Source organism: Heterocephalus glaber, unplaced genomic scaffold, assembly GCF_053883595.1.
Source record: "Heterocephalus glaber isolate CG9 unplaced genomic scaffold, H.glaber_assembly_v1.0 deba00001806, whole genome shotgun sequence".
Lineage (NCBI taxonomy): Eukaryota > Metazoa > Chordata > Mammalia > Rodentia > Bathyergidae > Heterocephalus > Heterocephalus glaber.
In genome coordinates, this window is record NW_028258481.1 from 470339 (window position 1) to 591488 (window position 121150).

At 44.9% G+C, this 121150-nt stretch overlaps 3 protein-coding genes and 1 long non-coding RNA gene across 6 annotated transcripts; 3 read left to right on the forward strand and 1 right to left on the reverse strand.

Annotated features, from left to right (window-relative positions):
* Nucleotides 1–34612: 34612 nt before the first annotated feature.
* Nucleotides 34613–39079, reverse strand: LOC110347410 (uncharacterized). Its single transcript, XR_002392035.2, has 3 exons — nucleotides 38617–39079; nucleotides 38287–38427; nucleotides 34613–38060 (listed from the first exon to the last, which is right to left on the reverse strand). It is a non-coding gene; the product is annotated as an uncharacterized LOC110347410 (long non-coding RNA).
* Nucleotides 39080–42624: 3545 nt separating this feature from the next.
* Nucleotides 42625–53237, forward strand: Ms4a1 (membrane spanning 4-domains A1). The gene is made up of 7 exons (XM_004874259.4): nucleotides 42625–42818; nucleotides 47689–47868; nucleotides 48326–48445; nucleotides 49204–49260; nucleotides 50744–50980; nucleotides 51813–51914; nucleotides 52767–53237. Exons 2-7 carry the CDS (start codon nucleotides 47710–47712, stop codon nucleotides 52977–52979), a joined length of 888 nt encoding a protein of 295 aa, XP_004874316.1. The 5' UTR covers nucleotides 42625–42818; nucleotides 47689–47709; the 3' UTR covers nucleotides 52980–53237.
* An 18657-nt stretch (nucleotides 53238–71894) lies between these two features.
* Nucleotides 71895–87007, forward strand: LOC101707741 (membrane-spanning 4-domains subfamily A member 12). The gene is made up of 7 exons (XM_013069073.3): nucleotides 71895–71967; nucleotides 77669–77926; nucleotides 81947–82084; nucleotides 82727–82783; nucleotides 84511–84627; nucleotides 86344–86454; nucleotides 86631–87007. Exons 2-7 carry the CDS (start codon nucleotides 77678–77680, stop codon nucleotides 86736–86738), a joined length of 780 nt encoding a protein of 259 aa, XP_012924527.2. The 5' UTR covers nucleotides 71895–71967; nucleotides 77669–77677; the 3' UTR covers nucleotides 86739–87007.
* Nucleotides 87008–96811: 9804 nt separating this feature from the next.
* Nucleotides 96812–119725, forward strand: Ms4a13 (membrane spanning 4-domains A13). 3 transcript variants are annotated; one of them, XM_087203696.1, is made up of 8 exons: nucleotides 96821–96976; nucleotides 98293–98456; nucleotides 98542–98657; nucleotides 101201–101341; nucleotides 102272–102328; nucleotides 103527–103646; nucleotides 107004–107099; nucleotides 119450–119725. In XM_087203696.1, exons 3-8 carry the CDS (start codon nucleotides 98607–98609, stop codon nucleotides 119534–119536), a joined length of 552 nt encoding a protein of 183 aa, XP_087059822.1. In that variant the 5' UTR covers nucleotides 96821–96976; nucleotides 98293–98456; nucleotides 98542–98606; the 3' UTR covers nucleotides 119537–119725. The 3 variants fall into 3 exon arrangements, with proteins under 3 accessions (XP_087059821.1, XP_087059823.1, XP_087059822.1); XM_087203695.1 differs by lacking the exon at nucleotides 98293–98456 and having other exon boundaries at nucleotides 96812–96976; nucleotides 119450–119721; XM_087203697.1 differs by lacking the exons at nucleotides 98293–98456; nucleotides 119450–119725 and adding an exon at nucleotides 110821–111395 and having other exon boundaries at nucleotides 96812–96976.
* Nucleotides 119726–121150: the final 1425 nt, after the last annotated feature.

Sequence of the window (121150 nt, forward strand, 5' to 3'; positions counted from 1 at the left end):
CTCTGCCTGGACCATTCTCCGGGGTGACCGTGAACGTTTTCTGTCATCAACATTGCAAAGAACACTCAGTCAACACTTCAGGCTGAGCACCAGGAATCACCTTCATACCAAGGGACTTTCCTCTGCTTATCCCGCACCAGGCCCTGGTTCCTGTGGGGACTGTCCCTGTACAGAGGAAGGTACTGGGGACATGCCTGTGCACACATCTGCTAGGCCATGCACAGATTTGTCAGCAGTCCCAGAACATCTGAAAAGTTGTGTAGGGTTTTCCACTGAACAGCTAGAGGCTGAAGCTGGCTGTGTGGTGAAACCACTTCCAGGGTTCACACGTCTGCTCTGGACCTGCGGGCCTTTTGAATTTCTTGCTTAAAGCCATTGTGAGGGATAATCTTAATTGTCAAATTAATTGGCTTCAGAGCTGCCTAGAGGATTGGCAAAGCACACCTCTTGGGGTGTCTGTGGTGTGTCTGTGGGGTCATGGAGGTGTAACCTTTGAGACTATATGTAGACCCTGGCCCTTCCTATCTGGAGCTGCCCCCCAGCTTCATTTCCTGGCTGCCATGAATTAAGCATCTTTGCTCCACTTGCCCTCCCACCATGGTGCTTCTACCTTAGAATAGCCAGCCATGGACTGAATGCCCTGAAACTGTGAGCCCAATTAAACTTCGCCTGTAAGCTGTGCAAGTTGGGAATTGTGTCCTAGCAGTGGAAAAATTGGCTAATGCAATCAGCAGAGGAAGTTCACAACAGAAGTTGGGTGTCAGAATGTGCCATTAGTTTGAGAACCAGAAATAATCAAATCATATTTGGATTTGCTCATATGAAACCATTTGATCTGTGGTCATTCAAATTGTTGGATTCTGACTACAGAAAAGTCTGACGAGTATCCCATAACTGGAACAAGTTAGACATGTTTTTTCCAAGTACAAGACTTTTCAGAGGGCGGTAATGGGAATGTACCTGTGGATACATCTTCTAGGCTGCCCACAGATTTGTCAGCTGTCTTCAAATGTCTGAACAGAGGAAGCAGCAGGTCCACGTAGTCCCCAAGGTCACCCCCATGACCCCACAGATGCCCCACAATGGTGCTTTACTAAGACCCTAGGGAACTCCTAAGCCACTTAATTTGACAATTAGAATTGAATTTAGAGGTCAAAGTCATTATATCTAACAGCTTTGTAAGATTTCTTATTCATAATTGGTATCATGTTCTTGTGCATTTATTTATGTATTTCAATAATAATTGAAAATTTTTATATACAGTACTTCATATAATTGATAGACTCCACTGTAATGACTGCATATTCCTCATTTACAATGTACTGATCATTATAGATTATATAACATAACACCACTGAGTACAGATATACAATCAATGTTCTTCACTTTATATCCAATCCTTCCAGTGGTTGTGCTATTTCCAGTGCTATCTTCTGTAAACACCTCTGCATTTTGTACATATAAAAATCCAATTACTTAAATTAATATCTGTTTTGCTTCTTTCACAATTGGCTGCCTATATTATTTTGTGTGTGTGTCCAGATGTGGGGCAGGAAACCCAAAATCACACGTAGTTAGAGTAGGTAAAGAATGCTTTTATTTATCCACACTTGGGGTGGAACTACCAGGAGGTTCACACTACATCTCCAGTCCTTCTCTTTTGCCTGTCTAGATGTGGTTTTGCCAAGCTGGCAAGTTACCCAGGGTAGGTGGGACAACAGATCCTACTGGTCCGGTCTTCCACATAGCTGGGATTAAAAGTGTGGACCCAGCTGGGAAAGCATTTAATGCTTTAACAGCAACTATGCCATTGCCTCTGGACTTGACATACCCTGTGTCACGGCTGTCGGAACATTCCATTTATTCTTATCTTTAAGATAACTGTCATGCATGCCTGTGCTGATATTAACAAGGTATTTAATATAATCCTTTTCTCTTGTAAGTAGTATTTAACAATATCCTCCTGTTTAGTGATATGTGACTGTTTTGAATGAGTCCATCTGGGTTTTGATGTATGTCAACCTTTTTTATACATCCTCCTTTCTATGTTATATTTTTAGACTGCTTTTATGCACACTCACAAACAAGAGTGGAATTAAATTGGAATTTTCATCCTACCAACAATCATTTTCTGGGGCATTTGTCATAAATCCCCCAGTGTGACAGAAGCAGTGCGATTTCATTTGAGTTCTGTGCTTCCTGGCCCCAGCCTGGGCTCTGGGCAAACACCAAGGTGTGCAGGGACTGCATCCTTCTGGAGCTGCTGGGAAGGATCCTCTCGGGTCCTCTCGGGCTTCCTTGTGCATGGCCCACTGCAGGTGAAGGGAGAGCACATCCAACTTGCGTTCCTCCTCTCTGGCCTTCTTCCTCAGATTCCCCATCGCCAGAGGCTGAGACAAGGCCAGAATGCTTTCTTTTTTTCTTTCTTCCTTGTGCGAAAGATGCCCTGTGACAGTAGCAAAAGTCAAGGGGCCCAATTCAAGCAACAACTTGTTTCCAGTTTTCTAAACTTGGGGACTTCCAAACGGCGGGATGTGTTCTGGGGGATCCGAATGGTGGAGAATCAAACCTAATCCGAGTCAGTAAGAGGAAGCGCTCCTCACACTGTCTTACCAGGATTTCGGGGCCCTGGGACAGGCAGACAGGCTTTGTCCCCAGCTTAGGTGCACAGGGTGGGGAGGGCAGCAGTGACAACGGGTTCACTGAGGAAATGCTGACTCTCCATCTATCCGACCGCCCCCCAGCACAGACGCGCTCGGGACTCCAAGGAGGGCTGGGGTCACCACGGTGCGTGAACGCCCACCTGTGAGGCCAGCAGAACCGCTGGCTCCTGCTGCCGGCGGCAGGAGAGAGGGAGCCCGCGTGGGAGCTTCCTCAGTGCTGCCACCGCCACGCTGTCCACAGCCTGATGCCTGGCAGGGCGGCTCCCGGCCCGCCTAACACTGCTTTCCTCAGGAGTCCCCGCCTGAGCAGGTTTCCAGGCACAGACAGAGCGCGCTGCAGGGTCTGGGACAGCTCCTGCGTTTCCATCCGCTCTACTCCGTCACAGCAGGGGGTTCACATACTAACCGCATTTTCTTCTTTTTCTCTGCCCAGTTTACTCCAGGAGGGGAAGAGAGGAGGCGCAGGGCAGAGAGAGAGGGAGGAGAGCAACCCCGCGGCGATGCCCACAGCTCTTGCCTTGTTGACGGCCCGGCGACCTTGCACCCGAATAGAGAGAGACAGAGCGATGCAGGCTTCCAGCTCCAGGAGGCGCACGGGGCCAACATAAAGCCCCTGTGGCAAACACCGTGAAATGCAGAATGCTGTGAAGCAGGAGGAGGCGCTCACGGCCCATGGAGGACACGGGTGGGTGGTGGAGGGGAAGCTGGGGAAGGGGAGGTGGGAATGTGCGCACAGCAGGGGTCACCCGCACTGCGACTCCAGTGCTGTCCTCCGCACGGAGGGAGATCCGGGAGCTCCCGGACATGGACATCACTAACCCGCTCCGACAGGTAACAGCACTGCGCTTATCTCTCGCAGCTCTCGGCCAGGACAGCAGCGGCCCGTGGAGCAGGGGAGGGGCCCTGCAGACTTCCCGGCCCCACGGCGTCGCGTCCTGCGGGTCTCCCTGTCTCGGCACAGCCCACTCGCCTCCGGGGGACGCTCCCTCTCCAGCCAGCCCTGCCTGCTCAGGGTCCCTGCTCCACGGCGCTCCTGAGCTGCCAGCTTCCTGATCCCCTCAGCGAGACGTGAACACCACGTAGTAAGTGCTGCTGGGAGAACTTTCGTTCCTGCAGAAGTTTCTACTAAATAGTCTCACACCAGGGCCCTCACAGTGGAAGAGGTTTTGAACACTTAACAGAACCCTGATCCTGTAGGTTTTGGAGATGGTTCAGCATCCATGGTCCAGTGGCTCCTAATCAAGTTCATGGTGGGAATTCACAACGACCATCGCAGATGATAAACCCATTTGCAAGCTGCTATCATTGGAAGGAGAAATACTTACTTACTGCAGCATGGAGAGTAGGGTTTGCTACATGGCAAACTGACACGTGAAGCCACTCTGCAATGTCCAGAACTCGTGCACCAACTCCAAAGCCTGCTGCAGTAGAACTGAAGGAATTCATTCCCAGGCTTCCTGGGTCTGAAAAGCAGGAGAGAGAAAGGCCATCAAAAGCCCATAATCTCACGCTCTTCCTGTGTTCAGTGGTCTGGAAATGACTCTAGCTCGGGGGAGCTGAACCCAAAATCACCTTGGGGAACTTTCCCTGCTCTGGAGATGAGGGGATGCAGGAGCTGCTGCAGGACCAGGTTTGCCCCCCGGCCTGGTGCAGGAGCCTCTTCCACACGGAGTATCGCAGAGCACACGACTGCAACAGGCACTCTTTCCCAAGTGTCAGAGCATCTCTGCAATCTTTCCCTGAGTAGCCGGCGAGGGTCTGTGTCCCGGAGGCAAGCGACGGGACAGCCTCTGTCACTACCGTCCTCGGCATCTCCACAGTGGGACACTTACCAGGCCCTTGGTGGTTTTCTTTCCAGCAGCAATGGACAGCACCCAGAGATAAAGAGCTGATCAAAAAGAGTCCACTCCGAGCTGGCCTATACCTCCCTCTGGTCCTTACACAATTCCCAAGGGCCCCGCACTGTCCGGTCAGTGCCACCCACCCCAGTAGTCGGTCCCCACTCGGCACCTGGAGAGGGCCACACGGGTTTCCCAGGGAGGAGGTGCGAGTATCTGCAGTCTCCTGAGGTTGGAGGAGAGGGACCATTCCTGATGCCCACAGGTGGCAGCGCATTCCAGTCACAAGTGGAAACCGCACTTCACATGGAATAAAAGGGGCCACTGTAACCCCAGGGCACAGTGTTGCCAATCCAGTGAGCATCGGGGCCCCCTGGAGGGTAAGGAACTTCCTCTGAGGAGACGCAGCTTCTTGGAGGAAAGGAATTTCCCAGGGTCACAACCCCTTTATTTTACCACACCTTCAAAGCTCCAAGTGGGGAAGGCTCCAAGGATGGGTCTACACATCAAGATTTTCCCTGATTCAAATTCTTCTTCACTAAAGCACAACACTGCCGTTAGTTCTCATAGGTATATGTTTATGTATGTGCTATGTAGATAAAGACGATGAGGTTTCTTCCAGTGATGTTTAGCTCCATTCCACTGCTCCATTTCCTGAGGTTCTAAGTTCTATTCAGGACACTGTGGAACAAATTAGTAATCTAGAGACCCCGCTTTTCTGGTCAGCCCAGTCCTGTCCCCCAGGCTTGTGTTGTGATCTTAGGCCCACTCACCCCAAGGGCCCAGGGCTCCCCCTTCAGGAAGGGCAGCAGAATCTTCTGCAGCTCACCTAGGTGCGGGACGTTCTCACTCCCTGGTAAGCTCACGGTCAGTCCCTCGGCTGTGTCCGCCCCTAGTGTCCAGCCGTTGCTGTAGAGAACAGGAAAGAAAGCTTTGCTCAGTACAGGTCAATTTCCAAATGTCTTCCATGTTCAGGGTCATCACCTAGCCAAGGGGAGAGGTAAGCTCTGAGATTTGGATCCTGCTTAACTTTTCCTTGATTTGACTATGGCAGGCTGGGATTTTCCTTTATCCTCATTTCCAGGCCTTTAACATAGTCCAGGCAGGTATATCTTGAACGGTTTCACCTCCTCCCATCAATGTGCACACAGCGTTACTGATCCTGAAGCCAGCAGTCTCCTCCTCTCAGGAATGGGAGCTTTCGCCTTAGATTCCGGAAGAAAAGGGTGTTGCTCAGCTGCAGCAAGCTTTCAGGCAAGGAATTGTGTTTCCCCATTTCCCCACTTCTGTTTCCCCGGCTCATTTTACCCGGCCCTCCCTATAGACCAGCCCCCCAGCTGGTCCTCGGCGTGAAGACAAAGCGAGGCCTCTCCCCACCTGGGCACCACCCCAGACAGCACACGCGGGAGTCACCGTCCTCCTTGCCCCGTGGGCTGTGTGACACCAGCCCTGCCGGAGCCCAGTGCCAGCCTGTCTCCTGTGACTCATCTCGTTCAGCTGCCAGGCGAGCATCAGTGAGGCTTAAGCTTTGGGCTGAGTCTCTGAGCTGCTCAGCTCTCTCCCCTTCTCGCAAGTGTGGACGTGGATCCAGCCTGGTGTTCACGCACAGATGATCGGATGGTGTATGTAGTTATTTAGCCATAAATAGGAGAAATAGTTCACTGAACAGCAGTTCTTTGGTAAGGACTTTGGGCTTTTTGGTGACAAAGGACTTGGAAGGGCCCACAAATGCGAAGGGGATGTGCTGGGCTGTGACAGTCAACACCGTGACCGTGTGATGGGCAGAGATAAAGCTTTATCTCCACCAGCGTCAGGTCCAGAATTTCCCATCACAGTCCCCGTCTCCAAGAAGCCCAGGGTGGGGCAGCGCCATGCACAGTGAGGCAGCATTCTCTCCCTGTGGAGCAGGGCGCTCTGTCATGCCGAGTGAAACCTGCAGGCCCGGAGCATGCAGCTCCCAGTCGGGGCAGCTGGCAGAGAAGCAGAGCCGAGCTGTGCTGGAGAACTGCTTGGGGAAGGTTCTGGAAGGCACTGCAGAGCCAGGACCACCCCGGAAGGAGCGCATCAGCGGGGAACCCTGAGGCGGGTTTTGGAACAGAGCTATGTATCTCTGCTGGTCTCTCTTACGTCCATGGATTTTCCTTGCACTCCAAGAGGCTGTGTCCACACCATGCCAAAACCTGGGGCTCATCCAGTTTCCTCTGCAGTTGTCCCAAGAGAAGAAACTGTATGAAGAGAGTGATCAGCAAGAGCTCAGTACGGCCCTGATTGTTTGAGGTCATTGTTGCACATGGCATTATTTTCCTTACAAGTTTAAGTGGCCTTGTAGTTATGGGCTCAGTTACAAACTCTTGGGTGATACAAAACTTACAAATTGTACTTGGAATTGACTTCATGTATGGCAGCACTGGTACAAGAGGGTAAAAATTGTCTAAAAACCATATTCTATTCCTAATGCACAAAAAGAAAGACTTTTGAATGGGGGGTCCCAAGGGCAAGAAGCCCAATTCCCTTGGTGTCGCCACACCCAAATGTATTGAGATGCATTTAGGGTATATGTTTCATTCAATATAAGTTCTTTGTTCCAAAGGAAAGGGTGACTTTGATCTGACCTTTCCCCTATATTTTTACTGTTCTTGTTTGGGGAAAAATCTAGCATTGAGAAGACTCTCAGGCCAGAGAGAGTGCTTGTGAGTCAGACACGAATAGGGGAACATTGTAAATGTAGACACTTACTGTCACGAAGAATAAGTGACAGCTCATCCAGAAAGACATGTTACTTATGCGCTGGATGTGAATTAATGATGAGAATCTAGACAGCAAAAGATTGTAAAACAGAGTATATGCCATGTGCAGCTATGGAGTGTGCTGGTTGTTCAGAGCTACTGAAAGGAAGCAAACTCTGAGTAAGAACATTTCTCTCAAGCTAATGAAGCTCTGGATGACAACGATGACATTTCATAGCTCAGGATGGACATTCTTTAGGGAAGGAAAACATGAGGCTTGGGGATGGGAAGACACTGATCTTGTTTTAATAGATTTTCAGAATGAATTTGTGTCTTCATGCACACACCTGGAAATTGCTATCATGGACTATAGGAATGAAATGGGGTTGCAGTACCAGGGCAGCTTCAAGCTTCCCTAACTTCACCTCCAAGCTGTGGAATCCGTCTTGATCATGATGAGGATAGAAAGGCTGGTGTTAACCTGTGCTTGGGCCCAAGATGGGCTTTTTCTGCAAATAATTATACAAGATCTGTTCCTCAAGCACAGGGCAAACTTCCCCTCTATATGTGTGTGTCGTGTGCTTTTTCTGTTATTAGATTGAGGCTGTTGTTAGATTGAGCAGGGTTGGCTGCGTGGTGGTGGAGCTGGATGGGGCCACAGTCCTGCCAGGCCTGGGACCGATGCCAGTAGCCGTGCAGAGCATAAGGGCTGCTGAGTTGGAGCTACCAAGAGAAACTGCACTCTGATGTGAGACCCCACAAGCTGCTATGGGCTTCTGAGGACACGGTGGTCATTCCTTACCCTTCCTGAGAAGCACGAGTCCATGCAAAACAACCCCACTGCCACCACCACCAAGATAACCCTGCCAGACACTACTCAGGTCTGTGTGAAAGTGGAGAAGCTCGAATGCAGCAAGCCTGCATGTTCTCCATTCTGTCACTCTGCAGAAATACTAAGAGCTGTGGCCAGCATTTGTTGATTTTTAGCTTCCTCCTGGGAATACTCAACATTCTTCCACCCGTGTGCTGTGGACAGTGCTTATTGGGTACCATGAACAGGACTCCTCCTTTATGCCACTGTCCAGATCCACACATCTTCCATCCCTGAAGGACTCATGGGTGGTAAAGAGCAGCAGCACCAGGAGACCTGACTATGGCCCTACAGGGCCGGAGCTCCGCAGTTCCCCTGGGCCACCCTGGGCTGACAACTTTCCCTCAGGATGCGCAGAGCCACACCCAGAATTTCATCAGAGGGGAGCCCGTCATTCTCGGGGTAACTAATTATTATTACTGGTGCGTGATTATTATTATTTTCCATGCCTAAGTGTGGCTGTAGTCTTCTACTTGCCCTTTTGGGACCAATCTGCATAAGTACATTGGAATAACATCGGGTTTTCTATTACATTAAATCTGGACGTGACCCTAAAGACTCATTCATATACTATTTGCAAGCCCAGTTCTGGGGGCGGAGTCCTGGGATACATTCACCCTCAGGAGAGAAGAGCACAATGCTTACTCCCCATCTAACTAGTTTACCTCCTCTACTCTCACGTAGGACGTTGTGTCTGGAAGGAAAATGAAAAAAAAGTGTCGTGAGCTTCCTGTCCTTTTACAAAATTAGCAACAGGAAAAACATAGATCAGTCTTAATTCCAAGTGGCCCAGCCCTCTCGGGGTTGCCATTTCCTGACGTGAGGGTCCCCAACAATTCCCTCCTTGGCACCACGGGTCATTTTGTCTCCGCCTGGCTGTAAATTTACCACTAGTGCAAATCATGCCTCACATTTCTTTGTCCTCTGTGTAAAGAATCAATTTCAGTGACATTTTCGTGGCCCACACACTCGCGTCACCACATGTACAGCGAGTGTCCAGGCGCGGAGGTGTGCATAGGGGCTCCGTTTTCTGCTTCCCTCTCAGATTCGTGTCGGCGTGAGCATGAACACTGTGAGCGTCGTGATAGCAGGACTGTCCCCGATAGGCCCAGCTGTCACTGTGGCTGAATTCGGAGGGCGATCAGAAACAGCGGTGGGAAATGCAGTGTCTGCACATATTTCTAGATCCAGGGATGAGACGCCCCAGCCTTCATCCTCACCTACAAAGCTCCCTGCAGTTTCACCCTCGTGTCAAGCATGTAGCAGAGCACAGGGTAAAGGTGGCCATGCCCAGCCCCTGACTCTAAGTGATTCAACTTCCTGTGCAGTAAGCTGTGGGTGACAGGTCTTATGCAGCTCAGGTGAAGCCGAGTAAAACCTCCATTGAGATGAGGACAAAGTGGCATCGATGAATTCATTCTGTGGTTGTTACTCTAGGCGTCCTAAGGTTAGCCCGAGAGAAGCCGCGGGCTCCGTCGCATTCATAACAGAGAGAAGCAAACTTCAGGCTCCCCTCTGGAGACTACATGCTCACTGCTCCGCCCAGATACCCAGGCACATGGGGAGACTCACATCTGGGGCCTTAAATGCCTTCTCAAGTAGTCTCAATCAGACACTCCTAGAGCAGGCTGTGCACATGAGCAAAAAACTGGTGTTTATATAAAAATTTGGAGAAGTAGAATATTTCTTTGGGTGAGAATTACAATAGAATATATATGGAGTCTGTTTGTGATGGTGGTGAGTTTTGTTGCCTGTTGCCCAGCAGGGGTCAGAACGGAAGCCAAGGTGGGACATTGCTGCTTTCCGGGATGTGTCCCTGGTTAAGGCTGACAGCATGCAGCAGTTCCTGTGGCCGAGCTGCCTCTCTTCAGGTCCCTAATTTTCCTCTCCTCAGGGGATTTCAGTTGGGAAGGTCATCCTCACCCGGCTTGCGCTCTGCGTCGCTCTGACCCTGTCGGTGTTTGGGTGTCATGCTGGCTGCTGCGGAGACCTTGGTGAGTGTCTCTGGTCTGGAGCGCTTGGAAGAAACTCTTTCCCACTTTCGTATTCCCCTATTTTTGTTGACTTAAGAACAGAGAGTATACAGCACTCTAAGCCCGGTTTCCCGTTATAAACTGCATGAGGGCCACACATTCACTTTTGTCCCTGGGAGAATGCTCCAGTGGACACCAGATGAGGAGCTCCAGGGGCTGCAAGTTAGAATTAGAGAGAGCAAAAAGGAGGCCCCAGAAAGATCTCAGGGCCCTGAGCAACTGCAAGGCCCTGGGCTCATCCGCTGGGTTGCTCTCCTCCACAGGTGGTCACTGACTTGCCCTCCAATGAGCTTGAAGTCTCCACACGCGCTCTGCACGCTGACTGTGGTGATGTGGTCTTCGTGCCCACTTGACTTACCTGGTGTAACAACAAGTGTCCTCTTCCTGTTGGTTTCCCATTGGTGATTCTGTGTATCAGTGTCCAGTGACCAAGAGGAGTCTGTGTTCTCAGGAGGGCAGTGCCGTTGATGGGATGATTCTGACTTTGCTGCGATCTTCCACCTTCCACCCCAACACGATTACCCTTGAACGTGGCAATGGAGCATGCAGTGTAGCTGCACAGAACTGGCTACATCTCATAGCCTTTCAACACAAATAGAGACACATCAAGAAGGCTTTGTATGTTTTAATTCTCTGATCTGCCCTTGAAGAGCATGTGTTAAGGCTAATCAGACATGATTTCCTGGAAAGCTCCTGCTGCTTTTACTTAAAGCACTTCAGGCATGCCAGGTGAAGTTTGTTATAACTACCCGTGGTGCACTGATCACTACAGCCAAGCAATTAACATCTCCATCAGCCCGCATAGTTGCCTTTGTTCCATTCGAAGACCACTGGAAAACCCCTTCCGGCAAATTCTTAACTGTTACTCTCATGCTGCCATTAGGTCTCTGGACCATTCATCCTGTAACACAGTACCTTCTACTTCTCTACTACGTCTCCCCTACGTCTCCCCTGCACCTCCCGTGGCCTTAGCAACCCCTGCCATCTTCTGCAGAGTGCTGTGGTTACGGGCGTGCGCCACCCTACATGAGCAAACATTTTTCTAACAGTTGTAGCCCTTCACTTACATATTTATTTAAAATCTTAAACATAACGTCTCCAGAAGGTATGCTAATACCCACACTGCTCCCTCCCCCACAATCACATATGTTCCTCAAACTGTGGTGTTGGTTTCCTGTACCGAAACCTAATGTTTGACTTTTATCCCCAAATGGTGATTGTGAAAATAGGACTTGTGCTTGTAGAAGATTTATGTCCATCTTACACATCCAACAGAACAGAATACACAGTACGTCAATGAATATTTTTCCTCCAAAATTTTTCCCTCAGAAGCAACAAGCTGGATTTCCAAGATCATAGATTCTCTTCCAGACCCATTCCACAGTGAATAATGAACTTTTTCAGTCACCACTGTTGCAAAACACACTCAAGCAACAGCTAAGGCTAAGGATGGAGAATCTGCCTTCATATCAAGGACTTTGGAATCCTTATTCTGCACCATCCCCTGGTTCTTTTGCGCCCATCATCGTACCGAAGACTGTAGTTGGCCTGTACCTGTGGACACATCTTCCAGGAATGCATGGAGTTGTCAATAGCCTGGCATATGTCTGAAAATTTCTGTGGGATCCTGTACTAAATGCCTACAGCGTGATACAAGCCTCTCGCAGCTTTGAATGATACAAACAGCCCACTGTGGCCCGCGTGGCACCGGTCCTGCACCATGGGTCTAGAGGCTGAGCTGGCCCTGCATGAAGCCATCTCCTGGGCTCACAGGCCCATCGTGGGCATTCAGAGGCTGCTTTTCCTACTCACCCTCACCTCTGTGGGGAAGCTTGTCAGTTTCCTTGGATAACCATCCCGAAAGCTGGCAAAGCACATTCTCTGGTTTCTGTCTCTGTGTTCTTCTGCAGGGAAAATTCTCTTCTTGGTGTCTGATACCTTCTCAATTCTGATACATCTTTTCCATTTGTGTGAAATGACTTTTAGTAGTTAAAATACTGACTCCTCAATTCTTCCCCTTTCTCTTACAGTCACTTCCAAATGTTACAGCACGTGAACTAAGTAACTCACTTTGGAAATTCTGCCCATTGACTTGAAGCCCACGTGCTGACGTCAAAACCAGCCCTGCCTGGGCTGGGGATTGAGCTCGGTGGTTCCGGCGCCTGCCTCTCAAGTGTAAGGTCCCAAGTTTGATCCCTGGTACCAAAAAAAACCCCAGGCCTGAGTAACTTCCGCTTCTCCTCCAGGCCTGTGCAAACACAGTTCCTCAGCCACTCTGATCCTGACCTCACACATCCGCCTTGGCTACTGCAGGAGCGCTCGTTCGTGAGTTGGCAGCCTCTTGCTCCCCCTTTCTGACAGTGATCAGAACTCTGTCACAATGAGCGCACTGTGCCATTCATTCCCTCTTTCTCTTCTCCGTCTCACTTAGACACAGATCTGAGGACGACGAGGCCCGTGCGTAACTGGCTCATCAGTGATCCTCAAGAACCAGCAAAGACCTGCTGCTCAGGGCCACAAGGTTCATATTTGCTAAATACATGCTCACGAGCAGCACCCAGTCCATGCCAGGTGGGCAACTGGCACAGAGAGAAAAAGACAGCTATTGAGAAAAGAGGGACTATGTTGAAGGGAAAACACCTGAAAGTAGAGAGCAACAACAAAAATCAAAGTCAGCATAAATAGACTTGAAAATAATTGTATAGAATCCAAGAGTTGCTGCCAGACAACGAAACAAGTACCCCCTGGCCTGTTACATGGATCCTGCTAGTGGTTCGCAGCTCCTGCTGAACTAGAAGAAATGGCTAGCGCCTGCCATTACCCTCCTGCCACAGCCAAGCTGGCACACGTGCGAAGAGGCGGCATTTCAGTCCATAGGGGTTCTCTTAAATGGCCCGCGTGCCTATGGAGCTGCTGCAGGAGGAGAGCCGTTCCAGGCAGGAGAGCCTGAACTAGAAGACCCGCCAGAGACTCACCGACCTCCGGACGCCAGAGAAGAAACGAGTTCACTCGGTTGTCATTGCAGAATCCTTGGGTCACCTTGGGCTTGGAGACAGGAGAGGGACATGAGGGGCACGAGGTTGCTCAATGAGTTGAGCCGTGAGAGGTACACGGTCAGCTCTCCCAGCGGGGGCAGGACGTGTGGTGCGAGCGTCCACCTCAGGAAGGTTGCCGCGTCCACATCCGGACAAGGAGGCCAAGGTACGCTTTGTGCACCCCGAGTGTGGCATATGCAGCGAAGACCTCCAGCCCTGTGGTTTCCCTTCGCCAGGTGAGCCCCAGGTGAGCCCCAGGTGACAGCCTGCAGACAGAGCATGCCACGGCTCTCCGAGCGTCCATCCGGGGTAACGGTCTCATGGTGTTGTTCCTCCCGCAGGCTCTGGTTTCATTTTATTACTCTCTGGGCTTCCAAGCAAATAAACAAATAAACAAACAAATAAAGACAGCCTTCTCTCTTTTTGAAACTGTTATTTTCACTAGTACACGTCCTGTGTGAAGGTGCTACGTGGCCATCACGCATCTTACTTCTTTTTATGCCCCCTTCCCTCACCCTCCCTCCATCTCTGGCCTCCTTCCCTTTTACAAAAGATCTGTCTCCCTATGTCCTGGCCCTCTTGGCCAGGTCTGGACACTGCTGGCCCAGCCAGGCCTGAGCCCCGGGCGTCCACGCCTCCTCCCAGCCAGTCAGCCAAGTGTCCGGGCGGCAGGTCCCTCCCAGCCTGGGTGCTACTTTTCTGGGCCTCGGTCCTCAGGACAGGAGTGAGGGCCAAGGGGGTCAGGATGCGGTGGAAGTGCGGCCTCCTCACCCGACTGTGCTCCCAGCCCTGACCTGTGGGATTCACAGCCACGCTGGGGCTGGGCGAGGAGCCACACCTGGCCGTGTTGACATACGGGAACAGGTTCAGCAGGGGAAGCAGCTCCCGGGACTCGAACTTTAGGTTTTTAATCTTGTTTTGGACAGTTCAAAGATCTGCACATTTAATTGGGCTTGAGCTTATTTCTGTCCTTGTTTCTTGCTTATTTCGTGGTAACGAATGCTCCTTTCTCCCTGCGGCCCTCTCTGGCCCTTCCAGCAGCACCTAATGCTCTTCACAGGCTGAGATTCACCCCAAGCTCACTGTACCCCCAGCAGGATGGGGAGCAAGTGCTGAGCCAGAGACGCCATACCGCAACTGAGCAGTGCATTTCTTCTCCACTACGCTGAAAGTAACTGAGGTGAAATTTCATGCACACATATAAAGTTTCCAATTCCCAGGAGCTATGCACAGCCATCTCCCTCCACGCCCACTTTTGGGCACCAAGCCTGTCTTCCCCAACTGAGAAGCAGAGCGCTGAGTCTCAGACTGGTGCAGGGCCAGTGTATGGGGCTCTAGGTAGTCCTGCAGGGGAAGCTGCAGCTGCCTTGGGAGATTTATTTTTATTGAGGGCAGAAGCCCAGGATGCCTGTTTCCCTTGCTGAAAATGAAATTTGCCCCCTGCATCCGTTTCTGCTGCAGCCCCGGAGCCCAGGCAGGGAGGCTGCTAGCCTGGCGGGCCTTGACAAGGTCCCTCTTCGGAGCAGTCTCCTGCCTCCCTCCCTCATCCTGGAGCTCGGGGTCTGCGTGGGCTAGGAGGGGGCGCAGAAGCCCCCTGCCAGGCCCTCTCGTGAACACTTCCCGCCGAAACCTCTCCGGTTACGCCCCCGACGCACACAAAGACTGACACAACTTCCTTCAGCGCCCAGTGTCTCCCACTCTGTCCGCGGGACAGGGGTGATGGAACAACGTGGAACAGAATGCCGTGGGACAGGAGCGGGCACAGGCAGCACGCTCCGAACAGTGCCCGACACCCTGTGATTCCCTCGGAGCCCGAGGCTCCCTCCTCCTCTCCCTTCCTTCTCTCCGCCTCCCTGTCTTAGTGCCAAAGCTACTCCAGCCTCCCAGACCCTGGAACCTGCATTTTCTGAGCCCAACCCTCCCCTTCCCGCTGCTTCCCACAGCCATGTGCAGGCGTGGGCCACGCCACCACTCCCACGCACAAATTCATAGTGCGTGGTGGGAACTGTTTCATCCAAATTCAATCTCTTACATGACGCTAAATGCCACGACTTCTTTATGACAGTCGCATGTGCACATGTGTACACAAACACACACACACAGAAGAGCAACACACACACCTGTGCAAGGGGACACCACCCAAGGCCAAGAGGCTCCGGGCCTCTCTGCCACCATCTTGGTCGGTGCGCTTTTTCCAGCCGTCCAGCAGAGGGCAGCAAAGCGTCCTGGGGAAGAACCCTTGCTGAGTCCGCCTCCTTGGACCGCGGCGAAAGCTGTGGGCCGCACTGCCCTGCACAGAGCAGGCCAGAGGCAGGAGGCTTCTGTCCAGCGTCACCCGAGGCCCAGGCAATCGATGACAGAGTCATGCGAATGCCAGGACAGGGCCTGTGACGCGCAATGGCTTAGGTTGGAACTGAAACCAGCTTTTTCCTGGGTGTTTAATTAGCCATATTGTTTAGAATTGTCCTCACGGGGATCGTTAGACGGGCGGCTCTTCTCATAACCTCCCTCCTGCCTGCTCCCGGGGGCCACTCCCACCCTCCCGTCCTGCTCTGCCAGGGACATGACAGTGGCTCCCAGTTTACAAAATGAAACCCCGTGTGCCCAGGCGAAGGTTACTAAAGAAATAAGCAGTCGTGGCTTTCTCCACCCACCTGTACATGAGGGCCAAGGATGAAGACAGCGTGGACGGGGGAGGGCTGAGCTCAGCGCATTGCGTAGAAGCAGAATGTCATTTGAGAACTTCCCTGGAGAATTTCCTGAGAAGAAAACTGCCGAAGTTGTGCGGGGTTTTCTTCCCCCTTCCACTACAGGAGAGGAAAAGAGGAACTTCCCGTATCTCAGGCTGGCTAAGGGAGGCCGCAGAGGGACCCTTGGGAAGCGCGAGGTAACCTTTTACACTTCCGGGGAAATGGTGACCTCTAACACGCTCTGGGGAAAGAAGGAGGCTCGAGGAGGGGTTTCCTCAGCGTGCCTAACCGGGCCTCTTAAATGAGGGCCTCAGCAGGCTGCCAGCAAGGTGGCAGAGCTCGAGCTCACCTGGCTGGACTGGGGAAGGTCCAGGGTCCACACTTATACTGCGGTGGGCAGAGTTCAGTTCCGCGCAGTTGCGGGACAATGTATTCCATTTTCCTTCTGGGTGTCGCCCAGGGATCTCTGCCGGCTGTGGGCTGGAGGTTTCAGTTCCTGCAGGCCAGTCACAGGCCCTCCCACGGAGTGCCCGCCCTAACCTGACTGTTTGCCTCCTCCATTCCAGCAAGGTAGGGTCTGCACTCTGCTGCGTATAATCGCATATGTCCTGTTACTTTTGCATGTATTTAAAGCAAGTCACGGTTCTTGCCTGTGTTCAAGGGGAAATAGTCACAAAAGGGCCCAAACACCCAGAGATGGGGACCATAAGATTCCCCCTGACGTCTGTCTGCCACAGCTTTGCAAAATGGTCTGTGCTTCCGCCTGTCGGCCAGGTAGATGAGATGTCCTGGCTGATGGGCCCGAGAGCTGGTTCTGAAAGGACCAGGGACAGCAAGGGCACCTTGCAGAACAGGAGGCTGGAGGTCTCCGACAGAGACCCAGGGCAGGACACTGAGGAGCCTGCCAAAGGCTTGGTGCTTAGACTGACCCTGAGGAGTCACCATATGGAACCACACACACCTTCAACACCTTCAGTAGCCTAGAAACAATGGCATCAACCAGAAACCAACCAATAACAGATGCTAAAGTCTTCAGTGGGTGGGGGGGAAGGAACTTTCTACTGTTGGTAGGAATGTAAACCAGTAAAATCACTGTGGAAATCGGTGTGGAGATTCCTCAGAAAACTGAAACTAGAAATCCCACTTAACCCAGCTATTCCCCTTCTAGATATCAAGCGCATTCACCTGATTATATAAAAGAAGCTGCAGCTCACCCCTATAAGTTGGTTGCATCCTTATTTTAATTCACATTAGTACAAATATCATCATCCTTGCAACTGGAATGCACAGAGTTAAAAAGTAAACTGAAGCACTACACCGTTTTAAGGGATTCGTTTGATCCAAACCAGAAGTGGCTTGGAAAACCCACTGAGTGCGGGTGGGCAGGGCTCTTTATTTAGGACCGGCGCTTAGGTAAAGAGGGGAAGCATCCCATTCCAGCCATCCTTGGCTCATCCCACTGGAAAGTCTCTAGCTGTGTAAGTCTTTGGCTACTTCCAGGGGTTGGGCTCGGGTTCCGTTTGGTAGTGGTACCGCAGCCCCCAGCCCCAGTCAGGGGATCCATTTCAAGACCACCAGCGGCACCTCACACGGCAGGTGACACCGCACCCCGTACACTCTGCTTTCTCCTCCCTATACATACCTATGGCGATGTTTAATCTATAAATTAGATGCAGGAAAAGATTGAGAACAAACCCTGATAACAAAACAGAGCCGCAGAGCCGTGCGCTGTAGTAAAGCTGCGTTGGCGTCGTCACTCCCCCCGCCCCCCAGCACGGGGCGGGAGGTGTGCGTGGCGTGGAGACACGGGCATGATCTGTGGCTCTGCAGAACACAGGTTCGTCACCCGGCCGGGACACCAGCCGAACCTTATGACTCATTTACTCCTGTAATTATCCAGTAACATTTCCGGGCCGCGGGCACGGGGAGGCATCTGGCGCCACAGAAAGCAAAACTACAGACGGGGGTTGAGGGGGGTCTAGGCATTCACCAAACAGCCCAAGTCAAGTTCTGCTCCTGTTTCCAAATCAAGCCAGGCTTAAGTCACTCAGGAAGCCCCGCTGATTTCATTCGCTGAGGGCTTCTGGAGCCTGGTCTGCATTTGAGCTGCTTGTATCAGCAACTTCAGCTTTCTGTACCCTGACGGTCTTCCCACACCTTCCACAATACTCCTATCCCCTTCCACCCATCCTCCTCCTCATTCCTCTTCGGCCTCCTCCAGCCATTCTACAAGTGATGTAACTTTATTTTAATGTGTTTGGCATGTTCTTTTGAGATTTGTTTCTTGAGAGCCTTTTGCAGCCCACTAATTAATTTCTACTTCCAACAATTCTATGACCCATTTCTCCTTCAGAATTTCTGTATCACGCCAGGCGCAGTAGTTTCACACCTGTAATCCCAGCCGCTCAGGAGGCTGAGGCAGGAGGAATGGAAGTTTGATCCCAGCCTGGGAAACTTAGCAAGACCTTGTATCAATTTAAAAAATAAAAAGCATTGGGGATGTAGCTCAGTGTCAAAGCCCTGGGCTCAGTGACACATCCACACGCACACGCACACACACGCAGAGCTGAAGATGGAGAGGTATTCAAAAGAAGCAACAGGTAAGCAGCGAGCTTCATGGGTCCTTTCATTTACCAAGAGCCTGAGAAACGGCTGTTGGCGGACTCTCCCAAGGGCCATCCAAGCGCCTTCTACTTGATAAGCTTTGTAGTAAACCTGCGGTGGCGAGGGTGGGGAAATTGGGCACCCCGGGCCGTACCCTGAAGCAGGCACCCTGCAGCTGGGAGCACTAGGACCTCGGAGGTGTCCCGGTCAGTGCACGGGAGGGGGAGTCAGAGCACACGGGCAAAGCTCGGGCGTAGAAAACCTCGGAATTCTCCCGAGTTCAAATTTAACATTACCATTAACAATGTCTACTTTTCACCAACTCCTTACACACTTACTCTTGCTTTTAAATTCTTACTCTTAAATTCTTGCAAGAGCCGTTTGGTAGCATTATTCTTACTTCTCTCCCATTTAATAGGTAAGAAACGTCGGGCGAGAGGAATCAAATGACTCCCCCGTGTCCACAGCGGAAGAGAGCACGGGGATCCTGACTGGGGCCACAACTTTTTGTCTATTTCATGTTCTTTTTGCAGACCTCAAGATGTCGAAGGAGGAAGAGAGGCGTTTTCACGGCTCAACTGTCTGCAGTTCCAGCCAAAGCCACAGGGAGGCGCAGGCGGGCCGAGCTGTCCAGGAAGGAGCAGCGCAGCAGGTTCAGGCTGGAGCGGCGGCCAGGTGCGGGTTCCCGAGCGCTCCGGCCGGGCGCGCGGTCCCGAGGTCCCCGGGAGCCTCCTCCAGCATCATGCGACTGCAGCTCAAACTCCAGGGAGCTTCCCCGGGCTCCCTCCCAAAGGGCACCCTCAGCCCCAGGGGAGGAGAGGACGCAGGCACCAGCCAACAGGGACACAGCCTGCAGAGGGGTCTGCAGACGGAAGCTACCCTTCTGGGGGTGAGTCCTGCTTGGCTCGGACGGCGGCGGAAGTGCGCGGGGCAGGTTTCGGGATACAGACCCACTGGGCCTGGGCCAGAGGAGCTGTGCCTTCGGATCCCAGACTCATCTGCACACGAAACTGGGCTTCCGGGAAAACCGTCACCTCCTCCAGGCTTGCTGTGAACTAGTTAAACCCGCGAGGCCGGTCCCACCGGGGCGCTGCAGTTAGCCACCGAGTCCCTCCTGGTTGTCTTAGTGCTGCAGAGATTTGGGATTAAACCACTTGACTTTACTCGTTACAGGTCTTCTGAATTTGAGCTTATGTTTCATTTTGAGATGAGGCGATCTAGAATAATCTCACTGTGCTTTTTCCTTCTCCCCGTCCACGCGAGTAACATAAGACACCCAAGGGCCCTGCACCCTGGCCCCTCGCCTGCATGGCTTTATTCCCAGGAGGTTCTGACTCCTTTTCAGACCAACTCCTGCTCCCTCCCAACTCTGCCTCCTGGAATTCAGGGCAGTCAACAGCAGGAAGCCTCCTTCCAGCCTCGGGCTTTTCCTGGATGACCCAGTCCCTGTCGGAGGTCCCGCTCCCGCGGGCACTGCCCCTGCAGCCCACCCGCACCGGGGCACGGAAGCGAGGCTGCGTTCCCTCTGCGCCTAATGATATTTTCAGAGCCACCTTTTGTTTCTTCCTGGCATCGCTAGAAGCTCCCATTTCAGAAGCTAATGCTGGCTCCTAGGTAACTAAACTCCTCTAGGTGGCGTGCCTGTCAGCCTCACTCTTCGAGCCCTCGCTCCCTTGGCGAGCTTCAGTTCTGAGCCAGGGCTGGTGCAGCTGCACAGGGTGGGGGGCGCCTTCCACCAGTCCCGGGACCAGGTGCCCAAGTCTCCCATCCGCCCATCTGTCTGTCCTCAGAGAAGGCACTCCCTGGGGCCACTCCTGCTCACCCTGTGCTCCAGACCCAGGTCTCATCTCCCGGGAACCCTTGGGACTCTGCGTCCCCTCTCCCTTTAGCCTTCGGGACATGGGCAGCGTCCCTGTTCCCCAGAGCCCTCCTCTCCCAGGCCACTTCCTCCCCCACCCCCAGCTTGGGTCTGAAAGCCCCTCTTGTGCATCCCTCACCAGCCCAGCCTCCTCTCCCATGCCTGTATCTGGGCAGCTGAGCTTTGCTGAACACACACACACACACACACATACACACACATATACACATGTATACACACGCACACTCACCTCTTTAGATAGCTTCAAACAGACTGTTCCTGCTGCCTCAACAGTGTGCTGTTTCTTCACTGATTTACACCACTGTCACCCCAGAAAACCACCTCCTACTGTCTTTTCCCCAAGCCTCTAAGGATCCTCCCTTGCTCTCTTCTCCACTGATAACCTCGGGGTTCCTAAACCACCGGGAACCTGGAGGCAATCAGACCGAGTGTGCAAAGCTGCACCCGCCTCCGTGACCCGTGTCTGTGCTCGGATATTTACTCCTTGCTCCTTTACTGCAAGTACAGAGCCTGGCCTGCTTAGTGACCCACCGTGGACAGTCGTTCCAATAACGCTCCCCAGTCTCTCTGCGAACTTATCATCAACCCCTGAGCCTGGGACCTGATTGCAATTTCTCCCGTCAAGAAACATATGCATTTTCCGTGTCCTGTATCTGCCAGCTAATGCCCCATTTTGTCTTCTTAGCAACACTCCTCTGAAGAGTAGGAAATCGGAGTCTGATTTCCCTTGAATGATATTCTGTCTTGCGTCACACCCCGGGGCAGTTGTTCTCTTTGTTCCACGTTAAAAACTAATTTCCTTGGGCTGGGGATTTAGCTCAATGGTTCTGGTGCCTGCCTTGCAAGCACAAGGTCCTGCATTTGATCCCCGGTACCAAAAAAAAACAAAAAAAAAACTAATTTCCAGGCCTCCACTGTTAACTTTCTTGAACTGGTACAAGTATTTTATTCACTTGACCACTCTCTCCTACTCAAGATATTTTATTCATTTGACTTCTTGTACTTTGCTGGTTTTCCTCCTTGGCTCTTCCTTGCATGCCTCCTTCACGCTCTGTACGTATTTCTCTGTTCCTGAACGTGGAGTACACAGAGATCAGCCTTTGGTTAGATTCCCTTTCTATTTCTGCTCCAATGGCCTTTCCTTAACATGGCTCTAGGCATCATCTTCGCTTACAACTTGGAAAAAATCATCTCTAATCTTTGCATAGATCTCTCCTCCAGACTCAAGACGCGGAGCCTCAACATCCTGAGCGTCTCTCCCTTAATCTGTCCCGGACTGGATCCCTGATCTCCCCGGAACCCCCTCCTCATGCAATATTCCCCAGCTCAGGCCAGGGTCAGCTCTGCCATTTCAGGTGCTCAGGCCACACTTCCAGCAGCAACCTTCATTCCTCTCTTGGAAACCACAAATCCTGGAGGTCTCATCTCCACAGTAGGTCTAGAACCCGACTCCTTCTCGTGTTTCTACGTCAACTTCCCTTCCGAGTCAGTTTCGTCTCGCTGTGAATCACCACAGCGCTCTCTTTACAGATGGCCCAGCCCTGCCAGTCCGATCTGAATCCATCAGGTGTAGAACGGTGTCACACCCTCTAATCTTTTTGCACAAAGCTATCCAATGGGCTCCCTTTTAGCCCAGAAAGAAAAGGGAAGTTGGCAAAAAGAAGCAGCCTTCAAAGGCCTACATGGTTTGCACCATTCCCCTAGTATTTCCTGGGCCTCTCTGCTCCTAGCCTCATTCCACTTTCCATGGAACCTAACTTTAAAAGACACAGCACTATAAGCCCTCCAATGGTCGTGCCTGGCACACCCGGGTATTTAATAAATACCAAGTGTAGAAATGGTTGATGTGGCTTCACTTCTCCTCTGTTTGTTGCATCTGTCAGTTGCAGCATGCACTGAACAGGGAGTGTAGGCATGGACTCTAGTTCAGACTGACAGGGCTAAAATCCCAGCCTTCCACCTGGCATTCCCGCAGCCCAGATAAATTAACTCCCTGCATTGTGCTTTCTTCCTCGGTAAAAAGGATGTGATGAACAGTGCCTAGAATGTAGAAGTTGCCCAACAAATGTAAACTGTGATACCACTGATGCTATGAAAACAGCTACTGTTCTTAGATGATGAACGAAAGAGGATGAAGGACAGCTGTAGATACCTGGAACTTAGCCCTCATGAACACTCCCTGCTCCAATCGGTTCTCTGTATTCACCAAACTTGACCATTGCCCAGACAACTTTCTCCATCTACTTTTCATAGAAACAAACAAAAATGATTTTGTCAAATATTTTTTCAAAATTAAAATGTGCTTATGCGTGATCCCTGATTTGCTCATTTGATGTCTTCAGCAAGGAAAGAGGTGGGTTCTGTACCGCTTGCTCATTGAGCAAGCATGCCTGCCCCTGCCCCCCCGCCAGCCCATGGGCCACACGCAGCCCTGGACGCCTGGTAACGAGGCCCCAGAAGACCGCAGACTCTGAATATGGTTATTATGCAAGAAGTTGTGTCACCCGTACACACTCACTGCCCAACACAACCCCTTTGCACTCCACATCCAAAAGGCCTGGCTGACGGTTGCCGCTGGTTCTCTGCGATCCCCTCTTTTTAAATGTGCAAAACTGTGGCGTCTTTGTACTCTTTATTGTGCACAGGCTGCGCTTGCTCCAGAAGCCTGGCTTGCCCGGGGCACTAACACCGCCCACCCCTCATCCGCTGCAGCTCGTCCAGATCCTGTGCAGCCTGCTGCTCTCCAGTCTGGGGTTCACCGTGGTTTCTGCTCCCTCCTTCTCCCTGCCCAGCCAGGCAGTTTCCACCTCTGTGAAGTCCGGGTTCCCATTTGTAGGAGGCCGGTGCATGAGTGGAAGGGCTCTGGGGGTGGCTCTGTCCAGCCTCTGCCCTTCAGGAGGTCAGCAGGGGGCTGACTGCCTCCTGAGTGAGGTCCCAGGAGGGCCCTGGCTGGGCCTGGAGTCGATGCCCAGGGTGTGTCAGTCCGGCCTTTCTTACTGGCTGTCCAGCATCTCTGGAATCGGAAGTTTCTCCCACCCCTCCTTGGGACTTGCAGGCCCCTGGACTCCCTCATTTTAGGATAAGCCACTTCTCGGGGAGCCAATGAAAAGACCGTTTTCAAACAATAAAGTGAGATGGAGACCACCAGGGGAGGCCTGAGGCCTGGGACATGCAGATTAGCATCAGTGAGGCTTGCTGTGTGTGCAGGGGACCCTGCACACTGGAAAGTCTCCTTTCGTTGCCTGCCATCTACCAGCTCATGCCGAGGGCCGGGTCTTTTCCACAGAGAAGCTCTGCAAGTCTCACACCTCCCACAAGGAGCAGATCTTCCCACAGCCTGCTGTACGCAGGAGGAAAAGGCACGCACGCAGCCAGATGCATTGCACCAAGGCTCTACGAGCAGACCCTGCATGAATGTAACCACAACCCGGCAAGAAGGCCCTGCTCCTGCCCCAAGCAGTTTGTCCTTGACTTCTCCACGGAGCCCGTGGTTGGGCTCCACTTGTCCTCAGGGCAGCTAGTGTCTGCTGATGCTGCACCTTCTGTCTGTGACCACCGACACCCAAGCCATGAACATTAACCAACACTTTGCATCCCAGAACACTGTCTCTCCTAGCTGGACCCTCAGTACCACTGGGACCAACAGCTGACTTCCAGCGTGTTACGGGGAAGATGTCACCTCTGACCCTCTCCTCCGGGTTTGCTCAGCCCCAGTCTTCCTCAGGTCGCCTATGCCTGCACAATTTCCTGTACTCGGCCCATGAGACGCTTCCCTCTGTGCTTCTCGGGTTGTTCCAGGCTTTCTGTTCCTCCAGGTCACCAGTCTGCCTCAGCTGCTCCAAGGCCTCCCTCACAGCCAGGGAGGCCCATGAGTAAATCTAAACCTTCTGAGCATCTGTCTGCTCCTCAAAGTCACCATAGGCATCCTGAGGGTGGATATGGGGCCTCCCGTCAACATGGCCCTACGCCCCAGCAGTGATGGCTCCCTCATTTTTCACTGTTGCTTTTGATTGAGTGATTCCAACTGGCATGGTGGCCGTATTTTCACAAGACGACTGACCTGACCATTCTCCCCTTTCTGAACAGTTCACCATATCTGGGTCCTTCTCAGTTATCTCTGGGAAAAAACCAGCCAAGCCCTTGGTAAGTATGAGGACCATCAAACCATAGCTGGCTGGAGTGGAAAGAAGCTCAGGGTTAATTCTTCTGGTTCAAAATCTCCACCGCTCATTCTAGGGAAAGGAAGCCCCAATAGAGTAGGGAGCCCAAGTTCTTCTGGTGGACCCGTTAGCAGAGTCAAAAGTAGAGTCTCAATTTTCCCTTCTGAATGCAGGGCGCTTGGGAAGCTCCTTCTGAGAGGGGCGTGTTCACTTTCCATGATTTATAAATGAGAAAACTGAAGCACAGCATGGAAGGAACGCAGAAGGGTCAGTGGCAGAGCCGGGAGGGTGCCCAGTTTCCGGATTCTGAGTCCGAACTCTGAGCCCACCCATGCTGTGCACTTTCTGAACTCCCGCCCCCTGCTCCATGTCAATCATCAGAGCACACACCGGGCACGTGCCCCGCCACGTGCGCTCACCCCTGGCTAGCCAGTCCTGAGTCTTCTTCCGTCAGGATGTGGCTGTCCCATAAGTCACCTTCGTGGGATGCGCAAGGGGAAGTTTCCATGGAGAGGCGCGAGGGGCTCGGGCGCTTCCTCCTACCGCGTCTCTGAGGTGTGTGAGGGAAGTGGCTGCTGCCAGGTCAATGCCACCCTTGAATGTGTGGGGAGAGGACAGAGCTCTGCCCCTTGCCTGGCTGCCGAGGGGAACTAAAGCTTTGTGCTTGTCCTGTCAGCAAGCCCTGCTCGCTGGCTGAAGGGCCATGCTAGGTCCACGTTACGCTCCGTGGGCCCGATCACCCAGACAGGCATCCAGCTTCTCCCCTTTGCTCTCACCTTTCTCTATAGTTGCTTCTTTATGTACAATAAAGCCACAGATTGGGTTTCTCAAGGGGACCAAAGGCCGTATTCTAGGGTCCTCTGGGAAAATGTAAGGAGGCTGAGACCCCGGGAATGAGGGAGACAGGGACCGTGGCCTGCACAGCACCGATTCTGGGGCTGGGGCAGCGGAGCACAGGGGCCCGACCTTCTCCCCCTAAGGGGAGCTGTCCATGCAGCCTGTCACTCACCAAGCACTTGCTAATGGTAGCGAGTGGGAAGCACCATACCGGGGAGGGACACAAAGACAACTCGCACTGTCTGCCCTCCAGGAGTACACAGAACAGAAGGGGAACCAGACCCCAGGAAAGAGTCACAGTGAAAGGGACAGGGCCATAAAAGCACCGCGACCAACTCTGTGATGAGAGCTGTCTTACTTTTCTCCTTGCTGAGAAAAATGCTCGACACCCACAGGTTACAGGAGAAAAGGTTTATTTGGCTCGCAGTTTGCAGAGGTTTCATCCATAATCAGTGGCTCCGAGGCAGGGTGGAAAACCAGTTCATGGCAAGCAGAAGACAGCAAAAGCAACAAGCAAGGAGCAAAGGACCTGCAAGCCTCTTTCTGCCCCTTATGTTGTATCCAGGCTACCAGGTTAGGGCAGTGCCAAACAAATCAGGGGACTGAGTTAGTGATCACACCCGTAACCCAGCACCACACCATGAAGCAGTCACATACTCTGGATTCAGCCACCTCTGAAAAAGCCCCAACCAAGACTGCTTGAGGCTTTGGGGGACATCTGGACACAGCCATCAGGAGTCTAAAGCGGGATTTCTCTTCCCGGCCAGGAGCAGCCTGACCTCAAATGCAGTGAGTTCTGCTGTGCTGGGCCGGGCATCTTCCTCCTCACGTGCAGCCTGGCGGCCTTGGGGCCTGCCACTCCGTCTGGTAGTTCAGAATGGGATGGGCGTATCTCTCTTCATTGCCTTATTCAGAGTACTGCTACTCAATCTATGAACTGGAGGATTGTGTCCTGCCTGACTTCAGTCCAACAGTAAACAGTTTGGGGCTAAGTATCCTGTCCCTCCCTCTGCAGAGAAGGGTGGAAGGGGAAGCAGAGGCGAGGGCCAGGCAGATCCCACTGTTCCGCCGTCTCTGCTGATGGAGGCTTCAGCTGGCCTTGTCCGGGTCTGGCGCAGGCTGCCAGTTTGGGTCTGAACCTCCCTGTCCCCACCGCAGGGCGTGCTCCTGGCGATGCTCAGCCTCATGGTGCTGGAGCTCCTGGTGGCCGCCCGTGCTTCTGCCTTCTGGTACACACAGGTCTGTGCCACCAACCCTGGGGTGAGTGTGCTGCGTCTCCCCCAGTGCCTGCTGTGTCCCAAGTCTGCGCGATGATGACCCTGGGCCAAAAAGGGGTACAAAAGAGACTCAGCTGTCAGTGTTCAATGACAGGGTTGCCCATGGATGGGTTTCTTCTTGGGGTGCTGCGGCCATCCAGCACCAGCCGGTGCAGGCAGGAGACCCACTGGAGAATTGCTTGCTATGAAGCCAGTTGGCTTCAGAACCCACCTGGTCCAGCCCCTCAGGAAGGAGCCAAGGCTTGGGTGGATTTGCACCAAGAATGACAGGTGCAGGTTGGTGGGCCGAGGGTGAGAACATGGAGTCTCCTGTCCTCGCCACAAACACCTGCCCCTGTAGAGCAGCCCGGTAGCCCGAGTGCCCTGGCTGATCCAACGAGGTCTGGCCAGGACTTCTGCCCTGTGTTCTTGCTGTCCTTGCTCCCTCTTAGCTCTCCATACTACAATCTTAAAATGTTTTTATTTCCCCTAAGAGTTACAGCAAAAAAGAAAATCTTTGTAGGGTTTAGATGAATTATGATTCCCCTATGATCCTAGTAGAAAAATTAGTGAATTAACTAACAGGCTGGGGAATCATCTTTGTCTGAGCTAGTACTGCTGCAGTTATGTGTTATGGTCAAGCTGGACAGGGTGTTACTATACAGAATTGGGGAGGATATGATACTAAAAATACGTTCTCAGTATTCCTTGCAAGATTACAGTTGAAAAGCTAGTAACAAATTTTACCTTTTCCAGAGTGTATTTTCCTTGCTTCAGTTGCAAGATCACATCCAACGTGTCAAGGATTCTTCCAAGTCCTGGGTGTGAGTTGACCTTGACTCAGAGGGAAAAGGAGAAACCCCATGACCAGACTTCCCTGGAGTCTCAGCTATTTAAAACAAGGAAATAAACTTTGAAAAAGAGAAGCTTTCCTTTTCCACTTTCAGTGTGAATCATTCTGAGTCATTTTATTGCTCTTGGAAATAATTTCCCAAAAGCACACATTGGTGCAATTACATTACCCAGTTTCCCAGAATGGCCCTAAACTTCATTGCCTTCTTTAGGTGCCCAGGGGTCTGTGTTGGGAGAGAGCATGCGTGTTCCCGTGCTGGGGAGAATTAACCATGCATGTGGCTCTCCATCCCCATTTCTGCATCGTGTTCACACTCATATTGCTTACATATAGGCTTTAAGGGTTTGAAGAGCATTTTAAGTGCTTTACAAGTAGGACTTGCTTCTCTCAATTAATGACTTCATGCTGAAATATTTAGATTCAAAGACCATAATTCATTGTGATGCTCCCCCCATCCAAGTTGTAGACCAAATTAGAAACTAGACATAAAAACAGTCTCAGCTTTATTACTGTCTCAGGGAAACCCACACGACCTACGACCTACCTACTAAATGAGTTCCGAATACTGTTCCCTGTGTCCAGGACTTGGGTCCCGTCTATGAGGGAAATGTAAGACAGAAATGAATATACAGGTTTTGCAAATGTTCAAAAGTCATCATGGCTCTACACACAAAAGAGTCCCCAGAGGCAGGTCTGCACACACCCTACCGAGGTCCCCAGTCGTGCAGAACACACACCGAATCACCCCACTGCAGACAGGCAGGTCTGTGCACGCCCTACCAAGGTCCTGAGTCACACGGAAGACACCGAGTCACCCCGCTGCAGAAAGGCAGCCACCTGATTCCACACTACAAAGACGCAGAGGACACCAGACCACCAGACCAAGGTACTGAGTCCCACTGTTCCCGCCCCAGAGGTAGGGGCTTCTGAGCCGTGATCCCACTGCTCCTGGTCCAGAGGAAGGGGCTTCCTGGTCACCATCCCTCCCACTGCTCCCAGCCCAGAAGAAAGGGCTTTGGGGCCACCTTCTGTCCCACTGCTCCTGGCCCAGAGGAAGGGGCTTCCGGGCCACCATCCCTCCCACCACTCCCGTCCCAGAGGGAGGGGCTTCTGAGCCACCATCCCACTGCTCCTGGTCCAGAGGAAGGGATTTCCTGGCCACCATCCCTCCGGCTGCTCCCAGCCCACAGGAAAGGGCTTTTGGGTCACCATCCCTACTGCTGCTCCTGGCCCCTGTCCCACCTCACCCAGCTCAGAGGAGGTAATCCGTGCAGGCGCTAACAGCCCCCCACCCCAGTCGAAATGAGAAAACACATAAATAAGTTTCAAAACCAGACTTCCAGATCACCTACAGCAACCTCAAAGGGAAATGAGATGGAACACTCTGATACTCAACCACCTGGACCCACTGAACTGGCAACAAAAGGGGATCTGGAAAAAATGAAATCAGAAATAATTTCTCAGATAACAGGAGAAATTGTGCCCTTAGTGCAAGACATGATTAATAAATCTAGAGAGGAGCTAAGGAACATGATGGAATCCCAAAATAAGAAACAAATGGAATCCATAAAACAGATGCAAATAGATTTCCAGGACATGAAAAACTCCATTGAAAGTCTACTCAGCAGAATGAGCCAATGTGAGGACAGAATTTCAGATAGAGAAGATAAGATTGCAATTAGTGACCAGGAAAAGAAAAATTGCTTCAAAATTATAAGAGAACATGAGAAATCAATCAGCAGCTGCTAGATGATGCAAAAAAGAATAACATAAGACTGCTTGGGCTCAATGAAGAAACAGGAGAGAATGCAGATGACATAAAAAATCTCTTCACAGAAATAATGGCAGAAAACTTCCCAAGCAGGGGAAAAGAGCTTGACATACAGATAAGTGAGGCATATAGGACTCCAAATAGCCTTGATCAAAAAAATTCTGCACATAGGCATATAATTGTTAAAATTCCAGAAACACAACAGAACAACAAAGTTCTCCAAGCAGTCAGAGAAAAGAAACCAATCACATACAAAGGAAAGCCCATCAGAATCACAGCAGACTTCTCAACACAAACCATCAAGGCAAGAAGAGCTTGGAGTGACATATTCCAAGCCCTAAAAGAAAACAGTCTCCAACCCAGATTGATGTACCCTACAAAACTATCTTTCAAAATGGATGAAGAAATAAGATACATTCATGACAAAGAGCACCTTAGGAACTTTGTGAATATCAAACCAGCACTCCAAAGAATTTTACCCAATAGCCTAGGAACAGACATTGAGGATCACAACCCCAGGAAGCAAAGCAGAATGAACCCATATGACATGACAAGAAATTAAATGGAAAGGGGGAGAACCCAACAAAAAGAAAAAGTCATGGCAATGACAAGTCAATACGTTTCAGTTATAACCATCAACGTTAATGGTCTCAATTCACCAATCAAAAGAAATAGACTGGTAAAATGGGTCAAGAAGCAAAGTCCAACAATATGCTGCATACAAGAAACACACTTAATTCAAAAGGAAACTCACAGACTGAAAGTTAAAGGGTGGAAAACAATACTGCATGTGACAGGAACCCAAAAAAAAGCAGGAGTAGCTATCCTCTTGGCAGATCAAGTAGATTTCAAACCAACACTGATTAAGAGAGATGAAGAAGGACACTACATCCTTGTAAAGGGAAGAATCCAAGAGGAAGAGATGACAATCATAAATATCTATGCACCAAACACTAGTGCACCCAAGTATATAAAACAAATACTAACGGACATGAAAGGTCATATATGCACTAATACAATTGTAGTGGGGGATCTCAACACCCCACTGTCACAAATAGATAGATCAACTAGACTAAAAATAAGTAATGAAATACTAGAACTCAATCGAACTCTTGAACAAATGAACTTAACAGATGTTTACAGAGTCTTCCACCCCACAAAATCAGAATACACATTCTTCTCAGATGCACATGGGTCATTCTCCAAAATAGACCACATACTCACACATAGAACATGTTCAAGTAAGTGCAAAGGAATTGAAGATATCCCCTGTATATTATCAGACCATAGGGTGATGAAATTGGAGATCCATAGCAAAAGAAACTCAAAAAATTTCATAAACACGTGGAAATTGAACAACACACTTCTGAATAACCAATGAGTCACAGAGGAAATTAAAGAAGAAATCAGACAGTTCCTTCAATTAAATGACAAAGACAATACAACATATCGGAATCTATGGGACACAATGAAAGCAGTCTTATGAGGGAAATTCGTAGCAGTGAATACGCATATTAGGAAAACAGAACAAGCCCAATTAAACAACCTGATGCTGAACCTCAAGCTTCTAGAAAAAGAAGAGCAGGACAACCCCAAAGCTCATACAAGGGAGGAAATTATAAAGATCAGAGGAGAAATCAATACAATGGAGACTAAGAGAACGATACAAAAAATCAATGAAGCCAACAGTTGGTTCTTCGAAAGAATCAACAAAATTGACAAACCTTTAGCCAACCTTGTCAGAAAAAGGAAAGAAAAGGCCCAAATCCATGCAGTTAGGAATGAAAAGGGTGAAACTACAACAGACCCAGCAGAAATCCAGAGGATCATCAATACCTACTTCCAGAAACTATATGTCAATAAGATGGACAATACAGAAGAAATGGACAGATTCCTAGATACATATGAATTACCAAAGTTGAACGAAGAAGACTTAAAAATTCTGAACAACTCAATATCAACCAATGAAATTGAAAATGTAATTAAAAACTTATCAACTAAGAAAAGCCCGGGCCCTGATGGCTTCACTGCTGAATTCTACAAGACATTTAGAGAGGAACTGCTGCCACTACTGTTTAAACTCTTCAATGAAATTGAAAGGGAAGCAGTACTCCCAAATTCATTCCTGGAAGCAAGCATCACCTTGATCCCCAAAGCAGAGAAAGACCCAACCAAAAAGGAGAACTATAGGCCAATCTCACTAATGAACATACATGCAAAAATCCTTAATAAGATACTGGAAAAAAGAATGCAGAAGATCATCAAGAACATCATACACCCTGATCAAGCGGGATTCATCCCAGGGATGCAGGGATGGTTCAATATATGCAAAATCAATCAATGTAATACACTATATCAATAGAGCCAAGGACAAAAACCATATGATTATCTCCCTAGATGCAGAAAAAGCATTTGACAAAATCCAGCATGCATTTATGATAAAAACCCTACAAAAAATTGGAATAGATGGTCTCTACCTCAAACTGATAGAAGCCATCTATGAAAAACCAACAGCCAATATCATACTAAATGGTCAAAAACTGAAATCCTTCACACTCAAATCAGGAACAAGACAAGGATGTCCGCTATCACCACTCTTGTTCAATATAGTTCTGGAAACATTAACTACTGCAATTAGACAAGAGAAAGAAATAAAAGGAATAAAGATAGGAAATGAAGAAGTCAAATTGTCATTATTTGCAGATGACATGATACTCTATATAGAAGACCCCAAGAACTCCACCAAAAGTCTTCTAGACTTAAGAACCAAATTCAGTCAAGTAGCTGGTTACAAGGTCAACACACAAAAATCAATAGCTTTCCTCTACACAAATGACAGACTCACTGAGAGAGAAATAGGGCAAATAATTCCTTTCACAATAGCATCCAAAAAACTGAAATACCTAGGAATCATCCCAATGAAAGAAATCAAAGACCTCTTCTCTGAAAACTATGGCACTCTGAAAAGATTGGTTGAAGATGATATCAGAAAATGGACAGACATCCCCTGTTCCTGGGTAGGAAGGATTAATATAGTGAAAATGGCCATACTTCCAAAACTGCTATATAGATTTAATGCAATTCCAATTGAGATCACAGCAGCATACTTCATAGACCTCGAGAAAAAAATTCAAAAATTCATTTGGAGCAAGAAGAGGCCCAGAATAGCAAAAGCAATTCTAGGTAACAGAGACATGGCAGGGGGTATCACAATCCCCAACCTGCAACTCTACTACAAAGCTACTGTGATAAAAACAGCATGGTACTGGCAAAGAAACAGGCTTGAGGACCAGTGGAACAGATTAGAAGATGCAGAAACAATGCCAGACACACTCAGCCATCTCATCTTTGACAAAGGAGCCAAACACCCTCACCGGAGGAAAGATAGCCTCTTTAATAAATGGTGCTGGAAAAATTGGGCTTCAACTTGCCAAAGATTAAAACTAGACCTATTATCTCTCACCATGCACTAAACTAAAATCAAAATGGATTAAAGATCTAAATATTAAAATAGAAACTCTGAACCAGTTGGAACAGAGGTTAGGTAGAACCCTTGAAGACATCGGTGTAGGAAAAGATTTTATGAACAAAACCTCAGTTGCCCATGAACTAGCACAAACAATCAACAAATGGGATCTCTTCTTATTAAAAAGCTTCTGCACAGCAAGAGAAACCACCAGCAGTGTGAAGAGACAACCCACAATGTGGGAAAAAATCTTCACCTGCTCTTCCTCAGACAAAGGTCTACTATCTCGAATCTATAAAGAACTTAAAAAAATCAGACCTCCCAAATTTAAAGACCCAATCCAAAAATGGGCATCTGAAATGAACAGACATTTCCCACACAAAGAAGTAGAAATAGCAAATAAATACATGAAAAAATGTTCAACATCACTGGTCATTTGAGAGATGCAAATGAAAACAACCCTGAGATTCCACTTCACTCCAGAAAGAATGGCTGCTATCATGAAATCAACCAATAACAAATGCTGGCAGGGCAGTGGGGAAAGAGGAACCCTGCTCCACTGCTGGTTGGAGTGTAGACTGGTGCAAGCATTGTGGAAATCAGTATGGAGATACCTCAAAGAATTAGGACTGGAAGTCCCATTTGACCCTGCTATTCCACTGCTGGGGATCTTCCCCAAAGAATTAAAAGAATCATACCACAGTGATATATGTGCACCCATGTTCATAGCAGCACAGTTTGTAATAGCTAAAACTTGGAAACAGCCCAAATGCCCATCAACTGGAGACTGGATAAAGAAAATGTGGTTTTTTTATAAAATGGAGTACTACTCAGCCATAAAAAATGAGAAATTAGAGATTTATTGCTAAGTGGATGCACATTGAGGCAATACTCTTAAGTGAAATAAATAGGACACAAATGTGTAAATACCAAATAGTTTCTCTGGTGTGAGAAACTGAAAGTGTAAATAAGGACTAAATGTATAATAGGTAATGTGAAATAGGAAGAGAAGGGGCAAAGGAGAAGGAAGTGGGAGGGCTGGGGAAAGGATAGAAGGGAATGGGATTAATATGAGAAAATGGAAAAATAGGAACAAAATCTTTGTAAATAGGGAGGACTGGAGGGGTTGAAGGGAGGGCTGGGCAAGGGTGAAAAATAAGAACCAAGAGAGACTATGTAAAGGTGCAAATTTCCAATGATGAATGTCATTATATTATATGCCTAAAATGTACCAATGATTAGAATGAATAATAGATAATGTAAAATAGGAGGAAAAGGTGCAAAGGGGTAGGGGTAGTGGGAGGGGCAGGGGAAAGGAAAGAAGGGAAAGGAAAAATGATGAGAAATGGAAAAAATGGAAAGAAAGTCTTTGTAAATAGGGAAGAGTGGAGGGCATGAAGGGCGGGCTAGGAATGGGGAAAAATAAGAACCAAGATGCATCATGTAAAGGTACAATTCCCAATGGAAAAAAAAATGGAAAGATATCTATACTGGTATGGTTTACATATAAAATGGTTCCCCCAAAAGCCTGAAGTGTTCACAAGTGAGGCTTTTGGAGGCTGACTGGATCATGAGGACTCCAACTCCATCCATCATTAATTTATTGATGAAAACATAATTTGATGGCATTGTTGGGAAATCACGGAAATTTGGGAGGAGGGGCCTAGTTGAAGGGGGTGGGCCATGGGGATGTGGCCTTGGGGACTCTGTCTGCTCCCTGGCCTCTTCCTCTCTGGCTCTGCCTCCTATCCTCCTCCTCCTCCTCCTCCTCTTGCTCTCTGTCCCTCTCTCTCCCTCTCCCCCACCCCTTCTCTCCTTCCTCCTGCCATGGGCTGAGCAGCTTTCCTCCACCTGCCCTTCTACCATGATGTTTCCACCTGGCCGCAGCCCTAAAAGTAATGGAGCCAACTTACCATGGACTGGAGCCTGTGAAACCAGAAGCCAAAATAAAACCTTCCTCCTTTAAAAGAAAATGTAGTTGCTGTTGGAACCTGGAGTACAAGGTATACTAAAGAAGTTTCTTGACAGATACCAGAGGAAAACACAGTAATTATGAAAGGAATAAGGGATATTGAAAATGATGAAAGTGAGAGGATGAAACAGAAGACATATTTAATCTTTGCAAAAAGTCATTTTGCAGGGTTTTAAAGTGGTGCAGAAGTAGGAAAGGGTGCAAAATGGATTAAAGTATCTCTTTCTTCGAGCATATTTAGGAGCATTAATTATTATATGTTAAAGAGCCAGCTGGTAATTTCCATGGTTACCACTAAGAAAGCATTTTTTAAATTTTGTTGCAGTGAGAACTTTATTTTTTGATGCTGATATCAAACCCAAGCCCTGATGCTCCCTAGGCAAGCAATCTACCACTGAACTACTTCCTCAGACAAAGAACAATTTTTTAAAATATATAGTAGTCCTGTTTTTGAAAAGGTTGTCATAGTGAACTTAAAATGTTGCATTCTGTATGCCAGAGATGTCTACACTACAAAGCAACAAGTAAACACAGAGAAGGGCCTTCACTGACCATAGGGATGGGGGCTTTTCACAGTGACTGAAATGCTGATCCACAAGAAAAATATGATTCCAAGTTATAACAGCTCAAAATTAAGAAGAAAATCTAATGTAACTGAAAAATGTAAATGAAGAAAACTAAAATCATCCCAAGAAATTTTAGCACACATTTCTCAGTGACTGAAAGAAAATAGTGAAAGACTGTAAAATCGCAGGGTTCTTTACAACAGAATTGGTAAAACTGATATAAATGTCACGTTTATAACACTCCACCAAGTAAGCAGAAAATGCTGTCACCTGACTTTTCAGCATATTAATCGAAGTTAAAACACAGTGGAGTAAGCACTAAACGCCAGCCTAGAATTCTATGACTGTGAAAATGTCTATCTCAGAAGTGCTGATGAAATAAAGATGATAACTGAGAAAAACTGCGAGATTCGGAAGAGCATTTGCAACACTTGCTGAACCACAGAGCAAATCTCAACAAATTCAAAAGATTAAAATCGTGCCATTTATTTTCTAAACACAATCAGATTTGTATTAAATGGCAATGTAGATAGCTCAGACAAGGGCTTAGAAATGCTAAACTATGCAAGGCTCAAAGGATCTGGAAAGGAAATTTAAAATATATATATAAGAAACAAAAGTATAAATATTCATAGCACATTTTACTGGACACAGTCAATATATGCTTAGAGGAAACACTAAAGCCTTACATCAGATACTGGAAAAGAAGAAACGCTGACAAGTAAATTATCTAAATATCTATGTCAAGAAATTAGACCAAAAAGAGAAGTTAAATTTAAAGATGATGAAAGGATAAAGGTAACAAAGATTAAATAACTAATAAAATATAAAATAAATTATAATAAAAACAATAAAGCCAAAAAATCAATACTTGAAAAGACTAAAAAATACACAAACCACCTCTAACAATTATTCAAGAAAAAAGAGAAAGGAAAACTACCAATCTCAGACACTAACAAGGTCCATATTACCACAGACAGAGCAGCCCTTGCTACCCTATGCTATGAAGACTGCTGTAAAAACAACTTCTCAGGCCGGGGATTTAGCTCAGTGGTTTCGCTGCCTGCTGCATAAGTGCAAGGACCTGAGTTTGATCTCCGGTACCAAAAAAAAAAAAAAAAAAAAAACTAATAAAAACAACTTCTCATGGCAGGTGACTCTCACAAAGCCTTTGTGAGTCTTTGTGAAACCCACGTACCAAAACCATGCCAAAGCCACTTGCTGTGACTGACACAGAAAAAAGCACAATATCTGATCAGTCTTATCTCTGGCAAAAGCTCATAATTTAAAACTTTCTCTCAGCCAGGGATTTAGCTCAGTGGTGCTGCACCTGCCTCTCAAGTGCAAGGTCCTGAGTTCAATTCCCAGTGCCGGAAAAAAAAGAAAAAAGAACTTTTCCTCAAAAGAGGAAAGCAACCCTGAGGCAGATTAATTATTCTGAACATTTACCAAAGAAATAAAACCAACCTTAACAAGTAATGTCCAGAAAACAGAAGAACACTTGCTAACTCACAGGCATTTGTGTGAGACCATCACAACTATGACACTAACCTGGCAGAGATATTAAAGATAAGGAACTTAACAAGTAATTCTCTCTTGTAAACTTTGTGTAGAACCCAGAAACAGAATACTAGAAAATACAGTTCAGCAGTGTGCATTCGAATGTATCATGGCCACAAGTACACAGCTGACTTCACATTGAAAACTCAGTCAGTAATAGACCTAAGTGTGAAACTAAAGTGTGAAGCTTTTGGAGTGGGGAGAGGGACTTAGAGAAATATTTTCATACCTTTGGGGGTGAACAAAGCTGTCTTAGAGCACACAAGGCTCTAACCATAAAAGAAAAAAAACAATAAAATAGACTAGTTCTAAAATAAGTAAAAGAGAAAAGCAAACTAAAACCTCCTCATCAAGAAAATCATGAAGAACATGGAAAATAAGGCACAGAATGGGGGAGCCTTCTCCCAATGCATATATCTGGCAAAGAAGCCATATTCGGTCTATATTAAACATTCTTGAAAATCAGTAATAAACAGGCAGAAAAATTCAAAAGAGTAAGGCTCACGCGTTTACTCCACAGGAGAAGAATGGCAAATGGTTAGGGGACACATAAAAACACGTCAGCAGTAGGGTCGTCAGAGAACTGCAAGTTTGAATCCCAATAACCTACTACTGAAGTCACATCAAATGACTTTAATTAAAGCACTGGCAGTAACAGCTGTTGGTGAGAATGTGAAGCACTGGAACTCTTATGTGGCTTTTTTGTTGTTGTTGTTGTTGTTACCGGGCATCGAACTCAGGACCTTCCATTTGTGAGGCAGGCGGTGGCACCCACTGAGCTACATCCCTGGCCCTTACGTGGCTTTTGGTAGAAGTGTAAGACAGTTCAACCATCTCCACAAACTACTTGGGCAATTTTTAACAAAGTTAAGCATACACGTATTTTAGGCCTCACAATAGACATTTCTGAAGTTATTTCCTAGGAATAATTTAGAAGCTGTATTATTTCCTAAGAATTTCTTGAACAAAATATCTGCTTCCTACGCTCTATTTACAGTAGCTGGATGTCCATACATTCGCATCATTCTGCACTAATTTGGTTCCAGAGCATCGCATTCATTTGTGAGATGGGAGCTCTCTGTGGCCTGTTTAACCCTAACTTATTCTAGTCAGAAAAACCACTACTGTGCTAGTCCACGGCGCCTCGCGTCTTCTTCTCTTCTGTCACAGGGAATCCTGGTGATGCTGTTGGCCTTCAGCATGGTTGAATCACTCATTTCTCTGTCCTTCTCCAGGTGGGATGTCACTTCGACAGTTGTTGGAAGCAGTGTTGGACGGCGCTGTGGAAATAAAGATGTGGTGTGAGGTCACCTCGAGGAGAATTCTGCGTGTGAGGAAGCCCGGGAGGAACCCAGAATCTCCAGGCTGGCGCGTTTCTGAGGCGCAGGAGAGGGATGTAAACCTGGTGGGGCCTGGGGCCATCTGGGGACAGAGCACTTCCGGCCGGTGGTGTCACTGCCCCTCTCCCCAAGGAGAACGATCCCTGGGCATCATCACTCTGTTCACCTTGAAGCCTCTCGACTGCAGGACAGCAAAGTGAGGTCGCCTCTGTGCACACAGACGTGAGCCAGGGCCAGGAACAGGCCCAGGAGGGACAAGGCAGCCACGCTCCCGGTTCCTCACCAGCTCCGCACCTGCCGTGCTGTCCTGGGTGAAACACAAGGTGGATGGGAAAATGTTTTGGCCGGGCCTGAAGGAGAGCTCAGAGGTACAGTGCTGGCCTAGCGCGCTCAGGGCCCTGGGTTCGATCCCAGCACCACACACACCACACACACACACACACACACACACACACACACACACACACAGAAGGGGAGAATGGTTTAGCCCACAAACCTTCCTCTACATGAGCAGGTCCACTAGAACAGCAACAGTAGTAAAACTGACAGTGAATATTGGCAGAGCCTCTGCTATGTCCCAAGCGTCATGCTAAATGCCATGCCTGTCACGCATTTAACCTCGCATCAACTCTAACGGGTGGATTTTATTACTGTGCCCAAAACACGGAAGCCATGGCACAAAAAGGATAGGTGATTTGCTCAGGGTCACAAGCCCGCTGTGTCAGCATCGGAGCCGTGGAATCAACAGGCCGTCGCCTGGCTGCAGAGATGCGGTCACCCAGTCCCCGCCTCTGGGGCTTTCTGAGCTCAGAATCTCCTCACGGCCCTGGAAACCACTGAGGTGTCGCTGCACCTTAACGTAAGTAACATTTTCCCTAAAATAACTGTCTTCCAAAATAAACATAGAGAAAGGCAGCGATTTCTGTGCCCGCTCCTTTCTGGACAACAACAGTTCCCGACTTGACTGTTGCCTGGGAACTTTCGCAAGCCCCACCCACCGCACGCGAACACCCACACCCGTTAGGTCCCATGGGAGGCCAGACAGCGGCTGCTAGAGATGTGCAGAGGCCTCCGGTGCAGGGCGAAGGCTGGGAGCTGCGGGTTTGCTCTAACACAGGGAGAAGCAGCTGGATCCTCAGTGGCTTTGCCTTTGATCTGCATATCTCATATTCTATGTCCTGAGGGACACAACACTATAATCTTGCGAAAAGGGAGAATAAGCTATTATTATTAAGAAAATAGTTTGGGTTGATGGACCCCCCAAAAGGATGTCCAGAACCCAGGGGACTCCCAGACGACGCCTTATATTATATTAATACATTGCCTCCGCAGGCACGAAGTTGAAGCTCCAAGTGGCTAACTTTTCTGAAACCATGAAAGAAGTGTGATTTGGAGTCAGGGTTTTAATCAAGATCCTTAACTCCAAATCCCACATGTGAAAAATAAAAACTTAGCAGGCTGAAAAGAATAAACTAAGGAGCCTGCACTTCGGCTGGAAGGAGCTCGTGCCTGCAGGTGCGCACCCTTGTGAAAGGTGAAAGTCAGGACGCACAGCCGGAGAACAGCTGCTGGTTCCTGATTTCCCATGGGTTGGGGCTCCGCTGAAAACCCCTGACATCCCGCGATGCTCGATGTGTGAGGTCTGAGACATACGACGAGTGACAACCCCAACAGGGACTGGCAATGGCTTGGACCACACCTAGGTTAAAATGTCATTTCCCCTGGTAGAGCTGTAGGACTTGAACAGACTACTTAAACTCTGTGAGCCTTAAACTCCCAGACTAAAATGTAGTAGGAATATCTTTTCTCTAATGGATTTGCTGTGTACCTTAAATGAAATATGTGATTTTTATCAGCACCAGCAACTTAAAACCCACTTAGTAGCTTTTTAAATTTTATAATTGAGACTTTCTTGCTTAATAAACATCACTTATTTTATTACTTACTAGCTGTGAGAAATGGAGGAAACTCCCTTATTTCCTGAACTTTAGTTTCTGCAATTATAAAACAGAATCAATCAATACTCTATACAGTCAGAGCACTTTTAATGTGGACAGTGCTAGGCATTCAAGTAAGAAACCAATCGATGCTGCTTTCCTGCTACAGATGTAAAGTAGTTCATCAGAACAGAACTATGAACTGTCAAATACCTGAGAGTGCACTTTCCTTAGGATGAATTATTTATAAGAACAACATGGGGGTTTTTTGACCTGTAACCAAATTGTAGATTAGTTCGATATTCAGCCTCTCTCCTGGGGGGCGGGGGGGGGGCCTGCATCTCCTTCACCAAGATCCTCCAACAGCAGACAACACTGGGAGGATGCAGGCAACAGAAATCCAGCCCTGCCTCTGAGGGTTGTAGGGAGCAAGGCCCAAGTGTGAAAAGGACACAGCTACGAATGCAGCAGAGCACAGACTTCCTGAGGGAGGCAAAGTGGCTCGAGGATAAGTAATGAGAGGGCTAAGAGATCTGGGGAGTGGATAAAAGATAAGTCTGTATTACTGCATAAATATTGGTGTACTTTTATGTAGATTTTAAGAGATTTTCTTAGGAAAAGAGAGGACCACTAGATAATAAGAGATTAAGTCAAAGAAAAAACTTCACAAGTGCAACAGACTCAAGAAAATATCCTCAAACATTAAACAGAACAGAAGGTTATGGATCAAAGGTGCTAGTGACAAACCCTAATTGTGGAGGAAATCTCAACACCCCCAAGCATGAAAGACAATCAGTCCAAATCAGCAAAGACAAAGGAAAGGTTTATCTGTATAAATTGTATTACGTCTACTTAGGAGGAACCACATTAGACCCCTCTGCGTTATCTCACTGGTCACAAAGATTGGAATAACAAAACCCCAAGACCCAAGACAGGGAAAGAAGGACACCACAGAGCAAAGGGTGCCAAGACCAGGCTGTGCGGGCCTGCTGGAGCCCCTCTGAACCCACAGCTGCCGGGACCTGACCCGGCCCCCACACCCGCCATGGGAGGCTACACCCCACCCACCTGCCATCCTGGACCCAACCCGGGCTGCTCAGTTCTCCGTATCTCACACCCTGTGGCTCCAGTTGGGATGTGGCCCCCCAGCGTAACCCCAGTGCAATGCTGCTGAGAGGGCTTGGGTCCGAGGAGGCCGGCGTTTTGGGTGGGTCCGCACGGTCACCATGGAGGAGGGCTAGTTACTGCAGGCGAGGGTGCCTGACACAGGCATCCATCCTGGCACTCTCACACATGCCTGTTCCCCTCACGCTTCGTCTCCCATGGATTCCAGGGCATGAAGGCCCCTGCCACGGTGGGATCCCTGATTGGGACTCCTCAGCCTCCCGAGCTGTAAGAAATAGATCTCCATTCTTTATCAATTACGCAGGCCCGGGCATTCTGCTATAATAGCGCAAAGCAGACCAGGGCACTGTGTCATGATCCTCGTCATCACCCCGACTCAAGCACTTCAGCAGAGCCCAGGGACCCACAGTCAGAGGGGTAAACCACTCCGGGCCCCTCTTTCTGGATCTTCAAAGAGTAGCTTGTTCCACTGATGAACTGCTCCAGTGATGGAGAGCATTTTTTTTTATATTCCATCAAAATCAACCTCCCTGAAACCTCTTCTACTCACTGGTTCTAGCCCTGTAGTTTCAAACTATCTTAAAGACAAGAGAGGCAGGGGGAGAAAGAGAGAGAAGAGAGAAATAGACAGGTTAACCTTTGATTAAATAAAGGAGCTGCCATATCTCAACTTTTCTGATTAAATGAACAAATAATGACATAACTATGGCTCTGTGTCTCTAATGAAACAAAGCAATGGACAAGAAATTAAAAGTAGAACACTTGAACATAAAGATTGTAATGGAGTGGGGGTGATAATATCTTTAGGCAAATCTTTCTTTCATTTACCCCTAATGTTCAGACTCTGCTGACACCATGACTTCTTCTGTCCCCCCACTGGATGTAGCACTGGGCTTCATGGTCAGGTGGTTCCGATCCACACAGGGGAGGGGACACTGAGAACTAGGCTGACAGAGGGACAAGGTGGGTCCATCAGTCAAAGTGCTCTTTCAATTTATGTCCCCAAATATGGAAGCTGACTCTTGCTTCAAGCTTCTGGTTCATGTTCTGTGACACTAAGTTATATTTTAGGCCATTTAAGCTAAATCTGATGCAAGACATACATGGATGCCTGAACTCTAGGAGTGAGCAGAGGGAGGCAGTTTTTGGAAACCCTAAGTCCGGCCCTCAGAGTCCTGCGCTCAGCAATTCTGCATCTCTGCACGATGCCTCCTCCCCACCTACTCACCCCTGCAAGTGAAGCGAAAAGGTAAAAGTCTCACCAGCCCATCTTTGGAGAATTTCTAGAGCCCCACTTGCCCTTGGGGACCCACCACCCACACCTGCTCACAGGGTTCTTCTAATTAAGGTCTCTCGCAGCACCCCACGCAGTCCCCTGGGGTATTTTTCGAGAAGTGAAACCTCCTGGCAGGGCAAAAAGTTTTTTGTGTCTCCTTTGGCTTCTGTCAAACCGAAGTAACTGGAGCAGAGCACAAGGCAGCAGAAGCTACCAACTTCCTGTCACCTGCTGTCCATCTGAGACCCAGGCCCAGGCTGCCCCGCTCCCCGTCCAGGACTGGAGAACCAGACACAGAGAACTGAGCTCAGCAGCGAACGCCCTAACCAGCCCTTGTGCCTCACAGCCTCAGAGACTCAGGTAAGGAATCTGCGGGCTGTGTTCCCACGGCTGAAGGAGGTGGTGGGCTGGGGGGAGTAGCTGCAGGGACTGAGAGTGCTTTGGTCTGGGGCTCGCCTGTCAGGGCTTCCAGCGGCGTCACAGTCTGAGCTGGGCCGTTTCAAGGCTCGCTACCCACCCACTGCCTTAACCACTTGTCCTCTCAAGTCATACCCTGGACAGCACCTGCGAGCCACTCTAAGGTAGTGGAGTCCAGCGGTGCGCAGATTAAAGCGCACTTTTCAACCGGCGGGGTTCCAGCTGGAGCTCCCCCACGGACGAGCCACACAACAGCTTTGGTCCTCACCCATTAAACAGGGCAGTGGGAAACCCCTCATGAGGATGAGACAAGCTAAACTCCAGAGGCCGTAAGACTGCCTGACACCAAATGAGAACTCAATCGTGGCCATAGGAAAACAACTCCAATCCCTCTCCTGTAAATGCTAGAAATGCACCTAGGTGATGTTGAGCCTCACAGGCTAACACTTTCTAGAGGGGATTGGTGGACATCAGACTGACCACAGAATCCTGCTTCAGACCCGTCACCTAAGAAGCCAGTGGCGGAGAGAGAGTGGGCACCTGGGATAGGAGGACACTGTGAGGACAGCAGCAGGGTGAGTCTTCCCTGTGTCACCATAGCTTCCTGAAACCAGAGAGAGGTAGAGAGACAGGCAGAGGCAGAGAGAGACTGCTTCTCTGATTCCCTTAAAATGACTCGATCTCAGCACCGCCGGTCAGGTGAGATGAAACTGCTACCTTCGGAGTTGGCACCCTGTGCTGCATGTTTACAAACCTGCCCAGAGGAAGGCTCTGAGTTCGATGTTCCGCGCAGCACTCACTGAGCTCATGGTAGCAGGAAGCAGGCTCCCTGTGGAACCTGTAGGACACACAGTTCCCTTCGGGACTGTCCATCCGTCAGAGAAAGTCCTTGGTGAAAAGCAACAGATGGGAGCATGGCGGGGCTGAAAGAGGAGCCCCTGCCATGGGGCGAGGAAGGCAAACAGCAGCCCGGGGCACGTGACAGGGAGCAGACAGTAAGTGAAGAGCCCGAGTGAAGGAGCAGGCTCGGAGAGAAGGCGGAAGACACGGCCACCGGTGGCTTGTGGGGGATGTGAGCTTTGGGAGTGCCCTGGGTTGGGGTGTCCTCAGGAGGGAGGACAAGGCCGAGCTTCCCCGGCAGCAGTCACAGGTTAGCAGGAGAGTTCCAGCACAGGGCAGGAAGGACTTGGGATTTAGGGAGCTTGGTCTAGCAGCCTGCGCAGAATGGATAAGAAAGTGATTGAAGGCAAAATAAAAAGCTATTTGCACTAGTCCAGGAAAGGAAACAAGAATAGAACTTCTGAGCTGACCCTGGGTATAGAAGAAAGACCCGTGTACAAGATGTGTGGCAGAGCTAGGGATCACGTGACCTGGATTGACTGACCGTGGAGACGGGGTTGGAGGGAAATCTGGCTCCCACTTCTTCAGCCCGGGAAATACAGCAATCTGAGGCCCAGGGCCTAAGAAGCCCACTGCATTTGCCCCGGTCTTTGAGCAGAGCTTTTATGGCCGAATGACGCTGGCAGAACATAGTTGCAGAGCCCTGAGGAATGGGTGGGTGGTGAGGAAGTGGGGCAGCGGTGGGATGCAGGTCTTAGAAGAAGCTGGGGTAAAGGAAGGGAAGCTGGGCCACTGAGAGGTTGAAGCAAGGGGCTTCGGGGCCGGGGGACACCCTGGCATATTTCAGCCATAAAAAGGGTCCAGTATAACAATTACTCTTTGAGCCTTTCGTACCTTATCACGTGCAAACTATCTCGCACTCTAAAAAGAATAGTTTGAAATGGGCACAGTAGCTATTTTCCTAAATTTATAGAGAAGAGACATAGAAAGCAGCAGAACTGAACTAACTGCTGTGGAAGGCCACAGAGTAAGGGACCACAAATGCCGGGAAGACCTGGTCTCCTGGAAAGGCGAGTGAGTCTCAGTAGATAGAGGGAGCTGAAGAGCACAGGATAACGGAAGTCAGGCTGTTAGTCCTCAGAGACCAGTGCACAGGAGGCCAAATGGATACAAATGCAGAGCTGTTTGGAGGGCCAGAGAGGAAGTTGAGGTAGCAAAAGTCAGACGGCCCTGAACCCCTCCGTACAGGGCGGGGCTAGTGTGCCTAAACATCACTATCAAACCAAAACCCATAAAGGCTGTCAGATCTTCCGTGGATGGGCTCAGAGACAGTGGTACCTTCACACAGCAAAAAGGATTTGCAGAAGTTGCTGCAATAAAACAGGGAGGTGTGTGAGCACACGAGTCCTGATGTTAGTGTCCATGCTGATTTTATCATCAGTGGAAATTCGAGCCTACTGTTATCATAGTTCGACAAATGTAGTCAGCAACCCCTACTAATCTGCCACTAGTCTTTGAGCATAATTATGAGTTGGGTTATATTTAAGTTGTTGTGTACATGTATTTTTTAAAGACAAGCCAAAGCTGAGGGAATCTACAGCATCCTTGGGAGTGTATGAGCTAGTTCTAGTCTTACGTCTTTCCATGCAATGAAGTTCTTTCTTTGTATAGTGCCTACATTAAGAGGTTCCTCTCACCAATAATAAAAACACCACCTTCATCAGGCAGCTGATGGATAAGAAAAAAATTAAAGCAATGGGAATCCAATCATCTCCTTCAGTCCAAATGATTGGTGACCTCTGCTTTTTAATTCACCTCTACCAAAGTTGCCCCGGAGAGGGCTGCGGTGCTGTCGTGCTCCTCCTGTACTTGCTAAAAGATGGACTTCGCTGAACCTCCATTGCCGATGACTGGCATCCGTCTGCACACTCCTCAGTGGCTCGCATGAATGTACTCCTGGGTGGGTCCCCATGGCACATGGCAGCTAGGGAAGGCCGCAGCCGGTGAGAACCACCCGGTCAATCCTCTTCCTTCCCTCCAGCCCATGCCTGTTTTCAGCTGCTTTTGAATCACCCATGGTGCCCTGTCTGAGGGAGGGGGGAGTGCACAGGCAAAGGCCACTCTCCTGTCTGCAGCCTGGCTCCATGGATGCCTCCTTTGATACCTCTGAGGCCTCCTCACAAATCTTTAATATCTGTGTCACTGCGAACAAGCTGCCTAAATTTCTACCCTCATTTGCTCTTCTCTAAAACAGAGCCAATGCTTCATTCCTTGCCTACTCTATGTGGGTCAAAGGAGATGTCTCACACGAAATCTCTTTGGAACCATAAAGCAGGAACAAATGTGAGAGGCTGAAGCAGGTCTCACGCAGACCTGCAGCTATACAGCTCCGTGTGATGTTAGTAAATAAAAATCCTGGATAAGCGATCTTGGCCTCGAAGGCTCTTTACATGAGTTACATTCAATAGAGACAAGCCCAAAAATGGGATCCCTAAAAGAGGTTTCCAGAGGCCAGGAAACACCCAACAGAATCCCTGCAAGTGGGTGACATGAATGAACAAATGAATGAATGAACCCTACAAGTGACATGAATGAATGAATGGGAACCAAAAGAAAGTACAGAGTGAAGAGGCTGAAAAAAGTCTTAAATGTTAGAATGGGAAAGTTCTTCAACACCCTCCTCCTCAGAAACAAGCAGCCCATGAAGAGTAACAGTAAGGATTTGCTACACTCTTTCAGTCATGTTAGCATCTCTGTAAGAGGCATATTGTTCTCATCTCACAGACAGATAAAACAGTAATATCCAGAAAGTTAAGAACAGCCACAGCAATAAAAACAGCTACTCTTGCCAGGGATTTAGCTCAGTGTCGGTGTGCTGGCCTTGCAAGCACAATGTCCTGGGTTCGATACCTGGTACCAAAAAAAAAAAAAACCAGCTACTATTTATTCAGACATGGGTGCTTTACATACATTTATTATTCCTTCAATAATACTTATGAAGAAGTTACTAAGTCCAAGCATTATTTTAAATACTAAATGAGAGAACAAAAATCTCTCATTTGTTGGAATTTACATTCTGTGGGAAGAGCTACAACCAACAAAGACATAAGGTGATTGTCCAAAGGGCTTGGTGGCACGGAGCAAAGGAAACAGGATGCTGTGGGGAGAGAGCCAGTAAGAGGCTGTGCTGTGGAGTGAGGGCTCAGGAAGGCTTCCCTGAAAGGCTGACACTCAGCTACAGTAGGATCAAGAGCCTTCCACGACCCAGCAGTGCATTTCAGTCATATAGCAACCTAGGAGACAGCGTCAGTATTAGTGCATTGTGCAGTTGACGGACCTAAGGGTCGGAGAACTGAAAGCACTCGCCAACATCTCAGAGCAAATCGAAGGATTTCTGTTTAGACTCTGGCAATCCAACTTACATGCACTTGAGCCTTCTGGAGGTGATTTGCTCCAAGTGGCAGAGTTAGAGGGACAGAGGTGAGCACATTCCTCACCATGGCCTCACACCATGCCACAGGCCCTTCACAATGGACCTGAGAACAAATCAACAGGAAATACATTTTCCATCATTAAATATCAGTCAGCACCGGGGATGGAGACGAGACATGTGGATGGGCTCTGTGGTGGGGCACTCACCTGGCAGCACAAGGCCCTGGGCTCAATCCATAGCACTGGAAAAGAAGGCAGAAGAAGGAAGAGAAGAACATTAAAGAAGAATACCTGTGGATGCACGCAATGCGTGGCATCGTATTCAAAGGCAAACTCTGCCCTCGCTTCACTGCCAAGAATGCTGACAGAGTCCTGGCCCGGTCCGGGCCCCAGACAGCCCCTCCATATCCCTCCTCAGCCCTGGGCAGGAGGCCACCAGGAGGAAGCTGTGTATGCTCAGTGACACCGCTGGAGCGTTTGTGGAGAGACGCACACAAAGTCACTAGCATCTCGTCCTTGCTCTCCTCATTTTTCGTTTCAGTTTAGGAGCTCTGAGGACAAAATGGCAGCACCTGGGAATTCGGTGAGTGGAACTTTCCCAGCAGGGCCTCTGAAGGGCCCTATGTCTGTGCAACCTGCTCAAAGAGAAAACCTCCAGAGAGTGCTGCCGGCAGTGGGCCCCACGCAGGGCTTCTTCATGAGGGAGTCCAAGGCTCTGGGGGTAAGTGAGAGACACCCCACCCCAGTCCAAGCCCTGGAGGTACCCCAGCCCTGCTGCCTCTGTGGGCCACGGACAGAGCTCAACTCAGCCTGAAGCTGTGAGGCCCGCCCTGGTGTCTCTTCATGGCTGACACCGGGGCCAAAGCATGGATGCGCTGGAGACATTGTCACCCGGGTCACTTCAGAGTGGTCCCAGGTCTCCATTTGGTCTGGAGGAGTGTATGTTAGGGACTTCCACCCCCGTCCCTTACTAGGACCCCAGCATAACACTGCTCCTTGGAAATGACCCATGGGTGGGAAACGATTGACCTGAAAAAGAAAAAAGCAAAATCCTTGGCACCTCTCCCACCTCTGCTGGGCATTTTGCGTGGGCCAAGTCAGGAGCCAGGGCTTCCGACCCAAGCTTTCCCTCCCAGCAGCAATGATTCATCTCCTGATCAGTGCTCTCTTCTCCCCAGGCCATCCAGATCATGAATGGGCTCTTCCACCTTGCCCTGGGGGGTCTGCTGATGATCCCCACCGGTGTCCACGCACCCATCTGCCTGGCTGTGTGGTACCCTCTCTGGGGAGGCGTTATGGTGAGTGAGAAAACAGTGACCACTGATGAGGCAGTCAAGAAAGCACGCTCAAAACATGCAGGCTCTTTTTGCGCTGAGCAAAGCAGGAGAACAGGAAGTAGATTATTGAGTTAAAGTAGTTAAGCGGGACGAGAGACAGACTACACTGAGCCAGCGGCCGGGCCTCGTGTGAATTCAGAGGTGCTCCGTGTGGGCCCGCGCAGAGCGGGAGCCATTCACAGCAGGGCCTCTGCACAGTGAGCTCCATGCCGAGGGAGGCACTAGGTATTTGGCACAGTGAGCTCCAAAGTACTTTTTCATGAGTTGAAAAGAGTCAAGCTGAAAATAGAACTTAACGCACCTGCTCCTTGGAGACAGGCTTCCAGGCCACTGTGAAAGGTGGGTGACCAGGGCCTGTCTCAAGCCGCGTCAGTAAGGGCTGGGGTGCTGCCGGCTGCTGTTCCCTCCTATCCGAGGCTGTGGACTAGAGGAGGCTGCTTGCCTGGGGTACTGATGGGAAAAGGTGAGCTCTGTCTCTCTGCTTTTACTGCATTCCACGAGTCCCTGGGTGTGGAATGCCATGGCTAAAATGCAGTTGCGCCTGAGTAAAGAAGAATGCAGTTGAGCCTGCTGAAAAGTGACAAAAATGGGTGCAGAGCTCAGCGTGTCTGAAGGGGCGGTGACTTCTCCATGACCAGCAAAAGTGACCTCCCTGTCCCCTTCCCTTTGTCCCTTTCTCTGCCCTCCCTCCCTACCCTCCCTGCCTCTCGTTTTTACAGTTTATTGCTTCTGGATCGTTCCTGGTAGCTGCAGAGAAAAGCCCCAGGACAAGTCTGGCAAGTAGCCTTATGTCCTTTCATCCCGCACGTCAGGGAAGGACCTTCTTCCTCAGCAGAAAGCTGACCCATACAGGGCTTGCAGGCAGGGCCTCTCTGCCCCAAAAGTCCAAGGCTCCTCGTGGCTCTGCCGTGCTCTAATTGATCACGAACTCAAAAGCAAGACGTGCACTCTGTGGTTCACACAAACACAACAGAAGCCAGAGCCTGGGGGGCCACTGCACAGTCCTGGCATGCGCAGCGCTGTTTGGAAATACTAGACCTTTCTGACGGCCGCCTTTCCTCTCCCAGGTCACCATTTAGGACACTGACCTGATCAGTGTTGTGACAGATTCAAGTTCTGCCCAAGTTAGAACCTTGAGTTACAACCCTGAGCAGGCCACCCTATCTCCATGCACCTCCCAGTCTCCGTCTGTGAGGTGGAGGTGCCAGCCCTGCTGTCAGGGATGACATCGGCGGAACAACACGGGACGTGTCCTAGCAGCTGGGTGTGGTCTGGTTCACGGGACCCTCAGGACACATAACGCCCGCCCGGGAGAGGCGGCCCCCAAGAGCTCCCTGTTCTAGACAGGTGAGAGGGGCTTACAGTAGTTTCCTCTCACACACAAGCTGAGTCAGTTCTGAGGTCAGGGAAGGACTGAGCGGACTGCCATGGTCCTGTCCGAGAGAGGTCTGGAAGGGAGACACTGTTGGTGAAGATCAAGTTATTCTAGTCTCCAAATACCACCAGCTCTTCGGCCAGGGGCGAATTAAGTGCTTCAGAAATATGCAACAGAGACCCTGTGCTTATGGGATGTGCCACACACATCTTCCTGTATCGAACGTGCGTCACTCCTGCAAGGCAGAACATTCGTTCTGCCGCTCTCTCATCTGTGCTACCCAGAGACCTCAGCCCAAGCTGGTTTGAAACCTGGTGACTGGGGCTGATTGCAACCTAGGTCAGCAGAGTAGGTGGCGCTGTCACTGCTGCTGCTTTTGTCTCTCTTCAGTGCCACAGTCCTGGGGCTTCCGCCTGTTCCCTCCCACCCAGGCCTGCACCACCGACCCACTACAGTGCGATGTAAGGCCTCCTCCTCCTCCTCCTCTCAGCCCTGCCTTCTTGTGCAGAGAGAATTATCGGGATGGCATCAGTCTTAATTTACTCAACACATATTTACAGGTTGCTTATCAGGATCATGGTGGGGAAAGACACAAGGAAACAAGCTCTAAGAATTAAGGACTATTCCTAGAGCTTGGGCTTGAGAGACTGGGTGGCTGGTGGTCACATAAAATGAAATAAGGAAGACAGAAAAGCAAACATGGGGAGCTAAAGATTTTATTTTATAGTGAGAAAGAGGCTCAAATGCACTGAAAGAAACTTCCATATCATTTAAGTGTGGCACCCTTGTGAGACAGGGGAATAGCATCCAGGATTCCTTCCCTGGTTTATATTCTCCAAATGGAAAGCCAACCTAATGAATAAACCTGTTCATCTCTGTTTCAGATCAGAGTGAAAGTAATACTGAACTCATTGACCCTCTTTGCTGCCATTACTGGAATAATTCTTTTGATCATGGACATACTTAATATCAAACTTTCCCATTTTTTAAAAATGGAGAGACTGATTCTTATTAAGACTCCCGTGCCATATATTAACATATACAACTGTGAACCAGCTGTTCCCTCAGAGAAGAACTCTCCATCCACACAGTACTGTTACAACATACAATCTGTGTTCCTGGTAAGTGTAAATGGGCTTCTCTCCAGGGAGGAAATGCTGCACGCATTCTTACCATGAGTATCAGCTCTAGACCCAACTCAAGTCTGCTCCCCATTGCCTGTGTGCCTTTGGAGCAAGAATTTTACCCATACGCTGCCTCAGTTTCTCCAACTGTAAAATGGAAATGTAACATTGTTTCGTTTGTAGGGTTGTTCTCAGGAATAATTGAGTTAACATGTACAAAGTACTTAGAAGAGTGATATTTAGAAAACAATGTTTACCTGCTTTACACTGTTATTATTAATACAATCAGTGCTACCAATATTCATCACTATTACATTAGAGGAATATGGAAGGAATTCCTAAGATACTATGAACATCTGTTCCTTCATGGAGTTTTTAATGTTGAGTTTGAAGGGAAAAATACACATTCCCCAACTGTGGAGAAGTTTCCTGGGTGTGGTACCACACCACATAAAACTGGATAGAATTTAACTCTTTTCTTTTTTAATGTATTTTTTTTTGGCCGGGTACCGGGGATCAAACTCAGGTCCTCGCGCTTGCGCAGCAGGCGGTGAAACCACTGAGCTAAATGGCCAGCCTGACTCTTAACTCAATATTTATTCTACACAGAGTTGATTCTCCGACTGAGTATTCCTGCTCTAGTTCCTTCAGCAACGTGATAGCCATCTGTTGTGTGCCTGAAGTTGTCTTAAGGTTCAGCTTACAAAGGCGACGTCCTCTAGACTAGCTGTCCCCACTTCGAGAGCTGATCTTTGAATCGCTTGGTTTTAGTCAACAGCCACACGGTGAGCGCCGTTACTACACTGTCACCCTCGCTCCTGTCTTCCAGGGCATTCTGTCGGTGATGCTGACCTTTGCCTTCTTCCAGAAACTTGTGGCAGCTGGCATCGTTGAGCACGAATGGAAAACACTGTGCTCCAGATCCAAAGCCGTAAGTAGACGCCACTCTGCCCATCACCGTGCACCACACCGCGTCCTTCATGGAGAACGGGCTCTCAGGAGACCTTGAAACTATGAGCGTCGCTAGGAACGATCTTCCACATTTCTAGAAAGCAGAAAATATCAATAGTGAAGACAGTGTCTTGAAATTGGAAATCAGCCTAGAGTTCGATGGAGAACATAGGTCTACCATAGGTGAATCTTCTCACCTGCCTTTCTCCTCAACTTCAGACGACTTCCGTCTCACTTTCATAGTTCTACACTTAGCGCATAAAAGCGGAGGCCTGAGGTCCGAGCCTGGGTGAAGTCACTGGTTCTTTGGCTTCATCTCTCGGTCTCCCGTCTTCTTCCCAAGCCTCCACCTAATTCCTCTCCCAAAACAATAGGTTCAAAGAGACTCCAAAGCTGGGAAATACAAATATCCTGATGATAGATCTGCTTGCTGCTTCAGAACTACTTAGATTTTAAATAGACAGATTTACAATTTATTTTGCAAATGCAGAACATAGGTAACAAAGAGAAAATTACTTCCCCAGGGCTAGGATCACAGCAGAGGAGCCAGAACTAGAATCCAGCTCCTCTGTTACTGTAGAGTTCCTCTCCCACGCTGTGTGCTCCTTCCAGGCAAAGCAGCAGGGCCTGCAGCCCTCCAGGGTTGACTCAGACTTGCATTTTGATAAGAAAGTGATTTGACAAAGAGCTGAGCACTTGAGTAATTAGTCCTGGTAACTGGAGGTAAATAATATAAGCTGCATAAAAACTAGGAGATACTTGATAAAGATGTGTAGAGATTACTGAGAAAGATGTCAAGATCAAAGCCAAGAAAAATGTGTTTGTGTTCCAGAACGTGGTTCTCTTGTCAGCTGAAGAGAAAAAAGAACAGACAATTGAAATAAAGGAAGAAATGGTTGAGCTAACAGAAGTATCTTCCCAATCAAAGAATGAAGAAGAGATAGAAATTATTCCAGTCCAAGAGGAGGAAGAAACTGAAGCAAATTTTCCAGAACCTCCACAAGACCAGATATCCTCCCCAGCAGAGAATGACAGCTCTCCTTAAATCATTTCCTCTGCTTTCTGTCTCCTCTTTCCAAGCATTAGTGTTTTTAGCTTCCAAAAAACAGCCAACCTGTTGAGGTCCGCTCTCTGCACATCTTTCCCATAATTTCATTTGCCGTTGGCATTGAATGAACATATCCTCTGGCTTCTTCTATGATTCAGAGAACGTAGCAAATGTAGCTGATTGTTTTGTGATGTTTCTTGTTCAGAGCATCTTTCTTACACTGGAAAGTGGCAAAATAAATACTGCAGAATATGATTTCCTACTAGATTTTTTATGCACAGGCTTTTTAGTACTAGTAGTAGTGGTGGTGGTATTGTTGTAATTTCTTCACCAGAAAATGGAAAACTCTGCACCTGATGGAGATGAATCCTCGGTGCCATCCCTAAACTGCCCTGAATTCCTTCCATATCTACATTTTTGGTGGAGTCCCTTCTGCCTACTTGCTTCAGTAATAATCAAAATGAGAGTCAGTAAGGAACCAGTTCCATGTATCTTCCCATGGGGCTGACAGTGTGGTGAATTCTTAGAGCCCCACAGCCCCTTCCAGAAGCTAAGTGGCCAAAACTCACCGCTCATCTGTACAAGTGCCCTAGCTTATGCACGCCTGGGATCTGTCTTCACTTTCCCCAACTCCTGGTTAGGCTCTTGGTTGCAGTATCTACCTGCTTCTAACATTTATGAGAAGAATGACCGAAGAAAATGTCATAATTGGTACCCAAATCTTAAGTAATAATCAGTCAACACTGTGTTTATAGATTGCTTTCCAGATGACCAAGTATTCTATTAGGTAGTTTCATTTGATCTTCTATGATCAAGAAAGAATCTCCATCCTTATTTTACAAGTAATTCAGTTAACCAAATAAAAGTAATCTGTCATGAGCCACGGCTAGTAATTATGAGAAGCTTGTTTCATACACAGATCTTTATATTCAAATCCTGGTGATGTTGGAAGTAACAGAATTATCTACCCAATGACTTCATAAACTGCTAGAGCCAAACCAGTAGGTTTTATCAAGAATCTACTCTGACCAACCTTAAACAGGTAGTAAGAGTCATAAAACACACAAAATCAGGTTTTACCTCTTGGGACTAAAAACACTTAGAAATTAAAAACACTCAGAAAACTAGTTATGTCATTAGTAATAATTAGCTAGTAGAATATGTACAGTGTCTACATAATATTCTCAGAAATAACTTCATGCTTGGAAAAAGCATAATCAAAATGCCAAATCTCAGGCAATAGTCTCCTACTTTTTCCTGCTTGTGTTCAAAGATACTAGTGTCATACCTTGAAAGAATGATGATGTAGGAAGACATCACTCTAATAGATCATTCATATGCCAACTATATCAACCACCCACTTCCAAACCTGGGTGATTTACACTCCCTGTGACATTGTCACTTTGCTAGGGGCTGACAGAGGGAGATATGCCCTGCAACTAGAAGAAAGGAGACATAGATCAATTCTCTTTGTTAAGCCTTCACAATTCACTCTAAATACATAAAATGTCGTGTTTTTGTCTACAGCTGATGATTCCAACATGGGTGTTTCCAGTTCTTCTTTACTCCTCTAATGTCCAACTACAGGAGGCTCCTCTAGTCTTGAGTTCATTTCCTGTACCGCAATCTAGGTTTGAACCATCTGATGTCAGGTCACCAATATTCGTGTGAATGTGTTCTTACACACGCACATCCCAAGGAAATGTTCACAGCATCGGGTGCTAGTGACACGCCACTAACTCTCAGCAGTCCAGTGTGACTGCGACATATGGCATGTGCTCTTGCCTTGACTAAAGAAAAGGAGAACCAAGCCAATGGCTGTTGCAAAATCAGAAAACCTTCAAAAATTCATGATTTAATTTCCAATTTTCTCTGTTGCTGCAATATATATGAGAATCCCTTTGCAACACCACTGGTTTCCTCAGGAATTTCATTTGATTCATTTTTCTGATCTCAATTATTTTTTTACCAATTCATAGAACTCCTTATGAGACATTTTTTAATGTCTACTGAAGAAGAATGAAAATTCATGCTATGACTTTCTCTCTATTATCCCTTTATCATTAAAGCATCAAATAACATTGACCAATAGCAAACATGCTTTGCCCTGAATACAAAATATGTTCCCTGGCTTTAAATTCGCTTTTTCCTGTTAATATTCATTTTTGTAAAAAGTTTTATAGCCATAAAGGGAAAAAAATTTTAAATCAATTGCAGCACTAATTATGAGATTGACATAACTTCTTTTGGTTTCCCTTCTTCACTTCTGATCCCCATTCATAGTAGGTTAGGTCATCTCATCTCATGCTTTCCAAGAGGTCAGTCCGTGGTCGGTTAGCTCCATTGCTTGGGGTCTGTAATGAAGTAGAAGAGCATGGTAGGGGGCACACAGTGGAGCAAACCTCAAATCATGGATCCTGGAAAGAAACAAAGGAGATGAAGGGGCGGGGGTCTGAATATCCCCATCAAGCGTAAAATTCCCAGATAACCTAACTTCCTGTCAGGGCTACCTCAGACAGGTTTCACCACTTACCAGCAGTGCCGGGATGAACCAAACCTTTAGCATAATGAGGCTTGGGGATATTTAGGAGCCAAACCATAACACAGAGTAAAGGAAATCGTTAGGGTTAGAAGGGTGTGCCTAAAGACAGGAAGACCCCCAGTCTCAAAAGTCTGCCTGCCTGATTTAAGGTGATAAAAACATATCCATCAGAGAAAACCAATTTGAATCCAAGAACATTCAATAGAAAAAGAAAAATCTCAACAAATAGTCATGGACAACTAATGGCCACATGCCAAAGAATGAAATTAGAAACATAACTCACACAATATCCAAAACCAAAGTCAAAATGGATCAGAGGCCTAAATGTAGGAATTAAAACTACAGTGGACCCTTGACTTAGAAACTCAAATTCGTCCCCCAGGGCTGGTTGTAATTCAAGTTTGTAAATTGCCTTCAAAGTCTCTCTTCTGTGTAATTTTAGGCCATACTTTCTTCCAGGCAGATCTCAGTGTCCTTAGAGAGACATTGGCCCAGGATTTCTCAGTGAACCCCACACAGGAGAAGATGTAGTCATGTTCCTTCCAGCACTCTTTAAGGGTTAAATCTGTATCTGAGACCATCTGGAAGCACAAGTGACCAGCATTTGGGTCATAACTCAAGACTTTGGTGGTAAGTTCAAACTAAAATTCCAGTTGTAACCCAAGTTGTTCACACATCAGGCTGGTCATTGTTAGACCCAGCAAGACAGAACCAACCAGAGACCTATATTAAATCCACACAGGAGTTTATTACCAGCCAGGACCCAAGCCGAGCATCGGACTCAAACCTTGACTAGAGGGAGACAAACATGTTTTATACACCTTTGAGGCCAGCAGTTTCTAGGCCCCCCTATGGGATAGAACTAGCAAACCAAGCAAAAGGTACAGAAGCAGAACGTCTTGCTGTTAGAACATTTGTAAAACAATAGTTGATTAATTGTTGTTTCTAAGAGACTTTCTAAGGGGAGGAGGTTTTTAAGCTTCTTCCTTCTAAGTTTATCTAAAGGGCAGGCAGGTGGGTTGTCCAGCAGCAATATGGAGTCTGTTTTGCTAACTAGGGTCCTTCAGTCATAACTCCAGGGTCCACTATATACAAAATGTAAGCTTTGTGACCTTGAGTTAGCCACAGTTTCTTAATTATGACACCAAAGTATAAGCAACAAAAAAGATATATTGGATATCATCAGAACTTAAAACCTTTGTGTTTGTGTTTCAAAGAACACTGTTTTAAAAAGCATAAATATAACCCACACAAGAGGAGAAATTTTGCAAATCATACATATAAAAAGGGCCTAGTCTCCAGAATATATAGAGGAAAGCTTACAACTGAACAATAAAAAGGCAAATAGCCTAATATTAAAATTGACACAGGGGGCCGAGGATTTAGCTCAGTGGCACCACGCCTGCCTCACAAGCACAAGGTCCTGAGTTTGATCTCTGGTACCAAAAAAAAATTGATAAAGGAATTAAATATAGATTTCTCCAAATAAGATATACAGATGCCCAATAAGCACATGAAAAAATGTTCACTGTCAGGCACGAGGGACATGCAAATCAAAACCTCAAAGAGATAGTACTTCATGCTCATGAGAATGTTGTCAGTTTAAGGAAAGTAACAAGTGTTGGTGAAGAGAAACTGAAATCTCAGATAATGCTAGTGGGAATGTAAACTGGTGTTACTGCTTTGAAAAACTGTTAGGCAAGTCCTTTAAAAAGCTGAATGTAAAGTTTACCATAAGACCCAGTAAGTTCACTACTATGTAGACAGATACTGAAGAGAACTCAAAACATATGATCACACAGAAACCTACATACAAATGTTCATAACCATAGTAATTAAAAAGGGAAAACAACTTAAATGTCTATCAAATGAAGAATGGGCAAAGAAAATATGATATATCTATATGAGACATTATTCAGCCAACAAAAAAGAATAAAGTACAGGAGTAAACCTTGTGCAAGAAGTCAGATGCAAATGGCCAAATAATGTTTGATTCCATTTATATGAAATGCCCAGAATAGGCAAATCTCTCAAGCCAGAGAAGAGATTTGTAGTTGCCAGAGACTAGGAGAAGAAGAAAATAAAGAATAACCACTAAAGGATGGGATTCTTTATACAATGGTGATGTTTGTACTATCTTGTGAATTTATTTTTTAAAACACCTAAAAGGATGGATTTTGTGATCTGTGAATCATATCCCAGTAAATAATTTTAAGTGATACGCAGTGATGCGCACAACAGCAAAGAACTAAAAAACAGAATAATGTCCTAGTGCTTAGCAAAAAATAAGTGTTTGATATGAAAGCAGAAGGAGCACAAGAACACAAGAAACACTAGAAGAGTCACGCGGAAGACGCCGAATCAGCCCGCTGCAGACAGGCAGGTCTGTGCACGCCCTACCGAGGTCCTGAGTCACGCGGACGACACCGAATCACCCCACTGCAGACAGGCAGCCACCTGATTCCACATTACCAAGGCGCAGAGGACACCAGACCACCAGACAAAGGTACTGAGTCCCACTGTTCCCGCCCCAGAGGTAGGGGCTTCTGAGCCGTGATCCAACTGCTCCTGGTCCAGAGGAAGGGGCTTCCCAGTCACCATCCCTCCCGCTGCTCCCAGCCTAGAGGAAAGGGCTTTTGGGCCACCTTCTGTCCCACTACTCCTGGCCTAGAGGAAGGGGCTTCCGGGCCACCATCCCTCCCATCACTCCCGGCCCAGAGGGAGGGGCTTCTGAGCCACCGTCCCACTGCTCCTGGTCCAGAGGAAGGGGTTTCCCAGCCACCATCCCTCCGGCTGCTCCCAGCCCACAGGAAAGGGCTTTTGGGTCACCATCCCTACTGCTGCTCCCGGCCCCTGTCCCACCTCTCCCAGCTCAGAGGAGGTAATCCGTGCAGGCGCTAACAGCCCCCCACCCCAGTCGAAATGAGAAAACACATAAATAAGTTTCAAAACCAGACTTCCAGATCACCTACAGCAACCCCAAAGGGAAATGAGATGGAACACTCTGATACTCAACCACCTGGACCCACTGAACTGGCAACAAAAGGGGATCTGGAAAAAATGAAATCAGAAATAATTTCTCAGATAACAGGAGAAATTGTGCCCTTAGTGCAAAACATGATTAATAAATCTAGAAAGGAGCTAAGGAACATGATGGAATCCCAAAATAAGAAACAAATGGAATCCATAAAACAGATGCAAATAGATTTCCAGGACATGAAAAACTCCACTGAAAGTCTACACAGCAGAATGAGCCAATGTGAGGACAGAATTTCAGATAGAGAAGATAAGATTGCAACTAGTGACCAGGAAAAGAAAAATTGCTTCAAAATTATAAGGGAACATGAGAAATCAATCCAGCAGCTGCTAGATGATGCAAAAAAGAATAACATAAGACTGATTGGGCTCAATGAAGAAACAGGAGAGAGTGGAGATGACATAAAAAATATCTCTTCACAGAAATAATGGCAGAAAACTTCCCAAGCAGGGGAAAAGAGCTTGACATACAGATACGTGAGGCATACAGGACTCCAAATAGCCTTGATCAAAAAAAATCTACACATAGGCATATAATTGTTAAGATTCCAGAAACACAACAGAAGAACAAAGTTCTCCAAGCAGTCAGAGAAAAGAAACAAATCACATAGAAAGGAAAGCCCATCAGAATCACAGCAGACTTCTCAACACAAACCATCAAGGCAAGAAGAGCTTGGAGTGACATATTCCAAGCCCTAAAAGAAAACAGCCTCCAACCCAGATTGATGTACCCTGCAAAACTATCTTTCAAAATGGATGGAGAAATAAGATACTTTCATGACAAAGAGCACCTTAGGAACTTCGTGAATACCAAACCAGCACTCCAAAGAATTTTACCCAATAGCCTAGGAACAGACATTGAGGATCACAACCCCAGGAAGCAAAGCAGAATGAACCCATATGACACAACAAGAAATTAAATGTAAAGGGGGAGAACCCAACAAAAAGAAAAAGTCATGGCAATGACAAGTCAATACATTTCAGTTATAACCATCAACATTAATGATCTCAACTCGTCAATCAAAAGAAATAGACTGGCAGAATGGGTCAAGAAGCAAAATCCAACAATATGCTGCATACAAGAAACACACTTAATTCAAAAGGAAACTCATAGACTGAAAGTTAAAGGGTGGAAAACAACACTGCATGCGACAGGAACCCAAAAAAAAGCAAGAGTAGCTATCCTCTTGGCAGATCAAGTAGATTTCAAACCAACACTAATTAAGAGCAACGAAGAAGGACATTACATCCTTGTAAAGGGAAGAATCCAAGAGGGAGAGATGACAATCATAAATATCTATGCACCAAACACTAGTGTGCCCAACTATATAAAACAAATACTAACGGACATGAAAAGTCATATATGCACTAATACAATTGTAGTGGGGGACCTCAACACCCCACTGTCACAAATAGATAGATCAACTAGACTAAAAATAAGCAATGAAATACTAGAACTCAATCGAACTCTTGAACAAATGAACTTAACAGATGTTTACAGAGTCTTCCACCCCACAAAATCAGAATACACATTTTCTCAGCTGCACATGGGTCATTCTCCAAAATAGACCACATACTCACACATAGAACATGTTCAAGTAAGTGCAAAGGAATTGAAGATATCCCCTGTATATTATCAGACCATAGGGCGATGAAATTGGAGATCCATAGCAAAAGAAACTCAAAAAATTTCATAAACATGTGGAAATTGAACAACACACTTCTGAATAACCAATGAGTCACAGAGGAAATTAAAGAAGAAATCAGACAGTTCCTTCAATTAAATGACAATGACAACACAACATATCGGAATCTATGGGACACAATGAAAGCAATCTTATGAGGGAAATTCGTAGCAGTGAATACACATATTAGGAAAACAGAACAAGCCCAATTAAACAACCTGATGCTGAACCTCAAGCTTCTAGAAAAAGAAGAGCAGGACAACCCCAAAGCTCATACAAGGGAGGAAATTATAAAGATCAGAGGAGAAATCAATGCAATGGAGACTAAGAGAACAATACAAAAAATCAATGAAGCCAAGAGTTGGTTCTTCGAAAGAATCAACAAAATTGACAAACCTTTAGCCAACCTTGTCAGAAAAAGGAAAGAAAGGGCCCAAATCCATGCAATTAGGAATGAAAAGGGTGAAACTACAACAGACCCAGCAGAAATCCAGAGGGTCATCAATACCTACTTCCAGAACCTGTACACCAATAAGATGGACAACACAGAAGAAATGGACAGATTCCTAGATATATATGAATTACCAAAGTTGAACGAAGAAGACCTAAACATTCTGAACAACCCAATATCAACCAATGAAATTGAAAACATAATTAAAAACTTATCAACTAAGAAAAGCCTTGGCCCTGATGGCTTCACTGCTGAATTGTACAAGACATTTAGAGAGGAACTGCTGTCACTACTGTTTAAACTCTTCAATGAAATTGAAAGGGAAGCAATACTCCCAAATTCATTCCTGGAAGCAAGCATCACCTTGATCCCCAAAGCAGAGGAAGACTCAACTGAAAAGGAGAACCATAGGCCAATCTCACTAATGAACATAGATGCAAAAATCCTCAATAAGATACTGACAAATAGAATGCAGAAGATCATCAAGAAGATCATACACCCTGATCAAGTGGGATTCATCCCACGGATGCAGAGATGGTTCAACATATGCAAAATCAATGTAATACACTATATCAATAGAGCCAAGGACAAAACCATATGATTATCACCATAGACCCAGGAAAAGCATTTGACAAAATCCAACATGCATTTATGATAAAAACCCTACAAAAAATTGGAATAGATGGTCTCTACCTCAAACTGATAGAAGCCATCTATGAAAAACCAACAGCCAATATCATACTAAATGGTCAAAAACTGAAATCCTTCACACTCAAATCAGGAACAAGACAAGGATGTCCGCTATCACCACTCTTGTTCAATATAGTTCTGGAAACATTAGCCACGGCAATTAGACAAGAGAAAGAAATAAAAGGAATAAAGATAGGAAATGAAGAAGTCAAATTGTCATTATTTGCAGATGACATGATACTCTAGATAGAAGACCCCAAGAACTCCACCAAAAGTCTTCTAGACTTAAGAACCAAATTCAGTCAAGTAGCTGGTTACAAGGTCAACACACAAAAATCAATAGCTTTCCTCTACACAAATGACAGACTCACTGAGAGAGAAATAGGGCAAATAATTCCTTTCACAATAGCATCCAAAAAACTGAAATACCTAGGAATCATCCCAATGAAAGAAATCAAAGACCTCTTCTCTGAAAACTATGGCACTCTGAAAGGAGAGATTGAAGATGATATCAGAAAATGGACAGACATCCCCTGCTCCTGGGTAGGAAGGATTAATATTGTGAAAATGGCCATACTTCCAAAACTGCTATATAGATTTAATGCAATTCCAATTGAGATTCCAGCAGCATACTTCATAGACCTCGAGAAAACAATCCAAAAGTTCATTTGGAGCAAGAAGAGACCCAGAATAGCAAAAGCAATTCTAGGTAACAGAGACATGGCAGGGAGTATCACAATCCCCAACCTGCAACTCTACTACAAAGCTACTATGATAAAAACAGCATGGTACTGGCAAAGAAACAGGCTTGAGGACCAGTGGAACAGATTAGAAGATGCAGAAACAATGCCAGACACACTCAGCCATCTCATCTTCGATAAAGGAGCCAAACACCCTCACTGGAGGAAAGATAGCCTCTTTAATAAATGGTGCTGGAAAAATTGGGCTTCAACTTGCCAAAGATTAAAACTAGACCTGTATCTCTCACCATGCACTAAACTGAAATCAAAATGGATTAAAGATCTAAATATTAAAATAGAAACTCTGAACCAGTTGGAACAGAGGTTAGGTAGAACCCTTGAAGACATCGGTGTAGGAAAAGATTTTATGAACAAAACCTCAGTTGCCTGTGAACTAGCACAAACAATCAACAAATGGGATCTCTTCTTATTAAAAAGCTTCTGCACAGCAAGAGAAACCACCAGCAGTGTGAAGAGACAACCCACAATGTGGGAAAAAATCTTCACCTGCTCTTCCTCAGACAAAGGTCTACTATCTCGAATCTATAAAGAACTTAAAAAGATCAGATCTCCCAAATTTAAAGAGCCAATCCAAAAATGGGCATCTGAAATGAACAGACATTTCGCACACAAAGAAGTAGAAATAGCAAGTAAATACATGAAAAAATGTTCAACATCACTGGTCATTCGAGAGATGCAAATGAAAACAACCCTGAGATTCCACTTCACTCCAGAAAGAATGGCTGCTATCATGAAATCAACCAGTAAGAAATGCTGGCGGGGCTGTGGGGAAAGAGGAACCCTGCTCCACTGCTGGTGGGAGTGTAGACTGGTGCAACCACTGTGGAAATCAGTATGGAGATACCTCAAAGAACTAGGACTGGAAATCCCATTTGACCCAGCTATTCCACTGCTGAGGATCTTCCCCAAAGAATTAAAAGAATCATACCACAGTGATATATGTGCACCCATGTTCATAGCAGCGCAGTTTGTAATAGCTAAAACTTGGAAACAACCCAAATGCCCATCAACTGGTGACTGGATAAAGAAAATGTGGTTTTTTTATAAAATGGAGTACTACTCAGCCATAAAAAATGAGAAATTAGAGACATTTATAGCTAAGTGGATGCACATTGAGGCAATACTCTTAAGTGAAATAAATAGGACACACATGTGTAAATACCAAATAGTTTCTCTGGTGTGAGAAACTGAAAGTGTAAATAAGGACTAAATGTATAATAGGTAATGTGAAATAGGAAGAAAAGGGGCAAAGGAGAAGGAAGTGGGAGGGCTAGGGGAAAGGGTAGAAGGGAATGGAATTAATATGAGAAAATGGAAAAATAGGAACAAAATCTTTGTAAATAGGGAGGACTGGAGGGGTTGAAGGGAGGGCTGGGCAAGGGTGAAAAATAAGAACCAAGAGAGACTATGTAAAGGTGCAAATTTCCAATGAAGAATGTCATTATATTGTATACCTAAAATGTACCAATTATTAGAATGAATAATTGATAATGTAAAATAGGAATAAAAGGTCCAAAGGGGTAGGGGTAGTGGGAGGCACATGGGAAAGGAAAGAAGGGAAAGGAAAAAATGATGAGAAATGGAAAAAATGGAAATAAAGTCTTTGTAAATAGGGAAGGGTGGAGTGGGTGAAGGGAGGGCTAGGAATGGGGAAAAAATAAGAACCAAGATGCATTATATAAAGGTACAATTCCCAATGAGAAATGTAATTGTGTTGTATACCTACAATGTACCAATAAAAGAATTTAATACAAAAAAAAAAAAGAAGAGAAACACTAGAAACCCCATGAAATAGAAAGGAGCTGAGTTCAATCTCAGAGAATAGGTGGAAATTACATGGTAGGGAAAGAGGGAAGAATATCCGATGTGGGGAAATTTCTAGTTATGTTCAGGGGCAATAACGGAATAACAAGGGTGAGAGGTAGTTCAATTAGGGTATAATTAAAATTAAGGCAGTAGAGGAAATCCAGAAGCATGCTAGGCAGGGTCTTGAAGGCCTTCCACATCTGGACTCTCACTGGTAAGCATCAGAGAGTCATTTGAGGTATCTGAGTAGAAAAGTAACAAATTCTCATTAATAATTTTGAAAACATGTGAGACAGCAGAAGTACAGAAGACACTGGGCCTGAATTAAAGATTAGAAAGAAGGATGTGTAGATTTTAGAGGGGTTTTCTTGAAGTGGGTGGGACTTAATGGATGTGAAGGGTTTCATTAGAGATGAAGAGTGAAGAAGGAAGAAATCAAAGACATCTCTGAGCTTTGAGCCTGAATGATACTGCAGAAGGCAGGGCAGTCAGACTGCTCAGGACGCTAATGGAGCGAGAGGGAAGCATGGAAATTGGCTCATGAGCTCCCACTGAACTGGTCCACAGTTTTATATTGTAGAGGGGAGATTCATTATTAAACACTGCAAAGTCTATACAGATCAGAAATCAGCTAAAAGAAAGGGTTGAAAATGAACTGCATGACTTAGCCGCCTAAAACTGAAAGGCTGGGTTTGGGGACTAGGTAAGAGTTCCCAGGGGATGGAGACACGCTGTAGGGAAAGCCCCCAGCAGGCTATCTGAAAAAGTGCAACAGATGACAATGAAGCTGGGGCACCTAAGAAAGCAGGAGGGGACTGAGAGAGTGTCCTGTCTCGGAGGCTAAGAGAGCCGAGTGTCTCAAAGGGCAAAGCAGCCGCAGAGAAGTGCGGTGGAGAAACGAGAAAAATGAGAATCAAGTGGAGGCCACTGGATTCACTAACTAGGGGAAGCAGTTTCGGAAAAGTAACCATGAGAAGAAACAAAATCTACTCCATTGGAAAATGAGTGTGATGTGTCAGCATGCAAACGTGGGAGGTGTCTGATTGCACAGGAATGGAGAGACACGACGCTATGGTTTGTGTGAGAATCTCGGTCAACAATTTCAGGTCAGAACCCGGCCAGAGTGACCAGGCAACCTGAAAAAGGATTTATTGAGCACCTACAGTGTGGTGATTCCTTAAAGACAGGAGATAAAGCAAGAACAACATGACAAAGCTCCTGTCTTGGCGGCGTTCACAGCCCTCAGACGCACTAGTCTGCATCTCCCGAGTGAGGGTCAAGAGGAAAGTTCAGGTCCCTGTATCCCCTTGGAGCTGAGGCCCCGGCACATCGGCACATCATCCCAGGTCGTAGTAATCTAGTGACCTATTAACGACTGTGCGTGGCTTTCACAGTGTTCTTGATTGTCAGACAAATATTTGCTCAATTTCAATGGAAGCAACCCGTAGGGCCGATGCCACAGGAACTCCTTTGTGGACTGCAGCATGGACAAGAGAAATGAATACTGCTCCATGGACCAGGTGGGATGGGGGAAAGGGGAGTCCGCAGCCCTCGAGTGTCAGGAAACTCCAGCACCAATTCTCATCAGCTGATACAGTAAAACAGCTACCGAGCCATCGATCCACCATTCTCAGGGCTTTGTCTTTGCAGGAAGTGAAACTTGTTAAAGTTATGCTTCCTGCTTCTGCAGGAAGCAGCTGCATTGAATCTAAGTTTGTGCAAGTACAATTTGCGTCACAAAACACTCCAAAACTTTATTAAAACTTAGTCAATGAGATAAGCACAGGATGTCTCTTTTAAGTAAACTTGAATTTGATGCTTGATAAAATAATAAGCTAAACTCTACCTAGGATGTATTATTCATAGGGCTTTGATTTATAATTATAAAACCACAAGATTCTTCTTAAAAATTTTTATTTTTTAAGATTCTTCTGAAAAAATTTTTTTTCTGTCCTGGGTTCACTTGAAAATTTTATAATCAAGAAAGCTCTGAGAAAGACAAATTCAAAAGGTGTTGTCATTGGATGGGGAGAAAAGAGTATTTTAGCATTTTAAGTGGAGAAGTGTAACATTTTTTAAAACTAATAGCTTTCACCTGCACCTAAGGAGCCTTTCAAACTCCTGACATTTGTTTCCCAGAGAGTCTGGCACTAGCACTAAGCCACACACAGTTTAGGAAGACCTTTTTTAAATCACTTCGAGAACTGCTCTAAATTTCTTCTGTGGAGTCCAAGATGCAACAAAACATAGAACCAACCAGAAAGGACAAATGTCTATCTGTCCTTCTTTCCTTTGTTTTGCTTTTGGCTTGGGTTTTTGGTTTGTTTTTTTATTTTAGAGGGACCATCTTTACAGAAAGTAGATAATTTAATTTCTGAAGAAACAGAATAAAAAGAATTTTTGTGAGGTAATTAATAAAAGCAGTAAAATGGTAAGAGAAAAGACGCGTGAGTTAAAGAGAACTGGATTAGAATCTCATGAAAGAGAAAGGGGCATTGGTGAGACGGTGTTTGCCAACTCCCAGAGCATTTCCCGGGGGTGGACACCAGGCGTGAGGACAGCCCCTGGGAAGCCAGACTATGTTCCATCAGAGCTGAAGTGACGGTTGTATGTGCTGCTCTCACACATAGGCATTTAACAAGCAAAGGATGCTTGTGTCTATGTACAGGAAGTAATCTGCATAATTAATCCCTGAGTCTAGATTTCAACTTGCAGGACAGGAAGAAGGACAAAGCACAAGGAGAGAGAAGTAGCAGGAAGAAGCAATGTAAGACAAAGACTCCTGCTTCTTAGGCCTCTCGATTTAGAATTATGCCTACGCTTCAGAGGAGTGAAACAAGAGGGAATTCATTTAAATTAATAGAAGAAATACACTGGCCCAAAATAAGAGGAAGAGAAACCCATTTTGTTGTGCATATGTGACAAGTGTGTGGGTGGAAACACCACACTCAGAAAATCGCTTATCCTCAGCTCAACTGATGACTCCATTTGACAGATTTAACCAGGGGCCACTTCCCAAGGCCACACAGACGGCGAGAAGGGAGCAGGGACACAAACATCACCCCAACTACCAAGTCTCTGTCCTTTCTGTCTGCCCTGAGACTAAAGAGAAAACTCTCACTGCCTTCCCTCTAACGATGCACATATTGAGTCAATTTCCCACCTTTTCCCACTCTGTAACGTCTCTGAAACCCTTCGGTCTCAGAGTGACGAGAGTTTTTCTTTCAGTGGTCCAAAAAATAAGGGCACACATCTCCAACCATGATGTGACAGATTCGGTGATATACTATGCGCCTACCTTGGGGGGATAACACAATACTTAGATTTGGACACTCATCCTTGGATGAAAAGCAGGAGCCGGGATAGGACATCTCTAGGAGGTGGCTTTGTTTAGTTCGATGTTCTTCATTCACACTTAGTTTGACAATGCTTCATCCTGAAATACTTTACCCTTGGCCAAAACAATTCTATCAAACTGCTTTAGCTTCGTCTACCTGAAAAAAATGACAGGCTGTGCTCGCAAAAAGAAATTTTCATTAATAATGCAAATGCAACGTGTTAGAAAGGTTCCTGTAAACTCAAGGGAAGAATCGGGGCAGAGAGCATGACCCTCAAGCCCATGCTACTCCAGCTTCACCTCTCACTGCAGAGAGCAGCGACTTCCAGGGGAGGAGGAGGAGAACGGGAGACCATCCGGGGACAGGCAGCAGGCTGGCCACCTGCATCCCCAGTGCCCTCCACCTCTGTTCACGGACATGGGGACCAGGTGGGCTCATTTCTCCCACTCATCCTCAGAGCAGAAGAGGACAGTGACCGCCAAACAAGACCAGGCCTCCCGCCCTTGTCACGGTGGGCTCAGACCTGGGGAGGAGGCAGTAGTGAGCATGGAGAGGACCCCGTGGCCCGCGGACGGGCCAAGATTCAATCCTCATGCTGCTGCTGCAAAACTACAGATGACTTCTGAGCCCCAGCGCCCGCAGTTGCTGAGGACGTGCTGCTCGGTCAGGTTTAAGGGCAACGGCTTCCTCAAAGCCTTCCCACTGCTCACTTTCTGTGCCTCTCTGATGGACCGAGTGGATTTCAGAGCAGAGTTGGCCTCTCTCATTACGGTGTGAGCTCCTTGGTGATGTAAAATCCATTTTTGTTCACCTCGGCACCCAGTCCCTGCTCAGCCAACATCCCTGAGTGACTACATCAGCCTTCGTTCTTTAAGAACCCAGAGGAATCGAATCCAACACGATTGTCATGAGCAACACTAACTCCTCGAGACTCTCGTGTGCGTTGTCGTCCACCTAACTGTACTTCCCTCCAAATGAGCAGCGTGAGGGGAGGGGTATGTCGGTCAGCTTGGTTCTGTCATCCCACAGGTGAGTGTGTACCAAAATGTCATGTACACCCCAAATAGACACAAGTTTTTATGTGCCAATTACAGAAACTGAATAATTGATGCAGAGGTCAATTCCAAGGACAGTGGTACCTTGGTTCACTAGCATTCATGTCACGATTTTGGGAAAGACAGCTGCAGGTGTGTTCATCACATGATGCAAACTTCCCAAGTGGAAGCAAAATTTTGCCAAACGTTTCTGTTTGCAAACCAGATAGTTGGAGAACAGAAGCATTCGTGAACCGAGGTATTACCATACTTTGGATTTTTAATTTCTTAGCTTAAACTTTTTGAGAGGGGTAAGCAGCTCAAATCAGGATTTGTAACTGATTCTCTCGTCTATACCTTGCTGAAGGCACACCGCTCCCATCTCTGTGTTGAGCTGTCGCCTCTTCTGTTGCCTTTGCTTTTAAAAACGGATGAAATCCCAACAACTTGCCTTCGCTCCTCGCTTGCCTGTGGACCCCACTTCCACTTTAACCCAAGCCTTGAAGGTTCTTTTCTTACATCTCTAAGAAAACAGTGATGTTGGCCGAGTCCTCCCTAAGCAGCAGACACTGCGCTGCCTGGCTCGCGTGTTTACCATGGTTCGTCCTCACCACAGCCCCCTGCTCTTTCCCAATTTCAAAGACAAAAGCGCAGAGGGGTCCACTTGCCCGCTCACACCTGGGAAGAGAGAGGGCAGGAGTCTGAATGCACGGTGTCTCCTTCAATTCCTTCTTGCTCATCACCTCCAGGGACTCTGCCTCCCTGTCTTTGCAAGCACCGTCTTTCCCTTACATGTACAACTTCTGGTCTGCCTAGCTTTGCTTTTTGTGCTTGTTGTTGTGTTTTCACATTTTGGGAAATAATTCTACTTTCACAGAAGTTGCTGAGATAGCCCAAGGAGCTGCCGGATGCCCTGCAGCTTCCACCTTGTCCAGACCTCCTGTAACCACCGTGCCCCGACCAAAACTAGGAAGTGAGCATCTGAGCAACACTGTTCACTACAACTCAGAACTTGCTCAGATTTCGTTTGGAATGCACGGACTTGTTCTGTGTGTGTGAATAGTTCCTTCACCACATCTGGGGGCCGTGTAGCTCCTAACAGTCCTGCCACCCACACAGCCTTGGGAAAGTGGAGACCCCACAAACTCCCTGCATTGACCTGTTACCCTCTAAGCCTCAATCACCATCAGTCTATCCATCACTGTATGAGGTGTCATTTTTAAGAATATTCTACAGACAGAATCGTGGTTCCCAAAGTACAATAAGTGGCCTTCCTTCCACTAACCATGAAGACCAAAATCCAGAAGTCTGGCTCTCACTTCTGGTCTGCTTAACCCAAGTGTCTTTTTATAGTGTCTGTCACTCCAGTGTACCTGGTTGCTCTTTCTGCACCACGCTGGAGGTGGCTGTAGCTATGTCCCAGAGCAGGAGGGTGACAGCCGACTGGCATTCTGCCATAAAGCCCCACACCCAGGGGCCGCGACCGCCCCTCACTAACATCAGGTTCCTTCCTGGTTAGATTGCAACATCACCATATTCTAGAGACGAGTGTCTTGTCGCACAGCAAATTAGTGATTGATCCTCACTGGTGGAGTTAAAGATAGCAGTGTATCAGGGACACCCCACCACAGCAGGAACGTGAGCAGCCAACAATGTCTGCAGCCTTCTCCTTATACCTAACCTTATGCTGGGTGGTCTGCTAAGCCGTGAGCTTGGAGAATCTGATGATGAGACCCTATCTTAGGAAACCTGGTTTACCTGCCCATCAGAAACATGCAGGTACAACACTATAAAGAAGAGCACCTAAGAGTCACAGAACCCAGGACCGTGGGACAAATTTTCGACACGTTCACTCAGCAGAGCCTAAGACCTTTCCTGGCTCAGAGCTGGCGCTCAGTGGACACTCAGTGATCTTAAAATGTTCTCTGCTCTTTGCTAGCTTCTCTGGGTTGGCCGGGGTCCCAGAAACAATTCCTGCCTCGCTCATGGGATCCGGTGTCTGCCTTTGGATGACATACTTGACTATGTGACCCAGATAGACTTACCATACAAGCACTGTTAGCAAGTCCCCAGCCGTTTGTCACTTCCTGAGGTTCCATAGCATCAGAGGAAAAACAAAGCGACAAGTGTCCTTGCCTCTCCAAAGATCTAAGGTAACTTCCTGATACCTCAAAAGTACAAGGAAAGAACAGAAAAGCAAAGCAAACATTAAACACCCGGGACATCTAGTGGCGGGATCTGTCACCAGACGCTCCTGTCAGACTGCTCCTCCCCATCACATTGCCACTTAAAAAACCACCCACCTCAGTGGTCCTCCACCCGCCCAGTCCTGGCCGGCTCCTGGTCACCTACAGACTGGGCTGCCCCTGCCCCACGGGGTTCTGCTCTACTGGAAAGCGGCCTTAGACTTACACACTTCAGGAGACAGACGTCTGCCACTTCCCTGACTCACCCTGACCAAATTACTCGCCCTGCGAGACTGTTCCCTTGTGTATGAAATGGCAATGAGATCTATTACAGGACTGTGGTATGAATTAAAGATTTATATAAAGTCAATGTCCAGCAAATGGCATGTGATGTTATTCCAACCCAGTGCTAAATTACATTAAACGTACTGTCCTTTTTTCACTAACCACTGAAGGTGAGAATTTGTCATTAGTTCCAGATTTTTTCTAGGAGTCCTAAACATGCTCACCTCTTCTTGTTTAATTGTGACTCCATTTATCTGACTTTGCCTGACTTCTTTACTCATCCCACAGTTCTGGGGGCCTGGCCTTCACCATTCCCCTGGCCAGAAAGCTGCACCTGACCCTGTGTGGATGCAGAACTGGGTCTGGCAAACGTGGAGCCCCAGTGCCTGACACCCACTGCTGTTGCTCAAATGGTGGACAGACGAACCCTGAAACCCTTCCCTCCTTTCTGACTTTCTTGTCCATGAAAACAGAAATACAGAAAACGAGAGCCAGGGGCCCAGTGACTTCTCACTCATTGGATGGGTGCAGACCATCTGGGCCCTTACCAAACTTGAATAATGACTTGTGTGTGGTGTGAGCTCCATATCAGTCATGTTCCATGGGACCACAATGCAACATATGATATGCTAAGCTCAGTGTGTCAACTGTAACTCTATAAATACATACAAAACTTGAGACAACGCAAGCATATTTTATGGTGTTACTCATAGCAAAAGTTCTGTTCACAACCTTTGAAACAAGGGACTGAATTTACATATCTAAATGAAATATTAATTATGTCCAAGTGTTGGGATTATGAGTGCTTTTTCCTTCTTCTTTCTTTTTTAAGAAGCTATCTGCATTTTTCAATTTTGTTTACCAAATTTAAAAGACGTACACATGCAATATGAGACTAAACTGATTAGTCTTAGAAAACAGGGAAGAGCTGGAGAGATAAAAAGTAACTTGTGGTAGTGTCAGAGCAGGCTTCCAGTACAAACAAGAGGGCACACACAAGGAAGCATATTCCCAATTTAGGGTGAGAGACAGGGAGCAATAAAAGGACTTTGGAATTATACAAAGATGGGGAAAAGGGGAGCGTGAAGGAAGTAAAGCAGCATAAGATCCAGGTAAACATCTGCATCTGGAACAGAGCTTGCAGCTGAGGAGAAGGCGACCTGCAAACCAAGTAAGTCCATGAACCATCTCTGCTCTCTGCAGCTGCTCAGTGCAGGGTGAGTCTACCCAGGTGGCTTCTCTGCGGCACCCCATCCTGCCGGCTGGAGGGGTAAAGCCAATTCTTGACTCTATGTTGGGACCAGTAGGAAAATGAGGGGGAAAAAAACCATGAGAGGAATGTAATGCAGAAGAAACTACACAGGAGAGGACTGGAAAAAGTGGGCTATTACAAAGCAGATAAAAGATACTTCAAGAAAAACACACCAAAAGCTAATACTAATGAAGCCAGAGGATAGAAGTTAGGTAGATAGGTCACAGGTCCTAAATAGTTAACCCAAAATAAACTTAAAAATTGGGGCTTAAGAGAGGTAATAACCCAGAGGGCCCAAATAACTAACTCAAGCAAATGGACTATCGAGCCCTAATGAAATGCAAGGGGCAAAAAAGAAAACGAGGGTCCCTAAACAACTAGGAGAAGCCCTGGAGGAAGTGAAATTGAAATGCAAATAAACCAGCTTGCTTTCCCATCAAAAGCCTACCCGAAACTAGGAGCATCTCTGCGTTCATTTGCCCCTAGCAAAAACTGTACTGCCAATGGATTTAAACATCCCTGGTGTCCAGCCTATTACCCCCACCCACCCCCACCCCCGCCACGAGCGGGAGACTTTCCTTTCGTTCTGTTAAACACAAACCAGCTCATCCCCACGACTTCATCAGTGCTGTTTCCTTGGCTTCAATCTTCATTGCCCCAAAACAAGGACCTGAGAGCTAGAGGGAGCTGCTTATGTCTTTGGGACTCAATGTGGGGCACTCATCTCTACGGAGAGGTAAGTGTGGTGGAAGAGCTGAGCATACACACACACAATCCTTGCCTGTCCCTCAGAGAACTCTAAGACAGTGGTTACTCTGCCAGCTGGTTTGACACTCTTACAGCAGCTGCCACTCTTAAAGCAGAGGACAGGTTCCCCTGCATCTCCTGGTTAGTCCCCCACTGAAGCCGGTGGGAATGCTGGCCAGAGAAGCACCTGGGTTCCTCTCGGAGATTGCTCCGGTTGCATGGAACCAGTGAAAGCTGACAGGGCAACTTAAGGGGCATGGGGGGCAACTCCCCTTTGGGCACCCAAAGGCTCCCCAGTGGAAGCTGGGTCCCGACAGCCTGACTGGGTAACCAGCAGAGAAATCTCCACTTATCTGTCATCCGCACCTGCACTCCGCTGTGAGCTGAGAGGTAAAACTCTGTGATCTCCCGGTATCCTGTCCCAGAGTGACCTGGGACACTGTCAGAGCCCTCTCTTAGGCCTCCAGTAAAAACAGAGCTATGGGTCTGGACCTTTCTCTCACTGCTAGCATGGTAGACCCCCCTTCAGATACATGTTGGTAAATTCATGGGCTGGGAACAGGTGAACAAAGTTTCCCTGGATCCCTGGAGAAAGGCTTACTGGGCAAAAGTCAAAGTTAAGAGAGAGCCCCTCAGCCCCTTTATTCAGCTACTGGAGTCAGCTGTGGAACTCCTTGGCTCACTGAGGCTCCCCCAGATTCTCTAAACAAAGGCCTGAGGGCAGCACCGCCTCTCTCCCCAGGAGCTAAGACAGCTTGCAAAACTGTTTGCCTTTAACACAGGAAAAGTTATCCGAGGAGGGGTTTACACTCATGCCTTGCATATGCTGAGGGTTAATAAAGAAGCCTTTAGATAAGTCTGAGCAAAGGGCTCACAGGACCAAGAAGAAGGGACCGCAGATGCTGCTGGCCACTTCCCAGAGACCCTCCAGTCCACTGTCGCTGGCACCGGTCAAGAGATGCCAGAAGGTCAACAGTGAACCTAACCATTCAATCTGATTCAGTTCTCATCCAATTCAGTTTGTGACCAGAATCGTGGGAAGAATTAAGTCCTTGAATCAAGGTTCCACTGTATTATAGCTACAGCTCCACTGGGCCAGCACTCTTAAGAGTGCACTCTAACCCAAACATAACTGTTTGTCTGTGCTTTTGTTCCTCCATTTAAACTGATTAAGATACCTAAACCTGCTTTGTTAAAGCTTTTTGAGCTCATACCAATCTCTGTTGCCCCAAAACAAAAACCCAAGAACGAGAAGGAACTGGTTACACTAGGACAGAGTAGGCTCACTTGAAGGCTAGCAAGGAGGAGTATTTGATAATAATGTGGCTACCACAGGACTGCCCAGCATGGTAGGGATACTGTAGCACTTGGGTTTTTAAAGACACTTTCATTAACCTGCTTCTTGCTAACAAAAAAGAGGAGATCGCTTTTACACAAAGTCACCTTTCTGTTTGTGAAAGGTTAAATACCTGCCTACTGTTGGAGGGACTGGGTGTTTCTTGGTAAACTGTTCAGTAAGATGTTATCTTTGAAAAGATAGTGCTCATCTTCATTCTGTAAAAGTGAAGTCAACATGGAAGGGAAGTAGAAAGACACTGAGGGAAAAAAGTAATCTTTTGCAATTTTTATTGGAAATTATCTAATCAAAGAGGAAATTGTCAAGGTTTTCTTTTTCTTATGGTCCTGCCCTTTTGATCTAACAGAACTTCTATTCTTGGTGTGTGCTTTATGCTTTACAAAGCTGCAGTTGCTCTCATTTTGAGAAGAAAGACACTGATGGTAGATACCTTACCAACTGTAAATTAATAGATGGAATCGATGAAAAGAGTCTATCTGTTGATCTGTCATTTACAGGATAATCTTCATTTCAATTACAAAATCAGTTATTCCCTCAAGTATTTTGGTGTAATCCCATCAAGTCATTTTGGTGTAAACTAAAGGCATCAGAACTGGCCCAACTGTAGTTATTTTACTTCATTTAGAACTTGACTTAGCAAAATTATATTCTGAAACTATCTGTGATCTGTACAGAATAACCTATTAATGATCTAGACTTTATATGAATTTTAAAGATCTTAGTCCAAAACCTAATTACCAGATATGAAATGAGAAACTGTTGATAAATAAACTAGAAGTCTTGTACTTTTATCAAATTTTTCAAATAGACAAAAAAAAAATTACAATGATCAACAGCAAAGGAGAAGATAATAAGATCACACGCACGGGACGAATGTTTAATTTTATAGTTTTTTTAAATTCAAAAAAATTTTGTTCTGATTAAATACAGTACTGCTAGCCCCATCTCCTGTCTTCTCTTGGCATTAACTTTTGAAGTTAAATCCCTTAGGTAAATTTTCATATGGGCACATCCTCAACTTTAAAGATAAAGTGGAGTTCTAATGGTAAAATTATAGCTACCTTTTATCAAGCCCTTGCCCGATGCCAGGTACTGCCCAACATCACGTATGTTATGCCCCTGGATCTTTGTACCAGCCTTGTCACGTGACAGCTGAGAAGCCAGAACCAACAGGGAGTCGGTTAGGAAGACGCTGAAGGCAGAGCTGTGAAGGGGCCGACTGGGGACTGGAGAGGACAGGTACAGCCCCTGCAGGCCACAGAAGCTATCTAGCCCCTTCACCTCTGTCCTCAGATACTACCCAGGGAGTGGGCTGGTTTGGCAGATGTGGGGCTGGTTTGTCCATGCAACTGTTCTTCCTGGTTTAAAATAATTTTGTGGAGAAATATTTGTTTTCCATTTTGAAAAGGAATCCCTTTGTAATTAGGTATTTTAGAAACAGGTTTTCTCTCTTCTACCAAGTGTTCAGCACTTGTTACTTGCGTCTCACATCTGAACAGGTTATAGGTAGGATTGGGATTCAAATCTCTCAATGAAAATGGAAATCGTTTTAGTCCCTACCTTGGGGAAGTTGTAAAAAGTAAGAGAGCTATCATGTGCACAAAACATAGCAACGGGAACAAAGTCAACACATGGAGTGTAACCATTTAAGAACTTTATATAGAACAACTTCTTAATGCTCCAAGTAACCCTGTAAAGAAAGTACTCTTATCAGTCCTATTTTACACACAAGAAAAACAGCACGGGCAAAAAAAAAGTTAACAAACTTGTCCAAGACACTTTACATCACTAGGATTCCAGCCCGAGTCCGCGCTTCTAACTAAACAGGACATTGGGCAGCCCCTGTGGAGCCTGCAGTCGGGGTTTAATAAATGTCAGTTCCCTAGAGGACTCACCGAGGGTGGCTGAGCAGAGCGTTACTGCCATGATTACTGAAACGTCTGCCCGGGTTCGGGAGGCCTTGTGTGCAGCTGCAGGACCAGGTCAGTGCCCCAGCTCTGCCAGTGTCCATGGGGAAGCTGCACAGCTGCGGTGAGGGACTCTGCTCATGACCACTCTCCACTCCTCACTCGCTTGGCGAGTTACACACCTTCTCTGCGTAACCCTGATCCAACCATTTAGCTTGTCCCAGCCTCAGTTTCTACTCTGCAAGTAAGGGGAATGAGACAGGACAGGTGGGAAAGTTCTAAGCGCACAAGGACAGAACACGTGTCCCTGCTAGGATGTCAGGGGCACAGTGCCGGCGGATTATTCACATAATTCATACTTCACACCAAGGACGAAGACATTCTTACTCCTACTTCTTGACATTCCCCAAGTACAAGAAAACTGTATGCAAAGAAAGTCCCAAAAAAGGCATCTAAGAATACTGAAGACAAATGGTGGGGTGTCCCATGATTTTTTCAGGGATTAATAGTGATTGTTATCCTTACTTACTGGTGTTGGTTTATTTCCATGAGAGCTGGGTGTGGTGGTGCACACCTGTGATCCCAGCACTTGAGAGGCTGAGGCAGGAGGATTGCCATGAGTTCAAGGCCAGCCTGGGCTACATACTGAGTTCAAGGGAGCCTTAACTACAAAGGGAGACCCTTCTCAAAAAAAAAAAAAAAGAAACGCATGAGAAGTCTTAAGAGTCATTTGTAAAAGAAAAAGGCAAACAATGTGAGTGACACACATGAATCATCTACTTTTCCTAGTACTGATAAAGAACTTTAATCTGAGACTGCCCTGTTTGCGGTCCAATTGCATTGTTAGCCCCTGTACAATTTTCTATTTGTTACTCTGACAAATCACCACAAATTCTGTGGCTTAAGAACAACATGACATTGTGTCTGGCGATTGAGCAAGTCCCTGGGCCAGCACTGAAGAGTCGGCAGAGATAATGCTTTCCGGAGGCTCTCGGGAATTATGTTTCCTTGATACTCCAGCTTCTGGAGGGCGCCCTTGGTCCTGGGCGCGAGACCCCTTCCTCCATCTCCAGGTCAGCAGGCAGCCTCTGTCCGACCTGCTGGTGTCATACCTTCCCTCTTCCACTTTTCAGGGCCCCGTGATTGCACTGGGCCCAGCCAGGAACCCAATGTCAAGGTCAGGTTATTAGCAGCCTTCACTCCACCTGCAACCTTAATTTCCCCTGCCAAGGAGCCTAACGTACTCACAGGTTCTTGAATTTGGACTGGCACGTCTTTGCGGGGAAGCATTACTTTGCCTACCACAATCCTTTCCCTCCTTGTTGTCCCTCAGAAACAGTGAACTCAGTGAACACACACACACACACCTACAAAACTCAACAAGAAGAATGGAAGAAATGCACTTCCATCTTCCCCCCCTGGTTGCCTCCAAACCACAGGCCACACAGGATTCCACAGCCAAAAGAAAATCACGTTCATGCCAGCTGTCACTGCCCACGACCTGCTTATTTACCTTCTTTCCTTTGCATGGATAATTGACATCTGACGAGGTGTTTTCAAATTTCTTTTTAGGTAAATGTGTCGCTTCTGTTATGTTCTTAATACTTAGGTTGTAACGATGTCATCCTACCCAACGACCTACCCATGCCACGAAATGCCCAATCCTTACCCACCAAGCAGTTCCCTGGCTTCTGAGCCTCAGCAACCTGTGGGATTCATACACACAGGACAGGGTGCTCAACTCTCCTTCGTAGCCTCTCCAGCAGTCTTTCCTAGCAGTCAGCTGGGCCAAGGAAATGTGCAACTTACAAATCCAAGAGCAAGCACAGCAGCAACAAACCCCAAAGGAGCCATCAAGATACTCGGGGTAAGTCTATTTGCTGCCAGAATTCAGACTTTGCCTGGAGGGCGTCTCTAGTACCTGTAAGTTACAGGGGGAGAGAACATCCTTCAATTGTTGAAAAGCTCTGAACATCACTTTGGAAACTGTGTCCCCCTTAGATAGAAATGATTAGTCTGCATAAGAACTTTACCCTGAGTTCATTTTATTTTAAATCCCAGCAAGAATCCAACAGGTGACAGAGACTCTATCAGGCAGGAGGGTTCAGTAGTACTGATGCAGTGAGAGCTTCACTACTTCTCACCTGAAGTCACTCTTGCAAGGCACTTTATTAGTGCATGTCACTGTGGTGATGATGATGGGGTCGTGGTGTGAAGCTGGTACATGCATTTAACAGATCTTAGCAGCTTCAATCCCAACCCTACCTTCCTTCACACAGCCTGTCTGAGCCCTTTCCCCTCTCCAGAGGTCCATCTCCAGGTTTCCTGTCCTCTCCCTTTTAAGGAGGGATGGATGGATGGGTGGGTGGGTGAGTGGATGGGTGGGTGGGTGGATGGATGGCTGGGTGGATAGGTGGATGGGTGGGTGGATGGATGGGTGGGTGGATGGATGAATAGATGGAGTTTTTAATATGAGAAAATACAAAATATGTAACTTTCTGTGTCTGGCTAATTTCACTTAACATGATGGTTTCTGGTTTCTATTTTCACTGATTTTCCTGCAAAAGACAAAATTTCATTCTTCTTTATGGCTGAGTAATAATCCATTGTGTATATATTTGCCACTTTTTCTTTCCTATGCATCTGTTGATGGGCATCTGGGCAGTTTGTCCAGCTTGGCTCTGTGACTGTGCTGCCTAGGACATGGGTGTGCGTGGGCCACTGCAGCAGGCCGACTGTAACTCTGGGGTGCACGCCCAGGAGTGGTGCAGCTGGGTCAAACCGTACTTCCATTTGGTGTTTTGAGGGCTCTCCAAACTCGCTTCCACAGTGGCTGTGCTAGTCTTCACTCCCACCAACAATGTAAGGGGCTCCTTTATTCCTGCCTTCTCGCCAGCACTCACTGTTTTTTGTACTCTTGACGGCAGCCATCCTGACTGTGGTGAAATGGGATCTCAGTGTAGTTTCCATTTGCATTTCTCTGATGGCTAGAGGTGCTGAACATTTTTTCAAATACTTCTGGCCATTTGAACAACTCCTTTTGAGGGGTATTTTGTTCATTTGCCCACTTTTTTACTGGACTCAGTGTTTTATGGAGTTAACTTGTTAAGCCCTCCATATATTCTAGATGCTAATCATCTACCAGAAGAGCTCAGCGAGTTACTCCTTGGCTCTTTAATCGTTCCCTTTCTGCAAAGAACTTTAGAGGCCACCTCAGTCCTGTCTCTGGCCTGGTGTCTCCACACTGATGTTTGTACACAGCTGCATTCACATTCAGAGGATGTCAGTGGTGGCCTGGGACAGCCAGAATTATGGTTGGCAGTACGAGGAGGGCCGTGTATGAAAAGCAGGGTCACAGCCTCTGTTGTGGGTCCTCACTGTCACCTGGGGAGGCCCTAACCCAACCTCTGCCTCCCTTCTACAAAGGGCACTTTGAACTGAACATCACCGTCTTGCTTCCATGAGTGCTACAACTGGAATCTACAACCAGAATCTACTCATGGGTGAAGATTTTACCTGCCTAGGTGGCATTGTTCATTCACCCCTTGTTAAGCTTTCCAAGTACCTCTTTCACACCATTAACAAACTCCACCAAAGTATACCCGGTCTTTCCCTTCTCCACTAGATCAGTCAGTGTGCTGCACTGAGTGTTCATTACACGCCGAACTCTTCTACCCATCTTACCAAATACTCTACACCTTAACAGTTTAAGGAAGTAACAGTTGGTCCAGCAGTGGGTCCAGCAGCCACTGTAAGCAGGCAAGACAGTGCTTCGGATCCTCCTGCTGCCAGGCACACCTCACACAGCCAACCCCACACAGCACCCGGACTGTCACAGAGCACGGAGCAGCATGACCTCTGCCTTCTCGGAGCTTACGACCCAGAGCGGGAAATCAGCTACACACACAATAAGGAAGTGCAGGCAACAGGGTGCTGGGAGGTGACAAACAGTATCCAGTATCCGGGATAAAGGAGTGTAAAAGGGATCAAAAGCCCCAGGCGGTGAGCGGACTGCAGTTTCGAGGTGGTCAAGGTGACCTTTCCTTAGAACAAAACATCTGGGCAGAGACGTGACATTAGGAGTGAGCCACACAGATGGCAGGATGAGAGGGAGCTGCAGGCCAAGGGCCGCGGATGAAAACGCCTGCTGTGCCTTTGAGGAACAGGGTGGAGACCAATAAAACAAAACAGAAAGCAAGAGGGAGGGAAAGGCAGGAAGGGGACAGAGGGTGGCAGGGCTCCGGCAGTGAGGCCTGGGGAACAGGAGACTCGTTCTGAGAGGGGTGGGGAGACGCCCACACTGGAACACGCTGCCTGGCGCCAGAGAGGCCTGCGGCAAAATGCTTCTGAAGAGCAATGACGTTTTACAAAGTGAAGGGGGCAGAAGCTGATTCCTCCCCAAGAAGGTGGCACAGCTATGCCGTAAGAGCCTCAGTGACAAAGGTGTAGCAGCCAGGGGTGGGACGCAGAGCCCTGTACCAAGCCAGAGCACCAGACAGCTCCAGGGTGGGAACACAGAACACTCAGGCCAGGCAACTGGTTAAACCAGCAGCAATTTCAACCAGCAAATGGACAGCCAGGCTTTGCCAAGAGGGTCAGCAGCAAGCCGAGATCTGACTGCTTGGCGTGGAGATGACAGGTTGCTTGTGCCAGATGACTGCTCTGCCGCTCTTAGAGAAGAGCCTGTGAAAACAGAGATGACGTCCTACACCGGAGTTCTGCAACTGTATGACTAAGAGGTTATCAGTTCACTGAAGCTGCGTGCATACTTGTAGTGTGGGTACAAGGGTGTGCTAGAATGACTTTTCAGGGGAAGCCTCATAGCTTTGTGACAGTCTCGTGAAACTTCGTTATCCAAAAACTGTTACTCTCATAGCATTACTTACGAGGCTGTGCTTGTCTAATTTTGTTCAATTTAATTGCATAAAATAAGTATTTATTGATTAAATTAGACCCTGCCCAAAATTAAAAGTCCAAGTAAAAACTGAACAGCTGAGATGAATAGGCACTTCCCAGAAGAAGTTCAAATGGCTAAGAAGTACATGAAAAATGTCCAGCACATTTGGCCACTAGAGAAACCCAAATCAAAACAATACAAAGATTCCACTGTCTTCCAGTAAGAGTGGCTATCTTCAAGACCACCAAAAACAATAAATGCTGGCGATACTGGGGGGAAAATGAACCCTTCTACAGCTTTGTGGGAAAGTTAACTAGTACAGCCACTATGAAAATCAGTATGGAGATTCCTCAAAAAATAGAAATTCCATTTGACCCCACTATCCCTCTTATGGATATCTTCCCAAAAGAGGTAAGAGTTTCCAAAATGGTAACCTGCAGAAATATGCACACCCGTATTTATAGCAGTGTAACTCATCATAGCTGCATCATAGTAGCAGCCTATATGCCCATCAATAGATGAAGGAGAAAGAAAATGTGGTATGTGGGCACATGGAGTACTACTTCGCAATAAAGAAGGATACATTTCAGATGTGTAGGAAATTGGATGCACCTTGAGACCATAATGCTAAGTGAAATAAACCAGACATGGGTCGAATATTGTATGGTTTCTCTTCTATGAGAAATTCAGAGCATAAGTAATTTGGAGTCTTTCAGAGGAACCCAGGAGATGCTTCCAGACCTAAGCCACTGTGCTTTCTGCAGACTTCTCCATGGGCCAGCTACCACCCCCTTGTCCCTCACTCAAGCCTTGGTGCTGGGGCCTTGGCTCTGCTGCTGCGGTGTATATCAAAACCTTCTCAGGCTGCCTCCTGCTCCAGAGGCCGATGTGAGGTCCAGGGCCCTGGCAAAACAGGCTGTACACAGAGGGAGCAAGGGTTCACGGTGGAAACAGAGAAGTGACTTTTAAATGCCTGTGTTCTTCTTCCAGGGGATCCAGATTGTGATCGGAATCATGCTCCCCGGATTTGGCATTATCCTGGCTCTACTGAGTTACACGCTGGACCACGCCTGGGGCTTCTACTCCATCTCCTTTGTCGCTGGCTACCCCTTCTGGGGTGGGCTCTGTGTGAGTAAAGGGTGAGGCCGCCTCTCCCTGCAAAGTCCAGGTGGCACCAGCCAACTCCCAACTCTGCTCCTGGGAGCCCTGCGCCTGAGCGCGGCCAAACTCACAGAAATCACAGCGCTGACCCAGCCGCTAAACTTGCAGCTTAGAGCCAAATTTACTCTCACCAAAGGATCAAGCCAAAATTTGAGTTCATGTGACATTTAGATGGAAATGTATGTATTAAGTGGGGATTGGCAGAAGGAGGTGATTGTAAAAGTGATTAAAAATATCCAGATGGGGCTGAAAGTGCATCTGAGTGCTAGAGCACTGGCCTATCATGATCGAGACCCTCAGCACTGGGGGAAAATGTGAAAAAATATACAACTGATAAAGAGACAAGATTGAACAGTAAGCTCAAAAGTCATGAGCAACAGCAGAAGGTTATAGAACAATGAGTTCTTCATAGACTAGAACCCAAGGAGGAAAAAAGGAAACTTAGAGATGTAATACCCCTGAGAGCGGCTCTAGAAAATCGAGACATACCAGAGGAGATTTAGAGACAGAAAGCAGATGCGTACAGATTAACCTTCCACATAAGCAGATGTTTCCCAGGCACAATCGCAGAACCCACCATTTCACAAGTAATTTTGTCTGTTTGTGCAGTTCATTATTTCTGGCGCTCTCTCCATATCAGCGTTCGAGGAATTTTCCCCATGTCTGGTAAGAATGTTTCCACTCTTGAAACCCCTTGAAATGTGAGTTTAGTTTACAGGGGGGGATGGCTGAGAAGGTAGATTTAGAAAATGTAGGTGGGTGGGCTCTCCCCAAGCACCTGCCTGCTGCCTTGGCCTGCACTGGGCGGCGTGGCCCTCGCATTTGCCCCTCAGCAGTGCCAGCTCTGCGCCTGGGCCTGCATTCACAGGGTGGGCAGCTGCACAGGTCAGGGCTGCTCAGGCTTTAACCTAACAGCTCCTGGCTCCAGAGAATCCAGGAGCAGGGAAGCAGCTGCTGGCCACAGCAGCGACGGTCCCAGCCTGTGTTTGCCACTCTTCATTTGGGAGCATCGCCTGCTCTTACTCAGACTGGGCTTTGCTATGCAGTTCCCTAAATCCACCCAGAGAGAATCCAGCTGAGAACAGAAGAAGAGCTTGTGAGATCGCTCAGAGATGGGGCTTCAATTTGAAGCCCAACACCCACCTGGCGCAATCTCCTGGTTCAATTACACACCAGGAAAAAGAGAATGATTTTCCAAAAATGAGAGCAGAGACTGTTTTAAGGCTATGCATAATAATGCATTAGAGGAGAGAACAGGAAGAGGGAACAGAGGCCTGCGTTGCTCACACTCTTCCAGGCAAAACTACAGTAAAATAACAAAATGAAGCACGCTAATACGAATCAGCCTACCCTGATTGATCACTCCTGTTATAACCCAACAACAAAACACAGCATCCTTTGTCTGTGCCCCTCGGAGATCCTCTCCACTGAGATTTTCCAAGAACAGACTCTGCCCTTTGGGGGGAGGTCACCCAGGTCACCAACCCGGTGATCCCGGTCTCTTTTCGAGGCCTTCAGGAGACTCCGAGGTGTGCCCAGGCAGGAGACCAGTCCAAGAATGTCGCTGTGCCACCCTAGCAAGCCAGCTGTGGACGGCTTCACAAGTATTCTGCTGTGTATCAGTCTTACTGTAAAATCTGTAGGAGTTTTGTCCTCTTCCCATACACCTCTCCCTACAAAAGTCTAAAGGATTTCTCCTAAACTTCGACTTCTTCACCTAGTCCTCAGGGCTTTCATTAGATCTCAAATCTGTCGAAAAATAAATCTGTGTGTGTATCCATTCCTATGTATAAAATCGGATGCTGCGGTACTACCTCAAACACTGGCTGTAAGAGGCATAGAACAACTTATTTAAATTTTTGACATAGTAACTGACACACAGTAACGCCCATCAAAAGTTTATTCATCCAGGAGGCTGAAGTAGGAGGATTGCAAATTTGGGGTCACCCCAGGCAACTCAGGGAGACTCTATCTCAAAATAAAAAACACAAAGGGCTGGAGACATCCCTCGGGGAGAGAGCACTTGCCCAGCATGTGTGAGGGGCTGCATTCGGTCCCAAGTGCCAAAATAAAAGAAAGAAAACCTTACTTGTTCTTTTGCTGTTTTAAAAAAGGAAAAACAGTTTTTATGTATGAAGCTTTCATATTAATATAACAGATGAACACCTGCCTTGCATTATTTCCATTTTTCTACAGCTTTTTGAAAATATCTGACATCTAATTTGCAGAGTAATTTCCACGGTAACTACCCAGAGGGGCAGAAAGAAAAGTCATTTCAACTTCAAAATTGTTTCAAGATAGCGAAGATTAGGAACCATTAACTCTCATTGATTCTTATTTCATTTCATTCCATTTACCTTCTGTCCTGTTTATTTCTCCCTTGTCTCCACTAGCTCAAGGGCAGCCTGGGAATGAACATCGTTAGCTGCATCTTTTCCATCACTGGCGCGACTCTGCTGCTGGTGGATGTGGGCATCAAGGCTCACGATTGGCAGGTCTACTGGGCCCTGGTGAGTGCCCCACAACCTACTGCGTGCCTGCCCTCTCCTCAGCCTGCAGAGTGAGTCTCCTGTGCTGTACAGCAGCAGCTCCAGTGGAAAATCTTTTTCTATTCCATCCCTATTCCCAGCAATGTGTTGCAGGGAGAGTCCCCCTGCAGGTGAGGGCAGACTGACCATCCGTAACTTACTGGCTGGCCCACTGTTAGTCACATGAACAACGGGGAAAGGCTGTGATTGGCTGCCAAGACTCGTGAAGAACACCCCCAAATTATCTCTACAACAATTTGAAATTCTAGGTAGTAAGATACTGAAGGTACTGGGTGGCTTTTTAGATTTAGAGTAAGAACTGGGTAAAGGAAAAATGGCAGCGACCAGGACATTCAGCTTCACAGAGACACACAGTGAAGGAAAGCACCATGAACCGTGTGGCTCCGGGTTGCTCCCATCACCCTTTCAGCATCACTGTTTTGGCCAAGCAAGGTCTCCGGCCCTGGAGGAAAGCCGAGGCCTGAGGCCAGGATGCCACCACGTGCAAGGAAGGGGACAGATCCCAACATAACAGGAAACCTCTGGGTAAACAAGGCGGGGTTTTGCAAGAACATAAAATTCACTTTCTGTGGCGTCAAATGGAAAGAACGAAATGTGCTCAGAAGTGAGCTTCTAATGCACGCCCCCCCCCCCCGGAGAAGCAATCGTGGTGTGACCCAAGGGGGTGGCCGAAAGCACAGCTCCTGGCCCCAGCTCTGGCCTCCCAAAAGCAGACTGAGGAAAGAAGGAAGCTTCACTAATGCTCCCCGATCTGGAGCTCAGAAGACTGAGGAGGAGAACGTAAGTGCTATACAGCTGAAGCCCTCACACAGCAGGCTGGTGCCTGACAGAAGGAGCAGGTCACAAGAGCTAACAGCATCTAGGGCAGCTTGCTGATGTGGAGGAGCAGAAACCAACCACTCTGGCTTCTACCAGGTACTCAGTGGCTGCTCAGAAGAAAGGCAGGTGTGTAGGTGGACAGGTACAAAGGTAGGTAAGTAGAGGGACAGATTGGTAAATAGGTAGGTAGGCAGGAAGAACAATGGATTTAAATCCCACCCTGTTAAGTATAAAGAATAAACAATTCTTTAAAGTTCTACATAGAAAAGTCAGATTACCTATAAGCTGGGAAAAAATCAGTTTGGCTCAGTCTTCAACACAGCAACATTCAATAAGGGAAGACAACAACAATATTTTTTAAAGTTGATGAAAAGAAATCTTGACTCAAGCATACAATATCCAATCAAATGTGTGTGGAAGTAAAAAGGTAACAAGAAGATACTCTGAAAAACAAGACAACCTATGGGCACTGGTGTTTCTAAGAATTAATGTACTGGTCAGCTGTAAATCAGTTAACAGCATTTGAAATGACTGCTTGGTTCCTATATTGTTTGCTTTTTATTTAATGAGTAATACTTTTTATAAAGACAAGAAGACTGTTGCAAAGACAAATCTGCCTCTTTTCTGGTATTTCTAATAGAACAGCCTACTTGGCAGAAAAGAAATTCTTGTATTTTAAAGAAAATTCAAAATAAATTTGTATCCTTATGAAATAAGCATTTGAGATCATGGAGAAATAATCACTTAAAGTGAGGTAAGTATGAGCAACAGCACAGATGAGTGAACAACTTTCTGAAGCCTGTGTGAGGGTCTCCCAATTAGCCAAAACTTCAGGATAGTATTTACTTCTAATTTCAGGTTTCTGGAAAAGGAATTTCAGCCATGCTGGCTCTCTTCTCTCTCTTGGAGTTCTGCATAGCATGTGCCACTGCCCATTTTGCCACCAAAGCCATCAGTAGCCCCAAAACAGTAAGTCAAGCTCTTTGTAAAATAACTGAATGTGTGCTGGAGAAATACAGATGCGTGAGCCTGCGACACCGCACTGTGAGCCCGCTCCAGTGCTCCGAGTGCTTGGCTCTGCTGGGATGGGGACACTGAGTGGGGCTGTCCTAACAACACTGCCTATTTTTGTTCATTCTCTCCAGTCTGTTCTGGTTGTTCCAAACATGTATGTAACCAACCCTATGATGCAAGAGTCCACCCCAGCTCCTCCTAGAAGTGACAGCCAACCACCTTATGCCTCTGGATATTAAAGGGAAAAGGGGGCTTCAGTCACATAGCACGCAGTAGAACTACTTCTCAGAAACTTCTCAACTTCTCCTATTGTCCTCGGTGACTGTAAACCCTTAGATGTGTCTGAAATTGTTCTCAGGCTCAGCACTAATGACGACAATATCTTCCAATCACTGTCCCTCCACACTCACCATGACTGCTCACTGGAAAACAACCCTGCAACTCTTGCAAAGTTAGAAATTGTCCTCTCCATGCTAACTTTTCCTCAATAAAATGTCATAAAGAACATAAACCTTGTAGGGATTTATTTTAAATTCATTTTGGTCTGACATTGACTTTTCTACACTTCTCTTTATAGACGTTTTCTTAATTACCATCTACCACAAATAGAAAATTGGTACCATGTGTTTAAACCTAAAGGTAAACCTATGTCAGCAGATAGGTCAAAAAGTCATTCTGGGCCAGAGATTTAGCTCAGTGGTTTCGCCACCCGCTGTGCAAGTGCAAGGACCCAAGTTCGATCCCCGGTACCAAAAAAAAAAAAAAAAAGTCATTCTGAAATGGATCAATTCCTAGACACATATAAATTTTCAAAACTGAACCAAGATGATATAAAAGCCTGGAATAATCCAGTAACAGAAAAGAAAACAGAGACAGTTATGAAAACTCTGCTGACTAAGAAAAGTGCAGGACCCAATGGACTCACCACCAAATTTTACTGGAACTTCACAGAAGAAATAATGCCAATATTCCCCAAGCTCTTCCATGAAACTGAAGGAAAGAACCACTCCCAAACTTATTCCTGGAAGCTATCATTACCCTGACCCCAAAACTGGACAAGGGCTCAACAAAAAAAAGAGAAAAAAACCAGACCAATTTCCCTAATAAATATACATGCAAAAATCCTCCACAAAGCACTTGCAAACAGAACACAACAAATCTTTAAAAAGAAAAACTACACATCATGATCGAATTGGTTTCATCCCAGGGACACAAGGATGGTTGACCATACACAAATCAAATCAATAAACACAGTACATCATGCAAACAGAAGTATATCATTAGATTCAGAAAAGAGCCCTTGAAAAAAATCCAACATCCATTCATAATAAAAAAGAGCTCTAACAAAAATAGACATTGAAGGATCTTACTTTAAATTGATAAAAGCCATTTATGACAAGTCCATTGTTGACATCATAATAAGTGGGGAAAACTGAACACAGTCCCTCTCAAAGCAGGAATAAGACTAAGCTGTCCACTCTTAGCATTCCTGCTCAAATTAGTACTCAGAACTTTGACCAGAACAATCAAGCAAGAGAAAGAAAGAAAAAGGACTCAAGAAAGGAAAAAGTCAAGCTATCATTATTGGTAGATGGCATGATTGTTTACACAAAAGATAATAAAACTCCACCAGAAGATTCTTAGAACTAATTGACAAATTCAGTAAAGTGGCATGATACAAAATAAACACACAAAAATCAATAGCATTACTATACACCAACAATGAACCCACGGACATAGAAACTGGGAAAACATTCCCATTCACAAAAGCTTCAAAAAAAACATAAACACCTAGAAATCAACCTAACCAAGGAAGTGAAAGACCTCTGTGATGAAAACTAGTAAAAGGAAATTAAAGAGGATATTAGAAAGCAGGATGCCATCCTCTATTCTTACAGAGGTAGAATAAATATTGTCAAATGCCCATATTACCAAAAATGATATAAAAGAATTAATGTATTTCTAATCAAAATACCCATAGCATTTTTCACAGAACGAGAAAAAACAATTCTCAAATGTATATAAAACCAGAAGACACCCACAATAGTCAAAGCAATCCTGAGCTACAAGAGCAAAGCAGGAGGTATTACAATCCAAACATCAAATTCTACTACAAAACAACATTACTAAAAACAGAATTGTACTGGCACAAAAACAGGGATATTGACCAATGGAATAGAATAGAGGATGCAGAAATAACCCAAGCATCTTCAGGCATCTGACTTCTTACAAAGGGGCCAATGCTGGAGAAAAGTCTGTTTAACATATAGTGCTGGGAAAACTGGCTATCCATATGCAGAAGAATGAACCCAGACCCATATTTTTCATTCTGTACCAAAAACAAATTAAAATGGATCAAAGACGTACATTTAAAAACAAACAGAATCTGCTAAAAAAAAATGGACAAAAACTCTTGAATACACAATAATAGGCAAGGACTTGCTGAACAAACCCCCAGTTCCATAAGACATAATACCAAAAATCAAAAAATGGGGTTATATAATATTTTCAAAACTTCTGCACAGCAAAAGAAACACCCAATGGACTGAAGAGACAACCTACAGAATGGAAAAATTTTTCCAGTTAGTCCTGGGAAAGAGGTCTGCAATCTAGAATACACAAAGAAAAAATGAGGACCCCCCCCCAATAAAATACCCAGTTTTTTAAATGGGCAAGTGAAATGAACACTTCTCAGAAGTTCAGATTGCCAATAAATATGTGAAAAAAGGCTAAGCATTTGTGGCCATTAGAGAAATCCAATTCAAAACAACACTGAGCCACAGCGACCAGCTTAGCCAGGTGGGCTGAGAGGTTCCTGGCCGCCTGGAGGCCCACTCCATCCTACCCATGCCACACCCACCAGCGACCAGCTTAGCCTCCAAGGTGCCTGCAAAGCCCCCTCCCCCCCACCTCTGGCCTCCTGGCTGTGCTACTACCTGGTTCCACAATACAAAAGCACAGGGGGGCATAGAGGCCATTGTCCTGAGCTCCAGAAGATAGAGCAGAAGTGAACAACAGATAGCCTCTCTGAGGCTCCTTGATGAAAACTGAAGCCCACTGGAAAAGTGAAGAGCATCTCTGCATAAAGGCACACCAGACCACCATAGGTTGGAGGGATCACCACCTCCCATTGGAACCTGGACTATCTTCAGGGGAAGGGCAGCTGGAACCTGTAGCAGAGCCTTGCAGAGTTCAAACCTACAGGAGGGCAGGGAGCTCAACTTGGGACTTGCAGCCAGAAATCTGCCTGAATCTCACGGGTCTGCGACTAGCTTGCTGAGACTCATTGACTTATATATGCACACTGCTGCCCACATTGAATTTTCAAAATTATTAAATTTTTTTGCTCTTATTTTTAATTTTTTTTCTACTCTTTTCAAATTTCTGTTTTTCTCTTTTTTTCTTTCTCTTTTCTTTCTCTCACTCACTCCCTTGCTGTCCCACATTGTTCCTCATCTCCCTTTGTGTTCCTGTTCTGGCCCTAATTTGTATTTCTTCTTTATTTTTCTTTTCTTCTCTTTCCTTCTCTCATCCGTGTCCTCAGGCCTCACTGCTAACCTTCCCCTATCCTTCTACCTACCTATCCCTCCCTCCCCAACTCCTGCTAACTCCCCATCCCAAAGGGTAACATTGCTGTATTGAAGAGTTTATTCACTATAAACATGTGTTGGGTTGGTCCTCTATTTTGATTTAATTCACACAGTTAAAAGTGATAGATTAATAACTATCACAAATTGTCATTTTCTAAGATGTACTTGATGCTGTGGTTTTGCTGATTGTATCACTTGGGCTAAGGTATTGTGATTGATTTAATCAGTTATCCTTCCTGGTATAATGAAAATGAGATAGCCTCAGAGTCATCAGAGACTCAAAACCTAAAGACCAGCTGTATCTGGAAGACACCTCTGAGAAGCCATCATTCTATAAGGGTTCTAAATACAAGCAACAAAAATACTTATAATAAGCAATTTTGAAGTATCAGTCCAGGAATTAAACCAAGGACAGTACCAAAAACAAAAATGAGAAGACATTTAAGCAAGGTACAAACTCAGACTTGCACCCCACCAAAGGCAAATTCTGGGGGAAATGAGGTGGAAAAGTCTGATAACCAACCACCAGGACACCCTGAACTGATAGCACAGGAAGTAACAAAACAAATGAATGAGGCTCTAGAAAAATTCAAAACAGAAATAATTTCCCAGATAACTACAGAGATGGTGAGCAGAGTGAAAGATATGATTAGAGGCTCTAGAACAGAAACAGATGAAAAAAAATAGATGAACTCAAAAACATGCTGGAAGCCATGAATGCCCACCATAAGAAAGAAATGGAAACTATGATCACCCAACATAAGAAAAAAATGGAATCCATGAAACAGATTCAAACAGATATCCAGGAAATTAAAAACTTCACTGAAAGTATTCACAGCATATTGAGTGAATGTGAATATAGAATATCAGATACAGAAGACAGGATTGAGGTTAGTTACCATAAAACAGAGATTTCTTAAAAATAGTAAGGGACCACAAGAAATCAATCCAGCAGCTGCTAGATGATGCAAAGAAGAATAGCATAAGACTGATAGGAGTCCCTGAAAAAACAGGAGAAAGTACAATTCGCATAAAAAGACTGTTCACAGAAGTAATAGAAAACTTCCCGCACAGAGGTAGAGAATTGGACATACAGATAAGTGAGGCATATAGAACCCCAACTAGCCATGATCAAAAAAAAAAAATCTACACCTAGACATATAATTGTCAAGATCCCAGAAACCCAACAGAAGAACAAAGTCCTACAGGCATTTAGAGAAAAGAAACAAATCACCTACAAAGGAAAGTCCATCAGAATCACAGCATATTTCTCAACACAAACCCTCAAATCAAGGAGAGCCTGGAGTGAAGTATTTCAAGCCCTAAAAGAAAATAACTTCCAACCTAGACTGTTGTATCCTGCAAAATTATCTTTCAAAATCAATGGGGAAATTAGACACTTCCACAACAAAGAACACCTGAGAAATTTCATGAACACCAAATCAGCACTCCAAACACTCCTAAGCAATATCCTAGAAAAAGACGAAGGTCACAAGTCCATGAGGCCCAACAGAGGGAAGTCACCAGACAAGGTAAGACACTAAAGGGAAAGGGGAAGAAAATAAGAAATAAAAGAGCCAACAACAGTAAAACATCATGACAAATATGAGTCAATATCTACCAACTATAACTTTCAATGTTAATGGCCTCAATTCACCAGTCAAAAGAAATAGACTGACAGAATGGATTAAGAAGCAAAATCCAGCAATATGTGGTATACAAGAAACACACCTAACTCAAAAGGAAATTCATAGACTGAAAATAAAAGGATGGAAAACAGTTCTCTATGTGAGAGTAACCCAGAAAAAATCAGGCATAGCAGTCTTATTTGCAGACAAAGTAGATTTCAAATCAAAACTAATTAAGAGAGACAAAGATGGTCACTACATCCTTGTGAAGGGAACAATCCAAGAGGAAGAGATGACAATCCTAAATATATATGCACCAAATACGAATGCCCCCAACTATACAGAAGAAATGTTAATGGACATGAAAAACCAAATAAGCACTAATACATTTCTGGTGGGGAACTTCAATACCCCACTATCACAAATAGACAGATCATCTAGACAAAAAATTAACAATGAAATTCTAGAACTGAAGCAAGCTATTGAACAAATGGATTTAATAGATATCTACAGAGTGTTCCACCCCACAAAATCAGAATACACAATCTTTTTGGCTGCACATGGGTCATTCTCCAAAATAGATCACACGCTAGCTCATAGGACATGTTTAAGTAAATGTAAAAGAATTGAAGTTACCTCCTGTATATTATCAGACCATAGTGCAATAAAATTGGAGATTAATAACATAAAAAACCACAAAACCCCCACAAACACATAGAAGTTGAATAACACCCTCCTGAACAGCCAATGGGTCACAGAGGAAATTAAAGATGAAATTAGACAGTTTCTACAAGTAAATGATAATGCCAGTACAACATATAGGAATCTATGGGACACAATGAAAGCAGTTCTAAGCAGGAAATTCATAGCAGTGAATGCCCATGTTAGGAAAACAGAGAGCTCAAATAGACAACCTAATGCTGAACCTCAAGCTCCTAGAAAAAGAAGAACATAACAAACCTAAAGCTCGTACAAGAGAGGAAATCATAAAGATCAGAGCAGAAATCAATGCAATGGAGATGAAGACAATGATACAAAAAATTAATGAATCAAAGAGTTGGTTTTTTGAAAGAATAAATAAAATCAATAAACCTTTACCCAACCTTATCAAAAAAAGGAAAGAAAAGATGCAAATCCATGCAATTAAGAACGAAAAAGGGGAAGTCACAACAGACCCAGCAGAAATCCAGAGGATCTGGATTTCTTTGAGAACCTGTACTCTAATAAAATGGAAAACACAGAAGAAATGGACAGATTCCCAGATACATACAAATTGCCAAAGTTAAATGAAGAAGATATAGAAATTCTAAACACCCCAATTACAATGAGTGAAATTGAAAATGGAATAAAAAATTTACCAACAAAGAAAAGCACAGGTCCTGATGGCTTCACTGCTGAATTCTATAAGACATTTAAAGAACTATCACCATTACTCTTTAAACTCATCAAGGAAATTGAAAGGAAAGCAATGCTTCCAAATTCATTCCTGGAAGCAAGTGTTACTTTGATTCCAAAACCAGGGAAAGACCCAACCCAAAAAGAGAACTACAGACCAATCTCCCCAATGAACATAGATGCAAAAATCCTCAACAAGATACTGGGAAACGGAATACAGAGGGTCATCAAGAAGATCATACACCCTGACCAAGTCGGATTAATCCCAGGGATGCAAGGATGGTTCAACATTTGTAAATCAATAAATGTAATACACTATATTAACAGAGCCAAGGACAAAAACCATATGATCATCTCAATAGATGCAGAAAAAGCATTCAACAAAAGCCAACACCCATTCAGGATAAAAACCCTACAGAAAATTGGAATAGAAGGTCTTTATCTCAACCTGATTAAGGCTATCTATGAAAAACCAACAGCCAACATCATACTAAATGGTCAAAAACTCAAAACTTTCACTTTAAAATCAGGAACAAGACAAGGGTGCCTACTATCACCACTCCTGTTCAATATAGTTCTGGAAACATTAGCCACAGCAATTAGACAAGAGAAAGAAATAAACGGAATAAAGATAGGAAAGGAAGAAGTTAAACTCTCATTATTTGCTGAGGATATGATACTTTACATAGAAGACCCAAAAAACTCCACCAAATGACTTCTAGACTTAATTGACAGATTCAGCAGAGTAGCTGGATACAAGGTCAACACTCAAAAAGCAATATACACAAACAGGAGACTCACTGAGAAAGAAATCAGGGAAACAATTCCTTTTACAATAGCATCCCAAGAAATAAAATATCTAGGAATCAATCTAACAAAGGAAGCAAAAAACCTCTGCACTGAAAACTACAGCACTCTGAAAAAAGAGATTGAAGAGGATACAAGAAAATGGAAAGACATCCCTTGCTCCTGGGTAGGAAGAATGAATATAATGAAAATGGCCATACTTCCAAAACTGCTATATAGATTTAATGCAATGCCAATTGAGATTCCAACAATATACTTCATAGAAATAGAGAAAACAATAAAAAATTCATTTGGAACCAGAAGAGACCTAGAATAGCAAAAGCAATTCTAGGCAACAGAAACATGGCAGGGGGTATTACAATCCCCAATTTGAAACTATACTACAAAGCCACCATGATAAAAACAGCATGGTACTGGCCAAAAAAAAACAGACCTGAGGATCAGTGGAATAGATTAGAAGATGCAGAAACAACTCCAGACATCAGCCATCCCATCTCTGACAAAGGAACCAACCACCCTCACTGGAGGAAAGAGAGCCTGTTTAATAAATGGTGTTGGAAAAACTAGATTTCAACCTGCCACAGATTAAAACTAGAGCCATATCTATCACCATGTACTACACTAAGAATGAAGTGGATTAAAGATCTAAATATTAAAACAAACACTAAACTTGCTGGAAGATAAGTTAGGTAGAACTCTTTAAAACATTGGCATAGGAAAAGATTTTATAAACAAAGCCTCAGTAGCACAGGAACTAGCACAAAGAATCAACACCTGGGGATCTCATCTTATTAAAAAGCTTCTGCACAGCAAGAAAAACCACCAACAGAGCTAACAGACAACCTACAATGTGGGAAAAAATTTTCAGCAGCTGTACCTTAGACAAAGGACTACTATCTAGAATGTATAAAGAACTGAAAAAAATCAGACCCCCCAAATTTAAAGACCCAATTCAAAAATGGGCATCTGAAATGAACAGACATTTCTCAGGCAAAGAAGTAAAAGCAGCAAATAAACATATGAAAAAATGTTCAGCATCACTGGTTATTCAAGAGATACAGATGAAAACAACACTGAGATTCTACCTCACCCCAGAAAGAATGGCTGCTATCAAGAAATCAACCAATAACAAATGCTGGCAGGGGTGTGGGGAGAAAGGAACGTTTCTCCATTGTTGATGGGAATGCAGACTGGTGCAACCACTATGGAAATCAGTGTGGAGATACCTCAAAGAAGTAGGGCTATAGGTCCCATTTGACCCAGCTATTCCCCTGCTGGGTATCTTCCCAAAAGAATTTTAAAAATCACACCACAGCAATATATGTGCACCCATGTTCATAGCAGCACAGTTTGTAATAGCTAAAGCTTGGAAACAACCCAAGTGCCCATCAACTGGAAACTGGACAAAGAAGATGTGTTTTTTTAATAAAATGGAGTACTACTCAGTCATAAAGAAGGACAGGCTAGAGACATTTATAGTTAAATGGGTGCATATTGAGGCTATACTCTTAAGTGAAATAAATAGGGCACACATGTGTAAATACCAAATAGTTTCTCTAGTATGAGAAACTGAAAGTGTAAATAAGGATTAAAATGAATAATTGATAATTTGGAATAGGAAGAAAAGATCCAAAGGGGTAGGGATGATGGGAGGGGAAGGGGAAAGAAGGGAAAGGAAAAATTATGAGAAAAGGAAAAAATGGAAACAAAGTCTTTGTAAATAGGGAAGGGTGGGGTGGTGAAGGGAGCACAGGGAATGGGGAAAAAATAAGAACCAAGATACATCATGTACAGGTACAAGCACCCAATGATAAATGTAAACGTATTGTACACCCAAAATGTACCAATAAAAGGATTTAAGCAAAAAAAAAAAAAAAAAAAAACACTGAGATTCCACCTTAGTCCAGTAAAAGTGGCTACCATCAAGAACTCAAAAAGAAAAACGTTAGTGAGGTTGTGGGAAGAAAAAAAAATGAATGCTTCTGTGTTGTTGGTGGGAATGGAAACTAGTATGACCACTGTAGAAATTCCAAAAAAAAAAAAAAAAAAAAAAAGGCAAAAATAGAAATTCCATTTGACCTAGCTATGCCTCCTCTATATATCTTCCCACAAAAGCCAAAGTCATCAGCTTTTACTGTGACACAATCATACCCATGTTTAGAGCAACACAACTCACCATAGCTAAATTATAGGCACAACCTGTATGCCCATCAAAAGATGAACAGATAAAAAATGAAGAATTTTTATAAAATAGAGTATTACTCAGCCATAAAGAAGCATAAATTAAGTTATTTGTAGGAAAATAGATGGATCATGAAGCCATAATAGTAAAGGAAATAAATTGGAGAAGGCTAAATATGACATAGTTTCTCTAAAATTTAAATAATTTTAAAACCAAAAGAATGATGTTAAAAAAAAAAAAGTTAGACACTGTATAGACAGGAAGAGGACCGGGGAAAAGAAGGGAGAGAGGAGGGAGGGGCAAAGATATAAAAATGATCAAGATGTGATAGGTATAGGCACCAATTTCCTAAGATGAGTGTAGCTGCTATGCGTGGCAAACACATAATATTTAAATGTTTTGGTAAAGTCTGCCTGGCATCTCTCTGGACACTCCATCAATATCCTTGTCTTCCGTATGTTTCAGGGTGGGGAGGAGTGAGCCATGAACTCAACGGCCTGCCTTCTTCAATACTTCACATCCTAAAGTGCTTTGTGGTCAACATTTTTCACTAAGGCCAGAAAAGATGAAAGACTGATTTTTCACCCGTGGCCCTGCCCTTCTGCGTGTGAGAAACAGGTGTGCAAGGATGGTGGAACACACAAAGCAAACTCGGATCCTCGCCGTTTCAGACTGCGCGCCCCGCGCATCTGCGCCTGCGCACCCCGAGGCGGGCATGCGCAGGGGGAGCGCGGTTGCCTGGGAGACCCTGTTACCTGGGCGCCTGAGGACCAGCAAGTTGGGCTCTGCCACCTCTGTGATGCCACTCGGCGGGGTCCGGGCACCCAGCGCTGAGGGCCACCCAGGCAGGACTTGCCTCTTCAGCCTGGGCCCTGGTGAGGAGCCAACGGGGACCCCATAGGCTGCCGGGACCTGAGCGCGCGATAGGACAGGCTGGGCAGAGGAGTAAACTGCGAGGGGGCGGAGGCCTCAGTCCTCTGCAGGGTCCGGAGGGCGCCCCAGGGCGGCCTGCCTGTTTAGGGGGTGACAGCGGGCCTGGGGGCGCGCCCGGGGGCTTGTGCTCGGGCTGCTTTTGCCTTAGTGAAGAGGTCACCAGCAAACAAAGACGAACCGCTACTTTCTTACTTTCTATTGATTTTATAAAAACGGGATGCATGGTTGGGTGGTAGAATAGCCGAATGTAGAATACTTGTACTTCTTTCTTCCATCAGTTAAGCTGGGGGTTGTAAACACACAGGCAAACACATTATTTTTTCTGATTAGTAATTTGATGAATACTTCACTTAGGGTGGCTTTGGTGGCGGCTTGATAGCGATTCTAGTGATAATAAATATTTTATTCTCCCAGATCTCTTCATGCTTCTTTCCCTGTTAAACTGTGAAGAGAATTTCTGTGAAAAGAATTTATCTGTATACACAAAATGACTTATTTTTACTTTCCTGTTTTACGAAAAGTGACCATAGCAATCTTGATACAACTTTTCATCATTACACAAATTCTATAATTCTGTGATCTTTTATTTCATCAGGACAGAGATATTAAACTTGTTGCCTATAGGCCTAAACCCTTTATTAGTTCTCAGAGTGTATATAGTTTACTTCAGTTACTAACATACTGTTTTCTCTCTTTTGCTATCACTGGCTGTTGTAGCATTTAGAGACACTAAGAAAATAACTTTTAGAAACCAAGATTCATTAAAATAGTTGTCATTAAACTTTAAGTTTTGGAGTCATTTAGTCAGAACTTGCTCCTTTCTGAAAAGATCAAGACCAAAGTGTTGAAATCATCAGGTGGCATGACTCATGCTGTTGATTTATGCCTGACACACTAGCGTATGGAATTTTAGACCTACACAGGGATAAAGTCCCAAAAGGGGATAGAACTATTCCCTAGGATTTTATCTGGTGTAAATGTGATCTAAACACAAGGAAGAAATACAGGAATGATAGGGAAAAAAGGAACCGGAGATACCTTTAGAATAACAGGAGCAACTTTGATAACATCCAATAGGAAAGACAGTTCTTTTAATATACAGAGAAGAGCAAGGTGGCAGGTGTGTATCAGGAAAAACCACAGTTGGCCAATTGAAGCACAAGAACTTGGTTTTGAAAACATAACATGGCATTATAAATTGCATTAAATTAATTATTAATTGCAAATGAATTGTTGAGAGCTTTACTTTATCATCTAGAGACGCAGTTTACCACTAAGAGACAATATCTGTAAGAGACCAGTAATGTGTAGTCATGCAGCGAGGCTTTCGGGTCCTAGAGACTTATTCAGAACAGGTGAATGCAAAGTGATGCCTCCAAGAATCAAACCTCAGAAAGAAGCTGTTGCTTCTGAGTTGGAGAGGTAATTGCAAAACTGTTTTAAAAAATCAAATTTAGGTATTTTCTACTGAGAAAATCATACATATGTGTTTTGTGGGTTTTTTTAGAAGTTTGATAATGAAGATATCGCCAAAGGTTAGAAACAAAATCACCTAGAGGAAGTGCTGGTAGTATGGCGTGTGGAAGTGCACAAATCTCTAGAGCAGACAGCTTTGTTATAGGGGTAAGTAGTATTCCACTTTCATGATCATAAACTATTCCAGTTTTTGAAAGGGTGGTATTAATTGGAGACTGGATAAAGATGTGGTTTTTTTATAAAATGGAGTACTACTCAGCCATAAAGAATGAGAAACTAGAGACATTTATAGCTAAAGGGATGCATATTGAGGCCATCCTCTTAAGTGAAATAAATAGGACACACACATGTAATACCGAATAGATTCTCTGGTGTGAGAAACTAAAAGTGTAAATAAGGATCAAAATGTATAATAGATATTGTGAAATAGGAAGAAAAGGTCTAAAAGGGTAGGGAAAGTGGGAGGGGTAAGGGAAAGGAAAGAAGGGAAAAGAAAAAATATGAGAAAAGAAAAAAATGGAAACAAAGTCTTGCAAATAGAGAAGGGTGGAGGGGATGAAGGGAGGGCCGGGGAATGGGGAAAAAATAAGAACCAAGATGCATCATGTAGAGGTACAAGATCCCAATGATGAATGTAACTGTATTGCATACCTAAAATGTACCAATAAATAAACTTAATTTTAAAAAAGGGTGGTAACGTTGGATCTGGAAAAGGGCAGATTTAGTTCAATCAGAGGATAAAAGATAATTTTTTTAAATGTAGATTGTCTTCTATAAATTTTGATTGATCTCATGTCTCTCTTCATAAACAAAAATGTACTTAGAAGTAATTGTACTAACCAAACACACACATGCAGGATAGTAGAGAAAGCAAAATAAGTAGTAAAATTTTAGAAAGAGAATATATATATTGAGAATATGTATATTGAGAGGAACATATTGTTACTATTTTTATATCTGTGCGTTAAAATGATTATAAATTCATTTGTTCTAGTAAGCTATAAACCTGTTAAATTACAGACCATTTATCTAGTTCTCTCAGTAAACATCAAGGAATTACGAGGATCATGCACTTTGAAATCTGCAGAGGAGAAAACATTCTCACTAACTTTAACGTCTCCTTTCAATCTGGGTACTGTGTAGACCAGTTGTCCAAGTCTGCTTCCTGATTGTTAGCAGAGGTACTTACTTAATTTCTGAGATCAAAGACAACCTTGGGAATGGAATGAAACCCATGAGTCTTCTCCCAGAAGTGCCCTTCCTTTTTCTACATGAGAAGTTTAACTTCCTGGAACCAGTTCATTGGCTCTTGAGTAAGAACCATTTTTAAATTTTAAAAACCCATTTTGTCATCCACACACTTCCAAAGCCTTGACTATTTGGAATTTCATAGCCTTATAGAACAGTGTTCAGTGATATAGAGACATTCTTTTTCACCCTTTTAACCATGGGGATTAATTCTCTTGACAGCAATATGCCTACACAACAGGTATTCACTGAGGGCCTGCCCTGCATGGAGCACCACACCATAGGGAGAAATCCAAAGTCCGGCCCTCAGGGGCTTTCAATCTAGTGGGAAATATTTCTCCCAATCAAATCAAGACCCTCTAGAATGACACCATCTTTGCAAATTTGATGCATCAAGAAACCTTAAATTCTAAATCTATAATACATAAGGTTCTTATCAGAAAAGAGATGTTTCTCTTTTAAAAAGAAAATGTATCTTCTTCAAAATGTATCTTTATAGTCAGCCAATTGCATTAGTGTGTTTCATAGAGTACTTGATTTACAAAGATTTGCTAGAACCCTTAAGACATTAAATAGCTTCCTACTAAAGTTTATATGAAAATGAAAATAATATCCTGTCATTTTAAAGAGTAATTAAACATGCCGGGAATTTACCTCAGTGGTTCCACCACCTGCCCCACAAGCACAAGGACCTGAGTTCGATCCCCGGTACCAAAAAGAGTAATTAAATGTGATTCAGTGTATGAATTACCAGTTGACATATAAATTCCGAAATAAATTTACTATGACATATTTACTGTGAGAATAATTACAGTCTTAAAAACCAAACTTGAATAATAATTCTCCCCACTCTAACCTGTGTCTTATCTAACATGAAGACTTCACTCACGGAAGTCCAGCATGGATATCCTTTATATGGTTTTGTTAGATTGTGCCTCAGTCTAGCATACTTGTGAAAAAACTCATAGCAAGTATTCCTTGAAAGAAAAGGTAAACCTTTATAAGATTCAAAAAGTTATTCTCCTTCGTAAATTACAACATATAAGAAAATGTTGACTAGACAGCTTTCTGCATCCAAGTAGATTAGAAACCACGTTTCTCTGAACTACTCTCAATATTGATCCCTCGTGCCGTTACCTAGCAGGAGGAGAGGATGGCCAGTCGTATAACCAAATTGCTAACTGTCTTACGAGGTAATTGGCCAGAGCTACGCTTATGGACAACCTGTTGTTCCTGGTACAGCTAACTCCTATTTGGGAACCCTCGAGCTTTCCTGGCTAGGGCCTTCTGTCTGGGCTCATCAGTTCAGGAAATGCATTGCAAGTGCATGGTTATTTAACTGTCATCTTTTGAAAAGGCATGAATGTTTCTTTTAGTTAAGACTTATTGGAATTGTGTTTTACATTACACTGTTCAATACTAATAATATTCTCTTCCCACAGACTATCCAGATTATGCTTGGCATCTTTAATGTTTTAATGTGGTATTTCCTGTTGGTTTTATATATGGGACAAATTAAAGGAGTCTTTGGGAAATACGAACCTTTAACATACAGAACAGGATGCACACTGTGGGGAGTTTTTGTGAGTAGACATTTATATGGATTTAATCACTCAGTGAATAATATCCATGTCAATAGTAGAAGGTTGGAAAATTTTTCTAAACAAAAAAGAGGGAGCCAGGTGTGATGGTAGATACCTGTAACCCCTGAACTCTGGGAGGCAGATGCAGGAGGATCACAAGTCTAAGCAAATTAGCAAATTTAATGAGACCTTGTTTAAAAAAAAATTTTTTTGAAGAATTAAAATGTGTCCTATGCATGTATACATGTACCAGTTACCTGCAATGAAAGCAGTCATGTATTGCAAACATGTACTGATAAGAAAAGGAGGCTGGGTGCATCTCAGTGCAAAGGACCTAGGTTCAATCCTCTGTACCACATTAAAAAAAAATAGAGGTCTTTGCTGTGCATTTGGCCACTATGTAAAATGATTGTCTACGTCTCCTACATAATGGTTCAGCAGAGATTCCTAACGTCTGTTTTCAGGGGGACTCTGTAACTAAATGCCACATTGGTAACTTATCCAAAGTTAAATTCTTTCAGCAAATGTGTTTTGAGCACCATTGATTTATAAGTGCTGTTTCCAGAGATGTGGGTACAAGAGTGAATACGGAGTGACAGTGGTGGGGTGGATTGTCCTGAGATAATCAAACACAAAGAATCTTGGGCAGGACTTCTCAGGCTATCTGTGACTGATATGACCACCTGCATTCTGTCCACTATTCTTTATATACTCGTGTTACTAGTGACCCCAATGTGACGTTCACTAACTATTACCTTTTGATAACATCATTACTTCATGATGGAAAGTTGTCCTCATCCCTTCCACTAAACTTTCTTTAAATTTTGTTAGTATTGTAAAAATAATTGACTTAGAAGAGGGAATTTTTAAAGACCATTTAAGTTGGCATTCTTATCAATGAGTATTTATACATGTCTCTTTTTTGTCCAGTTTATCATATCAGGAGCTTGCATAATAAAAGCAACAAAGAATCCAACTCAAAGCATGGTAAGTTGAAATGTTTGAGATATCTCTAGATATCACTTATCACAAAAGTAAATAATGTGTAAACCATGAAGGAATCTACCCTCCCTATAAAACACATGAAGAAATTAAGTAAAAATCCAATATCATATAAATTAATGTAGACAAATATGCAGTAGATATCATGTATCGTGACTACCTTATGTAAACACTTCTAAATTTAAATGGAGTTTTGTTTTGTCTGATGTTCTACCTTTTAGCATTACATGAATATTAAGACTAGACAAAATTATCAGACCTAGGCCGGGGATTTAGCTCAGTGATTCCGGCGCCTGCCTTGCAAGTGCAAGATTCCAAGTTCGATCCCCGGTACCAAAAAAAAAATTATAAGACCTAATGCCTTTATGTGTAGACATTACAGTGCTGTAAAACTTCATTTTCTGAACCATCCAATCTGGAAGCAGGATTATGTCTTGTAACAAAGTAAGGTATTTGCCGAGAAAAAAAGATCTATGGTGTAGGTGGAAGGATATTGGAAAGAAAAATAATCTTAGAACTAAAGATTCTAAAATTGTAGAATTAAAAAATAGTCTTTGAATCTTAGAGCTGAAAGAAATTAGTCTGCTTTTTACACACAATGGAGTATTACTCTGCCATAAAGGATAAATTTGAGACATTTGTAGGAAAACGGATGCACCCTGAGATCATAATGTTAAGTGAAATAAATCAGACACACAAGCTTAAATACTGCATGGTTTCTGTTATATGAGAATCCCAAAATATAAATAAAGAGCAAGATAAAAGATGGATACCAGGAAGTAGAGAGACAGCTCTTTCTCAGATGAGAAGGGGATGAAGAAAAATTAAGATGACTTATGTCCGTGGACCAACTCCACACAAGGAATGTAAACATTATATACTGCAGCATATACCCAAAAAGGAACCCTGGTGTCTGATTAAATTGGATTAAAATCCCAGATTACAAAATGCAATATGTTTGTACCCCAGTGGAATTGGAAGATTGATGCTTATTAGCTTGATGGTATTTTAATGTTTCCTCTAGATTAATTGGGTTTCCTATAATCCAGAAAAATATTTGCATAAATTGTGAGCATACAGATACTTCTAAATCCTCACAACTGGATCACCTTATTAGCAAAACAAACAATTTAAACAAAATGTCCATTCTGAATATAATAAACTTCTTCTGTCTCCCTTTCAGATTGTGTCTTCTTTAGGCCTGGATATCTTATGCATAATTACTGGGTTGATTGCAATAGTTCTGACAGTGGTGGAGTTGTCTAAATTTAAAACTGTGTCATATAAGAATTATGGACAAGCGGTAAGTGACAAATTCTAGAGAAACATCTTCATTTCAAAATTATTTTTTCAGTTATTTTGAAGACTTAGGAGGCAAAATTAGGCATTTATTTCTCATTCAATGCTTTGATTTACTAGTAAGCTCTTGATTGAAAGTTTTAATTCAAAATAATTCTAAGATATACAATTTTAGGAAATATTAATAAACTATTTGAACTCTTTTTTTTTTTTTTTTGGTACCAGGGATCAAACTCAGGTCCTTGCGCTTGCGTAGCAGACGGTAAAACCACTGAGCTAAATCCCTGGCCCTGCTATTTGAACTCTTGACTTGCCTAATTAAAATACAGCAAGGCTTCAGTGCTAAGGATCTATATTAGGCTTAGGGTCTATATTAGGCTTAGGGTCATTTATTATTCTTTTAATGCAAGAAAAAAATAATCCTTGAGCATAAAAACATTCCCAAAGTCAACAAAAGAAATGTGCTGTTGATACATACAATTCAAACTGTTGACACTTAATGATTTCTGAATTAGCACAGGATTTTCATAAACTCCTGTCTTGAATGCTGAATTCTGCTCCAAGTCCCCAAATGCTAAATATACAAAAGCCTGTCTTATTTCTAGTCCAGTATCCAATCACAAACTTTGTGCTGCAGAAATAACTATATTGCTTCCTGAGGCATTCTCTAGTAAGTGGCAGTATTTTTCCTGATACTACAATAGATTTATTTCAGTTGTGCTGACCTTAAATTCAGAATCACAGATGATCAGTCCTTTAGCAAAGGTTGTAAAAGTCGCCCAGCTTAGATAGCAGCACCTCCTCGTTTGACCAACAGAAGCAAATAGATAACAATTATAACAATGAATAGAAAAGTTGTTGTAGGTGGAGGATAATCTTCCTGCTCTTTCCTCCCCTGCATGTTCCTTCTCCACATGGCAGTGTGTTATACAGACGACCATTAGCAGAAAGAATCCAAACATAGAGACCAGAAGCCTGGAGGGCGGTGATGGAAATGAAAGAAAATGCAACACCACAAAATAGATTGTGTGTGATACATGATGACTTAAACAAACATGACCAGATTCTCCCTATAAATTGTGAGAAATTCCTTCTTGCCCTGGAGGCAGAATATGGAAATCTTCAGTTCTAATTCTGAAGGCAGACAGTAAGGAGGGAAGATTTAAATTCTTCAGGATCTAATTGTTTAGGGCCCTGAAGCACAACTGTCAAGACCTGCCCTGTTAGTCTGTTTTCAGTTCCGTAGCAAAGTAACTGCAGCTAGGTACTTACAAAGAAAAAGAGGTTCATGTAGCTCACAGATTTAGAGAAGAAATCAGAGTGCTGGGCTACAAGTGAGGGCCTGGTGGCAGATGGCTTTGTGGCAGGGACAGCCACAAAGCAAGACAGGAAGCCAGAATCGGGGTGGGGCGGGGGGGGGCTGCTGTCTGTCTCTAATATCAGCCCTGTCTCTCCCAGGCACAAACCAGGTTCTTAAGAGAACGATGCTCATTCCTCCCAAGAACTGTGCCTCTGGGGCCCTGACCCTCTCCTGCCTCCAGCAGAGACCTCACCTCCCACACATCCCCTGAGGGCCACACTCAGCTCTGTGGGACTCAGTGCCTGCCTTCCGCAGTCAGGATTGCCAACCCTCACAGGCTGAGTCCGTCTGATCTGAACTTAGTATTAATCATCACTTTGTAATTTCCCCCAAGTCACAAGTTTTAGCTTTGTTTGCCATGATTAGTTATACAAAATGAGCTTGTATATTAAACCTTCATACCTTTTCCTAGTGGCATTGTAGGGTTATATACTTACATTTATTAAGGTAACCAACATTCTACAAGATTTTCATGTGACAGTTTTTCTGATGCAAGCAAAGGACTCAGCTAAACCCACAAGCTCATGAAGTTGTCAAGGTGCCGAGTAGGTTCAGCTGACCCCCAGAGTGCATGCCTCTGAACTGTGCTCCCTGTACACACACAACCACGTTGCACGTATTCAAACACTACCCTCAGTACTGCCAGTGTGTGACCCTTTGAGGAAGCTTAGCTTGTGTTGCAGCGTCCTTGTGCATAAGTGGGGAATGTCCATCCAGGTGTATTCATTCACTGCTCTGCTCTTTTCCCACACTCCTGGCTTATTTGTCCTGATGGTTAGTTTGACTTTTCTGCTTGGATATATTTCAATTCTTATCATTTCAAAGATACACAATCAAAATTATTTACCTCTTTGAAAGTACTATACTGTAAAACTTCCTTGTTTCAATTTCCTAAATCCAAAATTTCAACCTTGACCTCTCTCTTTCCAGTATCTTATTCTAAATATCAAATTTATACCAAATATCATTTATTCTTAATTTGAATTTTTAAAATTAGGATTCTGTTGATTTTAAGTGACCAGAATACAGAAGTACGACCCTAAGTTGACGTTAGCACAAAAGAGCGCACTTGCTGACTTAACGTTGGTCCAGAAACAGTGTTGCTTTGATTTGAAGACTTTCTGGATATCAATGGCTTTCAGTGACCCTCCTGTTCCTTATAGTTATTGACATATTAATCTTATCATGTTAACTTTATATTACTTTTCTATCTTTTCTATTTGATTATAAACTCTGAGGAAGTTTTTATATCATTGTTCCTACCAACTAGTTCTACCACCTAATAAGTTTCTTGCATATAAGAGACATTAAAGCCAACAAAGATAGAGGGAAAAGAAGGATGGAAGCAGAATTCTAGGTCTGAGTATAATTCTTGTCTTTACATAGCCAGCATAAAAACTTCCTTAGGATGATCTCCAGTATAATTCATGTGATGCACCAATCATATGTATATGTGGCTGAAAGTATCTTTCCAATAGCAACCGAAATTATCTGTTTATCCCACAAATGACAATCACCTTGTGCTTCAGTATGAAATATTCTTTGAACCTGTTAAATTTATAAATAATTTCATAAAATATCATAGCAATATTTATGTGAGGTTTTTATCACCACAAATTTAAAGTTAAGTAAGTTTGTAATTAATAATAGCTTCCTTAATAGACAAGAAGATTGTTTGTCTAAAAACCTCTTGGCAGCCACCTTATTAGAGATAGAGTCAAATCTTATTAATGGGAGGGTTTAGACAGTGGGCTGGCTGTGCCAGGGATGCTCTAGTAAGAACAGGACAAAGGTCCAGGATGGAAGCCACAAACAATGAAGCAGGAAGAAGAGCATGAAAAGTGAAGCAAGAAACAGCAGAATAAAAATGCTGGAGAAATCAAACAGTGAAAGAGGTCTATTCTTCTTTCCCTTTATTCTTATACCTGAAGCTCCTTCTAAGACCATCTTTGCACTTACTAAAGATAATAATCCAAAATTCCCCCTATTTCCTCATTACAGAAACTGGGGAGGGAAGTTTCGCGTGTGTTACTGATCGTCTACCACCTGGAAGTTTCCATTGCCCTTACACATGCGATCTTCATGTGTGGCAGTTTGGTAAGTGTTTTCTCGGGAAGACTGACCACTGTTGATTTCTAGTGAGCTTATTATGAGGAGATAAAGTGCACTATGCATTATGTTTAGAAAGAATAAAAATGAAATGTGAGATAATCTTTACTTTTTCTTGTAGCTTATAAATGGAAAACATAAAATTATAAAAATATGTAAAACTATAAATAATTTTTAAATTATAGAATAAAAATGAATGTTCCCATGTAGTCCTCGTATACCCATACATCCAAATCTATTTAAAAAAGGACATACAACACAATTTGCTTTCCTACTAATTACGTGTCTGATCATAGTCACAGTATTTTGTCATGTGCAATTTTTGCAACTATCTTAAGCATTTTTCCATTACAAAACATATCTAAACAAGGCTTTTTATTAACTTCATTGTATTTCTTAGTATTTAGTATTCCTTTCTTACTGCATATTCAGCATTTTTCCAGGTTTTTTTCAAAATTATAAGCAATGACTCAATGAACATTTCAATACAAATATGTATACATGCAAGAGACTACTGTTTCTTTAAATGATATATTCCTGAAAGTGTAATTGCAGAAACAAATTTCAAAAATGCCTAACAATTCACCATGCCACAAAGGCTTATTAGAAATATCATTCCCTCACAGGCTTAAAATAACTAAATAGCTAACACTCATTCATTTTTTCCTCAGACATTAGTGGAGAGTCTACTATTTGATAGGCATTGCAATAGGCAGTAAGGATGCCAAGATTAAGAAGACAGGGGCTCCCACCAGCAGAGAGGCTGCATTCCAGCGGAGGGAAGAGAGCAAACAGGAGAGAACCCTCAGAAGCAGGTCTTAACAATAAAAACCAAGAATAAAAAAGTGTAAAAGTTGGTAGATAATCAGAGACCACATACTTCAAGGGAAACCGACTCCCCACAAGTAGTAGAGGCAGGTCCCTAGAATGATAGTTACAGCCGCCACTTCTCGGGGAGATGAAGCAATCAGAATTTGCAGTTGCTACAACTCATTTTGTAAAATGGCCAGTTTTCAGCAACACCAAAATAGTGACCAATATAATGAAAAGAGCACTGTAGAGATACAGTCTCTTGAGGACAGGGGAAGACAAATACTATACTTAACAAAGAAAGGGGCTGGGGATTTAGCTCAGTGGCACCATGCCTGCCTCACAAGCACAAGGTTGTGAATTCGATCCTCAGTACCAAAACAAAAAAACAAAGAAAGATGTCAATAATCTAAATATGTTTGAAAAATTATAGGATGGCAATGTTGACTCATCAAATGACACTATCAGCAATTATTTTTAAAAACAAAAATTCTGAAGTTGTACTCTAAGAATGCAATAACTGATGTGAAAAACTCACTGGAAAGGCTGAAGAACAGGTTTGAGCAGACAGAAGATAAAAATCAACCAATAGGAAGATAGCACAAAAAAGATAAATCCAAAAGACAGTGGAAAAAAGAAGTGAACAGAGCCTCAGAAACCACTGAGGAAACATTTAGAAAGGTTTTTTTTTAATGTCCTATTAACCATTTTCATTTTCATTTTTATTTTTATTTTTTGGTACTGGGGATTGAACTCGGGTCCTTGCACTTGAGAGGCAGGTGGCAGATCCACTGAGCTAAATCCCCAGCCCCTGAGAATGTTTAATGGGAATCCTATAGAAATTGAGTAGTCAAGGGAAAAAAATGGAAGAAATAATGGCCAAATACTCAGCTAATTTTATGGAAAAGATCATTGTATACATGAACAAATTCAATGACCCCTAACCTAGAGTAAACAGAAAGCAATCCCTTCCTAGACACTTCTGTCAAGCTAAGTTTTAAAAAGAGAGAAAATATTAAAAGTAGCAAGAGAAACAATGGCTCAGTAAACAATGGAACAATAGTAAGGCTGACAGCTTCCTTCCCATCAGAAACAATGGAGTCCAAGAGGTAGTGGGGTAGAATATTAAAGTGCTAGAGAAAACTATCACTCAAGTAAGAATAGCCTTCAAAATTATCCTTCAAAAAATGTAGATGATAAAATAAAGACATACACAGTGAACAGAGAATGAAATGCCGTGCAAGAAACACTGAAAAGAGATGATGTCAAATGAAACTCAAATGCACATGAATATAAAGCACCATTAAGAGTAACCATAAGGGATTACAAACATCAGTATAAATACATTTTTGTATGTTCTTCTCTTTAACTTATTTAACAAGCAACTGCATAAACTGCATTGGGCTCACTCAGGTAATCCAGGGTAATCTCCTTAATTGAAGGTTGCTAATAAGCAACATTAGTTTTGTTCATCATAACTTCTTGGTTCTACCATTTAGCATGACAGTATTCATCCATACATAATACATAAATGAAGGTGTGATGGCTTTTTCTTCAATAAGACTTTGTTAGCACAAACAGGCAACAGGCCAGATTTACTCACACGTCACACTTTGCCAACCCAAGCTCAATACGTGCATGATGGAAAAGCTGCCGCTGCAGCTCAGTAGAGCTGGGGGCAGAATGTGCCTGGCTGTACAGGCACCGAGGGAAGAGCAAGGGGGTGGAGCTGCGTGGGAACACAGTTGCGGTATGTTACTGGGATCAGCATTCATCCGAGATAGATTGTGACCACGTGTATATTTAGGACTGAGAAAACTGGAAAGTATACTGTAAGGATCAAAGGAGTTGACACACAGTAATTTTATGACAGGTAAGGGAAGGACACAATACATGAGATATAGAGAAAAGAAATGGTAAAATAATAGACACAAATCATTTCAATAACCACATTAAAATACATTAAAACTGAAGGAGAAGGCCCGGGGATTTAGCTCAGCGGTTCTGCTGCCTTCCTCGCAAGTGCAAGGTCCCAAGTATAATCCCCAGTACCAAAAAAAAAAACTAAAGGAGATACTAGTAAGTGCCCAATAGAATGGCTGAGTTTCAAAATACTAACAATTCCAAGTGATAATAAAGACTACAGATAAAAGAAGTTTCACACTCCTACTTAGAATATAAATGATCACAACAGCTTTAAAAGCCATTTGGGAAGTACCTTCTAAAAATTAGATGTGCATAATCCTACACAGTTAGTAATTAATCCCTTAGTATATACCCAGTGTTGGTCAGATGTACTCAGATACATTCCCAATAATAATATGGAGCAGTCTTCATAATAACTCCAAAGTGGCAACACACAAATGTGACTGACTGGGGAATATATCAGGGCAAATGACTCTAATGAAATGCTGTATAACAATTAAGTGACATCCAACTACACTTACAAACATGAGGGAATTTTAAACATGTTTCATATAAAAAGCCAGACTCAAAGACTGTGTATGGTCCATTCGTAAAGTTTGAAACAGGAAAAATAAAGCTAAACTGGTGATAATTAGGGATGCAAGCTTAGTTGGTGGAGCTAGAAAGGCTCAATAACCTGAAAGTCAAAGTGATATCTGGGAAGTGAAGAATGGGTAATGGCTGAATCATGAGATGCTAGGGTGAATGTGGAGGTGCCGGCATCTATTGTGTTCAAGAAGATGATTACTATTTTTGATGTGGAAATCAGGAAGCATACCAAAAGTTACAAGTGCTCCAATAGTAATTAAGAAAGAAAGTTAAGGTGGGAATGGGGCAGAAATAGGACTCAAGAAACTTTAAGGGCTTACTCTATAAACATCAGTACACTGTGTGTTTTTAAAATGTGATTTGTAAGAAGCCGATTTTTTTCCAGAGTCAACAACATGATGATGTTTCCACGCCTGCTACAGAGGAGGCTGAAAGTGCTTTGTGAAAACCTTAGAAAGGCAGGATTTCTACTGATGCCGATACCTGATGTGGGTGCTATGATATTTTGGTATAACAAAGCTGCTGCAAAACCTGCAGATTTTATGCAAAAGAAAATAGAAAACAAGTTGAATTTTTCTCCTCAACATTCAAGAAATTTCTATATGCACTTTTCTAGGCTCCAAGGAGAAAGCTTTTTCCTACCTAAGGATGTGATTATTACAAGGAAGAATTTGTTATCTAGATAGTATGAACAGCTGTCAACATCCCACAAACTTTTATGGAGCACTCTAAAACACACTTTTTCTCTAGAGTGCAGGCTAAAGACTTCAAGTGTGATGTTGTGTAACTCATAAGAAAATATTGTCTCCCTATGAGAAAAAAAATCATATTTCACATTCTAAGTTTGTCAGCGGAACTAGCTTTTCCCTTAACAAAGTATGGCAAAGGCCACCAATTCAGAGTCGCTCATTGTTCCTTGACTTTCACCGCTCCTCATTAAAGTTCCTTTCTGCTCCAGAAGTCTCTGCCTTCTTTCTTCCTCGTTCCCTCCCCAACTTCCTACTTACCATTGTTTGGATCATCTGTCCAATTACTTTTCAAAGCAAACTTCCTTTGCACAAGAAGTTCCCAGGAATCTGTTCTGAATTCAGTTGTTTCTCTTCTAATATGGAACATTGCTTCGGAAAGCTTTGCTCGGGGATATTATCATACCAGTGAGTACACGCAGCTCTCTTCAATTGTGCTGCGGGGTTTTGTTTTTGACTGGGGACGGCTGGCGGGGGGCGGGGGGGGGTATTCTGCTGCCTCAAGCTGTTTCAGCACTTTTTATCAACTATTGTTAGGAATTTTTGATTCCACAAATGTCAGTGCTTAGCCCATTTCGTTCAATGCCCACTGTGTGCAGAATTCAATGTGTTCTGGAGTGTCAAAGATTAATAAGACACCTGACCACACATTTCTGTTTTGTGGAGGAAACAAGTAACAAATCAAGCTTCTGTGATACATTAATTAGCAGCAATATGAAGGAACAGAAATAGGGCAGAAGAATTAAGATTCCTTTTGTGAAATAAAAGTGACAATGTTTTATAAAACCTTTGAGCTGGGGATTAGTAGTTTACCAAGCAGATTGAAATATGTGATCCAAGTGACAGAGTTGCATTATTTGTTGGCCAGTAGGTTTAATAAGCTCACAGGCCTGGTTTTCTCTGATGTGGCTTTGTATCATGTATCAGAGTTGGGAGGACATTGCAGATAGAAGGATCAGCTCATCGAAAGTGTGGCAGAGAGAGGGCAGAACAAGATGGTGGAGTAATCCGGGGATGCCCTCACTCCCACAGAAACATCAACATGAACAACGATCTACACATAACATACCTTCTCAATGGCTAAGGAAAACAGGTAGAAGAACACAGCACCTGGTAATGGCATAGAAACAAAAGCCACATCGAAGGGAGTAGGAAAGACAGCTTCAGATTACCTGTGTCAGCCATCCCCCAACCTTAGGCAGTTCAGTGTGCAGAGACACTGTCTACTGTGGGTGAAGAGGAGGGAAATATGCACAAGACTTTGCCTTGAACCCCAACACTAAGCCTGCCACAATGAAAGCCAACACTGAGCAGACAGTCATGAACCCTGCCTTAGATAAGTACCTGTGGACTGAGCCTGGAGATCTCCCCCAGCACCGGGAAGTAACCAGTAGCCCTGGCAACGTACGCTCAATTTACAGTCCACAGCGCCAGCAGCAAACTGCAGCAGCCACAGACTTTAGGCGAACCTCAGAGGCAGACAGGCCTCACAGCAGCCATAGCGCTTCAGACGCACCTAACACTACCAGCCTCAGTGACCATGGGATTCCAGCCTGACATGCACTGCACTGGCCATAGTGGACTCAGGCTTGGAATATCCCTCAGTGCAACAGTAGACCCAGGCACAGGGGCCACGCCAGAGAGTCTTCCAGGGATGTCTGGTCAGGCTGATGTTTGAAGAGTCCTTCCAGACAGAAGCAGTCTACCAGGCTAGAATAACTGCTACCAGTGCACAGGTTATGGCCACAAGGGTCAAGGGCAGCCAAGGAGCTATGACATCACAAAAGAGTGTGCCAGTGACACACCCTAAAGAAATGAGCGTGTGTGAACAGCATGAGAAAGAATTCCAACTAACTGTTCTAAACCAGCTCAGCAAACTTCAAGAAAATATGGAGCAATGATCCAAAAAAGGATCAGAAAATTAAACATTGAAATAATGAAATCAAACAAAAATATTGCAGATAATTAAACTGAGTAAAATAAAATGCTACAGAAAGTGGCAATAGCAGAATTGATCAAGTAGAAGAAATAATCTGTGAATTTGAAGGCAGGTTGTTGCATGTAGAGGAGAAAAATGAAAAAGAATGAAGATTATGGGTTTTCTATTACAGTATCAAAAGCAAATACTTCAGGTCTGGGGATTTAGCTCAGTGGTTCCACTGCCTGCCTCACAAGCGCAAGGTCCTGAGTTCAATCCCCAGTACCAAAAAAAAAAAAAAACAAATACTTCAGTCACTAGGGTTCAAGACAAAAAAGATAAAACAGGATAGAAGCTTATTTAAGGAAACAACAAACTTTAAAACTGGAGAAAGATATTCAGGCACAGGAAGTTCAGTGTCTCCAATCATACTCAATGCAAATGCAACTATCACATAAAGGATGGGAAGCAGAAACGAAGCAGAGGGTCCTGAAAGCAGGAAGAAGAGAGAAGAACAACAACCACCACCACAGACTTCTAAGCAGAAACCCTACAGGCTGGATGACCGCAGGATAATACGCTCAGAGTGCTGCAGAAAAAGCACCAACATGAGCCCATGACGCGTACGAGAGCCAACAGCTGGCGCATGCACAGATTCCAGCCAGAGGCAGTAAGGGTGAGAAGCAAAGGAGACCTTTCATGCCCAGAAGAATCCAGTACTTTCCCATTGCCTGACCCCAAAGAAGTGGAAATAAACAACCTACCTGAGAATTCAAAATAAATGTTTTAAAGCACCTCAGCACACTCCAAGAAAGCACAAGAAACAATGCACTGAGCTCAAGAAAACAATAACTAAAAAGGGAAATTTAACTGAGTTAGAATTCAATTTTTTTAATTTAAAGCTTAAAAATCCACCAACAGAATTGATCAAGCAGAGAAAAAAAGGATATCTGGGATGCTGATACTAGGTTATTTGAAAATATACAGTCAGAGGAGAAAAAAGAAAAATACTGTCATATACAGGGCTTAAGAGACAGCAGCAAGAGAACAGGCGTTCACATTATGAGAGAAGAAACAGACCGAGACTGCCTATTTAAAGAAATAATAAGCCACCTTTTTTAATCTGGAGAAAATATCTAAATATCCAGGTGTGAGAAGCTCACTAATATTCATTCAAACCGAGTAAGGCCACACCCAAATGTAATTAAACTGTAAAAATAAAAGACAAAGACAGGAGCCTGAAAGCAGCAAAAAAAGAAAATATATCATATAAAAGGGAATTTGAGCAAGGATAACAGCAGATTTTCCAGCAGACAAGGAACAAGCCAGGACAGAGTGGGACAACACAAAATGATGAAGGGAAAACAATGCCAACCAAAAACGTGATCCTGTGAAGCTGGCTTTCAGAAATGCAGGATTCCCAGACAATAAAAGACAAGTGTATTAATCACCCCATTACTGTTCTACAACAAAAGGAATTCTCTCAGCCAAAAGAAGAAGATTCTACTTATTAAAACAAATATACATGAAACTCACTGGCAAAAGTAAGTACACAATCACTAGTCTAATACTATACTGAGGGAGTGTAAATTACATCTTTAGTAGTAATGTAAAAAGACAAAACATTAAAAAATAATGCTATAGGGAGGGATGGAGCAGTTGAAGGGGGCCAGGGAAAGGGGGAAAAATAAGAACTAAGAGAGATTATGTAAAGGTGCAAATTTCCAATGATGAATGTCATTATATTGTTTTGGGTTTTTTGTTTGTTTTTTTTCTTGGTACCGGGGATCGAACTCAGGACCTTGCGCTTCTGAGGCAGGCGTTGGAACCACTGAGCTAAATCCCCGCCCCAAAGTCATTATATTGTATACCTAAAATGCACTAATAAAATAAAATTTTAAAAAAATAATGCTACAATCATTTGTTATGGAATATACAGTATAAAAAGATAAAAATTGTGTCACCAAAAACTTAGAAAATTGTTGGAATGGATTAAAAGTGCAGAGTGATTTTATGTGATGAAAGTTACAATTTTATCAATTTAAAATACCCTGTTGAGGGGCTAGGGATTTAGCTCAGTGGTTCCGCCATCTGCCTAGCAAGCCCAAGAATCCGAGTTCGATTCCCAGTACCAAAAAAAAAAATGAAGAAGTAAAATACCCTGTTGTGTTTTATGCAAATCTTATATTTTGTGTGTGTTGTATCTTGCTAACTGCAAAGCAAAACCTACAAAGTATGATTGAAAAATACAGTGTAAGTTAAAATTTTTTCATTTAAATTTTCATGTTTAATTTTTTTTAACTATTGCAGTAAAAGACATTACCATGAATCTCCCTCAAAATATTCCCCCTTGCTTCAAACACAATTTCAAAAACAAATTTATCCCATTGACCTTGCCACTTTCTGAAGCAGCTCTGGAGTCCTCTTTCCTGAGTGTCTTTAGTTGTGCTGTTGTGGCTGCCTCAATGTCCAGAACTGATTCAAAACCTTGACCTTTTGTGGTCATTTTGACTTTGGAGAAGAGCCAGAAGTCACATGGTGCCAGAGGCAGTGAATAAGGTGGATGCGGACACAGCGTTGTGTTCTTAGGAGCCCATTTTTCCATTGGATGGTGCTCCGAAGCAGCTTTCACTGTATTTTGTATCACACTTTGTAAAGAGATGAGAAAGGATTTGGATGATTTGAGAAGAAAATGTGGCAAGAAATCATTGATCAAACAGGAAGGTGATTAAGAATGAAGTTTGAAAGATAGGTAAAGCCAGCTCTGCCTTATTGGCCCTATCAAGATTTCATGTAAACAGAGAGAAATTTCCAACTAAAGAGATGAGAAGGGGGAAGAGGTTTTTAAGACAGTGAAAAGTCTAGAATAGCACCACCCAATAGAAATATAATATGAGTCACATGTGTAATTTCAAAGTTTCCTAGTAGCCACCCTAAGAAAATAAATGGAAAATAAAAGGTTAATTTGAATAATTAGTTTGTAAAATGACCTGGGTCATCTAAACAAGCAGGATGAAAATTCTTGAGATACGTTACAGTCTTTCTTAAGTCAAGTCTTCAAAATTTGGTGTAGATTTTACACTTCCAACACACATCGATTCAGAGTAACTACATCTCAGCCACTCAGTAGCCAAACATGACTACTGACTGCTTTATTGGAAATGTGGGTCTTGAAGTGTCAGCAGAATTCACAGAAAATGTGCCCCCATTCTCCCCACCCAAGAAGTCTTTCCAGAAAGACTGAACAGGCTCTTCGAGAAGTGCAAAGCTGGGTTACCGGTCAAGGAAGCGAAACCCTGTGAAGAGCCGAGTATATGCCGGGGTCCTGCACAAAAGAAGGCAGAGTCCAAAGGACTCCGCCCCCCCCCCCCACCTCAGCGGGCAGCTTCAGTCTCTCCTTTTTTGCTGGGTTATTCTCACCAGCATATAAACGTGTTAGTATTTCTCCTGTAAAACAAAAACCTTTGGACTCTACTTCTGCCTCAGCATACGGCTACATTTCTTTCTTTCCTTTAAAAGCAAAATCTGTTTGTCTATCTGTATTGTCCCCAAATGGTCAGCACCTCCCACCAGCTCTGGAACCCATTCTAGTTAGGACCCAGCCTCCACCTCTCTTCGGAAATGACTTCTGCAACAGCAGTGACCTCCCTGCTGCAAAATATGAAGCCAACACCCTGGCCCTCCAGCAGATTCTTGCCGTCAACCCACGCGCTCCTTAGCTTCCTGGACTCTGCCAAGTTGCTCACCTTTCTGAACAAACCCCCGCCCCTAGGCTGCACCCTGCTCCTTTCCTGGATGTCCCGACCCCACCGGGCGAGCTCTTCACTGCTTCTGCCAAACGGGACACGCAGATCCTGCTTCAATCTATCACACAACTTGAGAGTCACCTGGCACCTCCTGCTGGCTGCTCCATCCCGCACTGGCCTTCGCAGTCACCCTGTGACTGTCGTGTAAACTGAGGCGCTAGACCATGACCTTTGAGTCGCTCGCAATTTTCTACTGTGCCAGACACTGCGCTCTTAACGTTTAGAGGCTTAAAAAGGGGGTGGAAGAGTTAAACAATCTGAAAAACCTGTTGTCACCCAGTGCGGACAATGTGTCTAAAAGTGCTTTATATGTTCCTTGGCCTATTCGTCTGGATTTCAATCTGTATCTATGATAATTGACTTCACAAGGCCAATTCCCCACAGTGAATGTAATCACTAAGTACTGCAAACATGTACTGATAAAAGTCAAAAGAATAAAAATCAATTTTTTAAAAAAAAAGAGGGCCGGGGATGTAGCTCAGTGGTGATGCCACCTGCCTCCCGAGCGCAAGGTCCTGAGTTCGATCCCCAGTACCCAAAAAAGAAAAAGAAATAGCTCTCCCTGGTACTGGCTTCACGGAGATGACCTGTTGTTCGGATGTCTGTCAGGACCAGATTCTAGCAGATCTGAACCTGACTCAGAACCTGACTTCAGTCAGAACGCCCAGAGGCGCCCGGAGGTGGGCGTGGTCTCCAGGGTGCGACCAGCAGCGAGGGAACAGCACAGCTCTGGCTTCGCGCGGATCCCTCCCCGCCCGGGAGAGGCCAGCTCGGCGCTCTGCTCCCAGGCCTCCTGCAGCTCGCGGCTGGCCCGCGGCCCCGCACAACCGTGGGTGGCGTTGGGACCACGCAGGCGATGCGGGCTCTCGGAGGAGGGTGGGCAGGGGCTTCCTCCAGGGCCTTAGAGAGCTGGGGCGAAGGGCACTACCTGCAAGGTCACGCCCTCCTGGCCCTGCGATCAAGTCAGTGAAGAAACCCGTGGCCCGGTGCGGACCGCACCGAGGACAGGGGCTGCAGCACAGCTTCCGCTGGAGCTGCGGTCGGTTTCTTCTGTTCGCTTCCCAGTTACAGCGCTGCAGGGGTTTCCTGCTGCAGAGAAAAGAGGCTGGGAAAGAGTGAACGCCACGGACGAGGTCACAGGGGAACTGGTAAGATCCGAACTCGAGTCTGTTAGACTCTTTCCGCTCTACCTTCCTGTTACAAGTTCCTTGTTTCCGAGCGTCAGTGAACATCCCAGGGGGCAACTTACACCTTAGCAAGTCATGGTGCGCATAAAGAGAAAGAGAAGACTCTGAAGACGAGATGTGGACTCGGGACGTGAGGAGAGGCGGTGGCTAAGGGGAAAGCCAGGGCCCTGAGGCAGCAGAGCCTGGGGAGGGCAGCTGAGGAGCAAGGCCATTCGATGACTGAACAGACTTTTCCGCTGCCCGAAATACAAACTAGCTCTCACTGGTTTGAGCAAACCTGGACTATTCATTGGATTCTTTGTGATAGATGCTCGTATCTTTACATAATGTAATGCCAAAGGTCAGGCAGATTTCTAAAGGAAGCTGGGCTAGGAGTTGGTACCATGGAGGGGGCGCGGAGAGGGGGGTCCGGGATGTAGCTCAGCGGTGCCACCGCCTGCCTTGCAAGCGCAAGGTCCCGAGTTCGATCCCCGGGACCAAAACTGAAAAGGACAAGAAAAAAAGGTGGGGAGCTCATTCCTTCTCCGCCTCTGTGGCTCTCTGAGCGCCCTCTAACGCCCTTTCTCCACCATCCCGTCCGCTAGTGTAGAGCAGGGCAGGGCCTCCGCTCCGGTGTTTGCGGCTCTCAGCGCCGTCCAGCCTGAGCAGTCTGGGAAGAGACTGCGGCCCCTGTAACACAAATCCCCCAAGTGCAGCAAAGTTAAGGAAAGTGTCTTGCAAGGGCTGTCCTGGCCCAGCGCGAGGGATACGTTTGCCTTTGTTCCAACCAGCTATGATCTAGGGCTCATTTCCACAGATATTAAATATGGACGCTAGAGGGGATCTCTAGGAGTTATACAGAACAACAAAGGTCATCCACAATTTTAATGACAGAAATCTGTGAGCTATAATTCTTCATGGATTGAACACCCCTTTATTTTCCTAGCGGCCCCCAACGTGAAGCCCACCTGTGCACAGTATAACGTAGAGCACTTCACCGCCCAGCCTGCCCTGCAGCTGACCCGGGCGTGTGACACAGACTCTTCCCCACAGGCACCCTTGAACCAGGCTATAACTCAGAAGGTAGCAACAATGAGGAGTAGACTTAGCCATGGTGGCCAAAATCCACTGTTTTCTGACCTGGGTCAGCCACGCATAGTAGCAATTGTACCCTAAAGGTTAGCAAGTGAGCAAAACATTTTGAGAAGTACATGTTGGATTTTGTCAAAATAATAATATTGGTGGTTTGGTAAGCAAACATGTCCTGGGGGACTATAAAGTATGGAAAATGAGCAGTGGAGAGCTAGACTCCCTCTCAAGTTTAGGTGCCTTGTCCAAGGCATCATTAATATTAACTTGTCTCCATATTTTCTTACAGAAAAGAAAAGCCATTAATCTCCTCATCTCACTGTTGTATCTTAGTGAAAAATGCCACAAAATCAGATACATATCAGAGAGGAAATGAAAATATTGGGGGTAAGAACTAAATGCTACTTGAATGAATGAATAACTACAGTGTCACAGTTTCTAAATTTCCAAGGGAGGAAGCTCTATCATGGACTTCCCAAATGTAGCAGGGTTAAAGAAAGTGTCCTGCAAGGGTTATGTAGCATCTATTTTTTCCACCTGTGGCCAGAGCACATAAGCTGTATATTAAAGTTAAATAAAGTAAAAATTATGAATCTATCCATTATTTTTTAAAACTCAGCACCATTACAACCTGTTCTTAATTTTAGAAAATATGCCCAGAGCCTGAAATGGATAGAAAATCTCTTTTTCTATCTATAAATAATTTTAACTCTCAGCTGATTTAACACTAAATGCAATGGTCAGATTGTAAGAACTACATTCACAGGCAGCTGCAGGTCACAGGTCATTGTGGACAGTGGTCACCATAGCACTGTGCTTGAACATGCCACCATTCTCCAGGCCATGTCATTAGCCACAGCGGGTATCCACCTTTTCCCACCAGATGATTCTATTATCCATCATGCTGCTGGATGATAGACCACATCAGGAGTCAAACCGGCAGTGTTAAGATTCACTGTAGAAAATTCCAAAAAGGGCCAGGGATTTAGCTCAGTGGTTCCACTGCCTGCCTTGCAAGCGCAAGGTCCAGAGTTCGATCCCCGGTACCAAAAAAAAAAAGAAAGAAAATTCCAAAAAAATCAAGGGCTAGGGGGTGGGTCCTAGAACTAATAAGTGAGTTCAACAAGGTCACAGGATACACCATCAATATACAATCAATACAAACAATGTCAATAATAAAAATGAATTGTATTTCTGTATGATAATAATTAACATGTAGAAATTGGCATTTTAAATGAAATACTATTTGCAATCACTCAAAAAATTACTTAGGTATACATCTAACAAAAGATGTACAGGACTTATAGTTCTAAAACTACAAAATACTGATGAAAGAATTCAAAGTAAGTTACATAAATGAAAAGATGTTTGTGGATTACAAAACTCAACATAGTAAAGATGTTGCATCTCCCCAAATTGGCATATAGATTTGTCACAATCCCTTGTGATATCTTTTGTAGATGTAGATGTTAACAAGATTATCTAAAATTTATATGGAAAGACAAAAGAACTAAAACATCTAGTTTTTTGAAAAAGGACAGTAAACTTGAAAACATTACAGTACTCAATTTTAAGATATTATGTAGCTACAGGTATCAAGTGTGATATTGTTCTAGCAAGAGACACACAGAAAAATGAAACAGAGCACAGTTCAGAAAGACTGTACAAACAGAGCTGGGTGATTTTGATAAAAGTAATTCACTGGAGGAAGTGAAGTGACGTTTTCTCAACAAACTGGATAGCCATTGGTTAAAAAAAGAGAGAGAGGGCCAGGGATTTCGCTCAGTGGTTCCACTGCCTGCCTCGCAAGCTAAGGACCCGAGTTCAATCCCCGGTACCAAAAATAAAATTAAATTAAATTTAAAAATAATAAATAAATAGAGAGAGAGAACTTATATAAAAATTAATTCAAAGTGGATCATAGATACAAATATTAAATGCTTTCAGGAGAAAGCATAGGAGAAAATGTTTGGTGTCTAGTAAGAAGTTC

Bases quoted from the DNA above. Each gene is read 5' to 3' on its own strand.
- Ms4a1 (XM_004874259.4), top strand. From the start codon at position 47,710: ATGGCAGCACCTGGGAATTCGGTGAGTGGAACTTTCCCAGCAGGGCCT. The intron at 48,446-49,203 runs GTGAGTGAGAAA...TCGTTTTTACAG, and splicing joins CTCTCTGGGGAGGCGTTATG to TTTATTGCTTCTGGATCGTT. The intron at 51,915-52,766 runs GTAAGTAGACGC...TTTGTGTTCCAG, and splicing joins TGTGCTCCAGATCCAAAGCC to AACGTGGTTCTCTTGTCAGC.
- LOC101707741 (XM_013069073.3), top strand. From the start codon at position 77,678: ATGTCATCCTACCCAACGACCTACCCATGCCACGAAATGCCCAATCCT. The intron at 82,085-82,726 runs GTGAGTAAAGGG...CTGTTTGTGCAG, and splicing joins CCTTCTGGGGTGGGCTCTGT to TTCATTATTTCTGGCGCTCT. The intron at 84,628-86,343 runs GTGAGTGCCCCA...TTCTAATTTCAG, and splicing joins GGCAGGTCTACTGGGCCCTG to GTTTCTGGAAAAGGAATTTC.
- Ms4a13 (XM_087203695.1), top strand. From the start codon at position 98,607: ATGGCGTGTGGAAGTGCACAAATCTCTAGAGCAGACAGCTTTGTTATA. The intron at 101,342-102,271 runs GTGAGTAGACAT...TTTTTTGTCCAG, and splicing joins GCACACTGTGGGGAGTTTTT to TTTATCATATCAGGAGCTTG. The intron at 102,329-103,526 runs GTAAGTTGAAAT...TCTCCCTTTCAG, and splicing joins AGAATCCAACTCAAAGCATG to ATTGTGTCTTCTTTAGGCCT.